This window comes from Myotis myotis, unplaced genomic scaffold, assembly GCF_014108235.1.
Source record: "Myotis myotis isolate mMyoMyo1 unplaced genomic scaffold, mMyoMyo1.p scaffold_m19_p_12, whole genome shotgun sequence".
Taxonomy (NCBI): domain Eukaryota; kingdom Metazoa; phylum Chordata; class Mammalia; order Chiroptera; family Vespertilionidae; genus Myotis; species Myotis myotis.
Window position 1 is genome coordinate 48291153 of NW_023416316.1, and position 116846 is coordinate 48407998.

The 116846-nt window shown below is 40.1% G+C and overlaps 1 protein-coding gene and 1 long non-coding RNA gene across 8 annotated transcripts; one reads left to right on the top strand and one right to left on the bottom strand.

Moving 5' to 3' along the window:
- Positions 1-17655: 17655 nt before the first annotated feature.
- LOC118667536 lies at positions 17656-43982 on the bottom strand. Its single transcript, XR_004971308.1, has 4 exons — positions 43849-43982; positions 40105-40239; positions 18374-18447; positions 17656-17763 (listed from the first exon to the last, which is right to left on the bottom strand). It is a non-coding gene; the product is annotated as an uncharacterized LOC118667536 (long non-coding RNA).
- Positions 43983-44158: 176 nt separating this feature from the next.
- On the top strand, positions 44159-109517 carry UHRF2 (ubiquitin like with PHD and ring finger domains 2). Of its 7 annotated transcripts, XM_036331112.1 has the most exons (17): positions 44161-44598; positions 51011-51244; positions 60332-60591; positions 62402-62431; positions 73681-73899; positions 81269-81378; positions 83948-84131; positions 86834-86957; positions 88765-88872; positions 92177-92281; positions 94647-94753; positions 98992-99154; positions 99816-99956; positions 103013-103109; positions 103434-103588; positions 106608-106706; positions 108495-109517. In XM_036331112.1, the coding sequence occupies exons 1-17, from the start codon at positions 44446-44448 to the stop codon at positions 108639-108641; spliced, it is 2436 nt and encodes an 811-aa protein (XP_036187005.1). In that variant the 5' UTR covers positions 44161-44445; the 3' UTR covers positions 108642-109517. The 7 variants fall into 7 exon arrangements, 4 of the variants coding, with proteins under 4 accessions (XP_036187008.1, XP_036187005.1, XP_036187007.1 ...); XM_036331114.1 differs by lacking the exon at positions 88765-88872; XM_036331113.1 differs by lacking the exon at positions 62402-62431.
- The last annotated feature ends 7329 nt before the right edge of the window (positions 109518-116846 follow it).

Genomic DNA, 116846 nt, shown 5'->3' on the forward strand with positions numbered 1-116846 from the left:
ATAGGATACTGTGAAGAAGTTATGAAGCCAGGAAAATGGTGGTGGGAACCAGCCTCCCACTAGCCTGTCTGACTCCAAACCTTTGGCTCTCTATAGCCCAAATTTTGAATCTATATCTGGCCTTATGGATCTGGTATTCAAACCAACTGGTCCCATCAAATAACACTTGTCTTTTCATAATGCACTTTTAAAAATTTAGTTTGGGAGAGAGACAAGATAGCGGCAGAATAGGCAGATGCGTCCCAGGTCTTGGGTGAGCAGCTGAAACTAATAACACCCACCCCAAATTGGCGAAGTATACTCAGCTGGTGAGATAGTTTGCAGCCAGAAAGGGCAGAGTTCCCCTGGAAAGGTAAAAACCAGGGATCTGGGCAGGGAAGTTTGCCAGACCTCTGAGCTCAGAGGGTCAGAGGGAGACCACGTGGCACACAGCCGCCGCGTCTCTTGGGACAGGCACAGCCCCTGACTGTGGAAAGGAAATCCGAGGGACTGTTGGCGCTGGGGGATTTGAGATCTGGGTTCCATAATTACGGAGGACTGAGCCTAAAAGGGGCAGCCTGAAGCGCTGACCAGACCATGCAGTACCAGTAAAAGAGGAGCTTACAGAGACTCGGCCTTCCCCGTTTCTGCAGCCAGTGTTTGTTTGTTTGTTTTCACTGAACCCTGTTCATAGGACATTTTGGATAAAGACACTCACCCGTGCTGAAGAGTGGGAGAAGGTGCGGACAAGTGGAATCTGGGGAGAGAAGGGGGGCCAGGAGAGGTGGCAGCAAATTGAGTGCTGAGTCACCCCTAAGCCCAGAACTTGGGCAGCCATTTTTTCTCCTGAGGCTATAATTCCTCCCTCCAGGCCCCAAGCAAGGAATACAGCCACACCCAGATTCCACCCACCCTGAATGAGATGAAGGATTAAAATAATCTGATTAATCCCTGGGAGTTAACAGGGTATGGCCTATAGAGGGCCTCTTAGTCCCAGCAACAACAACAACAGAATCACAGATATTCCAGAAAACTGGGATCTTAAGCCAGCCAAAGGAATGACATTTCAATTTTTCAATTTTATTTTTTTATTATTTTGTTAGCTTTTTTTTTGCTTTTTTCTTTGTTTTCCCTTTTTTTGTTTGTTTGTTGCTTTTTTTCCTTTCTTCTTTCTTTGTTCTCCTTTTTTTTTATTCCTTTATTTCCTACTTCTGTTCACATTATTTTTTCAACCACGTGAGCAACAGACATGTGAGTGGTGCACCCTTGTCTAGGGAGCATCAGCCCTGTGAGCAGCCTACCTCGAGCCTAAGAGCAGCAGCCTCATGTGGCCTGCCCCTGTCCAAGGAGCAGCATCTGTGTGACCAGCCCGCTTCCCCATCCAAAGAGCAGCAACCACACGAGCAGTCCAACCTGTCCGAGGAGCAGCAGCCGCACAAGCAGTCTTCCTACATCTGAGGAGAGGCAGCCCTGCGCAGCCTGCCCCCATCCGAGGAGCAGCAGCTGCGCACAGCCTGCACCCTGCACTAGTCCAAGGAGCAGCAGCTGCACAAGCATCTTGCCCTTGCCCAAGCAGCACCAGCCACATGAGCAGCCTGCCCAATCCGAGGAACAGCAGCTGTGTGAGCAGCCCGCCCCCATCCGAGGAGCAGCAGTTCTGTGAGCGGCCTGGCCCCATTCAAGGAGCAGCGGCAGCCCACCCCGGTCCGAGGAACAGCAACCACATGAGCAGACCGCCCACATCCGAGGAGTGGCAGCACTATGCAGCACGCACCAGTCCGAGGAGCAGAGCCACAACAGCCTGCACCTGTCCAACAAGCAGCAGCCGGTCCTAGAAGCAGTAGCCCCAAAAGCAGCCCACCATATCAGAGGAACAACAGCAGTGGGCAGCCAGCCCCCATTCAAGGATCAGCAGCCACATGAGCAGTCCACCCCAGTTCAAGGGGTAGCAGCTGCGTATATAGCCCACCCCATCCAAGGAACAGCAGCCTCGTGATCAGCACATCCTCTGTCTGAGGAACAGCAGCTGTGTGTGAAGCCTCCCCCCACCAGCCAGAGGAGCCACCACAGCGGTGAACAGCACCCACCACAGGAGCTCCTGCCAACTGAGGAGCAGCTGCTACAACAACTGCCAGAGGAGCAACCACAGCCCAAGGAGACACTGCTACCCAAGGAGCAGCCCCTGAACAACTCAACATCTAGATATGTCGGTGAGATCAAACATGGGTAGACAAAGAAACTCCCAAAGGAAAGAAAAGGAGGACTCGCCAGAAAAGCAGCTAAGTGAAACTGAGACATGCAGCATGACAGAAAAAGAATTCAGATTAAGGGTCCTAGATTGCATAAACTGGATGGAGGAAAAAATCAACAACTTATGCAAGAAGCAAGAAGAAACAGATGAAAAAAAATCAATAAATTATGTAAGAACCAATAAGAAATGAAAAGTGATATAGGTGCAATAAAAAACACCATTGAAAGTTTCAACAGTAGACTAGGAGAAGCGGAGGACCGAATTAGTGAATTAGAAGACAGGGAAACAAAACACACCCAAACTGAACTGAAATTGGAGAAAAAATTAAAAGACAGGAGGAGAGCCTAAGGGAGCTATGGGACAACATGAAATGAAACAACATACGAATAATAGGGGTGCCAGAACAACAGAAAGAGGAAGAGCCCCAAACAAGGTGAACCCGAAAATACCCACACCAAGACACATCATAATTACCATGGCAAATGTTCAGGACAAAGAGAGAATCTTAAAGGGTGCAAGAGAGAGAGGGAAAGTTACATACAAGGGATCTCCCATTAGATTATCAAATGATTTCTCAACAGAAACACATTAGGCCAGAAAAGAATGGATGGAAATTTACAAAGTGATGCAAAGTAAAGGAATGAATCCAAGAATACTCTATCCAGCAAGCCTATCATTCAAAATTGAAGGGGAAATAAGAAGCCTCACAGACAAAAAAAAGGCTAAGGGAGTTGATCACCACCAAGCCAGCAATGCAAGAAATGCTAAAGGGACTGGTGTAAAAAGAAGAAATAAAAATCTAAGAAAGAAGCCGAAACCGGTTTGGCTCAGTGGATAGAGCGTCGGCCTGCGGACTGAAAGGTCCCAGGTTCGATTCCGGTCAAGGGCATGTGCCTGGGTTGCGGGCATGTCCCCAGTTGGAGATGTGCAGGAGGCAGCTGATCGATGTTTCTCTCTCATCGATGTTTCTAGCTCTCTATCTCTCTCCCTTCCTCTCTGTAAAAAATCAATAAAATATATTTAAAAAAAAAAATCTAAGAAAGAAAACAGGCACAAAAAATAGAAATGGCTACAAACAAGTACCTTTCAATAATAACTTTAAACGTAAATGGACTAAATGCTCCAATCAAAAGACATCAAGTGGCTGAATGGATAAAAAAATATGACCCATACATTTGCTGTCTACAAGAGACCCACCTCAGAAGAAGGGACTCAGACAGACTGAAAGTGAAGGGCTGGAAAAATATCTTTCAGACAAATGGAAAGGAAAAAAAAGCTGGAGTAGCAATACTTACATCGGACAAAATAGACCTCAAAGTGAAGGCCATAACAACAGATAAGGAAGGCCACTTCATAATACTAAAGGGATCAATACAACAAGAGGATATAACCCTTATAAACATATATGCACCCAATGCAGGAGCACCCAAATACATAAAAAAAAACTCCTGGAAGATATCAAGGGAGAGATCGACAACAATACAATCATAATAGGGGACTTTAATACACCACTGACATCAATGGATAAATCCTCTAAACAAAAAATCGGCAAAGAAAGAGCAATACTAAATGACTCACTAGATCAGATGGACCTAATTGACATCTTCAGAACATTTCACCCCAAAGCTACGAAATATATGTTCTTCTCAAGTGCTCACGGGACATATTCAAAAATAGACCATATATTGGGTCACAAACAAAGTCTCCCCAAATTCAAGAAGATTGAAATCATACCAAGCATCTTCTCAGACCACAAGGGCATAATATTAGAAATAAACTACAATAAAAACAACTCAAAATACTCAAACACTTGGAAGCTGAATAGCATGTTATTAAATATTGATTGGGTTACCAATGAGATCAAAGAAGAAATTAAAAACATCCTGGAAACTAATGACAATGAAAACACAACAATCCAAAACCTATGGGACACAATGAAAGCAGTCCTGAGAGGGAAATTTATAGATCTATAGGCCTACCTCAAAAAACAAGAAAAAATGGTAGTAAATCATCTAAATCTACATCTCAAAGAATTAGAAAGAGAGCAACAAGAAAACCCCAGAGTGAGCAGAAGGAAGGAGATAATAAAGATTAGAGCAGAAATAAATGACATAGAGACCAAAAAAACAATACATAAAATCAATGAAACCAAGAGCTGGTTCTTTGAAAGGATAAACAAGATTAATGAACCTCTAGCCAGGCTCACCAAGAAGCAAAGAGAAAGGACTCAACTAAACAAAATCAGAAATGATAGAGGCGAAATAACAACAGACCCCACAGAAATACAAATGATTGTTAAAAAATACTATAAACAACTCTACTCCAACAAACTAGACAACCTGGAGGAAATGGACATATTCCTAGAAAAATACAACATTCCAAAACTCAATCAGGAAGAATCTAAAAATCTCAACAGGCCAATAACTATGGAAGAAATTGAAGCAGTCATCAAAAAGCTCCCAGCAAACAAAAGCCCAGGACTAGATGGCTTCACAGGGGAGTTTTACCAAGCATTCAAGGAAGAACTAAAACCTATCCTCCTCAGACTACTACAAAAATTCAAGAGGAAGAAACACTTCCAAGCTCATTCTATGAAGCCAGCATCACGCTAATACCAAAACTGGGTAAAGACAACACAATGAAAGAGAATTACAGGCCAATATCCCTCATGAACATAGATGCCAAAATCCTCAACAAAATCTTAGCAAATCAGATCCAGCAGTACATCAGAAAGATCACACACCATGACCAAGTAGGATTTATCCCAGAGATGCAAGGATGGTACAAGATCCGCAAATCAATAAACATGATACATCACATAAACAAATTGAAAGAAAAAAAACACAGTCATATCAATTGATGCAGAAAAAGCATTTGACAAAATTCAACACCCATTTTTGATAAAAACTCTCAGCAAGGTGGGAATAGAAGGATCATACCTCAACATAATAAAAGACATATATGACAAACCCACAGCCAACATCATACTCAATGGACAAAAACTAACACCATTTCCCCTAAGAACAGGAACAAGACAGGGATGCCCACTCTCACCACTCCTGTTCAACATAGTACTGGAAGTATTAGCCATTGCAATTAGACAAGAAGAAGAAATAAAAGGCATCCAAATTGGAAAAGAAGAAGCAAAACTGTCCTTATTTGCAGATGACATGATATTACACATAAAAAACCCTAAAGACAACATCAAAAAACTATTAGACTTAATAAATGAATTCAGCAATGTAGCAGGATACAAAATTAATGCCAAGAAATCTATGGCATTTCTATATGCCAATAGTGAACTTACAGAAAGAGAGACTAAAAAAACAATCCCATTTACCATCGCACCAAAAAAATTAAGCTACATAGGAATAAACTTAACTAAAGAGGTAAAAGACCTCTACTCAAAAAACTAGATAGAGGAAGACATAAACAAATGGAAGAACATACCATGTTCATGGATTGGTAGAATCAACATCATTAAAATGTCCATACTACCCAAAGCAATCTATAAATTCAATGCACTTCCCATTAAAATACCAACAGCATATTTCACAGACCTAGAACGAACTCTCCAAAAATTCATCTGGAATAAAAAAAAGACCCCGAATAGCTGCAGCGATCCTGAGAAAGAACAAAGTAGGTGGGATCTCAATACCAGATATCAAGCTGTATTACAAAGCCACTGTTCTCAAAACTGCCTGGTATTGCCACAAGAACAGACATATAGATCAATGGAATAGAATAGAGAGCCCAGAAATCGACCTGAACCAATATGCTCAATTAATATTTGACAAAGGAGGCAAGAACATACAATGGAGTCAAGGTAGTCTCTTCAATAAATGGTGTTGGGAAAATTGGACAGATACATGCAAGAAAATGAAACTAGACCACCAACTTACACCATACACAAAAATAAACTCAAAATGGATAAAGGACTTAAATGTACGACGGGAGACCATAAAAATACTAGAAGAATCCCAAAGGCAACAAAATCTAAGACATATGCTGAAGCAATTTCTTCACTGATACAGCTCCTAGGGCATTGGAAATTAAAGAGAAAATAAACAAATGGGACTACATCAAAATAAAAAGCTTCTGCACAGCAAAAGAAACCATCAATAAAACAACAAGAAAGCCCACTGCATGGGAGAACATATTTGCCAATGTTATCACCGATAAGGGTTTAATCTCCAACATTCATGGGGAACTCATACAACTTAACAAAAGGAAGATAAACAATCCAATCAAAAAATGGGCAAAGGACCTAAATAGACACCTTTCAAAAGAGGACATTCAGAAAGCCAAGAGTCATATGAAAACATGCTCAAAGTCACTAATCATCTGAGAGATGCAAATCAAAACAACAATGAGGTACTATCTCACACCTGTCAGAATGGCTATCATCAACAAATCAACAAATGACAAGTGCTGGAGAGGATGTGGAGAAAAAGGAACACTCGTGCACTGCTGGTGGGAATGCAGACTGGTGCAGCCACTATGGAAGACAGTATGGCGTTCCCATTTGACCCTGTGATCTCACTTCTAGGAATATATCCCAAGAAACCAGAAACACCAATCAGAAAGGATATATACGCCCCTATGTTCATAGCAGCACAATTCACCATAGCTAAGATCTGGAAACAGCCTAAGTGCCCTACAGTAGATGAATGGATTAGAAAACCATGGTACATCTACACAATGGAATACTATGCTGCTGTAAAAAAGAAGGAACTCTTACCATTTGCAACAGCATGGATGGAACTGGAGAGCATTATGCTAAGTGAAATAAGCCAGTCAATGAAGGAAAAATACCACGTGATCTCACTCATTTATGGATAATAAAGACCATTATAAACTTATGAACAAAAATAGATACAGGGGCAGAGCTGCCTCGAACAAACTGTCAAACTACAGCAGGAAGGCTGGGGAGGGTTGGGGGCCAGGAGGGCGGGGGGTAAGAGATCAACCGAAGGACTTGTATGCATGCATATAAGCATAAACCAATGGACATAAGACACTGAGGGGTAGGGGAGGACAGGGGATTGTCAAGGGAAGGGGAAAAAAGGAGACATATGTAATACTCTTTGTAATACTTTAAGCAATAAAACAATAAAAAAAATTAAATAGATTAAGAAAAATTTAGTTTGGCCCTAGCCAGTTTGGCTCAGTGGATAGAGCATCAGCCTGCGGACTGAAAGGTCCCAGGGCATGTACCTTGGTTGCGGGCACATCCCCAATAGGAGGTGTGCAGGAGGCAGCTGATCGATGTTTCCCTCTCATCGATGTTTCTAACTCTTTTTTTTTTTGTCATAGATGTACATTTTTATTTTTTTTAATATATTTTTTATTGATTAAGATATTACATATGTGTCATTACCCTCTAGCCCCCCACCCCCCGCTCATGCCCTCACCCCCCCACCCCACCCCCTGTTGTCCGTGTCCATTGGTTAGGCCTATATGCTTGCATATAAGTCCTTTGGTTGATCTTTCCCCCTTACCCCCACCCTCCCCTACCTTCCCTCCAAGGCCCGACAGTCCAATCAATGCCTCTCCCTCTCTGGATCAGTCCTTGTTCATCAGTTTATGTTGTTCATTATATTCCACAAATGAGTGAGATCATGTGGTATTTATCCGCTCTCCAGTTCCATCCATGCTGTGGCAAATGGTAAGAGTTCCTTTTTCTTCTTCCTCTTCTTAAAGAATACCTTTCAGCATTTCATATAATGCTGGTTTGGTAGTGATGAACTCCTTTAGCGTTTTCTTATCTGTGAAGCTCTTTATCTGACCTTCTATTTTGAATGATAGTTCTGCTGGATAAAGTAATCTTGGTTGTAGGATGTTTCTAACTCTTTATCCTTCTCCCTTTCTCTCTGTAAAAGATCAATAAACTATATTTTTTAAAAAATTTAGTTTACCTTTTGATCTCTAACTCTGTGATGCTACCTATGAAAGCTTGACAAACCCATATGAACCTTATAAGAGAGGAGATGGGCACCCTCCACATTTAGAGTCACCAAAGATTGCCTAGTTTACAATGTGTATAGTTGCAAAAAGGCAAACATCTCTATATATAAAAGGCTAATATGCTAAGTGTCTGTCCAGGTAATGATGTCACGTAGCAACAAGTAGCCTCCCTGCAGTTTCTTCAGCCCAGGAACACAACTTGCTTTATAGCCAGGTGCAAACACTTCACACTTTAACCATATGTCTGTGAAGCATTTTCCTGTACCTCATCTCATTTGATCCTCACAGAAGTCCTGGAGTAGCTAGATAGAAGACTCAGTGGAATCCTATTTTCTTTTCATTAGCCAGAAAATGGAGATTTGGAAAGTTTAGAAACTTGACCTGACTGAAAAGAAGAAATAGTGGACCTTGAAAATGACTTCAGGTTTTCTCACTGTGCAGAATATAGTCAAACACTGCTGCAGTTAAATTTTTTACCCTTTGTTCTCCCTGCATGATCTATAATAATAATCTGCTTCATGTTGATATTTACTGCTGTGTTGCAGACAATTACCTGAAAGAGAAGTTAGGGTGCTTCACTGGGCTGGAAAGTTTAGCTACATCAGAAAGCAGGTCTAATTAAGCAAGTTTATTCTATATATAAAAGGCTAAGTTGACTCACACATGGATGATACCCATAAAGCTCTCACTGGCATCAATCACATGCATGTGTTTCCATCTGTCACTGTCGATCATGAATTTGTTTGACACTATTATAGAGAAAGGGTGAATAGCAATATTAAAATATTTCTTCTAATTAATTTCCTTTCAATGTGCACAAATTCATGCACTGGGCCACTAGTTTGTAATAATAAGAGCTAACATTAGATTTCACTTACTATGGACTAGAAACTAGTCTAATGCATTTTATGTTTTAACTCATTTAATCCTCACTATAGCTCTTCAATGTCAGTTCTTTATTATTCCAGTTTTACAGATTAGGAAACCAAGATTCAAAGAGGTAATGTAATTTTCCCCAAAATACACAACTAGTAAGTGTCAGACCCATTTACAAGCTAGGAAGAGCAGTCTCACCAGAAACTAACCCTACCAGCACCTTGATCTTGAATTCCAGCCTCTAGAACTGTGAGAAAATAAATGTCTGCTATTTGAGCCACTCAGTCTGTGATATCTTTTTATGATAGTCCTACTAGAATAATAAAATTTCCTTCAAATTTTAACTCAGAAGTCACCCATACAATTTTAACCACCATATCCAAATTTTTGGTTTTAGCACATATGTCATGGGTTATATTTTACTATAATTTCATCTATCTTATTGACTCTTCATCTAGAAATGTAGTTGAAGAGGCAGAGTTTTTTATTGTCAGTTTTGTTCACTATTATATCTCCAGCTTCTAATGCAGTGTCTGGCATATAGTAAGTGTTCAATAAATAAATGACTTGAGGGAGGAAATCCAGGAGCTGACTGGGTCTTCCTCATATTTTGTCAAACTCCACAGGACAGGAGGGAGGCAGAGCTGGGCCAGTAAGTAAATCTGATTTGTACTTAAAATGGGTCAGCATGATGACAAATATCAACTTCAACAAAAGATCGGAATAGCCAGAGCCAGAAAGGCAAACTAGGTCCAAACCAAGTAGGCATCTTAAGTCACTAAAAAATTAAGGGCAGTTAGGCAGCCAACAACTAATTCTGCCACATACCTTGTTGGTAAGCCTTGTGGCTTTTACTTCTGCTTGGTTCACCTGCTTAGATATCTGTCTCCAGAAGGCTTTGAAGACTTCTCACTCCTATTTTGGCACTCTTGTCCTTAGCCCAGGCAGGATTGGTGATCTTAGGAATCATATGCAAGTCTACTCCATGCCTTCCAAAGTTTCCTTCCCTCCCTAGAGCTTGAGAGTCCTAAAAAAGAAAATGGTGATAGCACTCCACCAGGTAGCACCTAGTGGACTCTCTAGGCTCCCCCCTGGGAATCTCTTGCTTTGGTTCCCATTGTCTGCCACTTGGATTTCATCTCTCTCCCTGAATCCTTTTGATGGCATCATAATTGTGATTTAATTACTGGATGCTGTCTCTTTAATTACCTTCAGCACTTTACTCAAAAGTCTCTGAGCAGCTGAACCCAATATCTGGGGATTCTACTCCTACAGGAGTGGTTTGGAGCAAAGGAATAGAGAGAAACTAAAACATAATGTTTCTCACAGCCATCTCCCCCCACTCACAACTTCTCCTCAACACTAGGGGGTGCTACTTACACAGTCATTTTATCCTGTTTTGTGCCACACAAACCCCACTGCTTTGCTCTTCACCCCTAAACCTCCATCAGCCACATCTCTTGATGAAATGTTTATCATTAAAGCCTAAACCTATGATTCCTCCTGAAATATGGGTAAATCTTACACCAGTTCCTTAAGTAGAAAAAGACCATTAACTAGGATTTTGACTTTAACCTATAGAACGCACTTGAAATGCTGAGAAGGAAGTCAGGGGATTTGTTGTTGTTGTTAACTTCATTGAGTATCTAACAAAGTCCATATATTTCCTTCAGGACCAGGCAAATAGAGTGAACTTCTTGTTCTGATTGAAATGAGGAAAGAAAAATCCTTCTCTGAAGGAAGAGATTATTTGTGGCATTCCCATTATTAAAGAAGGAAAAAGGTAAATTATTTGGGTCAGTGGATGAAAAGAAAGGAAATGTACCAGGAGCTGCTCTGAAGCTGAGCAAGAAAAAATTCTCAAGTTCTCACAACACACCATCCCGTAGGCGCCAAATTCTGAAAGCCTCCAGCTCCACACCTCATTACCCTCTTCCTAATCACCTCATAAGGGAATTCCCTGCCCTAATCTGACAGATGCTTACAAGTAGGTGATAGTGGAAAAGGGAAGAGTCCCCCATTCCTGGCATCATTAGTTGAACCCCTGACCACACCTCCCTGCAAAAATACTGTTTATCGAGTGGCCAAGTACAGTAGTTCTGTTGGAACTCTACTTTAGAGCATTGTGGGTTAAACAGCTAATCACCATGCAAAAAATGGTTTCTATGGAGAATGCATTCTAATTTCCACATAACTCACTTCTACAAATGAACCACTGGAATTCTGCCATTCTGATATAGGGACTGCCTGTGCAACTCTCAAATGAGAGGAAGATGTATTGATGTCTTTCAGGACTGACAGGTTTATAGGATAAGGAAAGATTGTGTGTTCTTTATGCTTGAGAGCTTTCTTACATTGTCTTTTGATCATTCTAGAGATAAAGAAATATGTTCTCTTCCTTTTTTGCTAGGTCTCAAAGGAATCTGAGGTACTGACCAAAATATCCATTGTTTCCTGTAGAGTCAAAAGCAAAGGTGTTGTGTCTCACTTGCTTAAAAATGTAAGAGAGCAAGTAAAAGTCAGAAGGAAGTCTAATTTTAGCTTCTTTTGGGCACTTTCATCATGAAAACTATTAAAGCATATCTGATAAAAGTGCACTTCTTTACCAAAGCTCAGAGATTTTTGAGTTTATCTAAATTCAGATTATTAAACTGTACTTTAGCCACTTTAGTATATTTGTATATGTGTTTGGGGGATGGGGTTGACTCATGCAGTCTTCTAGGTGAAGCTGAAGTCTAGTTAACTCTGAAAAGATGCCATTACTAAGTGAGCTGTAGCTTCATTATTTATATGCAAGCTGGCCAACAAATCATATTTATCCTTTCTAGGGACACTTATCAAAACAATGCAACTAACTTCTAATACATGGATATGTTTCTACGCTGCAAGTTTTTTCTGAGGAGAAAAAAGACATGATTTGAAAACAGCAAGAGATGGACGAAACACACTTTTTCATATGAGGCATTGGTAATTAACATTTTTACATACAAAAAATGTCCTGCAAGTATTTAAAGAACATTCAAATAACTCTCTTTTGAGGCTATGGCTAAATTGTGTAAGGACAGTGACAAAGTTCAGTAAACCTTGATATCATGCATTTGAGCACATGCTATGTGCTAAGACATTACATCTATTATTTTCTATAATCCTCACTAAAGTCTTTTGGGAAAGAAATTAACACTCACATTTTATAAATGAGGAAATTAAGGCAGAAAGATTAAGGAATTTGCCCAAGTCTTTGCAGCTTGCAAATAGCAGAGTGGACATTTGAATCCAGGTGTGTTTGACTCAGAGCCAGGCACTCAGCTAAACTGTTACCTCCAAAATGGCAAAAGTCCTGCTGCCACTATTAAACATTAGCCACTAAGGCCAAGCATTATCCAGGGGCATCTTTGTAGTGCAAGCATCACATGTAAAATCCTCCCAAAGGTTTTCTCTGTAGGAAAGAGGGCACTTGCAAGAGAAAGGTGATCTTGAATATTATTGTCAATATCAAGTCTTTAAAGTTAATCTATGTTTTTGTGCAATAGATGGTCTTTAAGCAAGTATCGTTTAGAAGTAGAATATGAATAATGCAATCTGCATAAAAATAGGCATAATGGCTTGTAGGGGATATAGGTGCCCTGCTTGGGGGAACTGGTAGACATAGGGGAACAAGCATGCACACATAGATATGTGTGCACACACATGCACGCACCTTGTGGAGTGGCCTTGCTACAACACAAAAGAGAGAGGCAAGGCATGTGTGCTAGTCCCATCTTTAGTCTTATTCAGAGGCTTGTTAATATTGGGAGGCTCAAGCCTGGTGACCTGAGCTAGCTCTCTTGAGGCTATGGCTAAACTGTGGTGGAAGTTTGGATCACTTACTCTCATTCACCCCAGGATAGCCCATAAAGCTATAGAGGTATAAATTCTTCCTCCTGGAAGATGAGCAATGTCTATCCGTTCTTGTGGGTAGACCTTTGTTGATCTCCCTTTGGACATGGCTGTTGAGCAACAGGAGCAGAGCTATAACCCTCCATATCTCCTAAAATTCAGTATGTTAGAAATGCAATCAGTTTGTACCCAACAGAACCTCCTCCATCCCAATTTCCAACCAAAGCTCTGAATATTTATGAATCATTATGACTGTTTAATTTCAAAGAGGACTGCTGATTTGCCTCTAAATTTCTCTGGATGGGTGAATAGGGGTGGGTTTAGCTGCCCGCAGCAACTGCTAGTCCCACAATCTGTGAAAGCAGGGTTTGTATCTGCATCCCATCTTCCACTGACTGGGTGGGCCCAGCAGGAACTTGTTCTCAGGGCTCTGAATTTTCCTTCTGTCGTGTCATATTCCCCAGGCCCAAGGACTAAAGAAAAGCAAAGCCATTGCCTTGTTGCTAGGGCAACCAAGCAGGTGCTCTGAATCCAGTGGTTCATAACAAAACACTCAATTTCTCCTTGCTGGGAGGCAAAGGTTGTTCTAGCTAGGGTAGAAGTTACATTCCAAGTGGTCAGAACTGGAACCGTGTTTGCCATGTGGCATCAGAAGGTCAGATGAGCCAGCTAAATCAGCTTACATTGAGCTGGCAAGACAAAGAGTTAATATGTAACCCAAAGGCCGAGGTTGGGATTGTAGAACTAGGACTTGAGAATCGGGCAGACTGGGGTTCGTTCAGTTTACAAAAAGGTAAGGAACAAAGAAAGGTGTCCAAGAGCACTGCTGTAAGGAACCTCAGAGTGTTCATAAGTGAAACCAAGACACCATGAAATATAAAAGGATACATGGGTAGATTTGTTAGCTTCAGAGCAAAGTATGCAGCCTTCTCCCTCCTGCCAGTTTGGGGGTGAGTTGGAATAGGTCCTGTCTCCATCTAGTTCCAAGCCCAGGGGTATATATCAGTGATTCATATTATATAAAAGCTCCTTTGTCAGAGCTGTGATATCACCTTGGCTCCAGTCTAGTGACTTTTGTCTACTTTTACCCCTGCTTGACCACAGATTAGGTGAAATCTCAAGCCCCCTTTTTAGGTCTCCTGTCCCAAAGCTTTCAGGTAAGGTCCCAATCAGCTACCATTTAAGGCTCTGCAGGCCTAAGTACAGTCTGACTGGCAAAAAAGCATACCAAAAGAACAACAATCCAATGCCTTGTCAGGGTCTTCAAGACTTAACCTCATCAATTTCATCTTGTTACCACAGCGTCCCATGTTTACCTCATTCCAGCTTCACCAATCTTTTTGATCCTTAACTATGCCAAACTCCCATACCACCCCTAGACCCAGGCTCTGCTCTGAGTCCTGCATTTTATGTCCCATCTAGCTTTCCTTCATCCATGCCCCTCCCTATAAGGTGAGGTCGACAGTCCATAGGACAAACACCCAGTACCTCCCACCCTTCTAGATCACAGTTGGAATTCCTGGGACCACAAAGGGCTCTGTGCACACAGCCTCAAACCTGATCCTAGAGCCTGCAGGACCTCTTCTCTCAGGTCCATCCTCCTGAAAGGACCATTCCCACTGACTGGTATGTACATCTCTAGACCCTGTGTTGCATATCATATAACTCAGTGACATATATTCTATAGTGACTTTCCAGGTTTTTCCTCAAGGGGTCCTGGTCTCCCTTTTAGTCAATTAACTCTGGGTCTATATCCCACTTTAATTCTAGAAACTGGGTGATTTTTTTCATTGCAGTACTTATGTCAGCTTTCCAGCTCTCAATTTTTTATTATACAAATGAAACAATGCCCTGGTCAGATCTCCATCTATTTTGTCCCTAAAATCACCATAGATCCATGTAGGCCAAGGCACTTTAATTGCTACTCTGATTTTGATGCCATGTGCAATAATTATGTCCAACTTGTCTCTGAGAATTAAGACCTGCCATGGCCTCTCATTCTGAAATCCCATCGTCCTCATTGATGTCAGGCAGCCTAATTTCCATATCACATCTGCAGGCATGGCCTGTAGATAACAGGCATCACTGAGCTTTCTAAATAAACTGATGGACTTAGTATATTTTCTATTGCCTCAGAAATGGGAGTGAGCACTGGGTCTTTCCAGGGAACACAATTGGTGACAGGTTCTCAGCTTGTACTTAGGAAATCCACTCTAACATTCCTGCTTCCCTGATCTATATGGTCTCTTTTGCTCAATATAATGCCAAATGACTGCTAACTTCACCTCACATCTTCTAGGTCATTGTCATGAATTAAGTTTCAAGGACCCAACCTGACAGTGTGTTTAGATCAGCCCTAGGTCCTAAAACATTGAATCCTGAGTCATGGGAGAATACCCCATACCAGTAAATTTTTCCAGCCTTATATTCCCCGATCTGATAGCTTCAAAATCCGCTCCTACACATATTCTGTTACCTGCTAGTATATAATAGCCAGATTCTGCGATTTGTGTGATAAGTAGTCTACTTCCTCCCTAAGCAGGGACTATTTCTTTCCTCTCAGAGTGTGCTGGAATATGATCTTGGTTACTGGCTTGGAGGTATGGTGGAGGCAATTTTTGGAGAATAAACATCATCTTGTTAGACAACTGCTTCAGGTGAGGCCATTGCAAAGCCTCTAGGAAAAAGGAGGCTGGTTTCTTTTGGCAAAGGAAACAGGTAAATTCTACTGGCCCAGGAACATTCCAGGGAATTTTTCAAATCAGAGTTCTTAGGTTGATCTACTAACGTATCTGCATCATAAGTGTCTGTGCCCTCTTCCCATCTGGGTTCTGGCTTTAATATAGTATATTTATGAAAGCCACACATTGCATTTCCTTTACATTTCTACTATCCTTATAATTAGAACCTAGATCTGATTTTCAATTCATCCTATTCTGAGGCCAGGCTGCCATCAACACCTCCAGTTTCCAGAGAATCCCTTAAATTAGCAATTAGCTGCCCTGAAACAATCATTTTCTTTTTGTAAGACTTCTGCTGCCAGACTCAGTGAGCACCAAAGCCCCACTGAAACAAGTCTTGCCCCATAAGGGTGTCTCCAGCACAGAAGTTCTCCCACCGTAGACACAGCTGAATCTCACAGCCAATTGGCCTGGAGGTCAATTCCTCCCAGTGATACCAACTACAATCAAGGCTTAACTACAACAAGACTGTGCACACAGCCCACAAAGGGGTGCACCAAGGGTGTCCACCTCAGGTAATTGGGAAGGCTGAGCCACTGGGCCCTAGAGGACACCTAGCACAGAAAACCACTCTATCAACACATGAAAGCAGCCAAAATGCAGAGACAAAGAAACAGGTCACAAATGACAGAAATGGAGGAAAGCAAATGACTGGATATAGAGTTCAAAACCACGTTTATAAGGTTTTTCAAGAATTTTCTAGAAACCGCCGATAAATTTACTAAGACCCTCAATAAGTCTAGTGAGACCCTCGAGGACATGAAAAAGGACCAACTAAAAATTAAGCATACATTGACTGAAATAAAGAATATTATACAGAGGTCCAACAGCAGACTACAGGATCCCAAGAATCAAATCAAAGATTTGAAGTACGAAGAAGTAAAAAACACCCAACCAGAAAAGCAAAATGAAAAAAGAATCCAAAAAATATGAAGATAGTGTAAGGAGCCTCTGGGACAACTTCAAGCGTACCAACATCCGAATTATGGGGGTGCCAGAAGAAAAGAGAGAGCAAGATATTGAAAACCTATTTGAAGAAATAATGACAGAAAACTTACCCTACCTGGTGAAAGAAATAGACTTACAAGTCCAGGAGGCAAAGAGAACCCCAAACAAAAGGAATCCAAAGAGGACCACACCAAGACACATCATAATTAAAATGCCAAGAGCAAAAGACAAAGAGAAAATCTTAAAAGCAGCAAGAGAAAGAAACTCAGTTACCTACAAGGGAGTACCCATACGATTGTCAGCTGATTTCTCAACAGAAACTATGCAGGCCAGAAGTGAGTGGCAAGAAATATTCAAAGTGATGAATAGCAAGAACCTACAACCAAGATTAGTCTACCCAGCAAAGCTATCATTCAGAATTGAAGGTCAGATAAAGAGCTTCAGAGATAAGAAAAAGTTAAAGGAGTTCATCACCACCAAACCAGTATTATATGAAATGCTGAAAGGTATTCTTTAAGAAGAGGAAGAAGAAGAAAAGGGTAAAGATAAAAATTATGAATAACAAATACATATCTATCAACAAGTGAATCTAAAAATCAAGTGAATAAAAAATCTGATGAGCAGAATAAACTGGTGAATATAAGAGAATCAGGGGCATAGATAGGGAGTGGACTGACAATTCTCGGGGGAAAGGGGTATGCGGGTGTGGGAAGAGACTGAACAAAAATCGTATACCTAGGGATGAGGACAGTGGGGGTGGGGGGTAAGCGCAAAGGGTAGGGTGGGAACCCGGGGGAAGGTGAGCTATGGGGGGGAAAAAAGAAGAACAGCTGTAATAATCCAAACAATAAAGATAAAAAAAAAAGACTTCTGCTGCCAACAAAAGCAGCAACAAATCTTGTAATTTATCATTTTCCACATAATGCTTTGTAACTCCTCCCACCTAACCACAGGCAAGACTTCATTAATATGACCCTACTCTTAAGGGTTATTATTGTTCCACTTACCACCAGCAATGTGGTCTCTATTGCCTATAGTCAAGGAGACAACCCAACTCCAAAATTCTACCTTGAGAATTTGCTTTTTAGGGCTAATCCTGGAATCCATTTTCATAGCCTCAGTTCCCTAGAAAAGACAGAGCCTGAGGTAAAGCTTTTGTGCTAATATTTTAATGGAAACTACAATCCCAAGGAAGCAAGAATGAGGGGAAAAGAGAAGTCAGTCAGGAAAGGAGAGAAGGCAAATACTAAGCTGACCATAGCTTTATAAGGCACATAATGAATTAATTGCCCAATGTCATGGGAACTCTCTAGAAAGGCCATATGGGGATACTGTGTCTTGAAATCATCTGCTAGGGAGAAAAAGGATGGACAATTTATCTGCTGACTCCTTCTTGTTTCCCATTTCTCTTTGTTTAAGTTTGCTTCATACAGCATCAATGTCCCTGTACTTTCACATTCCCTCTGGACATCCACTGGTTCCGGATGGAATAGGCAAGGCCCTAGAGATACTGTGACAAATGGCCAAGAACCATGGAACCTGTGGGGTTGAATGGATTGGAAAAAGCACAAAAGCTAGGTCTGGTATAGCCATAGCACAAATGGGGTGGGGTTGGGGTTAGTGATATCTCACAATTAGAGCCATGCAAACTTAGTATGAAAAGTGTCAAAGAGAACTTTGACACCAGTTAAAATTCTAGCCAGACACTAAAGGCAGTAAAAACAGATTTACTCACTAACTACTGCAGCAGGAAAGAGAGTCCAGTGTAAACCAAGCTCAACTTTGATTCATGTAGAGGTGATGGGTGTCCTAAAGGAAGAATAAGGGATTAGAAAGAGAGAATAAGTAGGAGTTTAACAGAATTAAGGAAGTAAAAATTACAAAAAGCACATAGGGAGTTTGGTCAATGTGATTAGGCCATTTGAGTTTTCCTACTGGTATTTATCAAAGTTAGGCTCATGCCCTCGCATAGACACTGGGAGACAGGTGTTAACTGAAACAAATAGTAGATTATTTTGGCAGATTTGAGATTTCCCAGGAGGGAAGTTAATGGGTGCTTGATCATCCCAAATATATGGGCCTGAGCTGTTAGAAATCATGCTAGAGCTTATTCAAGTCTTTTGGGGTGGGCAGGGGTTGGAGGGGGGGAGCAGGAGTGTAATAAAATTGTTTGTGCTGAGAATCTGCAATCTCTATAGGTCAAGGTTGAGGCCTAGTCAAATAGAGGGCTCAAAGGAGCCTGCATTTGATCAAGAAAATAGTCTTTGTGAGTACATCTATGAACTAAGGACTCTGGTATCTAATACATATCTCTGACATTGCAAATCTGGATATTCCCTTTCTGACATCCATTAACTCCAGCAAGCTAGCCCTTGCTCTCTAGGCTAACTCAATATCCCAGGGTCCTAAGTTGGCAAGGGAGTTCACAAACATTCACCCGTGTAAGAAATCATCTTCCTTTGCAGCTGGGTACCATTCCCTCAACCCTGACAAAACAGCAAGAAAACCTGATAAATATCCCCTCACCCCAACTCTACTTTGCAAGACACTGGGTAGCTATACTACAATTTAGTAAAGATTAATTAAGTCCTTAAACCTTTAAAGGTGTTAATAAATTAACTCTGATTTTCTATTATGCAAAAAAAAAAAAAATGAATACAGCTTATGTTGCTGCCGTTCTTTAGGAAATATGGGCATTACCTCCTACTTATTAAAAATTCAGGTTTTAGTACCATTGACTTACTAGAAACATGATCTTTAAAGAATAAATTCCTCCATTTACCTGTCTGTGAGTTTATTTTAATTCAACTTTATGGCAAAGTGACTTGCATAAAAACTAAGGAGAGCTTGCCCCTCTGAAAGTGTTTAATATATAGTCAAGAACCTGAGTTACCTCCAAATCCTATCCAACTCTGTGCTACTTGGTGTGCTTCAGAGGATCTGCCACCTACTGCTAAGATGTATTCAAACTTTTCAAACATCTAGCTTCAATTTATTAAAGAAATCTGATTATTAGATTGTCAAAATCTCTATTGTAGAAAAGCAGTACTAAGAGAATTCTTTTTGAGAGAGAGAATTCTTTTCCTAAGAGTCATTTTTCTAAAAATAATAGGTTGAATCAAAGAGGGAAAATGACCTGTATGGGTTATTCTGTTATCTTAAACAAATTTTGTTAGAAGATTGTGGACAAATGAGAATCATAGAATCTCATCCTTGAGTTAAATATTTTTACTGAGCCCTGCATAAGAAATGTTTGGTTAATACTTTGCAGATTCTTACAACATGTCACAGATCAGAACCTATTAGAATGGTGTATCAAGAATCTGCATTTTTTGCCCTGGCCGGTTTGGCTCAGTGGATAGAGCGTCAGCCTGTGGACTGAAGGGTCCCAGGTTTGATTCCGGCCAAGGGCACATGCCTGGGTTGTGGGCTCAATCCCCAGTAGGGGTGTGCAGGAGGCAGCCAATCAATGATTCTCTCTTATCATTGATGTTTCTATCTCTCTCTCCCTCTCACTTCCTCTCTGAAATCAATAAAGATATATATATATAAAAAAGAATCTACATTTTTAACAAGCTCTCCAAGTGATTCCTATGGCCACTGAAGTTTAAAAACTAGGGTGGAAGGAGATGAGGACTCTCATACACTACTGATAAGAGGAAAAGTTGATAGTACTTTATTGGAAGGCAGTTTAGTAGAAACTCTCTCAACCAAACCTGAATTAAATAAGTTAATAGGTAAACTGATAATACTCCTTCTAAAAATAGTCCTCCAGGCCAGGACCCATCGAGTCCTTGATACCAGTAGGTTAGTCTTTGCTCAGCTCTTGCCATTTTGAAATATCTGCAAGCACACACACACACACTTTTATGGCCTGGAGGTCAATCCTTCCTGTTGACTTGCCAATAGCAATCAGGGCTCAACTACAACAGGAGGGTGCACACAGCCCATATAGGTGTGGGGGGGGGGCGGGCGGGGGGGAACACCTGGAGCACCCCAGTCAGGTAACTGGGGAGGATGTGCCATTAGGCCCCATAGGACACCCACTACATAAGGTCAAGATCAGGAGGCATAAAAACCCTACTTAATACAAAGAAACAAACACAGAGAGGCAGCCAAAATGAACAAAGAAACATGTCCCAAATGGAAGAACAAGACAAAATTCCAGGAAAAGAACTAAATAAAATGAAGATAAGCAGTCAATCAGATGCAGAGTTCAAAACACTTATTTATAGGGATACTCAACAAACTTAGGGAAAGAATAAATCAACTCAATGAGAACTTTAACAAAGAGATATAAAACATAAAAATGGAGATAGAAAAGAAAAAATAGTCAGAAATGAAGAATACTGCTGGAAGCTAATACCAGCATGTCATAAATGCAAGAAGTTTCATCAAAAGGTTGATGGAACCTTAAGGATTGCCTGCTGGAAATGGCTATGGGCATTTCCCCACACCTAAAGATTTGCATAAATGATTGCTTGCTGCCAGACAGCTGAGAGCATTTCAATCTACATGTTATTGCCTCCTGATGGCCAAACACCTGAACAGCGAAGGCAGTTCCCCCAATCCAACAATGCCTACTGTATACCAAACTTACATTTGACATGTATATATACTTTGCCTTAAGACAAATTGTGTTAATAAAGAGCAAGGGGTCCGGAGATTCAGGTTTCTTTAGCTAAGTCTCCTCTGGCTCCCCAAAATGCCTTCCAAAATTATGTTTCGTCTCTAGAATCTTTAATAATTTACCACAGCCCCTTCTCCAGATTCCTGAACTCCTTCTAGATGCTGAGAAATACACACCAGCATTAGAATACAATAACTGAAATTAGGAATACATAAGAGGGAAACAACAGCTGATTAGATGAAGGAGAGGAGCAAATCAGCAATTTGGAATCTAAGGTAGCAGAAAACCTATCAGAAAAGCAAAAAGAAAGAAGAATACAATAAAAAGGATAGTTTAAGGGGCCTCTGGGACAACATCAAGCATAACTACATTTGCATTATGGGGGTGCCAGAAGGAGAAAAGAAAGAGCAAGGAATTGAAAATCTATTTGAAAAAATAATGACAAAAAACTCCCCTAACTTGGTGGAGAAAGCAGACACACGAGTCCAAGAAGCACAGAGAGTCACAAACAAGGTGAACTCAAAGAGGCCAACACCAAGACACATCATAATTAAAATACCAATACTTAAAGACAAAAAGAGAATCTTAAAAGCAGCAAAAGAAAGTCAGTTAATTACCTACAAGGGAGCTCCCATAAGACTGTCAGAAAATCTCTCAACAGAAACTTTTTAGGACAGAAGGAACTGGCACAAATATTCAGTGATGAAAACCAAGGATCTACAACCAAGATTACTCTATCTAGCAAAACTATCATTTAGAATAGAAAAACATATAAAGAGCTTCCCTGATAAGAAAAACCTTAAAAAGTCCATCACCACCAAACCAGTATTACCAGAAAAAGGGTCTTCTTCAAGAAGAAAAAGAAAAAAAATGAATAAAATAGCAATAAATACATATCTAAATGCAAATGAATCAAATGCCCCAATCAAAAGACACAGGGTGACTGAATGGAAAAGCAAACAAAACCCATACATATACTGTCTAACAGAGACTCACTTCAGATCAAAAGACACACACAGACGGGAAGTAAAGAGATGGAAAAAGATATTTCATGAAAATGAAAAAAAGCTGGGGTAGCAATACTCTACTGAACAAAACAGACTTAAAACAAAGGCCATAGCCTGGCAGCGTCACTCAGTGGTTGAGTGTAAACCTATGAACTGGGAAGTCATGGTTTGATTCAGGGCACATGTCCAGGTTGTAGGCTTGATCTCCAGTAAGGGGCATACAGGAGACAGCCAATCAATGATTCTCTCAATAAAAATATGTTTTTTAAAAAAAAAAACAAAGGGCCTTTGCCAATTTGGCTCAGTGGATAGAGTGTCAGCCTACAGACTGGAAGGTCCCAGGTTCAATTCCAGTCAAGGGCATGTACCTTGGTTGCGGGCACATCCCGAATAGGAGGTGTGCAGGAGGCAGCTGATGGATGTTTCTCTCCTATCGATGTTTCTAACTCTCTCCCTCTCCCTTCCTCTCTGTAAAAAATCAACAAAATATATATATATTTTTTTAAAAAGCGAGAACTCAACCAACATTGGAGTTGTGATAGCCAGAAGGGGAAAGTCCCATGCCCTACCACTCATTGTGGGCTGTCCCAAACATAAAGAGAGGTTCCTTGCATTTCCAACAAGAAGATTGTTTTCGACTCTGCTACCCTACCAGTAGGGAGATTTTTTTCCTCCCCTGGACCATGGCCCAGCCAGTGAAAAGCCACTACACTTCAAACTCCCAGTTTATCTAATGAACTCTTTGTCTATAACAGCTCCTCCCTTTCCTCTATAAAAGAATGTACCTCTCTTTGCCATAGCTTACATGTCCCAAATTGCAGTTCTCTGCCATTCCTGAATAAAGTGTTTAGTTTTTCAGATCAACAAGTCCTAACCTGCAATGGGACTGTATTTGGGACTTTTAAATAAGTAATTAAGGTTAAAAGGGCATATGGTTGAGACCCTAATCCAATATGACTGATATCCTTATAAGAAAGAGACACCAGAGATGCACACATATAGACAGAAAAAAATCATGTGAGGACAGAGCAAGGAGGCAGACATCTGCAAGCCAAGGAGACAGGCATCAGGAGGAACCAAACTTGCCAACACATTTTTTAAAATTCTCACCCACTGATTTTTGGAGACAGTGAAAGGAAGAGAGAAAGAGAAAGAAACATCCATGTGAGAGAGACCCATCAACTCATTGCTTCCCATATGCACCCCGATTAGGCTGGAGATCAAACCTGCAACCCAGGTACATGCCTTTGGCCAGAATTGAATCCGAGAACCTTTGGTGTGAGGGCCAGTGCTCTAACCACTGATCCATACCACCCAGGACTAACACCTTAATCTTAGATTTCCAGCCTCCAAACAATGAGAAAATAAATTTTTTCTTGTTTAAGTCACCCAGTTTATGGTATTTTTAATGGCAACCCTAGCACACTAATAATACATCATCCAGTATTTAAATGACCAAGTATTTTTTTTTTTTTTTAATATATTTTATTGATTTTTTACAGAGAGGAAGAGAGAGAGATAGAGAGTTAGAAACATCGATGAGAGAGAAACATCGATCAGCTGCCTCCTGCACATCTCCCACTGGGGATATGCCCGCAACCAAGGTACATGCCCTTGACCGGAATCGAACCCGGGACCCTTCAGTCCACAGGCCGACGCTCTATCCACTGAGCCAAACCGGTTTCGGCTGACCAAGTATTTTTAACCCACAGATAAATGCCTACCAATAAGAATAGAAAATAATCACTTTAGGAATCTTGCAAATAATTTACTAGAAAATGATAAACTGATTCTATACATAGTAGCAAATAGAATGACCACGTGGATCCAGATACTTTAATGACTACACCATGGTTGAATTGACTGCTCCCAAACTGGGACACATTCAGAGTTATCATGCTAATCACTATATATGGATTGGGACTAAGCCCAGAAGAGATCCAGGGAAATCATACTTCCTCTGTGTACCACACTACCTCTAGCATTGGTCCGATTGGACTTTCTGCTTCAAAAGAGACATTCAGGGGCATCTATTCTATTTCTACTTAAACTGCAAGACTATAATAATAAAAGAGTAATATGCTAATTAGACAGGGCATCCTTCCAGATGACCTTCCGGATGAAGCCGGGGCTGCGAGGGAAGCCCGGATCCTGGGTGCCTGCCAGCAGCCGGAGATAAGCCCAGGTCCTGGGTGCCAGAGGGAAGCCGGTGCCAGCAGCAGGGGGAAGGAAGGCCTACTCTTGCAAGAATTTTGTGCATCAGGCCTTTAGTGGGACATATAAAAATCTTCTAGCAATATTGTGAGAGTTGCTTTACTGAAGTTACTGAATACAAAATCTTAACAAGGGCATGTCCCTGACTCAAATGCATTCACTCTCCTTGAGTTCCTTTTGACCTTTTGACAATTAAAATTCATTTAGCATATTTGCTGACTTTGGATAAAGTTGCTGAAGATATGCGCCAATTTTAATCACATTCATTTCTAATCCATGATTCCCCCCTACACACACACACACACACACACACACACACACACACTGATCTATGAATAATTCAGAATAGCTGAAATCCTCAAGGAATATCTTTTTTTCCATGTCATCATGTCATTCATTTATTTATATATATATATATATGGCTTTATTGTTGAAAGTATTACATAGGTCCTCCTCCCCCCCCCCCCCATTAACCTCTCCTAGCCTGCTCCCATCATCCCCCCGACCCCAGGCCCTCACCACCCCATTGTCTGTGTCCACGGGTAATATCTTTTGAGTATAACCTCACTTTTAAAATTTGTATCTTCCTCAATTTGTCCGCATAATTTCATTATATCAGGAAGCTAAATGCAAATGCATTTTAGCTCTTTATTTTGACTGTTTAAAATATACACAAGGTATATTTCAACAAATGAAAAAAAATCGAATAGGTCTCATTCTTTCCTATCATCTCATTCACATGTCATTCCAGTCTCTTTATTAAAGATATTAAAACACTGTGAGCCTTTGTTGGCTCACTCCACGCCCCCTCACCTGCCTCACCTCAGGGATTGGTATCCCATCCCCTCCTGCATTTGTCCATGCTACAACATCTTATCTGTTGTCACGTAACTCCACAACCACCCCTACAATAGTGGGGTTTGGTTCACTTCACTCTTGATGGCCTTGAGAATTCTAGGATTATCATCCTCCCCTTTACTAAAACCCTGTGGTTCTAGTTACATTGGCCTCAGGAAGAAGCGAGGTGATAAAGTTGCTCTTCCATTTACTGCCTTTTCTCTTGATTCCCTGCCCACTGATCCCACAACACCACTAATATAAGGCTACAGAATGGCTACTAGGCTTTTCTAGAGAATTGTGAGAGACATAAAGTGAATTACAATGTAAGAAAAGACATAGAAATGGATGTTAAAGGTCCAAAGGAACAGAAATAAGGGCCCCCTTGGGAGAGCACCACAGTTCCTAGACTTGTTTCTACCATCCTCCTTCAAAGTTTACTTTGCCCCAGAGAGCCCTTCCTTTTTTATTCACAGTGAAATGCTAATCCTGCTTTAGAAATATCCTACTCCCTAACATAGGAGGTAATGTACTAGTCTTAGGCTTTGTGTTCCACCCAGAGCAATTAATCTGAAACTGAACATTTCCCCGTATCTGCATTTATATCTATAATAATAACACTCAGGATCTTCAGCAGAATTTTGAGACTCAAAGCAGTACACCCTTTCATGAAACCTTTGCTATTTTAGAGGAAAGCTATGCCTCCTCACTCCTCCTAGGGAAATCTAGCAGAAAATGCACATGTATATACACATTCACCACATGTGCTCACAGAGCATATGCACACACATGGTCACACATATGCATACATATTCACACACATGCATACACACACTACCATAACTTTTAAAATAAAACACAACTACCAACTTCTCATCAATATCTTTAATGACAGAACCTGCAGAAGCTTTTAAATTTAGCTTTTCCTTACTTTTGACCAGATCAAATTCTTATTGGGCTTTCTCCCTAATTAATCTCTGAAAGAGGAGGAGGAAGAACAGAAAGCTTTTTATTTCTCTATACAGATCAACCCTGAGGCCAAGGGTAGGATTTATGTTTTCATTAATACAATTAATAGATATTAAAAATTACTTTTTCTAAGAAGGGCATCTATATAATTATGTGAGTATAGACATATACTAGTACAAACATTTATTATACACACAGTAAAATGTACTATCTACATAAGTGTATAGTTCACTATTTTTACATATATAAACTCTCCTGTGGTCACCATTCAAATCATAATATAGAATGCTAGAGGCCCGGTGCACGAAATTCATGCACTGGGGGGCGGGGAGTCCCTCAGCCCAGCCTGCGCCCTCTCACAGTCCGGGACATCCCTCTCGCAGTCTAGGGCTCTTGCAGTCCAGGACCCCTCGCTCCTTACCGCCCGCCTGCAGCAGAGTCAGGAGAGACTACTGCCACCGCCACTGCGCTCACCAGCCATGAGCCCAGCTTCAGGCTGAGCAGTGCTCCCCCTGTGGGAGCGCACTGACCACCAGGGGGCAGCTCCTGTGTTGATCATCTGCCCCCTGGTGGTCAGTGTGCATCATAACAACCGGTTGTTCTGCCTTTTGTTCTATTTGCATATTAGGGTTTTATTATATAGGATCACTATCACCCAAAATTTCCTTTTTTTGCTTTCCCTAGTCAGCACCACCAATTTCCCCACTCCCCAAAGTTTTGACTTCTAACACTATGGATTAAATTTGCATCTTCTTGAATTTTACATAAAGGGAATCATACTGTATGTAGTTTTTGTGCCTGGTTTCATTTACTCAGCATAATTTTTTTGGGATTCACTCATGTGGCATTATTAGTAATTCATTCTTTTTTATCACTGTGTAGTATTCCATGGTATGAATATACTGCAAACTGCTCATCCATTTTCCTATTTATAGACATCTTAGTGGTTTCCAATTTGGAGCTATTATAACTGAAGCCAATATGAACATTCTTGTACATACTTCATTGGATATATGCACTAATTTATATTGCATATATATATATATATATATATATATATATATATATATATATATAATTGCTCCTAGGGTAGTAGGTATGTAAAAACTGCCCAGGTTTCCAATTTGGTTGAATCAATTTGCACTCCCACCAGCGATATATGAAAGTCCCACTTGCTCTATATTCTTGTTAACACATGATATTGTCAGTCTTTTTATCTTTATTAATTCTACTGTAATTTGTGATAAGTTTTAAGAAACTAAATATTATTGTGATAGTCCTAAAAGTAATTTTTATTGCTATGGATTTAAAACAAACAAAACAATCATTCCTACTGTCTTTCAGATGGTACCATGATATATTCTGAGGGGGTCACTCAAGAAAGTATATAGTTTTGGCTTAGCTTGGATTAGATAAAATGATTCTGGGTCACAAATTTGAGGTAAATCAAAGTTTACTGGCATCAACTGGTCATGTGACAAAAAAATCCAGTCTGAACCAGCAAATATTTGAAGCACACTTACAGAAATAACGTGGTAGGACGAAGAGATTAGAAGATCAAGAGAAATACAATAATAAGATTACTAATGCCTTAAAAATTTACCATTGGGCAACCTATTACAACTAGGGTTAGTAGGAGATTGTGTTTTAAATTAATTACAAAAATGGCCATAATTATTTCCCTGCCTACCTCTTTGCAATGAGTCTTTGTAGCTCCTCCTGTTAAGAAGGGGAACTCGTTTTCTCTTTCCTTAAATTTGGGCTAGCCTTGAAACTTTCTTTAGTCAATAAACTCTGGTGCCAATTCCGAGCCTAGGCCACTGGCTCTCTTAGAACCCTGCATATCCACCATGTGAACAAGTCCAAGCTAGACCCATATGGAACAGAGACAAATCATCTAAGGCAGTGGTTCTCAACCTTCTGGCCCTTTAAATACAGTTCCTCATGTTGTGACCCAACCATAAAATTATTTTCATTGCTACTTCATAACTGTAATGTTGCTACTGTTCTTAATTGTAATGTAAATATCTGATATGCAGGATGGTCTTAGGCGACACCTGTGAAAGGGTCGCTCAACCGCCAAAGGGGTTGCGACCCACAGGTTGAGAACCGCTGATCTAAGGTGCGACTATTCTAGACCATCCAATAATCACTTGAGACCTGCAGAACTGCTCAGTGGAGCCCAGCCCAAACTGCTGATATATAAAATAATGAGTTAAATAAATGGTTGTTGTTTTAACCCTCTAAGTTTTGAGGTGGCTTATTATGCAGCAAAAACTAACAAATGCAAGAAGTATATCACAAGTACTTGATGGAGAAGGAATTTTTAATTATCATTATGAATAGCATATATCAATTGCTTCTGAGTCCTGCCAACAGCTGCTGCTGATAATGGCAGTCAACATTCACTAATGATATGATAAGTAATTACATATGATAGCTCATTAATTCTTACAACAAAGCTATTAGGTACCTAATAGATTACAATTGAGGAAACTGAGGTTTGCTTCACACAGTTAACTTTAAAGCTAACTCGAAAGCTTAAGCTCTGAACCATTGCATCACTAGCTAAGAGCTAGTGATTTACTCTAATCCAATACAGGCCTTCCTCATTTAATTGCACCTTGCTTTATTGTGCTTTGCTGTATTATGCTTCACAGATGTTGCATTTATTTATTTATTTATTACAAATTGAAGGCAAGATCTTCCACCAGCAAAAAGATTACAACTCCTTCAATAAATGGTGTTGGGAAAATTGGACAGAGACATGCAAAAAAAAAAAAAAAAAAAAGAAAGAAAGAAAGAGAAAAAGAAACCAGACCACCAACTTACACCATACACAAGAATAAGCTCAAAATGGATAAAAGACTTAAATGTAAGTCAGGAAACCAAAACAATCCTAGAAGAAATCATCGGCAGCAAAACCTCAGACATCTCTTGTAGCAGTATGTTTATGAATACATCTCCTAGGGCAGTAATGGTGAACCTATAACACGCTTGTCAGAGGTGACACGCGAACTCATTTTTTTGGTTGATTTTTCTTTGTTAAATGGCATTTAAATACATAAAATAAATATCAAAAATATAAATCTTTGTTTTACTATGGTTGCAAATATCAAAGAATTTCTATATGTGACACGGCACCAGAGTTAAGTTAGGGTTTTTCAAAATGCTGACACACCGAGCTCAAAAGGTTCGCCATCACTGTCCCAGGGCAAAGGAAACTAAGGGCAACATAAACAAATAGGACTACATCAAAGTAAAAAGCTTCTGCACAGCAAAAGAAACCATTAACAAAATGAAAAGGGAGCCCACTATATGGGAGAACATATTTGGCAATGACTCATCGAAAAAGGGTTAATATCCAAAATATATAAGGAACTCATACAACTTAACAAAAAGAGACAAACAATCCCAATTACAAAATGGGCAACGGACCTAAATAGACACTTCTCCAAAGTGGACATATAGATGGCTCAGAGACATGAAAAAATGCTCGAAGTCACTAATCATCTGAGAGATGCTATTTAAAATGACAATGAGGTATCACCTCACACCTGTCAGAATGGCCATCATCAACAAATCAGCAAATGACAAGTGCTGGCAAGGATGTGGAGAAAAGGGAACCCTCATACACTGCTGGTGGGAATGCAGACTGGTGCAGCCATTATGGAAAACAGTGTGGAGTTTCCTCAAAAAATTAAATATGGAACTGCATTTGACCCAGTGATCCCACTTCCAGGAATATATCCTAAGAACCAGAAACACCAATCAGAAAGAATGTATGCACCCCTATGTTTATAGCAGCACAATTTACAATAGCTAAGATCTGGAAACAGCCCAAGTGCCCATCAGCAGATGAGTGGATAAAAAAAGCTGTGGTACATTTACACCATGGATTACTATGCAGCAGTAAAAAAGAAGAATCTCTTACCCTTTGAGACAGTATGGAGGGACCTGGAGAGTATCATGCTAAGTGAAATAAGTCAGTCAGATAAAGACAAGAACCACATTATCTCACTCATATGTGGAATCTAAGTAACAAAATAAACTGATGGAGTGGATCCAGAGATATGGAAGCATGGAGCACAGTGCGGAATCTCAGAGGGAGGGGAGGGGAGGGTGAGTGGGTAGGAGTTAATGAACCAAAGACCTTGTATGCATATATGCATAATCCATGGACACAGACAATAGGGTGGTGAAGGCATGGGGTGGGGGCAGGGGTGGGCTGGAGGGGATCAATGGGGAAAAAAGAGGGCATATATAATACTTTAACAATAAAAAATTATTAAAATAAAAATTTTTAAAATATATTACAACCCACTTTATTGCTACAATCACTTTACTGCAGTAATCTAGAATTAAACTAGTAATATCTCTGAGGTATACCTGTCCTACCTTTCCTACTCATCTCAATTTACAGATAGACAGTTGATAACCAAGAAAAGTTATAATTTTGCCCAGAGCAGTCCCTCATAATTCCCAGTGTAACATAGTCTTTTGCTAAAATTTTTCATAATATGTAAATCACATTAGTGCTCATCATAAAAATCTCCATGGCATTTTATAAAAGAAAATATTTAGGCTAGATATCCTATAAAATTATCTTTCAACAACCTAGAAAATACAACAAAATTTTCTCACTGTATGGAAACCTTACAAAACGCAATTTTAACATATAGTTGGAAGGAATGCATTAGATGTACATATTTGGTTTACTTGCATTGTGTAAATATCATCTCAGGTACCAGGGAGAAAATGAGACTGTTATGTTGTTATAAGTATTTTTTGCATTGTATTGTGATTTTGGGGGCCTTACAAAGTTCTTTTAGGTCTTAAATCTGGAGTCTGGGAGTGGCAGAGAGAAGACAATGGATCTTTTTGAGTTTTGAAAATCCTCTGAGATTTCATAAGAGAATAGAAAGCTGCTTCAAGTACCTTAAAACATTATGATTCACCTGTTGAATTAACAAAACACCAAAATAATTTAGATATGTAAACTTGCCCTCGCGGGTTTGGCTCAGTGGATACAGCGTTGACCTGTGGACCGAAGGGTCCCAGATTCGATTCCAGTCAAGGGCACATGCCTCGGTTGCAGGCTCCTCCTGGCCTAGGCCCTGGTCAGGGCCTTGTAGTAGGCAACCAATCGATGTGTTTCTCTCACATTGATGTTTCTCTATGTCTTTCCCTCTCTCTTCCACTCTCTCTAAAAATCAATGGGAAAATATCTTCAAGTGAGGGTTAAAAATAATGGTAATAAGATATGTAAATTTGCCAAGCAAAAGTTAGCACTTTATAATTTATGTCCATCTTGAGCTGACTGGACAATATAGAAAAGAGTTTTCTCAAACTAATAAACCCAAAGCTCTAATATGCTTATAAAAATTTTTTTTAAATATGCTTTTATTGGTTTCAGAGACAGAAGGGAGAGGAAGAGACAAAGAGAAACATCAATGATGAGAGAGAATCATTGATTGGCTGCCTCCTGCAATACACCCTACTGGGGATCGAGCCCAAAACCCAGGCATGTACCCTAACCAGAAATTGAACTGTGACCTCCTGGTTCATAGAACCAAACCGGTCAGGCTAATATAGTTTTTTAAATGACAATGCTTCCCATTTCAAATTTTTTATTGTCTCAAATCACCAACAGAAAATTAAAATAAATTCTATTGATTGAATGCACTAAGATATTGTAACAAAAATGGAGGAAATTAAGCATTATTGAGTGCCTATACAATGAGACTTTGTCTCATTAGGTTCTTAAGGCACTTTGAGATGTATTATACCCATTTCAGATACAGAAATCAAGGCTCAGAGAAATTAAATACATTGCTCAATTTCATAATGCTGGTAATGCGCAGATCCGACTTAAATTCAGGCCTATCACGCTATCCATCTTCATCAAATCTTCATTAAACAAATGAATTACTAAACAGATACAGATTAAGTTATATAGGATTCTCGCTCATGCAAATCAACAAAATAATGTCAACATGTGTTTTCAACTGGAAAACCAGGGGAAAATACCTTCCAATAGAAATCATTTTAATATCAATAACCTTTCCTCTTCACAGGCAATAATCTTAGTAGCAAACTAAGTATTGTATTAGTGAGACTGGGAGATTAATAAACAGAAATCTCACTTAAATTGGGGTTGGGAGGGCCTGTCACTCATTGTCAATCACTCTAAACAGGAAGAGAGACTTTTCCAGCTTCAATAGGAAGATGTTTTTCTACTCTACTACTCCAACAGGCAGAATGAGTATCTTCTCTTTGCCTGCAACTACTTTCAACCAATAAAGACTGTTAAAACTCAGCCAATGAAAAGCCACTACACTTCGAACTCTGTTTCCTCCAATGGACTCTGATTACAACAGCGTCTGAACTTTCCTTTTCCTCTATAAAAGAATGCTCCTCTCCTTTGTTCTTTGGATGTGTGTATGGTTCCCCATTAGACTACATGGCCTGACTACGATTCTTTATTGTTCCCAAATAAACCCATTTTGTTGGAGAACTATCTGGCTATTTGCTTAAAGTCAACAGATTGAAATATTGCATTTTTCCCTCTAAAGAAATCTAGAAAAATATCTATTTTTAATTATCTCAGTTTTCTTATCTTTCTTCATAAATAGGGATAGTTTTGAATGTGTTCAACCTCTTAGAACCTAGAGATTCAGATTATAAGAAAATGTATAGTAAAGTGTTTACTATGCAAAAATTATGGTTATCTGTATAAAGGAAGACATGATTTATCTACCTACCTGAAAAGAAGAAGTGGGAGGGCATGAAGAAATGCTCTAAGGTAAAAATGATGAACAGTCATCTCTGCCTTTAGAGGCCTGCAGATTATGCACATTTATGGAACTGTGACCTCCCTCCCTCTCTTCATCCTTCAACAACCACTAATTAAATATATCTAGGTACCAAGTTCTAAGCTTTGTGTTGGAAACAAAGATAAATAGAATATGTCCCTATCCTCTAGGGAATAAAATGTAATGGGTGGTGAATACACAATACAGTGAACAGATATGTGTTCACTGAATTGTACACCTGAAACCTGTATAATTTTGTTAACCAGTGTCATCCCAATAAATTCAATAAAAAGGTAGGGGGGAATGTAATGGGGAAGGCAGTCATACAAACAATAATTACAGCTCTAAGTTAAGTGTTAGAGTAGAGATATGGACTAAGGGAAATAAAAAGGAAGCATTTCCTTCACCTGGGAGGTATCAGAAAAAACATCCTGCAGGAAGTGACATTTGAGGGAGATCTTGACATTTGAGTTTAAGTTTTCTAGGCTGAGAAGGCATGGTAAGAAAGAGACAGGCCAAGTTCAAAAGATGATGGCTAGAGGGGTCTAAAGGCAGGAGTTTACTGACCCTTACCCTCAAGATAAAAACTGGAATGAAATGAAGTGTTCCACAAATCAAAGTCCAGCAAATCTGTCAATTTTTCTCCTAGATCAGTGTTTCTCAAAATTTCTTCTTAAGGCAGAGGATCATGATAAGGATGGGGTTAGGGATGGATTGTAACCTAAAGTAACTTTCAGAGAACACAGTATATCTGAAGTGTCATAAATTGTACTAGAGGCCCAGTGCACTATTTTTTAAAATATATTTTATTGATTTTTTTACAGAGAAGAAGGGAGAGGGACAGAGAGCTAGAAACATCGATGAGAGAGAAACATCGATCAGCTGCTTCCAGCACACTCCCCACTGGGATGTGCCCGCAACCAAGGTACATGCCCTTGACCGGCATTGAACCTGGGACCCTTGAGTCCACAGGCCGATGCTCTATCCACTGAGCCAAACCGGTAAGGGCCCAGTGCACTATTAAATCGTGAGGGTGTAGGGTCCCCTAGGCCTAGCCTGCCATCAGGGCCATGTCCACCACTTTGTGACACCTCTCACACTCTGCAGATGCTGCTGGTGTCTTGTGATGCTCTGGGGACACTGACTGCGCCCCATGATGCCCTAAGGGAGTGGGGGGTGGAGGCGGGGGTCGGGGGAGGGCGGAACCCCAGACTCCACCACCACAGGCCTTTCGAGCTCATTTGTGCCTGGCTGGTCCTCATTCCTCTCTCCCCAGTGTTGAGTGTCTGACCATTGGCTGCTCCAAACCGTTTGGGTCTTTCCCTTAGTAACAGCTTTTACCTTCTGCCTCAATCCCTCTCCCAGCTCAGCCCTTCCCTGTGTGCTGCCTACCCCGCCCCCCACCTGCCGCGTGCGCCCTGCCCCTCCCCTGGCGGCAGGAGCACATCCGTTCACCACCTGGGGACCCAAGCTGGGCTTCCCGCCCCCGCCCACAAAGCACCCATCCCCCGTGCCCTCTTCGCCATGTGGCCCTGCCCATCTTGCTGTGATCTGAGCCTGTGGGCCACGGGACCAAGAGGTGCCCCATGCACCTCCTGGTGGCTGGTCTTTGGTCATTACAGCATCACGGCATTACGGTCACAGGCCTTTTATTATATACTAGAGGCCCGGTGCACAAAAACTTGTGCCCTCGGGGGGGGGGGGGTGGTCCCTCAGCCCAGCCTGTGCCCTCTCACAGTCTAGGACACCTCGGGAGATAACGACCTGCTGGCTTAGGCCTGCTCCCTGGTGGCAGAGGGCAGGCCTAATCCCTAGGTGCAGCCCCTGGTCGGGCTCAGAGCAGGGCCGATTGGGGAGTTGGGGCGCCGCCCCCTGTCATGCACAGAGCAGGGCGGATCGGGAGGTTGTGATGCCACCCTCAGTGTAGGACCGATTGGGGGGTTGGGGCACCGTCCCGTCACACTCAAGGCAGGGTCGATGGGGAGGTTGCGGCGCCACTCCCTGTCACACACAGAGCAGGGCCGATCAGGGGGTTGGGGAGCTGCCCCCTGTCATGCACAGAGCAGGGCCCATCAGGGGGGGCTGGGGCTCCGTACCCTGTCACGCACAGAGCAGGGACGATCAGGGAGTTGAGGAGCTCTCCCGTCACTCACAGAGTAGGGCCGATAGGGGAGTTGGGGCACTGCCCCCAGTCACACACACAGCAGGGCCGATCAGGGGGTTGGGGCGCTGCCCTCTATCATCCACAGAGCAGGGCCCATCAGGGGGTTGGGGCACCACCACTGTCACACTCAGGGCAGGGCTGATGGGGAGGTTATGGCTCTACTCCATCACACACAGAGCAGGGCCCGTGGGATGGGGGGCTTGGGGCGCCGTACCGTCACACACAGAGCCGCAGGGCAATCAGGGGGTTGGGGAACTCCCCCCTATCAGGCACAGAGCAGGGCTGATCAGGGGGTTGGGGCGCCTTCCCCTGTCAGGAACAGTGCAGGGCCGATAGGGAGGTTGTGGCCCCGCTCCCTGTCACACACACAGCCACAGGGCGATCAGGGAGTTTGGGCGCTGCCCCCTGTCACGCTGATCCTGGTGCCGGGAGGCCTCGCGGCTCCACTGATCCCAGTCCAGGGAGGCATATTACCCTTTTACTTTATAGATTAGAGGCCTGGTGCATGGGTGGGGGCTGGCTGGTTTGCCCTGAAGGGTGTCCTGGATCAGGGTGGGGGTCCCCACTGGGCTGCCGGGCCAGTCTGGGTGAGGGGCTGAGGGCTGTTTTCAGGCTGGGACTGAAGCTCCCAACTGCTCCTTTTTTTCTTTTTCTTTTTTTTTTATTCTGAGCCAGCTTTAGCTCTGAGGCTCCAGCTCTTAGGCCTTCGCTCCTGAAAGCAGGTATCTGGTTTGTTTCGGTTCTACAATCGAAAATCTGTATCAACTCCAGGTCTGAGATCCCGGCTAGCTGAAAGCTGGTTTCTGGCATTTTGTTTAGCTTCTATTTTTGTAACTATGTTTCAAACTGCCAGCTCAGAGGCCTGCAGCTACAGGCAGGGAACGTTGGAGTCCTCCGTCACTGAAGCAAGCAAGTCTCATGTTATTTTCAAGCTGCCTGGCTGCCGGCCGCCATCTTGGCTGTCAGTTAATTTGCATATCTCACTGATTAGCCAATGGGAAGGGTAGCGGTTGTACGCCAATTACCATGTTTCTCTTTTATTAGTGTAGATGTGGACTAGAGGTCCACAGCATGAAGATTCGTGCAAGAATGGGCCTTCCTTCCCCTGGCTGCCAGCACCACCCTTGCTCTGGCCCGGAGCTGCCTTTCCTCCTTCCCACACTGCCCAGAGGCCTGGAGCAGCTGGGACTGTATGGAACACCTGCATCGTCACCATGCGTCCCGCCCCACCCCGGGCGCTCTGCACCGGTGTATGCAAATTAACCCACCATCTTTGTTGGGTTGATTTGCATACTCACTCCTGATTGGCTGGTGGGCATCGCGAAGGTATGGTCAATTTGCATCTTTCTCTTTTAGTAATATAGACTAGTGGCCCGGTGCACAAAAATTTGTGCACTCGGGGTGTGGGGGGGGGTTCCTCAGCCTGGCCTGTGCCCTCTCACAATCTGGGATCCCTCGGGGGATGACCACCTGCTGGCTTAGGCCTGCTCCCTGAGGGATTGGGCCTAAGATGGCAATCAGACATCCTTCTGGCAGCCCGGCAGCCCTCGGGGGATGTCCACTTGCCAGCGGGGAGCAGACCTAAGCTGCAGTCAGACATCCTTAGCGCTGCTGAGGCGGCAGGAGAGGCTCCCACAACCACCGCTGTACTGGCAGCCATCAGCCTGGCTTGTGGCTGAGCAGTGTTCCCCCATGTGGAAGCGCACTGACCACCAGGGGGCAGCTCCTGCATTGAGCATCTGCCCCCTGCTGGTCAGTGTGTGTCATAGTGACCAGTCATTCCCAGTCTTTCTGCTGTTAGGGTCAGTTTGCATATTACACTTTTATTATATAGGATAGAGGCCTGGTGCATGGGTGGGGGCCACTGGATTGCCCTGAAGGGTGACCCGAATCAGGGTGGGGGTCCCACTTGGGTGCCTGGCCAGCCTGGGTGAGGGGCTGATGGGTGTTTGCAGCTGGTCACACCCCCTTCAGGGTGGGGGTCCCCACTGGGGTGCCTGGCCAGTCTGGGTGAGGGGCTGAGGGCTGTTTTCAGGCTGGCCGGCAACTGAAGCTCCCAGCCTCTCCTTTTTTTCTTTTTTCTTTTTTTTCTGGGATTTATTTACCTTCTATAATTGAAACTTTGTTGCCGTAACTGGCGCTCCCAGCTCTGAGGCCGCGGCTGGCTGAAAGCAGGTATCTGAAGTTTATTTGGCTTCTATAATTGAAACTTTGTTGTTTTCGGAGCTGTTGCTTTCGGCGCTTAGAGCAGGCTGTGGCAGGCGGGGAACCTTGGCTTCCTCCATCACTAGAGCAAGCAAGCCTCCTGCTTGTTTCAGGTGCGTGGCTGCCAGCCGCCATCTTTGTTGGCAGTTAATTTGCATATCTCGCTGATTAGCAAATGGGAAGTGTAGCGGAGGTACGGTTAATTACTTTTCTTGTCTTTTATTAGATAGGATACTTAAGCTTGGATCAGTAAACTATGTCCACAGGACAAATTCTATACTCTGCCACCTACATTTGTGAATAAAGTTTTATCAGAACACAGGCACATTCATTCATTTACGTATGGAATAGAGCTACTTTTGTACTTCAATTGCAAAATGAGTAGTTATAACAGAGATTGTCTGCCCATAAAACTTAACGTATTTACCATTTGAGCCTTTACATAAGTTTAGAACTAAATATCAACATGAATAAATCTCAGAAAAATAGCACTGAGTTTAAAAAATGTTTCAATGTTACAAAGAATCATGTTAAATAAAGATTTAAAAGACCCCAATTTACTATTGTTTAGAGATACATGTACACTATTAAAAGTAAAAAGACAGATATACCAATAATAAAACCCAATTAAGGGCAATGTTTATCTCTTTGGAAAAAGGAGAGAAAGAGGAATGTACACAAAGTGGGGTTTTAACTATTTGAAATGTTTTGTTTCTAAAGCAAGGTGGTAAATAAAAAAGTGTTCATTATATTATTGTCTCTATATTTTTTGTATGACTGATGTATTTCATAATTTAAAAACTTTTTGGTCATACAAAAAATTACATAGAAAAAATTAGATGGAGGAGTTGTGGGGCAGATTCTATTTCTCAAAAATGGTTACAATATCTTCCATCCCACATGCTCTTCTTACAATCTGGCTGACACCCCTACTATTGAGAGGTGAGGGTCTCTGGTCCACCCCCTGAAATTGATTGTGTTTTGTTCAAAAGAATATGGTAGAAGTGACACTATGTGACTTTCAAACTAGGCCATAAATAGTAATAAAGCTTATGCTTTGCTCACTGGAAGTCTCATCTTTGAAGTCTTCAACCACTGTGTAAACAGCCTTACTGCTCTAAGGCAGGCAGGCTGTGAGGAAGCCCAAACTAGCCCAGAGAGAGACCATGTAGAGCAGTGTTTCTCAACCTGTGGGTCGCGACCCCTTTGGGGATCAAACGACCCTTTCACAGGGGTCGCCTAAGACCATCGGAAAACACATATAATTACATACTGTTTTTGTGATTAATCACTATGTTTTATGTTCATTTTATAACAATGAAAATACATCCTGCATATCAGATATTTCCATTACAATTCATAACAGTAGCAAAATTACAGTTATGAAGTAGCAACGAAAATAATTTTATGGTTGGGGGTCACCACAACATGAGGAACTGTATTAAAGGGTCATGGCATTAGGAAGATTGAGAACCACTGATGTAGAGAATCTAGCCCTGAGATTTTCATGGGAGAGATTCCTAACTCGTTCTCAACTGCCCTGGTCCTGATTCTTCCAGTTTTAGTTGTATCTGACTGCAATGGATTGACAGATTCTGAGCTAAACCCAGGCTTTCCAACGGAATTATTTCAGAATTCCTGTCCCACTGTGAGCAATAGGAAAGTGATGGTTGTTATTTTAAACCTCTAAAATTTGTTTTACAGAGCAAGTTGTAACTGGAAGTTGAACCCTAAATTGACCCCATTATCAGAAGTTGAATCCTAAATGCCTTCCAGGAAATATAAACTGAATTGATCCAAAGATTCTCAGAAAGGTTCAGCAATAGGAAGGACCAATCTCAGAAGGCAGAAGAAGGCATGTGATTGAAAACAGGATTAAATTGTAAGTCTTTAATGAGAATCCCAAGTTCCCAATCCTATCTGAGCCATCAAATATTCCAAAGAACCAGGGGCACTCACAAGGAGGATTATTCTCAGAACCAGGTGAAGGGGGAACCCTCCAGAGAAACAAAAGAGGGGCAACTGAAGGGTAAAAAACACTGGCTAGAGAGGAAGGACACTGAGGATTTAAGCTCTTAACACTGTCACTCATTGATTGCATGCCTTTGTCCAATCATTTTCTCATTTAAAGAGGTCAGACCAGAATGATCTCTAAAGTAGATGTCCACAGTAAAAATCAGTGATTCTATTAAAGAGGACACACTTTAAAATAAAATATGACTAGGTTAAGTAATGAGCCACAATATGAAGTGCTTTTTAATCTATGGAAATTCTAATCTGCTTCTTATAACATGTAGTTCTTTTAAAAATAGCATTAGAGATTGTAACAGAAAACTTCCAGTTAAGGTACTTTAATGTTTCTCCTTCCCTCTCCCAAGGGACCAGTTCTAAGGGTATGAGCTAAAAAGTTATAGGAAACGAATGGAATATGCATGAACCTAAGACTATAAAGCTGTTACACCTAGATCCAAAGCAACAAGAGGAGAGAGAGGTTTCCAGAACATGAAAGAGTGAGTCATGTGGAGCAGGCCACTTTAAGAGGCGTGAGTAGTGCTTTCCCAAAAAGGCAACAGACAACTGGAGGTAACCTTTCAGAAAGAAAGCCAGGGAAATAAATATACTGACCTCATTCTCTTCTCATCCTGCGTTTCCTGTCTGTGCTTCCTCCCACTAGCCAAGCTCAGAAGCCTGAAAGCACTGACCCCATTGATGTACTTCTTGTCCTTGGACCCCAGGACAGAGAGCAGGTTGAGAGTGGCCCTGGAGGAGCAAAAAAGAAGACAATCAGCACAGAGGTGCCATTGAAAAGGTAGTAACCATAGCTTCAGAGAGCATATTCAAATTCACTATTTCGATATATATACTAGTAAAAGTTCTTTGGGAACTTGAACTAAGAAAAGGAGATATTCTAAGCTGTGATAAGATTCTAGAATAATTAGTCCTACAGTCAATCTTTTACTCTTCTGTTTTGCCTATTTAGACGTGAACACACATTGGATCAGTACTGGTGGCATAAACTTTAGTGTTAGGTCGGAGAGAGCCCAGGATCGGATACATGCAGACATGACAAGATAATGGACTTCCCCTGGAATTTCTCACAGATCAAGGTGCCAGACACAGATACCAGCTTCTTCTCCCTGAATTCACATACCCCCACACAGATAAGAACTTCGTCCTGAATATTCCGCCCATTCCCTGCAGCAGAGAATTCCTCAGCTCATGTCCCCGCCCCTCACCCAACCGCAGTATAAAAAAGCGCCCCCCTCCCTGTTGGCGTGAATCCACGTGCCCTGTCCTTGGGGTACGTGGGTCTCCCGGGGACGCAGAATAAACCTTTTCCTTTCCTTTCTTTTCTGATTCACTGGACTCTATTTCTTGCGCCGCCTCCTGAGCCACCTAACCTAACATTTAGTATTTGCTCTGCATCCATATAAATAATTTATTTTTTATTTTACTGTTCACATCTAAGTTGGTTCAGCTATGCATCGAGTAAGAAGGCATGATATGTTTAAACTGTCTGCTATTATGGTTTTTGACAGAGAACTTCTATCTTGTTTTTACAACTGGGAAGCTTTGAACGAAGCAGGCAACAACACTATCATAGGGCAGGAGAGAAAGCCTTCATTACAATATGTACTGTGTGGAGAAACAGCAGGCTGTATTTTGCTACATATAGAATCACTTATTTATTATTTATATCTTAAGTAACTTACTATACATATTGTTTCCAGATGTAATTAATTTGATCTGCACAGGACAAATAATGTCTTTTCTGTCTCTCATACCTCTAAGCCAGCCGTTCTCAACCTGTGGGTCGCGACCCCTTTGGGGGTCGAACGACCCTTTCACAGGGGTCGTCTAAGACCATCGGAAAACACATATATAATTACATATTGTTTGTGTGATTAATCACTATGCTTTAATTATGGTCAATTGGTAACAATGAAATTGGGGGTCACCACAACATGAAGAACTGTCTTAAAGGGAACTGCATTAGGAAGGTTGAGAACCACTTCTCTAAGCTCTGACCTGCCAATCCTTTGAGATCTATCTTGATTAGAATAACAGAGATCCTACAGTCCTGGTAGATACCCAATTTTGACAGTAGTCCCCCCCTCTCCCCACCCAAAGGCTTTCTCATGAATAAGTCCCACCCCATTGGGAAGGAGAAATCACCACTGGAAGTGAATACAGGAGACCTTGACTAGTTCTTCTTTCAGAACTTTTCTACTGCCTTTCAAAACTTTGGATTTATAGTTCCATCTGTTGTAAGATAGCTCCATCTCAGGCGCAACACAGGTCAAACAGAAATCACCGCATTTTTCCAACTTGCTTTCTCTTCTCGTTCAGAGTATCACCATTTACCCAAGCCATTAAGTCTCCCAAATTAGAAACTTGGGGATTATTCTCGGCATCCTGTTTTCCTCATCCCTCTTCTCCACACACTCTGCAAGTCTGATAGGCTTGATTTCCGACAATTCTCTGAAACCTATCCTTTCTTTTACCTACTGCCACAGATTTCACCCAAACTGACACGACTGCTTCTTCTCTAAGCTTCCTGACAACAACCCCCCTGCTTCTCATCCCTTAGTTTTCCCCTAAGGCATCCTTCCACGTTCCTCTGCTGTCTTTCCAAATGCATATTTAACCACATCAGTGGACTCCTTAAGAACCTTAGTTTCTCCCTGGGGCTCACAAAATAGACTGCTTTGAATGCTAATTTTCACACTCTGCCTTTTTCTATTTAGTCAACCTTTCTTGGATACGAAACCTCTTCCCACCTGTAAAAAATGCATACCTTCTGTCTTTGCTTAAGCACCCTTTCCTCTTTGAGTATGCTTTAGATTCTAAATCCTTTCCATAATAATAGCATGAAAATAATTTGTGTGCTACCAAGGGACAGGCACTACGCTGAACACTTGACGTTCGTTATACATTATAAGCACCCTTTTACGCTGAGAACATTGAAGCAAATAATTTGTCCAAGATCATGCTTTAAACAGCAAAACTGGAATTACAATCCAGGTCCATCTCAATCCAGGAACTGAACATGTACATGCTTCCCTTCTCAGTTCCAGTTGTGCCGTTATCCTTAAAACTCCCAGATCATTCCTGTCCCCTTTCTCTCACTTCTAATTGCTGCTTTAACCTGAACAAATATTGGATCATAACTGGTGGCATACACTTTAGTATTTGCTCCGCACCTATATAGTTTTTTTATTTTACTGTTCACCTCCAAGTTCACATCAAAGCGTGCTGTATAGTACCAAATTATTCTTTAATATCATCTTTCTAAAGCTTACAATTGTAAATTCATTGTGAACAGGGAATTAAATTCTTAATATACCTCCACAAGGGCATAGCATATTTTTTAATAGCAAATAACTATCTCCTATTGGGGCAGGTGATAAGTGTGCTTTACATATCTCCATTATCGTTATTTACACATGTAATGAAGACTCAATATTTACTTAAATCAGGAGCAGACAAGATGAATTATATTTAGAGGATATAGATGAAGGTAAACTTTTCGGCAAGGACAGAGATTCTCTCTCTCTCTATATATATATATAGTCTATTAAAAGGAATATATATATATATATTTTCCCTGCCCTTCCTGTGTCAGGCTTTTTTTTTTTTTTGTAGTTAATAGGTTATTACAAAAATGTTGCTCTGCCTTTATGGTAATAATTAGCACCGGTCTCAACATTCAAGCCACGTAAAGTCCCAGTTATAGATATATTTTTTCTACTTTCATATGCTCTCTTCCTTCTGAAGACATTTTCACTTTTAAAAAGGCCTACTGTTAGGTAACGCGGCGCTGGGCCTATTTCTGAAGAGAATTTATTCCTAGTAAGATCTTGGAGCTCTTTCTTCCGAGGCGTGTCGTTCCGCAGCCTTTGTTTTCCATGGCCCTGCAGCCCGTAGGCCAGAAGCGCACTAAACGGAAGGTGCACGCACGGAGCCGTCCGGTTCGGAGGAGGGGCCCTTCGGCTGGCGGCCCCCGCACCCCTGTGGCGAGAGGTCCGGGGTGAGCCCCGCGGGCCAGGCAGGGCGACCCCAGCAGCACCAAGGCCTGTGGGCCTGGGGCCGCCGCCTCGGCCCAGCGGCGGGAAACCGCCGGAAGTGGCTTCCGAGCTGAGGTAGCTTTCGGGCCTGGCGGCGGCAAACGACTTGGCGAAGCAGCAGGGTCCCCAGAGCGGCCAACCCCGCCAGGCCGCGTGGCCGGCGGCGCCCCAGTGAGCGCCACTGAACGGGCTCATTTCCCTACGTGCTTCCTCAGAAACGCAGGCCGCGGCCGCCCGCTGATTTACAAGTGCACGCCAGGGTCTTATGTTTGGCGTTTTTTTTAAAACCACAGAACCGTACCCGCTACAACTGAGGAGTCGCTCGCCCCCAGTGTCCCGTAACAAGGACCAAAACTGCAACCACCGTGGACGGCCTCGTAACCGCTCAAAATCCGAAGGCTAGAGGGCGTGCCCAGAACCCAGGTGCCAGCGAAGGAGCAAGTTAACGGCTCTGGGCAACCCCGCCCCTCCGCCCCGCCTTCCAGCCCATGTAGTTCCCTCGCCACTTCCCCGGGCGCTTCCTTTTTAAGGCGGAGCCCGGTGTGGATCTCGCGAGATCCGGGTTGGCGCCGTGACCTCCATGTGGGAGCTAAAGCTCTATAAGTAAACACTCCGCGCGGCGCAGGCGAGGTTCCTTCCTATTTGTGAGGCGGCGGCTCTAGCAGCGGCACCGCGGTCTGGTTCCGGTTTCCTTTCGTTCCGATCTCCGCTGGGTGGGTACGCGATCTAGGATCGCGGCCGCCTATCGGGCCCGGCGTCTGGTCGGTGTTCCTCGCTCGTGCGCGCGCTCGCCCGCGGAGAGCCGGAGCCACCGGGAAGCGGCGCAAGCCAGGCGGGGCGCGGCGCCCTAAGCGCAGGGGGAGACAAAGCGGAGCCAGCCCCCTTTCCCGGCGCCAAGATGTGGATCCAGGTCCGCACGATCGACGGCTCCCAGACGCGCACCATCGAGGACGTGTCTCGCAAAGCCACAATTGAGGAGCTGCGCGAGCGGGTTTGGGCGCTGTTCGACGTGCGGCCCGAGTGCCAGCGCCTCTTCTACCGGGGCAAGCAGGTGAGGCGCGCCCACCGCAGCCCTCGAGAAGCCCGCGGCGAGGGCAGCGGGGCGCCTCCAGGATGCGTGGACCGGGCGGGCCGAAGGGCTGGGTGCCCCGCGCGCGCGGAGCACACCTGGCCCCACTTGGAGTGGGCAGCCCGCGAGCCTCAAAGCGCGGGGCCTGGGCCCGCTGAGGGTGCGCAGCCGGGGCCCCGCCAGCCCCGAGTGCAGGTGCGCCCGGCGAGGTCCGAAGCGAGGGCGCCTAGAGCCCTGAGCCCCCGCTGCCCTTTCCAGTGGGGGCGGCAGCCGCCCAGAGCGCGTGGGTTCCTGCGCTTCCCGCGCTCAGCGGGGTCAGGGGCCCCTGGAGGGCGGGGAGAACAGCGGGCCGTGGCGGCCATGCCACAGTGCAGGTGGGGAGGGCCGGCGGCTCGGGCTCCCGGCGGCGCTGAGCCGGCTAACGGCTCTTTTCGCGCTCCGGCTCCCGAATAAGAGGGGGGGAAACTTAACCTACCGGGCACCAGAACCCTAGCTCTGCCTCGTCGGTGTGGAAGGGATTTGTAAACACTGAAGATTTGCAAGGTTTCCAGAACTTTGGGTCCCCGTCCCTCGCCGCCTCCTCGAGTTGCAATCTGTCTCTCTCGGGGAAGATTAGAGACCTGGGCTGAGGGAGCTGTTGATGGAACCCGGACCGGGGTTCCGCTGCCCAGTATAGGCCCCAAAGGTTATTCCCAGACAGGAAGGGAACGTGAGAGACTGTTGTGCTCTTCTTGTCGCCAATCTGAATAGTCTCCTCACCTGTTTTTAACAGGGCAGCTGGAGCACAGAGCGAAAGGCTGGAAGTGTTTTTGGCGGTGCACGAATCTAGGGGCGTCTCTGGTCGCTTGCATGGTATGGCCGTGCACGGGCCCATTGGAGGTTTTTCCTATCCCACAAGTCTCTCTCGGTCTGTACCGGAGACTCAGACACATCCTATTTTTCTTTTTTTTCTTTTTTATGTTGACCCACTGAAAAAGTTGGCATTCAACCGTTGATAGACCACAGTTTGGCTCTGATCCTGCGGTTTGAAATAAATGTAGCTCTCTTGGATTTGGTGGTAGCCGTTTTCCTACAGCCACAAAGGATTTGAAAGGAATATTTTCCTACCCTTGATATGCTTCTAAATCTGCCCAGAAATTTCAGAGTAACAAGATTACTTTCTAAGAGTGAGCCGTGAGGTTATTTTAATTTGTTTTTAAATAAACGTTGTCGCTTTACTCTGTTCTTGCAGCCAGTTTATATTGATCCTTTAGTGTTTGACTTGTAATAAAAACGGGTGTTCAATTTAGTTATAAACTTCGCTTTTGAAATAATTGTATAAAACACTATGTAGATTTATATTGCTGTGCTGCCGGTGGCTGGTACCTTTTAGTATTTTGGTCAAAGGTGAAAAGCATGAAATCAAGTCTTGTGAATTGTAATAGGGACAATAGTACATGAATGCCTGGGATGCTTTGGTGATTTCAGCACCAGTGATGGAAATGAAGCATGAGAAATGTATTCCTGGTCACAACCCTCATGTCAGACATGCTAAAAGAGTATGCACCTGGTTGCCTTGAGGAAAAGGTAGGGGTTGGGTTAAATTCAGTATAACACAATAAATTTCCAGTAAACCAGGTACCTGGTTCCAGGTTCGGGGAAGTGTTTGGGATAAAACCTTTTGTGCTTTTTTTCCCCAGGACAGTTGATAAAGTACTTTTAATTTATTTATTTTTTTCAGCTCAGTGATAAACCAATAGGGATAAGGAATGGGCCTTTGATGCTCATTGAGTAGGAGACTGAGAAGGAAGGACACTGCTCCAGCTGTGTTTGCTTCCTTATGAGATTGATTACAAGTTGTCATGGCAGTGATTATTATCTCCATCTTCCTTCTTTGGAGTTCACAGTGCATAGATAGGGTAGTATGTCTGTAGCGGGCAACTACTGGATTGGTGTCACAGGACTGCCCTTATCTTGTAAAATGCCTTCATACTTATTAGGAAGAGGCACCCCTTCTTCAAGAGGCTTTACTGCCATAGTGAAAAATGTTAAAAACAAGTTTACACTGTCCATGATGTAAATGGTACCCTTTCCCCTTTGTTATACCAGCTGCTTTTACCATTTGGTGCAGTGGTTCTCAACCTTGGCTGCACATTAGAATCACCTGGGAATCTTTTTAAAATCCTGATTTCTGGGCCTCATACACTGCTTTGGTGTGTATCAGACTCACTTGTGGATATTTTATTATAGATGTTCAGCTCACCCCAGAATTGCAAGTAGTTAAATTTAACAAGATCCCACAGGAGAGTCTGATGAACACCAGAGTTTGAAAATGAAAGTTGAATGATAGTCAATCTCCTATTAGTTTCTTACTATTCAAAATATGGTCCCTGGGTCAGCAGAGCCAGCAGCATTAACTTCACCTTGGGAGCCTCACACAGAAGTAGAATCTGTCTTTTAACAAGGACCCCAGGTGATCTGTATGCAAATTAAAATTGAGAAGCTATTTAATTGACTCCACTTTTGAGGGTCAAAGTGGAGAATTAGCAATTCAAGGTTAAGTTCTGGTTAAAGTAGGGTAACCTCATTTGGGTATTCTCTTATGAGGGGTGGGGGTTGAGTGTGAAGCACCTTGGGGATTGGTGGGTTTTTTTGTTTGTTTGTTTTGTGTTTTTTTTTTTAAGAAGTTACGCCCTAGCTGGTTTTGCTCAGTTGGTAGTGTTGGACTGCAGACTGCAAGGTCAGTGGTTCAATTCCAGTCAAGGGCACATGCTTGGGTTGCAGGCTCCATCCCCAGTAGGAGCATGTAGGAGACAGCCGAGCAATAATACTCTCTCATCATTGATGTTTCTATCTCTCTCTCCCTCTTCCCCTCTGAAATCAATAAAAATATATATATTTTAAAAAGAAGTTGCATTGGTGCATCTCTAAATCTAGTGAGAATCCAGAGCTTTTCCTACTTTGAAAAAATCCTCTTTTCATTCTTTCCCCTGTACCACTTAGAGATAACCATAGAGTAGATGGTAGATAAGAGCTATGAACCAAAACTGAAGAAAAACTGAGTAGTAGTTGATTTTTTACAGAGAGAAAGGGAGGGAGATAGTTAGAAATATCGATGAGAGAGAAACATCGATTAGCTGCCTCCTGCACATCCCCTACTGGGGATGTGCCCGCAACCCAGGTACATGCCCTTGACCGGAATCGAACCCAGGACCTTTCAGTCCACAGGCCGACGCTCTATCCACTGAGCCAAACTGGTTTCGGCTGCCTGTGGACTTTTTACACAGACTACAAAGTAAAAAATGTTTGTCTATTTAAAGGTTGTGTTTGTGTGTTATCTGTTGTATATATTATAAGTGAAAGGTACATGATGTTTCATTGATGTTTCTATCTCTCTATCCCTCTTCCTCTCTGAAATCAATAAAAAATACCTTTTTTTTTTTTTTTTAAAGAGTGCAGTCTGGCAAAACAAAATTCTAGGACCATTCCTGCCTCTCTAGCATTATAAATGTTGGGCCTCCGTCTTCTAGGCAGGCAGTTCTCAAACATTTTCTGCTATGAGACATTGATGGACTTAGAGTTACGTGCCTGAAATTCATAGGTGTTTGTAATTTCTAAGTGACCCAACCCCCTTCCCACTCAGAGTATAGTTTAAGTGACAGGTAACTTTTAGTCTGCACTGTTAAATTTAGGAGAACTTCAGTACTTTTCCAGTAACAAATCATTCCCACATTTTTTTTACAACTCTTAACAGTGGCTTAGCTATGTGGAACTTGATGTGAAATAGATAATAACTTTTAGGAAAACTGGAAAGATAGCTATGAATTAGGGAAGGGAGTGGATAATATGGGTCAAAGTGGCTCTCATAGTAAGCATACATAATTGGAAAGATGGTTACATGTTAATGTGAGCTTAACTTCTGTTATAGGGCCTCATGCCTTGAATATGCTTAGTGCTTCACTCTGACATTCACTCAGGCATTACTTTTCCTTTCAAACCAAGAACCCTTTGAAGCAGCTTGTATTTACTGAGTTGGTAGAAACTAGTGAGAGGGGTTGAGTAGATAAGAATACCCTCAATGTCCCTCTGACTCTTGTGCCTCAAATTTCAGTGGAAAAAAATGTTTATGGAAACACGTTGGATTTCCACGTATTATACCACCATAACAGCTCATCATTTTAGTGAATGCTCTACCAGTTAACTTGCACATTCTGTGCTATTGGAGAGGTGTTTTTGTTTTCTATTTTAAACACTTCCATTTTTTAAAATAATTATCATAATATGCAACAGTTGTATGTTCAATTAAATTGTGTTTTTTTCAGCTGTTCCAGAATTACTGTGTTCTGTTTTGGGGGGGGGGGGGGGGGGGAGACCTTGGAGAAGTGTCAAAATGAAGGTGTGAATGTATGGTTTTTTCCTACCTTTCGTTTTTAACCCAGAAGTTCAGGATTAGAGGGAGTTCTTGTTTGTCTTTTAATAAGGTAAACAATATTAACTTTGCCATCCCTATAAGGGAATATCTGCTTACTGGCTTTTGGAAGACTCCTTTCACTTATTTGGAATAAGTATATTAAGTAACCCGTGAGATAGTGTCTTAATTTAATTTCCCCACTGGGAATTTTATGAATTTCTTGATCCCTTGTTCTACTTAAGAATTGTGAACACCTGTAATGTGCAGGATTGTGTTTCTGGACCACTTGAATTACAATTTCTTAATCTAATACATTACTAAGTTTATCATTCAAGGGCAGACTTTTGTTCTCCAGTTGACTTCTTAAACATGGTCTTACGGTGATAGAGTTGTAGATGGTGATAGGTAATTGCGTAAAAGAAGGGGAAATGAACAATTAAATGATTGATGTGCCTAGGGAAATGATAGTTCTAATCTTGAAGGAGTTTAGTTTTATTGTATCATAGTGAAATGGCCAGCGAATTTTACAAAGAAACAAATGGAGACTTAGTTTCCTAGGGCTTCTGTAACATAGTACCAAAACCTAAAACCACAGAAATCTTTGTGTCAGGGTTCTGGAGGCTATCCTTTTGAAATCAAGATGTCCCATCAGCAGGACCCTTTACTCTCTGATAGCTCTAGGGAAGAATCTTCCTTGCTTCCTTTAGCTATTAGTGGTTGCTAGCAATCTTTGATGTTCTTTGGCTTGGAGTAACACTCCAGTCATATGGTTGTTTCCTCCCTGTGTGCCTTTGCACCTTCCCTCTGTGTGTCTTTCTATCCAAGTTTCAACTTTGTATCTACTTTTTTAAATCCTCACCAAGAGGATATGTTTTTATTGATTTGAGGGAGAGGAAGACAGAGATACTCATCAATGTGAGAAAGAAACATTGATCGGTTGCCCTCCAAACATGCCTCGACCCGTGATCAAATTGAAACTTGGGTATATGTCCTGACCAGGAATGGAACCCACCACCTTTTGATGTATGGGACGACGCTCCAACCAACTGAGCCACACCAGCCAGGACCAAATTTCAACTTTTTGTAAGAATACCAATCACAATGGATTGGGACCCACCTTTATGACCTAGTTTTAACTTGATTACTTCTGTAAAGACCGTGTTGCCAAGTGTCACATTCTGATATAGATGGTATTAGGATATCAAATATTTGGATTGACACAATTCAGTGTATTATAGAGACCTTGCCAAAATATGGGTAAGTTGCAGGATAATTTATTCAACCTGAAAGATTTTTCATGTTGTAACTTACAAGCTTGAGAAATGGATGGGCCCTGGCCAGTGTGGTTTAGTTGATTGGAGTGTCATCCCTTGCAAGTTTCCATTCCCTGACAGGATATACACCCAAGTGGTGGTGGTCCATTTGGGTGCATGTGGAACATAACCAATCAGTTTTTCTCTCAAAAAAAAAAAAAGAAATGGATGGAATTAGAGAATTTTAGGCAAGTGGAATAGCATGAGCAAGAACTGTAATCCTGCTTGAAGTGTTTTTTCCTGCTTGATTTAAAAAAAATTTAATAATCTTCAGAAAGATGAAATGGTTACTTTAATGTCTTTATGAACACAAGGTCATAAAAAAGTCACTTTCATAAAACTTTTTTCTTTCAGTGGATTCAGGCACTGTTCATTGAAATAAAATTTGGTGAGAAATCTAGATTTTTTTTCTTCTTAGGTGATGGGGTCACAACAGCAATGATGTGTTGTTGTTTTTTATTTCAGTGGCTATCAGTGTACCCTATAGCTAATATGAAATAATTTCTTAATTTATTGAAGTCTTGAGAAGATATTGACATCAGAGGCCATCCAGTAATAGTTTCAGGATCACTAGATTACAATGCTGTGCATTTTATTTTAATAATTTGGCTAGGACCTTTGGGTACCTAAAGATAAAGAAAAATCAAGTTTTGAGAGAAGCATTTTAATCTTTTCTATCTTTTGTTTCTAGTTGGAAGATGGATATACTTTATTTGACTATGATGTTGGACTGAATGATATAATTCAGCTACTAGCTCGCCCAGATTCTGATCTTCCTAGCACATCTAAACAGAGTGATGTTAAGGCCAAACCCTGTTCTGATAATCCACCTAAAGTGAAGAAAGCACCAAGAGTGAGATCTTCCAGTCAGCCACCTACATCAGCTCGTGATTTTCTTATTGATCCTGGCATTGGACTTTATAAGGTATGTTGTATTCAGAATTCTTGTTAGTTGTACCCTGGCTATTGTGACTCAGAGGTTGCCCGTTTGATTCCAGGTCAGGGCACATGCCTAGATTTCAGGCTCAATTCCTGGTGCAGGGGGGCGGGGGCGTGCTGGAGGCACCAGATCGAAGTTTTACTCTCACATTGATGTTTCTCTAAAAATCAATGTTAAAAACTGTTTAGCCTGACCAGCATGGCTCAGTGGTTGAGTGTTGACCTACGAATCAGGAGGTCATGGTTCGATTCCTGGTCAGGGCACATGCCAGGGTTGCTGGCTCAATCCCCAGTGTGGGGCATGCAGGAGGCAGCCGATCAATGATTCTCTCTTATCATAGATGTTTCTGTCTCTTTCTCCCTCTCCCTTCTTCCCTGAAATCAATAAAAAGTGTGGGGTTTTGAAAAAAGTTTTTTAGTAAAATAAAATAAGATAAAAATTGTTGTTGTTATTTTTTTTAATTAAATCTTTATTGTTCAGATTATTACATTTGTTCCTCTTTTTTCCCCCCATAACTCCCCTCCTCCCAGTTCCCGCCCCACCCTCCGCCCTCACTCCCCACCCACTGTCCTCATCCATAGGTGCACGATTTTTGTCCAGTCTCTTCCCGCATCTCCCACACCCCTTTCCCCCCCAAGAATAGTCAGTCCATTCCCTTTCTATGTCCCTGATTCTATTATAATCAACAGTTCATTCTGTTCATCAGATTATTTATTCACTTGATTATTAGATTCACTTGTTGATAGATGCATATTTGTTGTTCATAATTTGTATCTTTACCTTTTTCTTCCTCTTCCTCTTCCTCTTCTTAAAGGATACCTTTCAGCATGTCATATAATCCTGGTTTGGTGGTGATGAACTCCTTTAGCTTTTCCTTATCTGTGAAGCTCTTTATCTGACCTTCAATTCTGAATGATAGCTTTGCTGGATAAAGTAATCTTGGTTGTAGGTTCTTGGTATTCATCACTTTGAATATTTCTTGCCACTCCCTTCTGGCCTGCAAAGTTTCTGTTGAGAAATCAGCTGACAGTCGTATGGGTACTCCCTTGTAGGTAACTGAGTTTCTTTCTCTTGCTGTTTTTAAGATTCTCTCTTTATCTTTTGCTCTTGGCATTTTAATGATGATGTGTCTTGGTGTGGTCCTCTTTGGATTCCTTTTGTTTGGGGTTCTCCGCGCTTCTTGGACCTGTAAGTCCATTTCTTTCACCAGGTGGGGGAAGTTTTCTGTCATTATTTCTTCAAATAGGTTTTCAATATCTTGCTCTCTCTCATCTTCTGGCACCCCTATAATTCTGATGTTGGTTCGCTTGAAGCTGTCCCAGAGGCTCCTTACACTATCCTCGCATTTTTGGATTCTTTTTTCATTTTGCTTTTCCGGTTGGGTGTTTTTTGCTTCCTCGCATTTCAAATCATTGACTTGATTCTTGCGCTCCTCTGGTCTGCTGTCGGGAGTCTGTATAATATTCGTTATTTCAGTCCGGGTATGCTTAATTTCTAGTTGGTTCCCCAATATAACATCGAGGGTCTCATTAGTTTTCTTGTAGATCTCATTAAGTTTATCGGCGGCTTCTAAACAGTTCTTGAGAGACCTTAAAAGTGTGGTTCTGAACTCTATATCTTCCATTGACAATTTTGACCTGTTTCTTTGTCTCCCCATTTTGTTATGCTTCCTTGGTGCACCCCCTAGTGGTCTTTGTGCGCAGTCTTATAGTTAAATCTTGATTGTTGTAGCTAATTCCAGGGAGGGTTTGACCTCCAGGCCAAGTGGCTATGAGAATCAGCTGTGTCAGCAGTGAGAGAACTTCTGTCCTCTAGGGAGGTGCTAATCTGGCGTTTGCCTGAGGCTATCCAGCAAATGCCTCTGTGCAGGGCTTGGGCAGGGCGGGTCGCACAGGATCAACAGGGTGGGCTGGAGAGAGCAGTTATGGCGACTCTCAGTCCTGTCCCCAGGGGCTCTGCCTCTCTGAGTCCCAGCACCCGCTGCAAACCTCGGAGAGAAAGCTGCACTCGCTCTGACCGAAGCCAGACAGTCCCGCTTCTCCAGTTTGAGTCTGGGTCCCTAAAGACTCGCCTGTATCTGGAGCTCAGAGTCTGCGACTCCCAATTGAAAACGCCAACCGCGCCCTCCGCCGCCAGCCCGCTCCGCGCACTCTGCACCTCAGAATTTGACTTCAGCACTGCGCCTCCTCTGAGTGTCCGTATGCGTTTCTCTTTCCTCCTAGTTGTAGGACTTCCACTCAGCCAGCGTTCCTCAAAATAAGATAAAAATTGTTTTAAAAATTCTTGTTAGTCTATTCTCTTCAGGATGTTGTGAATATGTACATTGATTACCATTTGAAAGTAAAGATTGGGCTGTTAATACTTTTTACAGTCTTTTAAAAATGTAAAATATATAGGTAGAATTTAAAGCATAATAAAGCAAATACCTGTGTAATTCCACCAAGGCTAAGAAGTAGAATGATGCCAATTCCTTTTTAAAGCCTCTTATATGCCCTTACCAATAACACATTTCCCTCTCAGAACAAGGTAAACTACTTATTTTGACTTTTATGATCATTTTCTTGTTTTTCTATAGTGTTGTTAATGTATATATCTCTAAACAATGTTTTCTTTTGCCAGTATTCGGATTTTATATAATGGAATTCTACTTTTTCTCAACTTTGAGAGATTCTGCATAAAGCTTTATTTACTTATTTAAATATTTTTATTGATTTCAGAGAGGAAGGGAGAGATAGAAACATCAGTGATGAGAGAGAATCACTGATCTGCTGCCTCCCGCACGCCCCTGCCTCCCCCCCCCCCCCCCCCCGCCCCAATCGAGCCCGCAACCCAGGCATGTGCCCTTGACTAGAAATGAAACTGGGATCCTTCAGTCTGCAGTCTGACACTATCCACTGAGCCAAACCAGCTAGGGCTAAAGCTTTATTTTTCACTTCTTTATTATTTCATTTTATTAACATGTCACAATATATGTGTCTACCTGTGATTATTAGCCATTTGAACTGTTTCCACTTTTAGTTGTTTTAAACAGTTCTGCTGTAAACCTATTTGTATTTTGGTGTGAGTGCTCAAGAATTTCTCTAGGAAGTTTTATCTAGAAATAGAAGTGCTGGTTGTTCACTCACAGGATACTGCCAAACTGCTCTGTACTGTATTCCATTGGTCTGTTTGCCTATCTATCCCCTGTGCCCACAGTGTTTTAAGTACTATAATGTTGTTTTGATATCTCCCTTTTCTCCATCTCCAAATTTAATTCCTTTTCAAAGGTGTCTTGGTTTTTGGCTTTAACACTTGCATGTAAAATTTTAGAATTAGCTTGTCAAAACTACAGAAAAATAATAATGGAGGGATTTTTTTTTTAAATATATTTTATTGATTTTTTTACAGAGAGGAAGTGAGAGGGATAGAGAGTTAGAAACATCGATCAGCTGTCTCCTGCACGCCCCCTACTGGGGATGTGCTTGCAACCAAGGTACATGCCCTTGACTGGAATCGAACCTGGGACCCTTGAGTCCGCAGGCCGACGCTCTATCCACTGAGCCAAACCGGTCAGGGCAATAATGGAGGGATTTTGATGGGGATTGTATATAGATCAGCTTGGAATTGACATCTTTTCAATAGTCCTTCTTTCATGAACTTGATAGATGTCTCCATTAATCTAGGTCGTTGACATCTTAATTAGTTTTCTCTTTACATATCTTGTTTTGATTTCTAGTAGCTTCTTGATGCTATTATAAACGGTTATCTTTTAAAATTGTGATTTATTTGTTGATATATAGAAATGCAATTTATTTATTGACCTTTGCAATTAGCGACTTTTTCAAATTCTGTTCTAATTGGATGACAGTTTTGTTTCATCCTATCCTTATAGCTCCTTTCTTAATTCTTATCAGTTGAGATAAATTGGGACTGAGACTCATTTATTTATTTTCAGAGCATTTTCAAGGTTAAACATTAAAAATTGGGCCCTGGCTGGTTTGGCTCAGTGGATTGAGCATCGACCTTTGGACTGAAGGGTCCCGGGTTCGATTCCAGGTGAGGGCACATGCCCGGGTTTCCAGTTTGATCCCCAGTAGGGGCATCCAGGAGTCAGGCAGTCAATGATTCTCTCTCATCATTGATGTTTCTCTCTCCCTCTTCCTTCCTCTTTGAGATCAATAAAAATATATATTTTTTTAAAAATTTAAATTAAAAATTGGTAGATGAAGTGAAATATCTAAAAGTACCTGGCCAGGGTGGCTACATCGATGAATTGCTTTAAGCCTATAAAGAATAGATACCTATAATATTACCTAAATTGACCCACAACATAAAGAAATGGGAGGCTTTTTTTATATATATATATATAGATATATATCTATATATATATAGATATATATCTATATATATATATATATATAGATATATATATATAGATAGATAGATATATAATAACTTTTTTTAAATCCTCACCTGAGGATATTTTTTCCTTTTTTTTGTTTTGTTTTGTTTTTGTTTTTAAGAGAGAGTGGAGGGTATGGAGGAGGATGGGTGGCAGAGAGAGAGAAAGAGAAACATCAACGTGAGAAAGACACATCTATTGGTTGCCTCACACATGAGCCCTGGTCAGGGCCCGGGGCTCAAACCTGCAACCTTACAACTGAGATATTGAACCAATGACCCTTTGGTCTCAGGGCTGAAGCTCTAACCACAGAAGCATACCAGCCAAGGCAAAACATGAAAAAAAGCATACCAATATTATTAACATATTCATATAAAGCTTAAGCTATATTTAGCAAATAAAACTGTGACTATATATGCCGGAAGCTGGTCCATCCTTGCTGCTTGACACAGTCGCTGCAGGGAAGAAACATCTGCACAGCATATGTTTCAAGGGACCTGGCGTTTATGGCATACTCTTCCTAATGTTTGCTCACCTTCTTGGTGCTATGTGTTTTAACCAAGGTCACCTCTCTGAGAAAGGTTGTTTCCCCAGGTAGGGATTTTTCCATGAAGTTAGGGAGGGAATAAAACCCCTTAACTAAGTGCCAGGTGGGTAGTTAATCACTTTAACTACGAACAATCACCCTTAAGCTACATAATCTTTACTCCCTGGAATGGAGATAAGAAACACCCTGACCTTTGGAATAGAAATTGATAGGATTAAAATCAACTGGTATAAATACAGATGTAACAAGACAATAAAAGACAGAACCTGGCGACAGAACCTGGCTGGAGAACCTAGACAGAACTTGACTGGAGATCCTGGCTAGAGATCCTGGCTAGGCTGCTGATCAACTGAACGGTGTTTCCGTGTCATTCCTTCCTCGCCGACTCCGTCCACACCTTGGGGAACCCCTGGACCTGCTGGGGCTGGACCCCAACATATATATTAAAAGAATATAGTACCTTGGTCATGTATTCTTTGTCATGAAACGGAATAGTTTATTATTAGAAAGTGTTTGGGGTTTTTTAAAATATATTTTTATTGATTTCTGAGAGGAAGGGAGAGGGAGAGAGAGATAGATACATTAATTCTTCCAGTGGTATTAGTCTCTCTGTGTTGTCATTTACCTCCATTAAAATTAAAGTCCATCGGTACACTTGAGACACTGTTCCCAACCCCCACATATTTCTCTTTGTCATCTTGTCTGCTTTTTCATTGCTCTCTTCTGGCTATAATTACTTTTTAGTTTTTAGGTTTTTTATAGGCTTTACATTTTATTTTTACATTTTTATTTTAGAGATAGAAAGGGAAGGGAAGAAAAACATCAATATGTTGTTTCACTTATTTCGTTTTCATGGATTGATTCTTATGTATGCCCTGACCATTTATCAAACCCATAAGCTTGGTGCATAGGGATGACGTTCTAACCAACGCAGCTATCCGGCCAGGGCAATAGACTTAACACTTTAGAACAATTCTAGGTTCACAGCAAAATTTAGTGGGAAATACAGAGATTTCTCATATACCCCCTGCCAAAACACATGAATAGCCTTCCTCATTATCAAATCCCCTACCTGAGTGGTACATTTGCTAGAATTGATGTACCTACGTTGATATACCATCACCCTCAGTCCATAGTTTACATTAGGGTTGACTTCTTGGTGGTGTACATGCAGTGGCTTTGGACTTTTTCAGTTCTTGATTTCAACTGGATTACTAAGGAAGTTATGATTAACATGAAAACAGAGGATACTGCCAAGGAAACAAGTATTCTCTTCTGAACCGTCTTCAAAACACAGATTTTACAAAAGAGTTTTAACCTTTTTCTTATAGGCATTTTGACCCATTCAAATTTTGCCTAAGAATGTCTATGTAATGTTCAGAAACTTCTGAATTTAAAAGCATTTTTTCCATACAGTTTATATGCATATCATGAGTGGGTAATTATACTTTATAGGAGAATTTGTAGTTCTTGTTTCTAGTTATAAATCTAGGGTTACTCAAAGAATGCCTTACTTTTAAGTGTGATGTTTAAGCAATGACAGTATTTTTAGATTGACATAGATTTCTGTTAACTCTAATTGTATTTCCAAATACTACGTTATCCAGACACTAGATCTGCATGCTAGTTTCTTATTTTTCATATGCAAATTAAGTATTCCATTTGTACCTCATACTCTTCCATAGTAAGGTTTATATTGCTAAGTGTATTTTTGCTGTGACTGTTTTTGTATCAACTATATGCTCCATTCTCTTCTAGAATAATAATTGTGTAGTGTGATATGAAACCCTTACATTTTGATTTGCTCTGAAAGAGTAGTAGCTTCAGTTTATTCTCTCAAGTATTATAGACGTTAACATTATTTTTTGTTTTATCTATTTTTTGTTTTGCCTGTAAGAAATTAAATTCTACCAAGCCAGTTTGGCTCAGTGGATAGAGCCTTGGCCCTTGGACTGAAGGATCTTGGTTTTGATTCCGGTCAAGGGCTCGTACCTTGAGATCCCCTGTGTGCGGGAGGAACCAATTGATGTGTGTTTCTCTGTTTCTCCCCCTCCCTTCCACTCTCTAACAAATCAATGGAAAAATATCCTCAGGTAAAGATTAAAAAAAGAAAAAAAAGAAAGAAAGAAATTAAATTCTTTACACTTGTCAGTGGCTATTATGGAAGAAAAAGACCCTGTGTCCATTTAATGCATGAGTTAATTTATGCAGTGTATACCATGCTCCATCTCTGATCTTTGTTATATCTAGCCTGGTTGGCCCTTAGATCTTTTCCTTTTCTCCTAAACGCTTCATTCTTATGATACATTGAACCTTATGTTTTTCAAGATGTTTCATTGCTGCCATGTTACTACATACAGTGTGTTTGGTCAAATGTGGTACTTCTTCTGGTAGTGATAGTTAATTTTTTGTTTTGTCTGTATTCTCTCTACCTTCTATATTAGCTGGGTGGTTTGAAACCTTTTTATATTTTTAATATCTTATTTCTTAGTTCATCAATTAACCTTTAAAGTTGTTTACCCATCTTGTCATTTCATGGCAAAAACATAAGCTTCAAGGTCAAGATGTCTTCAAATCATAGCTTTATATTTCATTAGCTTTCAGTGGAGCAAGTTAACTTTGTTTCCTTATCTTGTAAAATCGGAAGTCTTAGTTGTTAGAATTGGACAAGCCTAAATAAAGGAGCCTTGCATAATATCTGGCATGTGGGTATTTAACTTTTAGCATATACTACCCTCTTACTCCTGCCCCAAATGTCAGAATTCTTTTGGATACCGTAAGTGGTCAGGTTAAAGGGATGTCTTTTGGTTTTTTTCTGCTGAAAGGGCCTTGACCTTTAGACCAATTTCCTCAGATTTTTTAGGAGAGTTTGTTTGTTTGTTTGTTTTTATAACCAGCTTCATATTGTAACAACTTCTGGTATACTGTTTTTCCTTTTATTACATTGCACAGTTAATTCTGGATCATCCACTAGACTTGACTATATCTGTCTTGCATCATATAGCTCTGTTCATTTTATCTCTGGTTTTTGAGGTAATAATGCATTTGCTAGTGAGTTACTAACTGGTAGAACTTACCTATTTTGTATAAATGGGTTCGCTAAATTCTTCCCTTTGTATATGTGCACAATTTCTTCATTTTTGAGTTTTATTTTCAGTTTAATACTTTACTGTTTTCTGGTTGGACTGACTGTGTAAGTTATCTTTAGGATTCTGAAGAAATTAATGGAACAAATTAATAACACAATCATAACACTTTAAACTCTTGGCTTTTTGTTAGTAACATTCGTTTTTTTAAAAAAAAATTTTTTTTAATCCTCACCCAGGGATATACTTATTGATTTAGAGGGGGAAGGAGAGGGAGGGGGAGGGGGAGGTGGAGGGGGAGAGACAGACAGACAGACAGACAGACAGACACATCAATCGGTTGCATCCCAACTGGGGATTGAACCCTCAACCATTTTGGTGTACAGGTTGCTCCATCTAACTGAGCCACCCAGCTGGGGCTCATTAGTGACATTCTTATTGAATGACTTTCCAGAATACCCTTGAGTACTTTCATATTTTTAAAAGTCAAGTGTAGACATCAGAGAAGTCAAAGAAAACACCCATTTCAGCACACATTTCATTGAAGGAAATTTGGAGGAAAGTTAATTTTCATCCGTTTCAAATAACGGATTTGAACAAAATAAACTGTTGAACAAAATAGATCCAGAGTCATAGAAGCATGGAACAGACTAGAATCTCAGAGGGAAGTCAGGGGTGGGTGAGTAGGTGGGAAGAGATCAACCAAAGAACTTGTATGTATATAGGCATAACCCATGGATATAGATAAAAGGGGGAGTGAAGGCTGTGGCAGGGGTGTGGACAGGCTATAAGGGGTCAATGGAGGAAAAAGGGGACATATGTAATACTTTCAACAATAAAATTTTTTAAAAAGGAAAGTTAATTTTTATACTAGTAAATAATGGATTTTTAGAGTATATAAAAAGAATAGTTTTGATCTAATCTTTGAAATTACTTTAAGCATGAGTAGCTACAAATATTCATAACTGTGATAACTATGAAAATAACCTAAGTTATACTAAGGTTTTTAAAGCAGTAGATGAAATTACACTTCATTAATTAATTTTAAACTTTTTTAGGTAAATGAATTGGTGGATGTCAGAGATGTCAACTTGGGTTCCTGGTTTGAAGCACGTATACATAGTATTACTAGAGCTTCTGATGAACATTCTCGTGGCAAAACTCCCCTGAAGAATGGCAGTTCTTGTAAAAGGACTAATGGAAATGTAAATCATAATTCCAAAGAAAGCACAAATAAATTGGACAATGTACCCTCTACGTCTAATTCAGACTCTATTGCTGCTGATGAAGATGTTATTTATCGTATCGAGTATGATGAGTAAGTGCTCATGCTATTGAGGACTTCATTAATGTTTTGTTTATAGAAGCAAAGCCTTCCATTTCAAGATTGTTTTCAAATAATAGTCTTTTTGAAGAAATCATTGAGGGGTCTATTCAGTCTATTACTGTTTGTTTGTTTGTTTAATATTTATAATAAGGGCTCCTTAATGCTCAGTTATCTCTGGCTCCTAAGTGGTTTGTTGTTTTTGGTAGCCTAATACCTGGCTTAATTTAGTATGTTTATTCCTCTATAAGGCTTTTTTATATATATTTTAATATTTTAGATATATATAAAACATAATGTAATAGCTATTAGAATGAGGTTGAAATATATTTTTTTAAAAATATATTTTTATTGATTTCAGAGAGGAAAGGAGAGGGAGAGAGAGATAGAAACACCAATGATGAGAGAGAATCATCGATCGGCTGTCTCCTGCATGCCCCCACTGGGGATCGAGCCTGCGACCCGGACATATGCCCTTGACCAGAATCGAACCCAGGACCCTTCAATCTGCAGGCCAACGCTCTGTCTACTGAGCCAAACCAGCTAGGACTTGATTTTTTTTTTTTTTTTTAAACAGCTTGCTATTGAGATAGTTCACATACAATTTATCCGTTTAAAGAATGCAATTTGTTGGTTTTAAGTGTATTCACAGGATTGTGCATTGCCACAAACTAATTTTGGAACATTTTTATCGCCTCCACCTCTCCAAACCTCATACCCAGCAGTAACTCCCCAATAAAATGTTTATATGAAGATAGTATTAAGAACTTAACTTTTCTAACACTAAATTATTCTTGTTATTTTCAAAATCCTACTATAAAAGTTACTGTTCTGAAGGATTTAGTATTTATTCAACACACTAAATGAACTTACATTCTCATTCAAGTGATACTTAACATGTGTGCCTATATTATGCTACCAAATCCTTATTGAGTGTAAGTGTTCAAGATCCTAACGTGGTTGTGATTTTTCCTACCACAAAAATGTCTTAAAAGACTTAGGTGTTAACACAGATTTTCAGGATGGGTGAGAAGGTGTTAAAAGGGATCCCTTTAATCTTTACTTTCCTAATACTTCTGACATGGTTGTGGCTAACTTGAAAACATAGCTTATTTCAAATGAGCTATCATCCTGCTCTCTACCATAGTAGGTGGTAATAGAACCAACAACCAGAATAATATTAAGATCTGAGATTGGCCAAGACTGACAATATTGGTAAATTGAGGCTGGAATAATTTGTGTTCTTAGTACTCAGTCCCTGGATTCCTGAATGCCATAGCAAAGAGGCAAGAAACTACAGGGGTGGGGCCTTTAGCTATCTGTGTATCTGCTGTCAACAAGTAGAGTTCTTGATTTGCTTTGAATTTTATTTCTTGAGGTATAAAAGAAATAACTAGGAAAACAACTATCTGGGACCTGATTCTGGTCAATAAAGAAATTATTGTTTGGCATAAAGTATTGTACAGATGGCACAGTGTAGAAATAGAGTAAGAAGCTTTAAACATTGCATGAACCAAGGGTTATCAAATTTTTAGTTTCAGGGGCTCTTAACTATGGAGTAAGACATTCCAAGGTGTAGGCCTGAGTTTGGTATAATACTAGCTCAAATCACAGTACCTTAGTATTTATTTGGCTTTTTTTATTTTTTACTTTATTTTATGTTATTTTTTTGTAATGAAAGAAATTTGTCTTGATTGGAATGAATGTTCGGCCCATTTTTATCAAGCATTTTCTACTAAAGAGCAATATGGGGGAAAGGGATTGATAGTGACAGTTTAAATATAGTAAATATGTTTTATTAAAGGCTGAAGATGATATGTAACACCTGGCAACTGTGAGTGTTCATCCTTATTTTCGTACATGTCTAGTTGTCTTGTTGATTTTTCCATTTTGTTTCCATTTAGAGAAAAATATTAGAATTAAGTCTATTTCTAAAAGAAATTATATTTCATTCAAGCTAAATGATGTGTGTGACTTTAAATGAGGGACCATTTCTCAATGTCTTTATCTATACTAACTTTGCATAGAAAGCTATGTCCATAATGTGTTTATGGGGAATTTATGTATTATGGAATGTTGGTATATTCTCAGTTGGGGCCGGGGGGGATACTTCATAATAGATGCATATTTGTTCTGAGCTTAGTCCTGGTTTTCCTGTTAAATTAGGCTCTTAAATATAGCAGTCATTCTAGGATAAGCTTTCTGAATTTGACATATTGTTGAACAAGATCTCAAAATCTTCTCTGATACTTTCTTGCTTTTAAGGATTCAAGATGTAGCTTTATTTGGTCTTACAGTCCAGTCCAGTTAAAAAAGGTGAATTTGAGAAAACTACTCTTGTTAGTGATTTGCCTTAATTGCTTTATTGAATTTAGAGATCTTGATGTATAAATTTTAGCTCATTTCTGTGAAGAGGAGTAAACTAGAAAACATCTAATAGTCTGATAAGGAAGTATGTATTTAAAGAAGAAAAATGCTTGTGAAAGTTTTACTTATATCTTAAGTATGAATAATTATTGTCTGTAGCTAAGCAGAGCTGACATCTTTAAACATCAGAACAAGAGCCCCCCAAAATTCTGAGCAATGTCAAAATAATTTCTAGGTTTTGGTGGGGGAAAAATCAAGACCAAGCCAAAGTGTCTTGATCTCCAGTATGAGGACCTAGAAGGAGAGCTTTAGTTCCAGAACCCTGCTGCAATGACCAGTCTGCCCCATTGCTTCTTGGTTGCTACTAACATATTTACCCAAAACTGAGAATATTCCTCTAACTTTCTGTGACTTGCAGAATTCTGAAAGGATGATAATCAAAAGGAGGACGGAAGAAGTTAGACAGGTCTGTGACCTTAACCATTGCTCTTCTGTTGTGTTATAAAGATCACATAGTGCTTAGAAAAATGACTTTACAGATACAAGTTGATTTTTACCTTTTCAAATATATACATTATCCCTTTACATTGGTCTTTCTCAAAAAGATGGCCATCAACACTGCAGATTCACCCAGGTAAGGTATATAAAATGCAGATTGCTGAGGGACACCAGACATCCCTACTCCCTGCATTGGTTGGGTCTGAGGTAGGTTCCTGGAACCTGCTTTTCAAACAGGTACCTCAGGGGCCTGTTAAATACACAGAGCAGTGGTTCTCTTACAGGCTCTATATAGTTCAGGCATTTGAATTTGGTTTGAGTTCTAGGTCTTTGGTTTATTGGTAATTTTTTTGTTTAGGTTGAGTTCTTTCAGCTTTAATTTTCTCATCTGTAAATATGTGACTTAGGTTTGTTATTTCCTAATAACCTTGAAAAGTACCCAGTAATAATAGTTTTTGTTTGTTTATTTCTTTCTTTGATTTTCACTTATTTATTAATAAAGCCAGGATATTGGTAAGTATTTTTAAATAATATGGATTTATCTTTGGCATGGGTATCTTTTAACCTAAGTATGTTGTTTCCATTATACTTAATATAGTCATCCAACATTGTTAGTGTTCTACAAATAAGATTTATTTTTATGTAATATATAAAGTGCTACTGTAAGCAGTTTTAAGTAAGTTACTCTTAATTGTCTGTGAGTAAGTTTTACATTTAAGGCATGAAACTTAGTAATGCTATCTATTAGAATAAGAAATGCTTTCTTTTGCATGTGGTATGACATTAAAGATTTGCTAAACTAGAACATGCCTCCAGATGAATGGTGTCCTTATTATAGCATATTAACATCAGGAAACCATGTTTTAGGAGGAAATTTCCGTTCTACTACTTTGCTTAGTACACTTTGAGTTTTCTAAAAGTATTTGTTGCTTTAAAGTCACCTAAGGAAATGTAGTTTTACCATTTTATAATAAACCTATTTTTTAAATTGTGTGTAATCAGTTGCCCTAAAACATCATCCCCAGACTTCACTCAATGATTATTTTGTTTATCAATTTATTTTATAACTATATTAGAATAATGCCTTGACTTCAGATTCTGAGAACACGAGGTCATGTACGAGAGAATGAAGAACCCTACTTCTATAGGTACAGGGTTCGCCCTCAGCTCAGTGTAGGTAAAGTTGGCCTTGATACATTCCTACCTCTCTGTGTTTCAGGCCTTTGGGATATCTTGAGCCCTGTTTTAGAAGTTGTTCAAGCTTTCAACATTTCCCAGAATATTTCATACAGTCTCTTGTACAGTTATTCTCAGTGCAAATGCTGGAAGAAATCAGTTGCATGAACTAATTTGTACTGGTTATCTTCAACCACACGTTAGAACTTGTGGGGGTGATGGTAATGCTGTGTTGGGAACTGCCTATACTACTTAAAAAAGAAAAAAGACTTGCTTACAACTATAAAAAGCAGTTGAGCTGATTACAGGTTTTTCATTTTTAAGAGTACCACAACATAATATTTAAAAAGTCTTTTTGTTACTAGCTCTGCATAGAATTCTGTGTTCCCATAGATGTGGAACTGTCTAGATTAGTGGTCGGCAAACTCATTAGTCAACAGAGCCAAATATCAACAGTACAACGATTGAAATTTCTTTTGAGAGCCGAATTTTTTAAACTTAAACTATATAGGTAAGTACATTGTTATTAACTTAATTAGGGTACTCCTAAGGCTTAGGAAGAGCCACACTCAAGGGGTCAAAGAGCCGCATGTGGTTCGCGAGCCGCAGTTTGCCGACCACTGGTCTAGATCAAGACTTCTCAAAGGAAGAATAGGAGACACAGCATAATCAAGGAGATCTTTTTGAAATACGGTAGTCATAGTTTATTACAGTGATGGCGAACCTTTTGAGCTCGGCGTGTCCGCATTTTGAAAAACCCTAACTTAACTCTGGTGCCGTGTCACATATAGAAATTTTTTGATATTTGCAACCATAGTAAAACAAAGACTTTTATTTTTGATATTTTATATATTTAAATGCCACTTAATAAAGAAAAATCAACCAAAAAAATGAGTTCGCGTGTCACCTCTGACATGCGTATCATAGGTTTGCCATCACTAGTTTATTATATTCGATTAAGAGCTTTAGTTATATAAAAGCAGACTTTTCTGTTTATGAGTTGTGTGTTTTCAAATATTTGTAGGCCTTGGTATACTGCAAATGCTAAAGTTTGAGCACACCTCCTTAATGAAAACTTGCTGTTTTACAGTATACTGTGATAGAAATATGTACACCCAGCATTTAGAGTACCCAGAGCTCAGAATACAGGTAGAAGAGATAACTTCTGTATTCCTGAAGAATATGATACCAAAGATAGAGAAGTAGGAAATAATGGGGTTACCTAAGGGTGATTAGTATGACTGGAGAGTAGGAGGTATACGGTGAGTAGTAAATGAAACTCAAGATGAATAAGAACTTCCAGTTATTAGTAAACTTGACAGATTAAGATGCATGTTTGTCTCCACTCCTTAAACTGTCCTAGAAGATAGTAAAAGAATAGATGGGTAAATCCCCAAGGACAATAAATAGGATAGAAATAAAAGACACAGAAGAGAAAACAGCAACATTTTGGAAGGTAAGCTAATGGATAAATGATACCTAACTTAGCAGGTCAAGAGAAAGCTGAAACCTAAGGATGTGAAGCCAACAACAAGCAAGTAAATTGGCATTGGAGAATCTTTGGGAGGCTCAGGCCTTGGACTCACCAGGTACTTTGGAGGTAGGCATACAAAATAAAGCTGAGAACAAGAGGATTGGTTAATTTATATGAAAGAGCATTTTAACCACTCTTCACCCCACTCAAGTTGAGGGGAAAAAACAAAAGGAAGATGTATTCAGGAAGTAGGATTCAATACAGGAAATGTTGAAAGGAGGTCCTACCATGACATCTGTGGTCTAGTCCTACAGCAAGCTTCCAGATTATGATAGGACAGAGGTCTTTAAAATGTTTTGAAGCCCAAAAGATTAGTAGAGTATCAGAAATGTCTGAATGTAGAGGAGTTTTAAAACTGGCAGAATGGAAAAAAATTAATGATGGGTACACAAGAAAACGGCAAGTTGCAACTAAAAAGAACAGTTAAGCATCAACAGAAAACAAATCAGTGGAAGAAAGGACATGTAAAGCACATTTCATTATTTAGTTGTGAGTAATATTTAGTCAACATGTAAAAACTTTTATTAAAAATAATGATTTTTATCAATATTATACAAACCAACTTAGTTTGTATAATGTTAAGAGCAAGAAAAAGTTTGTCAGTGTAGGAGTATGTGTCTAGAGCCAAATGATCAGAATTTTGAATCATCTCTCTTCTTCCTAAACAACTTATTTCACTTCTGTACCTCATGTGTAAAATAGGGATAGAATAGCACCTACCTCTATCCTAAGAATTGTTAACATATATGAACACTTGGAGCAGGGTCTTGTGTTAGTAACTATGAGAAAAGAAGATGGAGGCAAGTGAACTGTACATGAGGGATGGGTAGAATAACAGTTGAAAGTTAAAAAGTATAAGTGTGTTACTTAAAAATATAGAGGTAAATAAAAGAGCTTAAGAATTAAAAATGGTTGCATCTGGAGAACAGGAATCGAGTGTATGGGCTGGGACAGAAGGCTGCCTGTCTTATTCTAAGCCTTGAGTGTTAACTCTTTAAATGTTATATACATATAGGGGAAAACTGCAAAAAGTAGAAAGTGCCTTTTGTTTGGATTTTAACTTGAGCCTCAAAGCATTTTGTTTTTATTGTAGAATTCTTTAAACTTATGTAGAGGTTGAGAGAACAGTATAATGAACCCATCACTCAGCTTCAACCATTGTGAACTCCTGGCCATCTATATACTAGCATTTCCAAGCACCACTGGATTACTTTGAAGCAAGTCCTAAACCAGTGATGGCGAACCTATGACACGTGTGTCAGAGGTGACACGCAAACTCATTTTTTTGGTTGACTTTTCTTTGTTAAATGGCATTTAAATATATAAAATAAATATCAAAAATAGAAATCTTTGGTTTTTTTGTTTTTTTTTTAAATATATTTTATTGATTTTTTACAGAGAGGAAGGGAGAGAGATAGAGAGTTAGAAACATGGATGAGAGAGAAACATCGATCAGCTGCCTCCTGCACATCTCCCACTGGGGATGTGCCCGCAACCCAGGCACATGCCCTTGACCGGAATCGAACCTGAGACCTTTCAGTCCGCGGGCCGACGCTCTATCCACTGAGCCAAACCGGTTTCGGCGAAATCTTTGTTTTACTATGGTTGCAATATCAAAATTTTTGTATATGTGACACGGCACCAGAGTTAAGTTAGGGTTTTTCAAAATGCTGACACTCCGAGCTCAAAAGGTTCGCCATCACTGTCTCGAACCTTACATCATTTCAACCAGACATGGCCTTATCTATGGCTTTAGTACCTATAGTGGGCGCACTGCTCAAAACTCCATAGAAAGAACTTGCTGACCAGCTACAAGGAATGAATGCAGTCAGTTTATAACTTTTAGCCACAGTGATCAAGGCCACACTCTTCCGGACATCCTCTAGCCAGTGACTAAGCATGGCAGCAGTTCTAGGGCGTGGCAGTTTCTACCCAATGTGGAATTGTTTGGTCAGTCTCTGGACCAAAGTTAACCATTGGGCCGGCCAAGCATTTGTCAGGCATTCATGCTTTTCAAAGCCCAACCTCTTTCTTTCCTTTCAAACTGACAGACCATCATGATAAGGACTTTTGCTACCGAGTCCTGTTCTTGCTAATTTTCGTAGGTTCATTTTTATTTTGACATCTTAGAGCAGCCGCGGGCAAACTACGGCCCGCGGGCCGGATCCGGCCTGTTTGAAATGAATAAAACTAAAAAAAAAAAAAAAAAAAAAAGACCGTACCCTTTTATGTAATGATGTTTACTTTGAATTTATATTAGTTCACACAAACACTCCATCCAGGCTTTTGTTCCGGCCCTCCGGTCCAGTTTAAGAACCCATTGTGGCCCTCGAGTCAAAAAGTTTGCCCACCCCTATCTTAGAGCATTCAACTGACAAAATAGCTAAAAGCATTCTTTTTAAAGTATGTAGAAAAGAGCTAACATATTAGACTTGAGACTCCTATTTTTTTAAAAGGCCTGTGTGCGGTTGACCTTTGGTGTTTGGGAACTTTACTGTTTGTGTGAACAATATGGTTTATGCCAAACATCTGCTTCTGGGAGTCTGGAATTTTGGTATGTGCTGGGCCTACATGACTAGCCCCTTAAAAATATTGGGAATTCTTTTTGTTTTGTTTTTTTAATATTTTTAAATTGATTTTGGGGGGGGGGGGATGGAGAGAGAGAGAGAGAGAGAAACATCAATGATAGAGAATCATTGATTGGCTGCCTCCTACACCCCCCTACTAGGGACCGAGCCCGCAACCCAAGCATGTGCCCTTGACCAGAATTGAACCTGGGAGGGACCCTTCAACCCGCAGGCCAACCTCTATCCACTTAGCCAAACCAGCTAGGGTGGGAATTTTTTACTGTACATCCCTGGTAGATAGTATTTCATGTGGGTTATCACTTGTTGCTGGACAAATTAAGCACGTTAGTGTGACTCCACTGGGAGAGAAGTCTTTGAGTTTGTGCCTGGTTTCCTCTGTACAACACCCCATGTGCCTTTTTCCTTTGCTGATTTTGCTTTTTATCCTGTCTCTGTAGTAAATCATAGACCTGGGAACAGACAATCTGCTATCTTGTGAGAATGAATCCTGTGAGTTCCCTTAGCAAAGTGGTTGGCACACTGCAGCTCGCAAGCCACATGCGGCTCTTGGGCCCCTTGAGTGTGGCCACGAAGTTTCAATCGGACTGTATGTGCGCACCTGCACGTGGTATTTTGTGGAAGAGCCACACTCAAGGGGCCGCAGTTTGCCGACCACTGCCCTAGCAAATCAGTGAGCCTGAGGATGGACTTGGGGACCCTAACACATTAAAAGAAATCTTACAAGAAATTTATGAATCCTTAATATCAAATAAACAGTCAACGTTCAGACTTACTTAATTGTATTTTTAAAAAATATACTTACACTAGGGGCCTAGTGCACGAATTCGCGCATGGGTAATCCCTCAGCCTGGCCAGCAATTAAGGCCTATTGGGGGGCCGGTTGGCAGGGGGAGGGGCCACAGGAGGTATGCTGTGGGAGTGCACTGACTATCAGGGGGCAGCTCCTGAATTGAGCGTCTGCCCCCTGGTGGTCAGTGCATGTCATAACAACTGGTTGAATGGTCATTCGGTCTTAATGGTTGCTTAAGCATATATATATGTATGTATATATGTATGTATGTATTGTTAAAGATCAAAATAAGATCTGCCCATTTCATTTAATTGAGTGGTTAAGTCTCAACCTATAGATTACCCCCCTTTTATTCAGTTTTCTCATTGCCTGGACTTCGCTGATTATATTATTTTTGTAATGGTGTTTAACATGTTCCTCTATTAATGTTAGTTTCCTGAAAGCTTATACTTAATTCTAGAGGTTTGATGGGTTTAAATTATTTTATTTGATAAGGTTAGTTGAGAGATGGTGTTCACTTATTGTATGCCATTGGGAGGCACATAATACCTGCTTTTCTTCTCTTTTGTGGTAAGATTTTGGGTGGTGTCAGCCTGATCCATAATGGCTTTAGCAGTCATAAATCTTTACCTAAATCCATTGTTTCCTTAAGTGTTGCAAAAATGGTGATACCTTCTATCTTTCCTTCATTTATTAGCTGTTATTCTTTCATAAAGAACTTACCTCAACCAGTTGGTTCATATAGGAAAGTAGGATAAATGAATGATTCTTTAACTTTTTCAGTGTTCAGAATGAGTAAGTTTCCTAGCACTCTCCAGAGATTGGCCAGTGAGATTTTTACTTCTAAGTTTCATGAACTAATGGATTTGTTTTAATCTAACTCAGTTTTGTGTGTGTGTGTGCCCAAATTGTCCCATCTCCAGGTTATGAGAGCTCCTTCATGTTGAACCTGACATAATAGTTTATTTAGAAAATGTTTTTATTGACTTGAGAGAGAGAGGAGAAAGGGGAAGAGAAAGAGAAACATCATTGCAAGAGAGAAACATCTTAATCCCTTCACCATTTTCACCCCATTCCACAACCCACCTCTCCTATGACATTGTCAGTCTGTTCTCTATCTACAAGTCTGTTTCTATTTTGTTAGTTTATTGTTCATTAGGTTCCACAAGAATGAAGTTGTAAGGTACTTGTCTTTCTCTGACTGGCTTATTTCATTTAGCATAATGTTCTCCAGGCCCATCCATGCTGTCACAATGGGTAAGATTTTCTTCTTTTTTATGTCTGAGTAGTATTCCATTGTGAAAATTTACCACAGCTTTTTTATCCACTCATGTACTATTGATGGACACTGGGCTTGTTTCATTTTGCTTTTGATTTTTAGGGATTTCTCACATTTTGTTGATTATTTTATAATTATGTGAAACATTACATGGTTCTATAAGTAAATCTCTAAAACAAAATAAATACATTAGGAGAAACTGTGTCCCTCCTGGTTCCTCCTATAATTATATATATATATATTTTTTCACATATATATTCACATTTATTTGTATTTCCCCTCACATTTATTAGGGGGAAAGTAGCACATATAAACACTGTTTGCATCTTGCTTTCTTTGAGTTAATATAGCTCTCCATATATATCATTCCATAGCAGGTATTCTTTTTTATAGGAGCATAATACTCCATTATATAATTGTATCTGTTATTTTAAGTGGTTTTTCTGTTGTGGACATTAGAGTGTTTCTAGTTCCATTATAGACAGTACAGCTATAAATAGCCTTGTATATGTTTCTTTTCATAAGGATTTCTGTTTATATTTGGGATGGATTCCTAAAAGTGGAATTCCTGGGTTAAGAGGTAAATATATAGACAGTTTTTCTGGCTTTGCCCAAATTCCCCTCTATAATGGGACAGTACCACTTTGTATTCCCAGCAGTAATGTATGAGAATACCTGTTTTTCCATAGCCTATGAACATATATTGTTATCAAACTTCATAAAATATTTTAAGTGGATCTATGTTTTAGAATCTTTGGCAAAAGTGTGGTATGGACTATAAGGTGTGATCCTAATAATGGAGCTATGTTGAGCCTTAAGAGATTTAGAGAAATGCAGGTCTTCACTAAGTGGGTATAGTTTCATTAAAGAAGTGTTGAAGGTATTTCACAAGGAGGACCTCGTAACTAAATGGAAACATTATGAGAAACTGGGGATAACTCCTAAGTTTCTGGGAGTATGAAAGATTTCCTCTAGAGAAGACTGAGTATTGGCAGATTATGGGATATGGGAATTCTATCTTGGATAACTTTGATTTCAGGTGCTTCTGAGATGTGTGTTAGAAATGTAGTTGGATATATGAATCTGAAGAGGAAATTTTGGGATAGACTAGAGCTTTTGAGTCATCCCTTTATATAAGTAAGATATGTGTAGATGAAGATACCCAGGAAAAGAATAATAGTAATATTTGAGCACTTGGATGTTGTCTTAAGAGTAGTTTATATTCCCCTTCCATGTTTATTTTTTACATAGCAATTGACATAACATCTCTTTTACTAGAATTATAAAAATACACTTCATTTTTATGACATTATCCACAGGCTTACTATATACCTAGAGCGTATATATACATATACTGTACAATATAATTCTGTTGAAATAGTAATTGAGTTCCAGGGAAAATGTAGCTTACATTCTTTAAAATATGAAATGATTTATTTTACCTTATCTTCTATAAACATTTTGTATACAATTTTAAAACTTTGTTCAAGTTCTCTACTTTGTTCAAAATATTTCTGTTCCTGGTGTCCAATTTTGGCAAACTTAGACAAATAAATGGAGGGGTTTTTTTTTGCCATTAAAGTATGCTTTTTTACTGTATTAAACATCAGTAATACATGATAATATGCCAATATAATTTTCATGTTACAGCTGAAAAAAGAGTCTGATCTAAAAAAGGAGTTTTCTACCTTATATGGCCTTAAAAATATTAAGGCAGGAACCAAGTTCACAGCCATATGAGTACAGTTATTATCATTAGGTACATTTTACATATGAGATTGAGCCACAGAGATGTTTTAGTAACTGTCCCAAGGCTATAGAGCAGCAAGAAGCTAAAGTGGGAATTTAAACTCAGACAGGCTGAAAGTAAAACATTTTGAGTGATGATAATGGTTTCAAAACCTTGCCATATAAGTTGAAGTAAATTCATTTAAAATGTTTTTATTTAAGAGAGAAGATTGAGGGCAGCAGGTACATTTGACAGGTATTAGGTTTGTCATGGAGAGAGTATATAAATTTCATGGTGTAACTTAGGCATACAATGCATGTGTTCCAAAGCTTATCTTTGGTTCAGTATCAAGCATCTTCTCTTTTTAGGGTTAAAACTGACACCTCATCACTTACTGTCTGAGCAAAGGTTGCATGGTTATTTGGAAGGCTTGTGGTGGAGGCAATTATGGCACTGAGGGTAAAATGGGCCCCTTGCAAACCCTGAGATTTTTTCCCCAATTAACTAAAATGTGAAATGACTGGCTAATTAGCTAAAGAGTCCACCCAGGCTTAGTATTAATTTATTCTAAATGAATTAGATATATTGTGAGAGTTCTAGGCCTGCATAGTACTTGTTGATTCCGAGCAACCAAACCTCGGTGCTAGAGCTGCTTCTAAATTCAAACCCACTTATATTTTGAACTTGATGCCCAGTGCATGAAATTCTTGCACTTGTTGGGGATCCCTCAGCCAGGATGTCCGACTGCCATGGAAATGAACTGGATTCATGTTCTTATTATATCCAAAACAAATGGCAGAACTGGAACTGGTTCCAAATTCAGGAGGAGGTCAGCATCTACTGTTAAAGTAATTCTTAAACTTGGGTTAAGAAAAGGTGGAGAAAGAAGAACTTGTGTGTTGTTGTTGTTTTAACTACCCCCAAGTTAGCAAAGAATGTCTCACTAAGATTTTAGCAAGAATTATTTATTCTGGTAGTTAATATAATGAATAAATATCATTTACTTTAAGTACCATTAAGAATAATATGATTAGGTTTTTCTATAGGTTGCATATAATTTTCGTCTTCTTTGGCAGTTATCATAAGCACTGCTCTGTGATTCTTCTCTTCCTCTCTTCTCAGATATCCGGAAAGTGGTATTGTAAAAGTAAATCTGAAGGATCTTCGACCACGCGCTAGAACCATTTTGAAATGGAATGAACTGAATATCGGTGATGTGGTAATGGTTAATTACAATGCAGAAATTCCTAGTAATAGAGGACATTGGTTTGATGCAGAAATTACTGAATTGAAGACAATTTCAAGGACCAAAAAAGAACTTCATGCAACTGTTTTTTTGGGGTAAGACTCTCTTCACTGTTCTAGCATTGCTGCCTTTGGTTCCACAATGGTTTCTGTAAAATTAAGACCTGCCTCCTTTATGTATTGCTTATGCTTAATATCTAAAAATTAGGAATGTAATTTTTAGATATTAAGCACAAGTTCCTTTTTTTTTAAATGGGGGCATCTATGAAAGATGGACATTTACTTACTAAAGGATACTTTTAAAAATAAGTTCTTGAAAATTTTTTATTAAGAATGACCCTTAAGTCTCTATAGCTACTTTATGGTTGGAGATATTATTTTAAAGCATCTTAGAAATAACTGAGTGTTTTATTAGGGAAATCCTTGCACATCTCACAGATTTTTTTTAATAGATTAAATCAAATAATATACAAGAGCATTTCAATAGCCGTGGTCGCCATTAGGATCTATGTTGATATAATAGTTGTGACTGTCTACCTAATCAGCTGTCTGCTGTACTTGTAAAACTATCTGAAATTTTTCTTTATGTAGTAATTTCTTCAACTTACAGAATCTGACAAGCTTAACAAAGATAATTCAAAATGTAAAAATGTCACCAAAACACCAAATCACTCCAAGGTATTTTCATCATAAATTCTTGAAGAAATACTTCTTATTTTTTAATATATTTTATTGATTTTTTACAGAGAGGAAGGGAGAGGGAGAGAGAATTAGAAACATCGACGAGAGAGAAACATCAATCAGCTGCCTCCTGCACACCTCCCACTGGGGATATGCCCGCAACCAAGGTACATGCCCTTAACCAGAATCAAACCCGGGACCCTTCGGTCCGTAGGCCGACGCTCCATCCACTGAGCCAAACCGGTCAGGGCTTGAAGAAATACTTTTAGATGTTCCCCTCAAGTGATACAGTACCCTGCATTGTTTCACAGCTACCTTTTCACACTTCAGGAAAATATTATCACCATCTTTCTTAGTCCATGTCTTCTGAATAGAGTTTATTGGATGGATGGTTACTAATTTACTTTAAAAAAAAGTTTGCTAAACTGTTTTCAATTCTTTATTATAAATAATGTTTAAGTAAACAAACTTGTAAATGCATATTTATGCATTTCTTTATTTAGAATGAGTACTTAGAAGTACATTTGCTGTATTAGGCACTAGAGATTTTAGGATAACCCTGACAGTTTTCTTTTAAATAAGGGAACCAGCTAAACCAGTGGTCGCCAACTGGTGTTCCACAGACCACGGTGGTCCGTGAAGTCTGAAAGGTTGGCAACCACTGAGCTAAACTATTCTTATCAAGTTCTGGTAAATGGATTATTATAATATACTAGAGGCCCAGTGCACAAAAATTTGTGCACTAGCAGGGGAGGGGGGGTGGGGGGTGTCCCTCAGCCCCACTTGTGCCCTCTCACATTCTGGGACCCCTTGGGAGATAACCACCTGCCGGCTTAGGCCCGCTCCCTGGATGGCAGATGGCAGGCCCAATCCCTTGGTGCCTGCCCCGCTGCCCTGGGTCGCGCACACTGCAGGGCCAATCAGGAGGCTGGGGTGCTGCCCCGGGTCGGGTCACACACGGATACCCACCGCCCCAGGGTCACAGATAGCAGGCGCGGATGGTGGCAGAGCAGGCGGGATGGCGCTGTCCCGCCCCACTGACCCGGGTCACAAATAGCAGGCCCAGATGGCAGCAGGGCAGGCGGGATGGCGCTGTCCCACCCTGTCTGCAGTGTGCAAATTAGCTGCCATCTTTGTTGGTTAATTTGCATATCGTGCTGATTAGCCAATCAGGCGTAGCGAAGGTACGCTCAATTATGTTTGTCTATTATTAGATAGTATACTAGAGGCCTGGTGCCCAAAAATTTGTGCACTCGGGGGGGGTGTCCCCTCAGCCTTGCCTGTGCCCTCTCACAATCTGGGACCCCTCGGGGGATGACCACCTGCTGGCTTAGGCCCGCTCCCCGGGGGATTGGGCCTAAGTTAGCAGTCAGACATCCCTCTGGCAGCCCAGGAGCTGTTGGGGGATGTCCACTTGCCAGTGGGGAGCAGACCTAAGCTGCAGTCAGACATCCTTAGTGCTGCTGAGGAGACGGGAGAGGCTCCCACGACCACCATTGTACTGACAGCTGTCAGTCTGGCTTGTGGCTGAGCAGAGCTCCCCCTGTGGGAGTGCACTGACCACCAGGGGGCAGCTCCTGCATTGAGCGTCTGCCCCCTGGTGGTCAGTGTGTGTCATAGTGACCAGTCATTCTCAGTCGTTCTGCTGTTAGGGTCAATTTGCATATTACCCTTTTATTATATAGGATAGAGGCTTGGTGCACAGGTGGGGGTGGCTGGTTTGCTCTGAAGGGTGTCCCGGATCAGGGTGGGGGTCCCGCTGGGGTGCCTGGCCAGCCTGGATGAGGGGCTGATGGGTGTTTGCAGGCTGGTCACACCCCCTTCAGGGTCGGGGTCCCCACTGGGGTGCCTGGCCAGTCTGGGTGAGGGGCTGAGGGCTGTTTTCAGGCTGGCCAAGACCCCTGGCGACAGAAGCTCCCATCCTCTCCTTTTTTTCTTTTTCTTTTTTAATTCTGGGATTTATTTACCTTATATAATTGAAACTTTGTAGCCTTGAGAGGAGCTCAGAGCTGGCCAGGGCGGGCGGGAGGGAAGCTTGGCTTCCTCCATCATTGGGGAAACCAAGCCTCCTGCTTGCTCCAGCTCCGTGACTGCCGGCCGCCATCTTGGTCGGGTTAATTTGCATATAGTTGCTCTGATTGGCTGGTGGGCGTGGCTTAAGGCATAGCGAAGGTGCAGTCAATTTGCATGTTTGTCTTTTATTAGTGTAGATTACATATAATGGATATATCTATGATAACATTGAGGTAACAAATCTGGGATCAAGCATCTGCTTATGGTTAATAATAAAGCAGCAGTCTATAAACTACAGCCCACTGACTGCCTGTTGTTATGAAAAGTTAATTGAATCACAGCAATGCCCATTCATTTATGTATTCTCTATGGCTGTTTTTGTACTCAACAGAATTGTTGGGTCGTTGCAACTGAGACTATCTGGCTTGTAAAACCTAAACTACTTACTCTATTACCCTTGATGGGAAAATGTTTGCTGAGTCCTAAGATAAAGAAAAAGAATGTTGTGTGATGTGCTGAAAATAGTTTATATTTTAGAAAACAGTTGCAGAACTTTATCCAAACACAAGCATGATTTTATTGCCAGAATTAGGATGTGACTCAATTATAGACTTCCAAGCCACTTGAAATTTTGATATGGATACAAATCATGAAGAAAAGGAGAAAGCACCTATATAAATTGGTTATATAGGAGGTCTTATAAGGTACTTGAGTGCAGGAAGTACAAAAAAGTATGTATACACAATAGGAGAGGATAACAGTACATCACATTGAGCTAAAAAAACAAAAAAAACTTCCCCTAGTGATTCTGAGGTACAGAATCACTTACGGTTAATAAGTGATTTGGGGGACTACAAGTAAGATTGAGTAGAAATTATAGATGGGCAGATATTAGCTCACTAGAGAGGAAAATTATGTGATAGTTATCCTAACAGTACAACACTCTGTCATATAAAGCATTATGTTCTTTGTCGTTTAATTTTTTACTAGACATGTTAAGGACACAAAGTCAAAAAGGATCCAGTGTGACTTGTGGATTGGAATTTGTTTTTTCATGGTTAGAAATCTTTTCCCCTCACTGGAAATAGTGGGTAAATAATTGGAGCGAATGTATTCTGCTGTTGATAGACACACAGTGCTGCCATGACATTATATGTGTCCCAGTACTTACGTTGCATTAATTTTTGTAGTGCACATCTTGCGCAGAGGTAGAATTGCTGGGTTGTAAAAACTGCATCTTCAACTTTAATAGATAGAACCAAATATTTAAGTAGTTGTACTGGATTATATATACTTCCGTAACAATATGGAAATTCCCCTTTTATTTCCCTGATGACTAATGAAATTAAGAACCTTATGCTTACTGGCAATTTGGATATCTTTTGTGAGGACCCTATTCCAAACATTGGTGTCTTATTGTTAATTGGGGAGTCTGTCTTACTGAGTTCTAATTGTGGAAACTTGACCATTTCAGTTATATGTGGAGAAAATATCTTCCCCAATCCTATGGCTTATCTTTTCTCTTTAATGCTTGCATAGTGTTCTTAATTTTAAATAGTTGAGTTTATCAAACATTTTTTCTTAAGCTTATACTTTCTATAAGAAACCTTCTTGGCCGAACCGGTTTGGCTCAGTGGATAGAGCGTCGGCCTGCGGACTAAAGGGGTCCCAGGTTCGATTCCGGTCAAGGGCATGTACCTTGGTTGCGGGCACATCCCTACTGGGGGGCGTGCAGGAGGCAGCTGATCGATGTTTCTAACTCTCTATCCCTCTCTCTTCTTCTCTGTAAAAAAATCAATAAAATATATTTTTTAAAAAAAGAAACCTTCTTGCTTAAGAAACTTTCTAGGGTTGAGGGGTTATGGATGGGGGATGAAACGAGTGAAGATATTCAAAAGGTACAAACTTCCAGTTATAAGATGTATAAGTTCTAGGAATGTAGTGAATACCATGGTGACTATAGTTAACATTAGTATATTGTGTATTTGAAAGTTGCTAAGATAGTAGATCTTAAAAATTCTCATCAAGAGAAAAAAAAATCATAACTACATGAGGTCATGGATGTTAACAAAACCTTTTGTGGTAATCATTTGTCAGTGTATATATATGTTAGATTATTATGTCATATACTTTAACTTATACAATGCTATGTCAATTATATCTCAATAAAATATAGAAGGGGGAGGGAGAAACTTTTCCCTACCCAGAAAGCATAAAGACATTCCACTGTTACCTTTAAAAACTTGTGGTTGTGCCTTTCTCTAGGTCTTTCATTCACTTGAAGTAGGTTTTTGTGTACAGTGTGAGGGTTTAACTTACCTTGATTTTTTAAGTGTATGTGCTGCTGAAGCGAACACTAACTTACCATGATATATATGGATAATAACTTACCATTAATCGAGAAGCCCCCTTTTTCCTCATTGATCTTCAGTATCTTTATATTTGATACAGCCTTCAGGCCACTATTTTGTAACATTCCCAGCCATCCCTCTTGTGCCTCCTCACTTCCTACCAGTCTCTATGTGGTCTCTCTTTTCCATGCTTAGTTATCTGGGTTCTCTCCAGCTAGTCTTTAGTTGATTATTCAGGATGGTTTTTCGGTATTTTAGTTGTAATTCCACTTTGGTCCTGGGAGCATGTCAGTGTAGCTTCTACTTCCTCCGCCACCATTTTTGAATTCTCTTGAAGTTTTTCTTTATGGAATTACTAGAGGCCTGGTGCACAAAATTCATGCATGGGTGCAGTTCCTGAGATGTGGTGAGCGGGGTCGGATGCTGCGGGCTGGGGCATAGCGTGGGCCTCTGGGCCACCCAGCAGTGCCGCATGGAAGCTGGGTGGGCAGCATGCTCTCTCCCAGCCGGCCTCGCAGACCAGCTCCTGCACGAACCCACGGGGAGCCCAGCCGACCCTTGTGGTCCTGGTGGCTGCAACCTGGCTCACTTGAAAGAGGCCACACGGGTGCGTGGCAGGGTGGGTGCCCAGCACCTGAGCGCGGGGGCTTCCCTGGCATCCCAGAGAGGGTAGCAGGGGGAGTGAGAGCGAGCTTGGCGGACACTCCACATTCTCACCACACCTCCATCCCTATCACCTCCACCCCAGGTAGCCAGCGAGAGGTCGCAGTGCATCACCGGCACCTGCCATGTTCCACATTGCCCTCTGGTAGTCAGTGCACATCATAGTGAGCGGTCGAACTCCTGGTCGAAAGACCACCTGAAGGGACAATTTGCATATTAGGCTTTTATTATATAGGATTCCAGCAAATAAATGAACAGGGAATGATAGAATTGGAATATCACCATTTTCTAACCCCCAATGAATTAATCTAGGCATTGAGCATCTGTCACTGCTGTCATAGGTAAAGACAACTAAATAATTAGATGCTTTCTGGTGGAAATAGACCTAATAAATAGTTTTACCCCAAAAAAATGAACATGGATTTGTTTAAATATTTTGTAAAGGTCCAGATAGTAAATAGTTTAACCTTTGGTGGCCAGATGGTTTCTGTCAAAACTACTCAAATCTGCCATTGTGTCAGGAAACCAGCCATTGGGAATACCTAAATGAGTAGGTGTAACTCTGTTTCAGTAAAACTTTACTTAAAAAAACAGGCAATGGACCAAGTTTTTTTTCCACTGCTCTGCATCTAACTACCAATTTACTGGAAATATAAACAACAGAAAAAAACTAAACTACACTGTGGGAATGCAAATATCTAAATCAGGACTGTGGGAAACTATAGGACAAATGATGGGAGTTCTTCAACAGGTTGCAAGGAAGAAAGAGATGGTGTGGGAATTTATAGTCTTTAAAACTCTAGCAAAAACTATACATTTGTCTATGCAGTTTTCCTGCATTTGTTTATATTTGACATTAATAGTTTTAAAAGGGTGAAAGGATGGAAAATATCATTTAGCAAATGCTAACTAAACACACACACACACGTACACTTTTGGTACCAAAAGTACGAGTAGAGACACGACATTTCATAAGAAGCTTTAAGAATTCTAAATCTGTATATACCCAGTGACATAGCTTCAAAAATATAAAGCAAAACTTGACAGATTAAAAGGAGAAATATATTCAGTCATAACAGGAAACTTTGAAGAAGTATATGCAAACAGGCATAGATTGTTTCCATGAAAAATGTCTTAGTATTTGAAAGACTTTTAAAAATCTCCACCCAACATGCTTACACATGATTGATTTTTAGAAGGTAAGGGAGAGAGAGAAAGAGAAACATCAGTTGGTTGCCTTCTGTATGTGTCCCTACCAAGGATCAAACCCACAACCTAGGTATGTGCCCTGACCGGGAATGAAAGCCACAACCTTTTGGTGTACAGGACGATGTTCCAACCAATTGAGCCACACTTGGCAAAGGGCTGAAAGCCTTTTTAATTATGTCATATCTTTACCTAGAAACTGACTGTATTTATTGGAAATATGTTTCAATCTTTCATTTTAATTGAGAGTATCATTTATCTAGTCTTTAAATTAAATTTGTGAGATAGCTATCTTCGTACCAGATAATCTAAGGGAAGTCTCTAAATTTTTTCCTAATATTATATTAAAGTTACACTTAACTTTGAATATTAACTGATTACTATTGGACTTTTTTTTCTATTGGAAACAATAACTCAGAGTAATTGGAATAACTATAATCCCAGTGAGCAAATAGACAAAGTTCAGTGAATTTTTACACCTGACTTAATTATCGTTTGCATATGAGTAGATTTTGCTGGCAGAAGTTAACCTTTCTTCCTTTTTCAAACAGGGGTTCCGAAGGAAAATTAAATGACTGCCAGATAAAATTTGTAAATGAAATCTACAAGATCGAGAAACCTGGAGCCCATCCTCTATCATTGGCAGATGGAAAGTTTTTAAGTATGAACTTTTTTCTGGGCTTAGACTACATGTATTGTACGTGATTGGCATTTTAATTGGCCAGGGAATAACTTTTAAGGAAGTATAAAACTTTGCCCATACAATTTTATTTTCACGATAGCAGTTTTAAGATCCATGGATTTCTTTCATGATAAAATTTGTTTTCAGAGAAATATTTTCTCTTCTTGGCATTTTATTGCCATTTTGTCTACTATAGGTTCTGTTCAAATAAAAATATAGGTTCTGTTCAAATAAAAATTCTATTTCAGTAATTTTATGGCCATCCAAGATTAATTTACTAATGAGACCTATTTTTATACCAGTATAGTCTAAGAATAGTAGTGCTGACTGATCCTTGAGTTTCTAGAAGGTAATAAATGAGATTTATATAATCATTAAGATGTATTCCTACCTCTTCATTCTACATATTTTACTGCTTAATATCATGCATCTAGTTTGTAACAGAGGTATGACTAGATTCTAGGTCTTATCATTTATGATTCAATTGCTGTCTTTCCAAATAGATTACAGTGTCTCACACTCTCTTAATTCTGGATTTTTTTGTGGAGAGCAATCCATTGATTTTATGCCACATGTCAGTGTCTAATATATTCTGGAAAAGAACTGTTCAAGACGAAAGAGATCCTGTCTAACCTCTTTTTACCCCAATTGTGCAAGATTGTAAGACAAAAACTTTAACAGATCAATAAATAGACTTTCATGTTACCTATCTAAGCCCTTCCAATTTTTTTTGTTGTTATTCCTCATCCAAGGATATTATTTTTCCATTGATTTTTAGAGAGAGTAGAAAGGAGGGGGAGAGAGGGAGAGAGAAACATCGATGTGAAAGAGACACATCAGTTGGTTGCCTCCTGCGTGCGGCCTGACCAGGGCCGAGGATTGAGCTTGCAACCAATGTATGTGCCCTTGACTGGAATCAAACCTGGGACCCTCCTCAGTCTGTGGGCCAGTGCTCTATCCATTGAGCAAAACTGACTAGGGCAGCCCTTCTAATTTTTTAAGGCTGCAGTGCTAATAATATGTCTAGATTTGAGTTAAGAACCTTAAAGCAACAATTGCCAACCTTTCGGACCTCATGGACCATCAGTGGTCCACGGACCACCGGTTGGTGACTGCTGCTCCGAAGGTTTCCTTAAACCAGCAGTTGCCAACCTTTTGGACCTCGGACCACCAGTGGTCCACAGACCACCGGTTGGCAACCGCTGCCTTAAAGCATACTCTGTATGACTATTTGTATGGTTATATCTTAAGAAAAAAGGTAACTTGATGAGTAAACCTACTTAATGTGACTTAGTTTTTCTCATTAAAACACAATGGAAAACCAAGATTGTCTAGGTTTTTCTCATGTCTGTTTTCTCCCACTCAGTATGTCTGTATATATATATTTTTTGTTCTCTGTCTAATACTAATCACTTTATAGCTACAACTTTGCACTTGTGTGTAAAGAAACCATTTCAGAGCCACATCCAGACTTCCATTGTTCAGATCACTCACTCCCCAACCAAAACTCTAACCATGCCTTTTAGGTTTTTTGTATTTCATTACTTATGTGTTAAGCTACCTTAGTGGAAGTGAAACAAAAGTATTTTTATTGATAAGAACAGGCAGCTGTCAGTCAAAAAGTTAGCACTAAAATCAGTAGCCTTTCCTCTTTTTTTCTTCTTTTATCCCCTTTCTCAAGTACTTTTCCCCATTTTCCTTATATTGTTAGATTAGTTCTGATATGGTAAATTTCCTTACAGATGTATATACTATATAAATTCAAGTAATATAGAACTCCCAGGAGGCAATCATGCTAACAGCGTATGTCATTTCTAGACATCTTCCTCTATATAATTTATCTTTGTATATTTAAATAATTTTGTGTTATTTAAAAATTATTTCCTTTTTGAAATGTGGCTTCCTCTATATTAATAGTTCTTGTAAATTGACATAAAATCTATCCAACTGTTCCTCTTTTGATTGACATTTAATATTAACTTTTGGTATTATGAACATTACTGTAAGACTTTTTGGGTGTACCTATGTATATTTTAAATTTTTAAGGGAACACTTTGTCAAAAGGTGTTTGGATTTAGATAGGGAAGGGACAATAAATGGTACTTCTTAGCTTGCCAGAGTTTTGAACCAATTGATAAGTTGGATAAAATCAACTGAGTTAGAAATGCCACTTATTCAACAAAGTATTGTATTTCCCTTGAAATTATAAGATATGGTGTCCTAGTGAGTTCACTGCATTGGTGCACATTTGGGAAACCATGAGTCTAGTCAATATAAATTTTTAAGACAGAAGTGCATTATCCTCATGATGGAGTCTAGTTAGATTTATTACTGACACATGCCTGAGCCCCGTCCCTGAAAATTTGATTTATAAATCTAAAATGAGATTCATGCACTTATTATTAAAGTCCCATACTCTGATTAATTCTTATGGTTCCTTTCTCGTCATTAAAAAAGCTGTGTGGTATTTTTATGGGTTTTTCTTCAGAAGATTCATAGATATAAAAATGATTTTAAGACTAGGCTTGCTGTATTGTGTTCTTATTAGGGAGAAATGAACCTGAATGTAACTTTTGTCGCGGAGACCCAGATAAAAACTGCCATAATTGCTCCTGTCGTGAATGTGGTGAAAAACAGGACCCAAGCATGCAGCTTCTTTGTGATGAATGTAACCTGGCCTATCATATTTACTGCCTGAACCCACCTTTGGATAAGGTCCCTGAAGAGGAATGGTATGATTATCAGGGGTTTTTTTTGTTGTTACCACATTTAAAATTGAATGTGAAATAGATATTTGAACTGCCAAACATAGATTTCCAAAGATGCATAATGTTGCATTAAAGTATTTAATGTATTATGGCCTTAATACTTTTATTATTCAGTTATTACAACAGCTTCTGAACTGGTCTCTAGCTCCATATTTAATGCCTTCAGTCTCTGCTCCAATACAGAATCTATATTCTAAAGACACATGGCATTTCTAATCACTCTTAGCACACATATAATACTGATGTATTTCCTTTTTAGCACTTAGCACTTTTCTGAAATTGATTCATTGTATGGACTAGTTTTCCTTAACTACTATATATAGACACTTGGATCACAAACATTGCTCTTACTCATCAAAATAGTGCCTGGCATTAGGTTCTGAACAAACCTGATGAAGGAATGGATTCCAGGGGTGACTTTAGGATCATATAATTAGAAAATTGTCTTAGATTACACTATGGAATATATCCACATTGATATTGAGATCCTTCACTTCACCTGGACCTCCTTAACCTTACATCTTTTCTACTTCTCTAAATCACATTTGGATATTTAATCTCTGAACTTATTTTCTCATCAGACAGATAATACCTACTTTAACCATAAGATCTTTGATAAAATTATCATTATAAAGGTTAGCACAACAGGTAATATACATTCTTAACAAATTGATTTTTGGAAGCTTTCTTGATTTCCTAATTAGGAGGGATTTCACTTAATAGTATTTATTGCCTTATTATACATAATTTTGCCTTGAATTTGTGTCTGTATCTCACAGCCTAACTTTGCTCTATAGATAATTATGAAATGGAAAGTATAGACAAATTTAAAATTAATGGGAATGGCCAGATGATCTTTATTAAGATACTAACGGCTCTGTACATGACATTCATGCATTGGGGCGGGGGGTCCCTCAACCCTGCCTGGGCCCTCTCACAGTCCGGGACCCCTTGCTCCTTACTACCCACCTGCAGCACAGGTGGGAGAGGCTCCCGCAGCATTCCCATTTGAGAGCTCACTGACCTCCAGGGGGGCAGCTCATGAGTTGAGTGTCTGCCCCCTGGTGGTCAGTGCGCATCATAATGACCAGTCACTCTGCCATTTGTTCGATTTGCATATTGGCTTTTTATTATATAGGATTCCATTCCTTGGTGACACAGAATAGCCCATTTCATGCTATAGACATACTTTGCTTTTTAGAAATGATTTAAGATGGATTATAATGATATGTAGGCATATAGTAGGTCCTCAGGTTATGTCGGAGATCCGTTCCTACGGCATGATGTAACACGATTTTTGCCGTAAGTCGGAACCCACCTACATAGCACCTACGTCACTCACATGGAGCACATATACAGCAATAATGAAGTGAAACAGTGAAAAAAATTTAAAAGAAAGTTAACAGATCCTGACCTTCACTTGTGGTAAATAATAAAAAACATAAAGCACATATGTACATACATCAAAATGACGGAATTTTTTTTATAAATAAATGGGAGATGGTAACATAACCACAAAATGACGTATGTCGAGTTCGATGTAACCCTGTACTTTATTTTGTTGTGCTTCACAGATGTCTTTTACACATTGAAGGCAAGACACTGCCAGAAAACATTATAACTTGATTTATTGCAATACTCACTTTATTGCAGTGGTCTGCCTGTACAGGTTACAGCAGCGTGACCAACTACAAATAAGCTAAAGGACAAACAAGTACAAAGAATTAAAATTGAACTAGGGCTAAAGCTAATATAAACATCCTTAAGTACTTGTTATAATAGACTATACATTTTTTGCTTGAGAATTCTAATAACCAATTTAGATGGGAGATGTATGGGTTGCATACATAGTTCAATGTTCAGTGTAGAATCATCTATTATGTGAATAATTTCCGTTCTCAGGGTTAGTGATAAGATGATTCCATTTGAATTGGACAGCTGTGTCTGGCTTTTGAATTAAATTTGAGAATTTATGATATTAAAATATTTTATATTCTTTAAGAGAGTGACAACTTTTGTTGTTGTTTTGACCAGCCTAAACCATGTAAATATTTTGAAAACTTTAATATTTAAGTGCCAGCTGAAGCTCTATAGTATACACTGATTATAATATCTTAAAACTCATTCTACCCTACAAAGGCCATTATTTTGTTAATAGAGGCCTGCTGCATGGATTCGTGCATGGGTGGGGTCCCTCAGCCTGGGCTGCGCCCTCTCGCAGTCCAGGGATTGGGCCAAAACCCAGCAGTCCAACATCCTCCCGAGGGATGTAGCAGTGCCAAAGTGGCAGATGGCCGGGGATGACCCCAGCCAGGGCCGGGCGCAGCTCCGCTGCCACTCATTCCAGCCCTGCTGCACCTGCTGCCGCTGCCGCCTGGTAGCACTACCACGGAGATGGGAGAGGCTCCCACTGCCACAGCTGCGCTCACCAGCCATGAGCCCAACTTCTGGCTGAGCAGTGCACCCACTGTGGGAGCACACTGACCACCAGGGGGCAGCTCCTGCATTGAGCATCTGCCCCCTGGTGGTCAGTGTGCATTATAGTGACCAGTCATTTGGTCATAATGGCCACTTAGGCTTTTATATATATAGATTGGCTTTAATACGGTATTCCCAGAATTCTCTCTCTCTCTCTCTCTCTCTTTTTTTTTTTTTTTTTTTTTAAGGTATTGTCCTTCCTGTAAAACTGATTCCAGTGAAGTTGTAAAGGCTGGTGAAAAACTTAAGATGAGTAAAAAGAAAGCAAAGATGCCATCAGCTAGTACCGGAAGCCGGAGAGACTGGGGCAGGGTAAAGACAAAAGTCTCCCTTTTTTTTCCTAGTTATAATATTTATAATAACTATAATGCAAGTTATAATAACAGTAGTAGTAATGGTATAAATGGTACTCTATCAGAAATATTAACAAATATGTTGTTTAATGATATTAATTGTTAATTTATAAATTATTACTAGGGGCCCCGTGCACAATCAGGGCCGGGAGGGACCGCGGGAGGGCTCCGGGGTGTGTCTGGCCCATCTCACCCAGTCCCCAGCAGCAAGCTGTACCCCAGCAGCAAGCTAACCTACCGGTTGGAGTATCTGCCCCCCCGGTGGTCAGTGCGTGTCATAGCGACTGGTTGAACGAACAGTCGGACACTTAGCATATTAGGCTTTTATTATATAGGACTAGAGGCCCAGTGCACAAAAATTTGTGCACTCGGGGGGTGGGTGTCCCTCAGCCTGGCCTTTGCCCTCTCGCAGTTTGGGACCCCTCGAGGGATGACCACCTGCTGGCTTAGGCCTCTCCCGGGGGGGGGGGGGGGGATTGGACCTAAGCTGCCAATCAGACATCCCTCTGGCAGCCCGGCAGCCCTTGGGGGATGTCCACTTGCCAGCGGGGAGCAGACCTAAGCTGCAGTCGGACATCCTTAGCGCTGCTGAGGAGGCAGGAGAGGCTCCCACCTCCACCACTGTACTGGCAGCCATCAGCCTGGCTTGTGGCTGAGCAGAGCTCCCACCTGTGAGAGCACACTGACCACCAGAGGGCAGCTCCTGCATTGAGCGTCTGCCCCCTGGTGGTCAGTGTGTGTCATAGTGACCAGTCATTCCCAGTCTTTCTGCTGTTAGGGTCAGTTTGCATATTACCCTTTTATTATATAGGATAGAGGCCTGGTGCACGGGTGGGGGCCGGCTGGTTTGCCCTGAAGGGTGTCCCGGATCAGGGTGGGGGTCCCGCTGGGGTGCCTGGCCAGCCTGGGTGAGGGGCTGATGGGTGTTTGCAGGCTGGTCACACCCCCTTCAGGGTCGGAGTCCCCACTGAGGTGCCTGGCCAGCCTTGATGAGGGGCTGATGGCTGTTTTCAGGCTGGTCACACCCCCTTCAGGGTCGGAGTCCCCACTGGAGTGCCTGGCCAGCCTTGATGAGGGGCTAATGGCTGTTTTCAGGCTGCCTGCACCCCCCTTAGGGTGGGGGTACCTGGCTAGCCTGGATGAGGGACTGATGGCTGTTTTCAGGCTGCCTGTACCCCCTTCAAGGTGGGGGTCCCCACTGGGGTGCCTGGTCAGTCTGGATGAGGGGCTAAGGGTTTTCAGGCTGGCCAAGCCCGCTGGCGACTGAAGCTCCCAGCCTCTCCTTTTATTCTTTTTTTTTTATTCTGGGATTTATTTACCTTCTATAATTGAAACTTTGTTGCTGCTCCAGCTCTGAGGCCACGGCCTGCTGAAAGCAGGTATCTGGGGTTTGTTTAGCTTCTATAATTGCAACTTTGTAGCTTAGAGTGGAGTTCAGAGCAGGGCCGCAGTAGGGAGGAATCTTGGCTTCCGCCATCACTGGAGCAAGCAAGCCTCCTGCTCGCTTCAGCTGCGTGGCTGCCGGCCACCATCTTTGTTGGGGGTTAATTTGCATATCTTGCTGATTAGCCAATGGGAAGCTTAGCAGAGGTACGGTTAATTTCAATCTTTGTCTATTATTAGGTAGAATAATTGTCCATTGAACTTAATATGAATTGTTTTATATTGTTAATCATATAGTTGGGTTTATATTCACAGGTATGGGATTTAAGGGCTTTAAGATTTAACATAACTGATTTCTCAAATGGCTGTTCTGTGACTTGTAGGGAATGGCCTGTGTTGGTCGCACTAAAGAATGTACCATTGTTCCTTCTAATCATTATGGACCTATTCCTGGGATTCCAGTTGGATCGACTTGGAGATTTAGAGTTCAGGTATTTTTAAAATTGGCTTAGTGGAAAGGGTAAAATTGGATATAGTTCAAATTGTGAAAACTATCATTGCCTGTTGATTATAAATAGACTAACCTATGTGGTAACACATGGTATTCAGTTGTTAGAATGCAAGATTTTCTGTTATAATGGGTAGGCTCTTCCCCATAGTTTAACAGCCAGAGAAACATGCATCATGAAATTAGCCTAATTTTATCATCTCAGCCTAACTTCAGCCTTTTCATCATTTAATTTTACTCTTCTGTTATGTGATGTTAGTTAGCATTATTGGTAAGCTTTCTAAAGAAATTTTCTTGCCAAGAGTTTAATATTTGAAATGTTAACTTTTTTTCTTTAAGTCATGTATGTGGTAAGTTCTCATCTAATGTCATTGAACTTCAAAGGCTCACTTCAGGTGTTTTCTTTGAGACTTATCCTCTTGAATGATTGTTAAGGTATTGGTCAGAGGAACTGCCATAAAATCAGGATAAAATTACTTACCTTTTCCCCTTGAAGAAGGCTCTGTTGAATTTATTACTGATTTATTATTTAGAAATTTAATTTTATCATTACAGAAAATTTAAGTTTCCAGTTAGAGGATATTAAACTTTAAATAAGAGTAGAGTGGTTTTGTGTGTGTGTGTGTATTGATTTGAGAGAGAGATTTGAGATTTGTTGTTATACATTCATTGGTTGAATTTTATTTGTACCCTGAGTGGGGGTTGAACCCACAACTTTGGCGTATTGAGAAGGTGCTCTAGCCAACTGAGGGTCCCAGCCAGGATCTACATGGTAACATTTTAAAATTAAAATAGTGTGATACATATACATAGCTTGAAAAGTTACATGCTAGTACATGGCATATTTTAAAAACCCACCCTTTGTTTGTTCCCATTTCCTATTTGTCAGAGGCAACCACTTTAACATTTTAGTTGTTTTCTTCTGGATTTACCACCTTATTTCTAAATAATGTGTTTAAACTGCTTTTGTCTAGATATATTATTAGTTTTATTAACTTCTATAGAAAATGAATAAACACACTTTATCCTCCCATCCTTGCAGTGGTTTAAATAATTTTGGTTAAATCAGTATTCAAGGTTTATATTATTATGACTTTGGATATGTAAATACAGTAAAAATATTATAAATAAATACAGTATCATAAAATATAAATACAATAAAAACACTGTATTTTTTTTTTTTTTACAGAGAGGAAGGGAGAGGGATAGAGAGTTAGAAACATCAATGAGAAACAGTGATCAGCTGCCTCCTGCACACCCCCTACTGGGGATGTGCCTGCAACCAAGGCACATGCCCTTGACTGGAATCGAACCCGGGACCCTTGCCGACGCTCTATCCACTGAGCCAAATCGGTTAGGGCTATTTTAATTTTTTTTAAATATATTGCAATTGATTTCAGAGAGGAAGGGAGAGGAAGAGAGAGATAGAAACATCAATGATGAGAGAGAATCTTTGATTGGCTGCCTCCTGCACACTCTCTACTGGGGATCGAGCCGCAACCTGGGCATGTGCCCTTGACCGGAATCGAATCCAGAACCCTTGAGTCCACAGGCCAATGCTCTATCCACTGAGCCAAACTGGCCAGGGCTGTATTTTTAATTGTCTTTTATTTTGCTTTGATTTTGTGTGTGTGTGTACCTGTCACTAATTCATTTCTGAATTCTAAAAGCCCCATTAATAAGGTCTAAGACAGGAGTGGGCAAACTTTTTGACTTGAGGGCCACAATGGGTTCTTAAACTGTACCGGAGGGCCGGAACAAAAGCATGGATGGAGTGTTTGTGTGAACTAATATAAATTCAAAGTAAACATCATTACATTAAAGGATACGGCCTTTTTTTTTTTTTTTTTTAGTTTTATCCATTTCAAATGGGCCGGATCGCGGGCCATAGTTTGCCCACGGCTGGTCTAAGATGATTTTGAGGTTGTTGGTCTGAGCAACTAAAAGGATGAATTTGCCATTTAGGAAATTGGGGAAGATTCAGAATAGATGTATTTTCTTCAGGGTTGGTGAGGTTGGGAATCAGGTGGTCCTATCTTCTGAAGTACCTGGTATTTCCAAGGACTAAATCCAAGTTCTGTTGCCCATACCAGCTTCTCATGGCTGGTATGTGCCTCTTTCCCTAGCCCAGTATTCAGGCATGGATTTTAGCTCCTTTTCCTCTGCTAAGAACAATTGTATGTTAAGCAGATGAATTATAGTGCTTCTCTGAGGGAGTTTGAAATACACAAAGACGTGACTCGGTTTAGTGAGACAGATGTGAATGTAAATGGAAAAAATAGTAGGCTTTTGAAGAAGTAGAATAGCATGAGTAAACTAAGAAAATGGGTAGCATGTTTGAATAACATTGAGTAGTTTTGGTTCAAACACAGAGGCTCCATGAAGGAGAAGCTGGAGATAAGGAGATAGGAGTCAGATTGAGAGAGGACAATGTGTAATGCTTAACTTGGGCTCTATAGACTATCAGACCATTTAATATATTTTAAGCAGCTGAAAATTAAAAGCAGGTTTCTTCTTAAAAGGATCATTCTGTTTGTGGTGGGTAGAATGGGTTTGAAGGAACAAAACTGGAGGCCGTGAAACAGGGTCTAGTTTAAGCATTAACGACTCAAACTAATATAACTATGAAAGGAGAAAAAGATTTGGGAGATCAAGTCAGCAGTATTTGTGACCAAATAAATGGGTTTGAACAATAATGGAGAAGATTGCCGAAACCAGTTTGGCTCAGTGGATAGAGCATCGGCCTGCGGACTGAAAGGTCCCAGGTTCAGTTCCGGTCAAGGGCATGTACCTGGGTTGCGGGCATGTCCCCAGTGGGAGATGTGCAGGAAGCAGCTGATCGATGTTTCTCTCTCATCGATGTTTCTGACTCTCTATCTCTCTCCCTTCCTCTCTGTGGAAAATCAATAAAATATATTAAAAAAAAAAAATGGAGAAGATTGAGGCTAAAATGATCTCTGTCTTTCTGACATGGCTAGGGAACAGTGGCATAATCAAAAATGAAAAATAAGGGAAGAGATCTGTAGCACTGATAGAAAATTCTTGTTTACCCGAGTTGAGCTATTATTAGCAATAGACAAAAAAAGATTACCTAATGATTATTTTGAAACTCAGAATTCTAAGCTTGAGCACTTTTAGGAATCATTGAGCAAAAAGTAGAACTCTAGGTGACAATGCAGTTCTTAATTGGAGGCTTTTTGGATCAAAAGGTATATGTGAAAGCATTTTGTAAATGTAACAGTTAATTAACTGTTCAAAGGTATTTTGAGACTCTGTTTATTTTATAGGTGAGTGAAGCAGGTGTACATAGGCCCCATGTTGGTGGAATTCATGGTCGAAGTAATGATGGAGCTTATTCTCTTGTCCTGGCTGGTGGATTTGCAGATGAAGTAGTAAGTCATGATACAACCTTGTACTTTATTTAGAATCTGTTTTGATCATTCAGTAAAATACAGAAGTTATGTCTAGAGTATATCAAATCCTACCTCTTTTTAATGTAATATTTATGTTGAAGTTTTATACAGGTTACAAGGTAAATTAATTTACACTGTTTAATCTTTGTATTGTTTTGATATATAATCAGTTACCATATATAGTTAACTGGTTATTACAGTGAAAATACATTCCTTGTAGATCTCATTTTTTAAATTAAACTTGTGATTTTGGGATAACTGTAGATTGACATGTAGCATTAGAAATAGTATAAATATCTTTGTGCTCTTTACCCATTTTCCCTCAATGGCACATTTTACAAAATTATAAAACAATGTCACAGCCAGGATATTGGCATGATACATTCAGAATACAACATTATTTTCCTTACCACAAGTATCCTTCTTGTTGCCCTTTTATAGACACACATACTAGATCTGTTCCCCCAAACCCTGATATCCACTAATCTGTTCTTCATTTCTAAAATTTTTTCACTTCAAAATCTTTATAAGTGGAATCATGTAGTACGTAACCTTTGGAAATGGCTTTTTTTTTGCTCAGCATAATTCTCAAACTATGGCATGTATCAATAGTTCTTTCTTTTTATTGCTGAGTAGTAGTCCATGATACAGGTGTGCCACAGTTTGTTTAAACCATTCACCTCTAGAAAAACATCTGGGTCATTTATAATGAATAAAACTCTAACATTTGTGTACGGTTTTTGTTGTTGTTTTGCTGATTAAGTCTCCAGTTCTCTGGGATAAATGCTCAGAAGTACAGTTGCTGGGTTGTATGGTAGTTGACATGCATATTTTGAAGTTATATCTTTAAGTATTTTTTAGAAATATAAAGAACGTTATATAGCTTATTAAAATCAGCACTTAAGTTTTTTGTGTTTTTTTTTAAGACTCTGTAAGAAAACAAACCAACTAAAGTGGAATCTCTTCAACATATGTTTTTAGCAATTAGTAAGTTTTTTTGATCTGGGCTCTGACCTTTGTGTGTGAGACCTTGGCCAAATTATTTAACTCCACTAAACTTCAGTTTCTCCAGGTGTAAAATAGAAAAAATAATAGCATAATTTTATGTCAGAAAGTATTGATTTTTGAATGAAGTAATTTATGTAGTCCTGGGCATATAATAAGGATGCAGACAGTTCTGTGATTTGGATCAGAGCTTATCTTAAATATATGAAACATATAAACCTGTAATTGTAAAACTAAAAATGAGTACCCAGTTAAAGTTAGATGGATGTTATCACTTCCTGTTTTCCCATGTTTTGAATATATTTACTAGTTAAACATTAAACATTTGTGGAGAAAAAGTGCTAAAGAAGTGTCTTATGCCATTGATTCTAAGTTTATTAAATAATGCAAAGAATAATTTATTTAGGCTTAGAGATTGCCAACTAAGATGTCTCTGGAGATGTTATATTTTGTAAGCATTTCCAATCTTTTGATCTTTTATTGTAGGCAAATCATATCTACAGAAGTAATAAATACATAAATATCCTCCTTCTATATAATAAAGGGCTAATATGCAAATCGACTGAACAGCAGAACAGCCAGTCTCAATGACATGCACTGACCACCAGGGTGCAGATGCTCAATGCAGGAGCTGCCCCCTGGTGGTCAGTGCGCTCCCACAGGGGGAGCACCGCTCACGGCTGGTGAGCACAGTGGCAGTGGCAGGAGCCTCTCCCACCTCTGCAGCAGCCCTAAGGATGTCTGACTGACGGCTTAGGCCCGTGGGTAGTGGGCCTAAGCCAGCAGTCGGACATCCTCCAAGGGCTCCTGGACTGTGAGGGGGCGCAGGCCAGGCTGGGACACACACACACACACACACACACACACTGCACAAATTGCATGCACTGGGCCTCTAGTATAATAAATAATAAATACGTAATAAATGTGTTGTGGAGAATTTTTAAAATGGTACTCCAAGCTAATATTGATAAGTTTATTTTAACAACACTAAGTTAAATGAAATAATATTCCCAACCAATAAGAGCTAATTTTGTAACATTCTATAGATTATTTGATTATATATATATATATATATATATATATATATATATATATATATATTATGAGAATCGCCCTGTTTGGAGATGTGTAACTTTAAAAAGAGATTTTTAGATTAAGTATATACTTAAAAGTATGCTATACATAAGATTGCATTTGAATTGGGGCTTATTTTGGTAGATACCTTGGGAGACCATGTCAATTTACAACATCCTAACCAGTGTTCTGACTTTGAAATGAGAATTGATGAAATTATACTTGGGTTTAGGTGTCTTAATGATGAAGTAATCTTCTTCTACAGGACCGAGGTGATGAATTCACATACACTGGGAGTGGTGGTAAAAACCTGGCTGGTAATAAAAGAATTGGTTCACCATCGGCTGATCAGACATTAACAAACATGAACAGGTACTCTTTAGAGTTTGTAAAGACTGTTTAGAATATGGGCTTTGTATAAATGTTTGATTATAGTACTATAATTTATAACTTAGACTATAGTGGAGAATCGTACATTGAAAGTTAAAGATCTAAAATTAAAATCCCATTACCTAATTATATACTTGTTCTCAAATCCTAACTTATTTCTTCAAATTATTATTTTTAAAATGACATATTTTCTAATTTTAATAGCTGTACTTTGCATTTGAAAACATGTTGAATCCTTTGAAAGAAAGAAGCCTATATAACTTAAGTAAAATCGAGGACAAGGTGGCTTATCTACTACCCCACAGGTCAGAGTTGTTTTCTACTGAACACAGATTTATCTTTCTTTTTTTTTAAGCTTTTTAAGTTAATTTTTAGAGAGGGAGAGACAGAAACATCGATGCTGTCTGCATGCCCCCTACCTGGGATCAAGCCCGCAGCCCTTTGGTGCATGAGTCCACACCCAACCAACTGAGCCACACTGGCCAGGGCCACAGATTTTTTTCTTTTAAATATATTTTATTGATTTTTTTACAGAGAGGAAGGGTGAGGGATAGAGAGTTAGAAACATTGATGAGAGAGAAACATCGATCAGCTGCCTCCTGCACACTCCCTGCTAGGGATGTGCCCGCAACCCAGGTACATGCCCTTGACCGGAATCAAACCTGGGACCCTTCAGTCGCAGGCCAACGCTCTATCCACTGAGCCAAACCGGGTAGGGCAAGGGCCACAGATTTATCTTGCGCTTTCCCCCCCCACACACACACATTTAAAGTGACTAAGTTCTTTTTAGAAGAGACACTAATGTGGGACAGAGAGCCACACTTATGCACTTAAGTAACACATCATATAGCTTAATCAGAATTACACTCAGGGTGTTTTTAGGATTTATAATAAGATTCTTTAAATATTAGGAGAATGTTTATTTAGTGACAAAAGTGATCTTTTTAATCTAAATGCTTGTAAGGTATTACAAAAAAGCCACCTTATGTTGTCCTTGATTTTATAGAAATACTAATGACATTCTAGCTTCCATGGGAACAGAAAATGTATAACTTCAAAATGTTTTCTTTCATAAGTGCATGCTAATATGAGTAATAATAAATTTAGTAACCCAAACCATGATACAGCAACAGCTACATTATAACTTGTCATGCTGATAATTTGTCATCATAAAGTTTAAATTTTTCATATTATATTAATAAGGGTATTTTGTGGGTTGTTAAGTAAAAGTGAGTATTTTTCACTTTCTTGAGTCTAAATCACTTGGTTTTATATAGTATACCCATAATTTCTGATTACTGTGTGCAGTAAAGAATATACCAGTATGATTTCAAGACTTTGTTGCATACCAGGTTATATAGATTCTATTTTCATGTCTTCCTTCTATATTATTTCTGGCAGTAGGATTATTTTACTGAACCAGCAGAGGAGACAGATCAGATTTGCTGGTGAAACATTCCTGATGCAGGAATCCAGTCCCTAGCTAGTCTTCTAGCAATATAGCAGCTCTTTAGGGGGAGTGATCTTAAAAGTAGTTAGATTTGATGTGTTTTTGTCAATGAAAATGTATCTCAGATTTGAAAAAGGCTATTCCAGGTTGTCAGATCTGAAAATTATATTTTTCCCTGTAATGATAGATTATTTTGTTTGAATGAGATTTCTTTCATAACTACCTGCACTTGAAATGTATGTACACAGTAGATTCTTTTAAGCTTTTGAAGAATCTAATAAGTATACCCTCTTTACCATGTTTATAATCTTGTTACCAAATGATTGACAAGTAGTAAAAATGTTTTAAAAGGAAGATAGTGAAAATGAAATATGAGCTCAAAACACTTTAGGATTGATATATCATAGAAACTCTACTATCCATTCAGTTAATTTATACATTAAGCTCTGAATACGCCTTGTGATTCATTGTAAAGACCTCTTAGGCAAAGGTACCTGTATGTTTTGTGAGCATGAAAACTAGGTAAAAGGCCCTTAGCTCTGACCTACAGTATACTCTTCCCTGACTAGTATATAGTCCAATTCATTTTTGTTTCTCTGCTAAGAGGTAGTTTGATACCTGCTTTTCAGAAGTTTGTTCCTATTTCTTCTAAACTCTTGCTCTTTATGAAACTGAAAGGATAGGGATAGCAAGGTAACCAGGCCATCCTTTGCCAGGTTAGTTAGAGACAACCAATTGAGCTGTGGATAGAGTAATGGAAGAGCCTTGTTTTAGCTAGTTTCATCGTCTTGGATTCTTTTCAATAACTTGAACAGCCTGGCACTTAAGTGAAGCTAGAAGTGAATTAATGCCAGCTAGTGGTGGCAGTCATGATGACTCAAGGAACCTGTGAGCACCAAAGCATTGCACTCATTAACATGAAGATAGTAGTTATCTTTATGTTAGCTCTTTAAGAAGATGAAGTATGTATTGAGGTAGATAGTCCATAAAGATGTAATACTATACCTAGAGTTGTTGCCTGTGTTTTTTCCTCTACCTCCCAGAGGAAATGTATCTCCCTTTAAGATAAAAAAGATAATAAGCTTTAACTCTGGCCATATCTATAAAAGTGGTTTTTGTTTGTTTAAGAAACACTTTCTTAAGTTCATTTACTTTAACAGTATAACTATGATCAAGATACTGTTTTAGTTTTTTTATTCAAGATATATTTTAGTAGAAAAAAACAAAGAGGACATCTGTAATACTTTCAACAATGAAGATACATTTTTTTTAAAATGCTATTTTAGTAGATTGTCATTTAGTCTTCAGACCTATTTTTTGAGCCTGCATAAAGAGAACTGTACGCTGAACATGTATTTTGTACCACCAGATTGTATGTGTATGTATTTTTTTAATACAGTGGGGCCTTGACTTAGGAGTGTCCCGACTAACGAGTTTTTCGAGATACGAGCCGTCTCTCGGCCGATTTTTTGCGAGCTAAAATTCGGGTTACGAGCCAGCTTCAGATACCCCACCTCTAGTTGGCGCAGCGAACGCCACAACATCAGCCCAGAACACGTGTCTCACTTGTTCACTTTTTGATTTGACATACGAGTAATTTGAGTTATGAGCTTTGTCACGGAATGAATTAAACTCGTAAGTCAAGGCCCCACTGTATATAAAAATATGTATATATTTATATATGTATATTTATACATATATATTTAGCATATTGATTTCAGAGAGGAATGGGGAAGGAGAGAGATATAGAAACATTAATGATGAGAGAGAACCCACAGCCTGGGCCTGGGCCTCACCTGGGAATTGAACCATGTGTGACCTGGTTTATAAGTTGACTCTCTACCACTGAGCCACGCCAGTCAGGCTATGTGTATGTATTTTTGACCTGATGTGTTCTCAGTGGTTTCTTTTCACCTAAGTTAGAAAGTAGGTGCCTTAGAGAGAGAAAATACTAATTTTATGTAGATTCTAGTTTGGTCTTTTTTTGGCAGGACTAAGTTCTCCCAAGAAAGATTAACATTTAGTAACCTTACTGATTAATTATTACGGAGTACGCATACTTAGGAAGCTTAAGCTAAATCAGGTGCTGCTTCCAGCTTAGTGTTCCTGCTTGTTCATTTGTCATCAGTAAAATGCACTGATCTTGAGCAGCCAGACGTCTTTATTATCATGAGTTAGCACAGACATTTGAATGCTTCAGTTTTATTTAAACGTATCTTTTTACTGGAGGTTTTTAAAGGATATTTCGTATTGAACTTGTTCTTAATATTTTCTAAACTTTAAGGAATCTCTGTTGTCTGGAAAGTGGAGCTAGAGAGGTCATTTGTACCTTGCTGACAAATGTATTTTTCTGGGTTTCTTTCTACATTATTTCAGCGATTTACTTCACTCCCATATCAAAAATAACTATTACAACAATCACTTGCTTTAGTTTTCCAACTTTTCCCTTCCCTCAACAAACGTTATTTAAAGAAAATTCCATGTATTTCTAGTTGTTTTCTATTATACGTGGCACAGATGTTATTACTTTCAGAAGAACCCTACAGGCTATCTGAGAACCAATCCCCTGGCTTGGGGATGACATCAGAAAACTGATTTGTCTTCTCTGCTGGTGGGGGAAAGCATAATCCTATTATCTGGAATAATATGGAAAGAATCATAGAATCTTAACCATCAGGTAAGGCATAATTCACCTTTTAATTGAGCTACTGATGTGATTATATACTTGGAGAAAGATTACTTGGTATAAAGACTTTGCTTTATTTTTTAGGGCATTGGCCCTAAACTGTGATGCTCCATTGGATGATAAAGTTGGAGCAGAATCTCGGAATTGGAGAGCTGGTAAGCCAGTCAGAGTGATACGCAGTTTTAAAGGGAGGAAGATCAGCAAATATGCTCCTGAAGAAGGCAACAGATATGATGGCATTTATAAGGTGCTCTATCTGGCATGACCTCTTGTTAGTCATTCTTCCTGGGCTTTTAGGACAGTTACCACAGGGAACTACTCTGCTGTGGGTGGGCTGGAGGAAACAGTAGACTATCTTAGTTGGTATTTCTACTTTTTCTGGATATATAGCAGATACACAAAGTGACGTTAATTTTGATACTTTTCTTTTAAGACTAATTTCAAGACCATAAGGGCAGAGTTATATTTGGGGTTAAGCTTTTTATAAGTATATTCTCTATGATAAAACCATTTAAATAACTTGGCCGTTGTAGATCTTGATTCTTATGTAGCTCTCAGAATGAGTTTAATTGTAATCGATTTTCAAGCAGCACAGTATAATTTTTAAATAGGTTGTATTCTTTATTTAAACAATAGAGGCATTTACTGTCACCATTTCTATTTACCATTATGCAAAATTCTATTAATGAGCATAATCTTGTTAGTATTTCAAATTTATAGCAATCTATACTTATATAGGAACTAAATAAGGTCAAAATAATAATTTGAATATTTATTTGCTACTACAGCAAAAGAAGTACCTTTTGAAGTTGCATTTAGTTTTGGCTAGTTTAAATCACTAATAGGATGACAATATGAATAAGTTTACACTTTAAATCTCAAACTAGTACTGAAATATTATGATTTAGGTGGTGAAATACTGGCCAGAGAAATCAACAAGCCATGGATTCTTGGTTTGGCGTTATCTTTTAAGAAGAGATGATGATGAACCTGCTCCTTGGACCTCAGAAGGAATAGAACGGTCAAGGAGATTATGCCTACGTTTACAGGTTAGGTTACATTTGTCTAGGCTACTTGTATAGTCATAAAAATGGACACCTCTACTATAGACATACCTTAACACTGGATATAACCCACAGCAGTTGATCAGTGGATGGTAAGATGTAAGAATGAGATCATGCAAGTATACAGAAGGAAAAGCAGTAAAAGGTAGCATCCTAGATTCAAACTGCCCTCAGACCAAGAACTGTGCTTGGGAAAAGTTGGGCTGGTCAGTGAAAAGTAAAATATTTCCAATTCAAAATGGAATTGACTTGAAGTATGAGGGAAAGGGATACATAAACTTTAAGTATAGGAAGCCTTGAGAAGGGATGTGTATCCTAGATGGCACAGGGGTGTGTCTGGTAAGGGAAAGGGGGAGGTGGCTTGTTAGAGTGGTCTGCTTCCTACCCTTCTCACTTTTCCTCACCCCTTTTCTCTCTTCCCCCTCAAAGCTGCTTCCCTGCCCTGTCACGACCTTTAGTGTTATGTCTTTTTTTTCCCTTTTGCCCATGTCAGCTGTTAACTCATATAAGACTTCGTTGGTTTTGTGTGCATAGTGGATGATATGGCTACATTCCCCCTGCACTGCCTAGACTTTGTCCCTGACACTGACTTCAGAGCATGGTTTGAGTTCATCCGCCATCATTCCCCATTGTTGTGCTTTCCGTAAAGACATTTTCCCTGGCTCTGCCCACACTGCATGTGTAGGGGCTGAACTATGGGCAAGTGTCTGACCACCCAGGCAGGTGAGTGTGTGTCTTTTAGTGCAAGTCTATCTGTTTTTGTTTTTAAAATCATAGAATTGATTATTTAAGTGAGACTCATCAGCTGCTAAAATAATTGCCAATATACAGTTGACCCTTGAACAATATAAGGGTTAGGGGCATCAACCCCTGCTCAGTCAAAAAGCCATGTATAACATTTGATTCCACAAAAACTTAAGTACTAATAACCTACTGTTGACCAGAAGCCTTACTGGAATTGACTTGAAGTATGAGGGAATTGACTTGAAGCCTTACCGATAACATAGGCCAGTGATCGGCAAACCGTGGCTTGCGAGCCACATGCAGCTCTTTGGCCCCTTGAGTGTGGCTCTTCGACAAAATACCATGTGCGGGCACGCACGTACAGGGAACGTTGTGGAGTGAAAGAAGATGTAGTGTCGAGGATTGAGAAAGGTATGTTGAGATGGTTTGGACACATAGAGACGATGAATGAATGGAGATAGATGAAATAAGTATACAAGACGAGTGTGGATGGGAGAGTTGGAAAGAGTCGACCTCAGCGAACGTACCTCAGTCAGATAGAGGACGTTTTTAGCAAAGACCAGCTTAGGAGTACCCTAATTAAGTTAATAACAATGTGCCTACCTATATAGTTTAAGTTTAAAAAATTTGGCTCTCAAAAGAAATTTCAATCGTTGTACTGTTGATATTTGGCTCTGTTGACTTATGAGTTTGCCGACCACTGACTTAGACTATTAGCACATATTTTATTTGTTATATGTATTATCTATAATAATAAAAGCATAATATGCTAATTAGACTGGACAGCCAAACAGCCGAACGACCATCCAGGTGATCTTCTGGACAAAGCCAGGGCTGCAAGGGCCAAGCCCCTTGCATGACTTTCGTGCATCGGGACTCTAGTATACTATATTAAACTAGAAAAAAGAAAATGTTAAGAAAAATCTGAAGAAGAGAAAATACATTTACAATACTGTATTTAATGTTACTATAGATTTACATCATCTGTTTATAAGATGAATTATCTGTCAGTACCTACAACAGTATTGTCTTATATCAGTGGTTCTCAACCTCTGTGTCACGACCCCTTTGGGGGTTGAATGACCCTTTCACAGGGGTCTCCTAAATACATCCTGCATATCAGATATTTACATTACGGCTCATAACAGTAGCAAAATTACAGTTATGAAGTAACAACGAAAACAATTTTATGGTTGGGGGTCACAACATGAGGAACTGTATTAAAGGGTCACAGCATTAGGAAGGTTGAGAACCACTGTCTTACATGATACAAGATAATATGTGTTACTAACAGTAGAGATGAAACATAAAAAGATAATGTGAAAAGGAAATTTATATCTATTTAGAGATAAAACAATTTGTGTAATAAAATCTCCAAAAATTTTCCAGTATATTTATTGAAAAGAATTTACATATAATTGAGCCCCCACACAAACCAAACTTGGGCTGTTCAAGGGTCAACTCTAATTCTTTTTGTAACTGATATTTAAAAAAATCTTTTGTATTTTTAAAAGACTTTCTCAGATCCATTGTTCATCAAAGAATGTTTTAAATAGTTTAGACATGAAACTGTGAGTGGAAGCATATAAGCCTATCTACTATGATGAGTTAATGTATCATTGATGAGGCTTGAAACATATTGAGCTTTAAACATGAGTGTTATCACAAAGCATGTCCCAAACAAACAAAAAACAGCCAGTAAAATACAAGCATAATAGGTAGAATTTATTTCTTAAAGTTTGATCTTTGGCTGATAAAGAATTCAATGATTTAGTGGTATGAAGTCTTCTAAAGGCTTTTATTCCCTCTTCCCTAATTTTGAGAGAAGAAATTTGGCCCTTAATGTTTTGGTGGATTTTTGTTTTGTTTTTTAGATTGGCCCCACAATTTAGTGTAATCCCATCTATGTGAGTACCATCTATTGTGCTCTGCGGTTGATCTTCACATATCTTCATATCAAGATTCCACTTTTCTTTCTTCCTCAAAATTTTCAAGCCACCTAGTCACAGCTCCTATAAACTTATCTCTCCTATTTTGGATCTGAAACTAAGATCACTGTATTATCAAATGGAATTTCTTAACAATCAAAACTACATGGTTTTACACTGAATTGGGGATTTTAATGTCTTCTGTCCTTTAATTTTGTTTCTTTTAAATGTCTGTTTCCTTTATATAAAGTTGTTCAGTTAGGGAAAGTATAGACTCCTCCTCTCTCCCTTTTTAAATTTCTCACCAGGACCTAGAATTCCCCTTCTCTGTGAAGCTTAAGTCTACATTGTACTTTTTCCCCCCATCAGTATCCAGTAGGTTACCCTTCGGATAAGGAAGGGAAGAAGACTAAAGGACAGTCAAAGAAGGCAGGGGAAACCTCAAAAAGGCCAGCTCCAGATGATGGTAGGTAATGATTACAGAAAATAGATCCTAATACAGTTTCTAATAAAGAGAAACATTAAGAGACTAAATTGAGAAACTTGTAAGAAATTAAAAGCAAAGTGAAGAGGGGTGGTGGCAGAGCAGTGGGGGGTACTTTTATTATATTTTGGTAGTGTCACAACCAAAACAGCAGCAAATACAGTATCCTACACTCCAGGGGAAGTTAGAAGCTGCTTTATGCAGGTTATCTTTGTGCTAAACTTTACTGGTGCCAGTTAACTAATGTTTCATAGTTCTGCTTAGAACCACTTAGAAGTCTACTGATATATTTCTAAATTAATCTAGATGCTTGTGAAAGTACCTCCAAGGTGTTCAAAGCAGATTCAGCAGAAGCAGTTGAGGCTTTCCAACTAACCCCTGAACAACAGCATCTAATCAGAGAAGATCATCAAAACCAGAAGCTATGGGATGAAGTGCTTGCATATCTTGTGGAAGGACCAGTATGTAAAGATTTTTTAAAAATTATAATTACATGCCTTTAATTTATTTTTCAACTTTATTTTTAAGTATAGTTGACATACAATATTATATTAGTGTCAGGTGTACAACATAGTGATTAGACATTTATATACTTTACAAGAGGTCTGGTGCACAAAATTCGTGCATGGCAGGGGAGGGGGATGTTAGCCCGGCCTGCACCCTCTCCAATCTGGGACCCCTGTGGGATCGGGCCTAAACTGGCAGTCAGATATCCCTCTCGCAATCCAGGACCACTGGCTTCTAACCATTCTGCCTTCTTGTGGTAGGATTTTACTTGCTTGGGTCAGATGATTGCGATGTAGCTTCTAGTGATTACTTTGGACATTTATGTACTGTTATTGATTGATTGCCCTGGGCAGGTTGCATGCCCATTTTCTTCCGATAATCCAGAAACACATTTATTAAGCTGGAAAAATCAGGTGTTGGCCATGGTGACTTTTTTTTTTTTTTATATATTTTATTGATTTTTTTTTTTATTTTTTTTTTTTATTTTTTTACAGAGAGGAAGGGAGAGGGATAGAGAGTTAGAAACATCGATGAGAGAGAAACATCAATCAGCTGCCTCCTGCACACCTCTTACTGGGGATGTGCCCGCAACCAAGGTACATGCCCTTGGCCAGAATCGAACCCGGGACCCTTCAGTCCGCAGGCTGATGCTCTATCCACTGAGCCAAACCAGCCAGGACTATTTTATTGATTTTTTTACAGAGAAGAAGGGAGAGGGATAGAGAGTTAGAAACATCGATGAGAGAGATCGATCAGCTGCCTCCTGCTCGCCCCCCACTGGGGATGTGCTCGCAACCAAGGTACATGCCCTTGACCAGAATCGAACCCGGGACCCCTCAGTCCACAGGCCAACGCTCTATCCACTGAGCCAAACCGGTTAGGGCGCCATGGTGACTTTTAAATAAATGTACATATAATATATACATTTATATCCAAACACCTTCCCAAGGTCCTACATGACCTGTCATCTCTACCTACTTCTGCAGTCTCCTCTTGCTACTCTCTCAGGCCCAACTTGCTTTGGCTACACTGATGTCTGTCATTTAACACACCCAGCCCATTCTGGCTACTAGACCTTTACATGCTGAAATTCTCTCCTCTACATCTTCCTGTGGCTCCTTCATATTCTGTCTCTGCAATAGTATTACACTCCTCAGAGATGTCTTTGCTGACTACACTTTCTAAAGTAGCCACCCTTTACTCTGTTGCTTTAATTTGCTTTGTTTCCTCGGTTATTACTATCTGAAATTTCATTTATTTATTTTTTTATTTTGCTCTCCTAAAAGAATATAAAGTTTTGTGAGCATAGAGAATTGACCTTTTTATCACTGCCATGTAAATGAGTGCCTAGCACGTTGTATCAATTCAAAATACCTCTAGTACATATTATAGGCACCCTGGAGGTACCAGGGAAATATCAGTCTTTAAAAAAAGGCATTTGTCAGGGAAAGGGTACCTGGTACTAAATTTATAGTTTTTTCCACAGCTCCCCGAACTGGTATATTCTTTTAATGTATTCCATAATACTTTGTGGGTAATTCACTTGACGTTCATAATCCATGTTCATAAGTAAGTTAGTATTAAGACATAACTTTGAAATTGCATCTGATTTTTTTGAGGCATAATTGACATAAAACATTTTATTAGTTTCATTGTATATAACAATGACTTGGTATTTGTATGTATTGCAAAGTAATCACCACAGTAAGTCTAGTTAACAACTGTCTCCATACATAGTTACAAAAGTTTTTTTTCTTGTGATGAGAACTTCTAAGATTTATTTTTTTAGTAACTTTGAACTATGCAATATAGTATTATTAACTTATAGTCACTATGCTGCATATCACATCACCAGGAGTTATTTATTTTATACCTAGAAGTTTGTACCTTTTGACTCTCTTCACCCATTTGGCTTACCCCCAACCTCACCCCTGGCAGCCACTAATTTGTCCTCTATATTTATGAGGTTAGGTTTGTTTGTTTAGATTCCACATGTAAGTGAGATCATATGGTATTTGTCTTACACTTTGGGATCTTTGATTTTTTATTTTTACTTGAAATTCTTGTAAATATTACTTTTCTATTACAATAACATAAAATATACTCCCTGTCTACTAAAATTAACTGAATGGAGAATTATCCTTGTGACTATTCAACAAACTGCTTATCCTAGTTTAAAAGAAAAAAAAAGTTTGAGTAGAATGGAACAAGTAATGGTTTGAAGAGTATAGAACACCCATTGGATGTTTATAATTTAGTCCCAATTTGAGTAAACATTAGCATGAGGGAAATATGGGATTTGGGGGTTGAGGCAAAACATTACAGAAGATAGTCCCAGGAAAATATGTTGATTCTTTGGGGTCTTAGATATTATAGAGTATTATTACTCACTGCTTTTGTTTTTAAGCTTAAATATTCAAGTTTTGTAGCAAAAGATTGAATAAATAATGCATTTTTATATACTGGAATACCATATAGCTTTTTGAAAAATGTATATAATGATCTTGAGACAAGCTGTGATTTTTTTTTCTTTATTTTGTTGTGTTGTTTATTTACATTGCCACTTATCCCCCATATACCCTCTTCCACCTCCACCACCCCCAGCCTCCCATCCCTGCAGTCACCACACTGTTCTCTGTGTCCATGAGCCATAATATTTTTTAACAGTGAAAAATAATATTCTCTGGAACATGAGGTTTGGGTGGGCGGCATTTATATTTTAATGTTATATATTTGACTTTGCAACCTTTCCAACCCAATCCTGAGATTTAAAACTAATGTGTATTGTCTTACGAAATGGGTTTTTTCCTGTTTCTGTGGCATGTTTGCTAATCATTGCAATCACTACTTGATTTTTTTCTTAACTATAAAACCATTAAATGTAACCAAGACACTTTAAAAAAATCATTTTGAATTTTATTAATATGTTATGAAATGCTAACCTATTTGTTCTTCCCTTTGGGTACCATCTAGAATTTCCTGAAAAAATTGGAACAATCCTTTATGTGTGTCTGCTGCCAGGAGCTAGTTTACCAGCCTGTAACAACAGATTGCCTCCACAATGTCTGTAAAGTAAGTAGAATTCCTTTCCCGTTTCCCCTTATTAGGCCAGAAGGCACACTAACCTCCAAAACTGCTTTTACCATGTGAAGAAGCATTTTTCCATAAAACAAAATAATCATAGAACCTTGCCAATTCAGAAGCACTTAATTACATCTTAGTGGTAAGTGCGCGTTTTAATTAGATAGTAATAGTAAATCAAATATATGTAGTCGAGGTATTCTATCATGTTTGGCATTGTTAGGAAGGGGTTGAAATGGAGAAGAGAAATAGGTATCATTGCCTTTTTTTCTTTTTCTTTTTTTTTTTTAAATATATTTTATTGATTTTTTACAGAGAGGAAGGGAGAGAGATAGAGAGTTAGAAACATGGATGAGAGAGAAACATCGATCAGCTGCCTCCTGCACATCTCCTACTGGGGATATGCCCGCAACCCAGGTACATGCCCTTGACCGGAATCGAACCTGGGACCTTTCAGTCCGCAGGCCGACGCTCTATCCACTGAGCCAAACCGGTTTCAGCATTGCCTTTTTTTCTTACACCTTTTATGTTTTGTATAGTTTAGTGAAAACTGAAATAGTTGCATGTACGTAAGGAGATCTAAAACAGATTCTATCTGGCAGCATACCCAGAGGAGTTGAATGTTGTGTTGTGAAAGGGAGATTTGAGCTATAGTAAAAACAAGGTTGGAATCTTGCTCTACTGCTTGGTGGTTGTGTGCCCAGACCTAAGTTCCAAACTTGAATTTCTTTTGTAAAATGGAAATAAACCTTCCACATATAAGTTTGTCCCTGACCTTGAGCTGGCTAACTGTATAATATAGTTCTTTTTAAAATCTTTTTGGAACACTCATTACATTATAAGTTAAGTGATTAGTTCTAAGCCGGGGAATCCTGAGGTGTTTTTTCTTTAGTGCTCTATCAGAAAAGAACAGGATTAAAATCCATCCTATAAGATGAGGCTAGTGAGAACCATAATCTTTAACACCCTCATTTTACTGGATGAGGAAATTAGAGCATACAAAAGTTGAATCATTTACCTTAACTCACAGTATGTGCTAGAACAGTGATTTTCAATTGGTGTGCTGCAAGAATTTTTAAAAAGTGCAATACCTGACTATTTGGTTGGGGCACTGACCTCTTTTTCCTTAGATTGTCAAATAAAATAAATGACAACAACCAAAATAAAAAAAAAATGCCAATAGCCAATACAACAATAGCCAATACAACAATAGCCATCCAGTGTGAATGCTCTGTCTCCAACCATAAATAATATAGGTTATATAATAGAGTTTGCATATTATTGGTCACATGCATAATAAGGTTGCGTCAGATTGGTTAATTCTTGGTACCAGAATTCCTTAGACAAGTATAGGCACCTTATTTTTTAAAAAGTCTCTTTGGAGCAATAAGGATAGGTACTTAACTATTACCTCTTCCCTCTCTCCCCCCTATAAATAAAATTTAAAAAATGTCTTTTTTTGTTGTTGTCATATTGGCAAAAAGTAGATTTTTTTGGTATGCTGCAGAATTTTAGTAATTAGTTTATGTGTGCCGTGAGATGAAAAAGGAAGTTGAAATTGCTGTGCTAGAGGTAGAGCTAAAGCCATGTCTTTAGACTAGTGTTCATAGTATAGATTCAGGCCTTTATTGGTATTCATCTTTATGTTTTTCTTGTTGCTAAACAGTAAGTTTCTAGTTCTTATTTAAAAGCATAAATTGTTGAGTCCTTTTCTACATGCTTTACCAGATGAAATTGGGTGAATTTTTTGGGTTTTTGTTTTGTTGTGTCTTACCTTAGGATTGTTTACAGCGTTCCTTTAAGGCTCAAGTTTTCTCTTGCCCTGCTTGCCGGCATGATCTTGGCCAGAATTACATCATGATTCCCAATGAGATCCTGCAGACTCTACTTGACCTTTTCTTCCCTGGCTACAGCAAAGGACGATGATCTGTCTACTTCCACTGTGTTGCTCCTGGTGATTTTTTTGGACAATAAAGAATCTAAAGTGGTTGGGGGTGGGTAGGGATGGAAGCAATGGTGGACCATATCTCTCATGTTCTGAAGCAGCTAATCCTCTTTTCCTACATAGCCATCATCTTGTGTGTGTAGTAAGAGGCCCATTTCTCAACTGTCTTTTAAATATCAAAAGGTAGTTCCTGTCAGTGACAACTAGTTGTAATGAGTAGAAGTTAAAGCCTCAGCTCTAGTTGATATCCAAGTTATGATTTATTTTGCAACTACCTCAGGACAGAAAAGATTTATGGGAATTTTTAAATCATTGAATAATTAGTTAAATGAAATTTTAGCTACACACTGCCTCCCAGATATTAGTTGTGCCTGGTTCATGTAATTTGATTTTACAGAAAAGGAAATGACACTTGAGATCATTGGAATGAATGCAGCTTCTGTAGTGTGCAAAATACATTTTTAATATCTTCCATTACAATGTGTGTTTTACAAGAACAGGTTCATTTTTTAGCCCATTTTGTGAGCTCCATTGTGCTTTTTTCTGGTGTTTTATGCAAGTTGACTACTAATGACTAATGAGAACAATATGAATGCATCGTTGCTGCATTGTAATGTGTGGTTTTGCACTTAAAAGAAGAAGTATTCTGATGCTCTACTTATAACTGTTTATGAAAAGCATCTTCTGTACTAGTCAGACTGCTTTCATTGAGTCTCACCAGTGGTTTTACATCTGTAGAGCATTGAGGACTGGGCTGACTTTTGAGAGGGCTGAAATTGCTTCATATTGTGATCCTAAATTTTATATTCACTGCCCCCTAAATATACCATAATAAATATTTTATGACCAGCAAAATAGCTCATCTTCACTGTTTTACATTTGTCTGGCTTATCGGTATGTGTGTTTAAGAATCAGTCATTTCCAGATTATTTCATTGTACGTTTTTATTGATACAGGTATTTTTTTAAAAGAGATTTTATTTTTTGTAGTAGTTTTAGGTTCACAGAAAAATTGAGAGGAAGGTACAGAAGTTTTTTATATATCCCTTGCTCCCTCCGCAACCTCCCCTATTATCTTTATCGTCCACCAGAGCAGTCATTTGTTACAGTTGATGAACCTATATTGACAACGTCATTATTACCCAAAGTCCGCAGTTTACATTAGGGTTCATTCTTGGTATTATACATTCTATGGGTTTGGACGAATGTATGAGGGCATGTATTCAATACCCAAGATTACACAGTCTTTTAAAAATTTAAGTCATTTTTCAGTTACAGTTGACATACAATATTATATTAGTTTCAGGCGTATACCCAGTGATTAGACATTATACAACTTACTAGTGATCACGCTGATAAATCTACTGACCTGATACTATACATAGTTATTAGAATATTATTGCATAAACATGCACGTGAACATTCAGCCAGATTTCAGATGGTTCTCAGTGATGTTCTTTTTTAGTTGTATTGCTGCAGATATTTTTTCACAATTTTTCGCTCTTGATTTTTGGTAACAAGAACTAATACAAAATCTTAAGCACTGCCCAGCCTGTGTGGCCAAGTGGTTGAGCGTCAGCCTATAAACTAGGAGATCATGGTTCGATTCCTGGTCAGGGAACATGCCCAGATTGCTGGTTCGATCCCCCGAGGGCATGTAGAAGGCAGCCGATCGATGATTCTCATCATTGATATTTCTCTCTCTTCCTCTCCCTTCCTCTCTGAAATCAATAAAAATATGTTTTTTAAAAAACTTTAAAAAAATCAATGGAAAAATATTCTCAGGTAAGGATTAACAAAAACATTTTTTAAAAACAGACATCAGTGATGAGAAAGAATCATCCATTGGCTGCCTCCTGCACACACCCCACTGGGGATCAAGCCCACAAGCCAGGCATGTGCTCTGACTGGGAATCGAACTGTGACTTCCTGGTTCATAGGTCGAACCACAGACACCCCCGCCCCCTGCCCCCTGCTTAGTTTTGTTGCTATTTTTTAATGGGGGAAAGAGGGATGTTTCACCATCATATCCATGTCTTTGAATCAGGGATGGCAATATTTCACACACCTGTCCACAAAGAAAGAAATGCTACCAGTATCTTTCCATTCATTATTTCACTTAGTACTCACAACCTGTGAAGTAAATGGTATTATCTCCATTTTACAGATAAGGTAGTGGTTTCAGAGTTAGTTACTCACCCTAAGTCACAGGCAGTCAGCAGCAGACTTAGAATTTAATCTCAATGCTGTGTGTTATTTTCCACTACTTTTTCTGCTTCGCTGTGTTATTTATTTTTTAGTTATATTACATCCTTTTGCCCTTTGAAAACCAGATTTGGGCACTTTCAAAGAGAACTAATGTGCAATCCGACTGAGTTTCATCTATAAAAAACCTGTATGGTTGTTGTATGGCACGTTATTTCTTTCAGAGACTCTTCTCATTTTTATAATTATAACAACCAGGAGCTGCATTCTTTTTTTTTTTTTTAATATATTTATTGATTTTTTACAGAGAGGAAGGGAGAGGGATAGAGAATTAGAAACATTGATGAGAGAAAAACATCAATCAGCTGCCTCCTGCACACCCCCTACTGGGGATGTGCCCACAACCAAGGTACATGCCCTTGACCGGAATCGAACCTGGGAGGGACCCTTCAGTCTGCAGGCCGATGCTCTATCCACTGAGCCAAACCAGTTAGGGCAAGGGGCTGCATTCTTAAATGAAACTGATTTCTGGGAAATAATGAAATTGTTTAAGGACTGTATTGAGCCTGCTTAACTGTGCCAACTCCTCCAGAACTGCCTCATGCTCCCTGGCATTAGGCTTCAGATTAACAGCATTTCTGAGTGGCAGACACTGTCCCAGATGAAAGGCTCTTTTTTTTTTTTTTTTTAATATATTTTATTGATTTTTCACAGAGAGGAAGGGAGAGAGATAGAGAGTTAGAAACATGGATGAGAGAGAAACATCGATCAGCTGCCTCCTGCACATCTCCTACTGGGGATATGCCCACAACCCAGGTACATGCCCTTGACCGGAATCGAACCTGGGACCTTTCAGTCTGCAGGCCGATGCTCTATCCACTGAGCCAAACCAGTTTCGGCAAGGCTCTTTTTTGACAAAACACAGAAGTAGTGCTAACTCACCACACTCCTCCCCGTACTTCCCCACATGGCTGGCATCACATCTGACACTCACTCCTTCGCTATTTGCAAGTTTATTTAACAGCCTACCCAACTGTCTCCTTCCACGGAAAGTATTTTCTTCATTGTCTTTTGGAATGCATTTGAAGCAGCTTCTTTTAACCAATAAAAGCATTTAGTTCTTCTATTTTGAGGAACTCATATTCCTGTGTAGTTAACTTTGGATAAAAAGTATTAAATGGAAGTGAGTTATTTTTTTTTTCCATTCCTTATGCTAGTCTTTTAAAAAGTATCTGTTTGCATATAATTCTACCTTGGCTGCTCCTACTGCAGAGAGGAACACTTTTGGATCAAGTTCCCAGTGGCAGCACTGTTGGGGCGGGAAGCCTGCATTTTTTTAGGATGCCTGACATCACTCCTGGTGCCCTGGGGTTCCACCCTGTTTGGGGAGTTTGGCTGTTATTTAAAGTACTTAAATCTCACCAAGGCTTTGTTTTTTTCTGATGATCTTCAGAAGTGCTTTTGTAGGAAATTTAAAATGTCACACTCGAACCATACAAACATATTTACTGATAAGGTTAAAGCACAATGCACAATCAGATCAAAAGCACACTAAAATTTCTCTTTCTCTTGCATCAGTTTTGAAAACCCTAACCTCTTAAGAGAGGTCTAGACACCCAAAAAGTCCTGTCGGCACATTAAAAAAATAGCTTAGAGTTGATTTCTTCTACCATCCATCAATTCTTTTGAATTCAGGAGAATTGCAGGCCATCTCCAACTTACGTCATTGAAGTTAATTTGTAAAATAATGACATCCATGACCTGTGACTTGATGGAGGTTAAAAATGAAATGATCTTGTTTGTACAAATATTTCCTATAGGAAATGATATGGAGGAAATGGCTAGATTCCCAGATTAGCTTACAAAGCCAATTAAGCCATAATCAATTAAGCCATAATCTATCAATCAGCACTCTTGTATGGAAAAGGCACCCAATAACCCTGCCACTTCCATGCACCAGAGACCTCCATCTCCAAATTAACTACATTTCCAAACAAACTTTGGGGTGGGTGATCTGACAGCCAGAATTGTAACTTTCATATTGGGAATTTATGGCCATTCCCAGGGAGCTGTATGTATGAAAGGTGTGGAGGAGACTAGGGAGAAGCTCCAGGGATGAAGGTTGGGAAGTTAGAGCCTGGCCAGGCTGGGAGGAATAGAGGAGTTGGGGTGGGAGGTGAAACCAAGAACTCAGTGAAGCCAGCACTGGAATTACACATGAACAGAAGGAAGGAAAAGCACATTAACCACGCGTCAGGAGCCTGCCTACACACATCGCAGTAACGCACAGTGGGTCCTCCAGCCCCTCGGCCGCTGTGGTCTTGGGAAGTGTCCACCAGCCCTGTCCTCAGGCTTGCTGCTGTGCGGACTCAATTTTCAACGTCCAAGACATTCTAACCCCTGGCATTGGCATTCCCTCCCACTTGGTCCCCTCAGTTCAAGCATTCTGCCTGGTTGGTTTCCAAAAAAGGCTCCCTGGCGCTTTCTCTCAGGACCCTACCCTCCCATGCCTTTCCCTCCTGTGCATGGGGTCCTCCCTCGGCCCCTTTACTAACGGGCCAACCCTCTCCCTGGCCTTTGCTCTATTGTCTGGTGCTCCCTGTTCTCTTTCTCATTCAAGGACTTGGACCCCAGGTCTGTTTCTTCCTTGCCTGCCCTCCTCTCAAACTTGAGACTTCTTCCTGCCCTCTACCCCTTTCCTTTGCCATCTTAAGCTGACTTTTTAATCATCTCCCTTCCCATTCTTGTGATCTCTCTCGTCCTGATTTGAGGGAGACTTCTCCTGGGCTTGTTGCTCATGCTCTTGACCCCTTTCTCATCCCATCCTGAACAGCCTTTTCCCACCATCTCTGGCTTTGTCCCCTCCCCCTTCCTGACTTCTTTCATCTGCCATCATTTTTCTTCCACTTTCACATCTTAATTCTTTCTCATTCCCACCATAGGCCCTTATCTCCTCCTCTCCCATTTTTTCCTGTTCATAACCTGCATCTTCTCCCACTTCCATTCCTACTCCCTCCTTTACAAATGCTTCCTCCCTTCCTGACTCAAGGACCACCACCCCCCCCCCCCCAAACACACACACACCTTTTCCCCTTTTTCCTCAAAGCCTTCCACCTGAGTCAGGGGCCCCTTCTTCTCTGGACCCTAATTTTATTCTCGATGATCTTGACTCTAGGCTCAAACACCCCCTCCCCATTTTGACTCCCAGCAAGATTTGCACACCTTGCCTCAAACCCAGCTTTCATCCCTCATCTTCCTACCCTTCCTATTTCTCAGGGATTCTTAAAACCCTTTACATATGAGATTAAAAATAAATGTTAAAATGCAGATATTAAGCCAAACCGGTTTGGCTCAGTGGATAGAGCGTTGGCCTGCGGACTGAGGGGTCCCGGGTTTGATTCTGGTCAAGGGCATGTACCTTGGTTTCGGGCACATCCCCAGTAGGGGGCATGCAGGAGGCAGGTGATCGATCTCTCTCATCCTTGTTTCTAACTCTCTATCCCTCTCCCTTCTTCTCTGTAAAAAATCAATAAAATATATTTTAAAAAAAGAAACTGGCTCTTTAAAAAAAAATGCAGATATTAAAATTTTCAAACATGCTTCTCTTTCTAAATAACTCCCCTCCCCCACACCTAGTTATGGCTGGCTTCTTTTTGTTCAGATTTTCTCCTAAAAGGCAACTTTCTGAGAATCCTTCCCTGCCCACCCCATATAAAGGGGTCCCAACCCTGACACAGGTACCACAGTAGTTTCTGTGTTACAAAGAGCATTTCACATTGTGAGATCTTAATTTATGTGTTGTCTGTTGACCCATCTGGGATTGATGCTCCGTGAAAGGCCTCATCTTTCTTGTTTACCTGGTAGGTACATAGTGGCTCAGTCAGTATTTGCTGAATAAGGTCGTGATTCCTGGTGCCAGACACTGTGATAAGTACTCTGTGTTATGTCATTTAATCCTTATAACAAGCCTGACTGAGGTAAGTTCTTTCATTATTGCTATTTTATACCTTAAGAAACAAGTGCAGAAAGGATAAGAGCATTTTGTCTATTGTCTCAAAACAGGCCCTACCTGAGAATCTCATCCATATCTGTGTGAAGTCACAGCCCATGTTCCTTTCACTTCATCTGGCAATGCAGAGGGAAGGGACCTTTAGGAATGGAAAACAAAGGAAGGGAAGATGGTCTGAATGCGAGGTACATCGGGTCAGGGTCGGCTCCGGCCCTGGGGCAAGGAGTGCAGGGAGGTGCAGTATAGAACACAAGGACCTAAGTGAGGGTGAGAATAGTAAGAGCTAACATTTACTCACTTTGTGCCAAGCACTGCTCAAAGCAATATATTGAATACTCACCTGGGAGTTGTAGGTGGTATCATTTCACAGATGAGGAGTCTTGGCTCAGAGATGTTAATTATCTTCTCCAGGATCAGACAGTTAGGATATAGGGGAGCTGGGATATGACCAAAAGCAGTCTGACGACAGAGCAAGTATTCTCATTGAGACCCTGCACTCTCCCCAGCAAGAAAATAACCGGATTTACAGGACTAGTGTGCTCCACGCTGGGCACCAACTCCTGCTTCCTGGATTCCTATTTCCTTTGTGGAATGGCCTCAGCCAATGTCACATGCCTGCCTCTGCCTGCTCTCCATAAAGAAGGTGGCTGATGGCTTCCGCTCATCCATGCTACTGCACCAGCACCAGGAAACCTGGGGTTGGCAGGGCAGCGATCCTGGGTCAGTGTAGTCACAGACAGACTCCCTGGGGTGGGAATCCCAGGCTTAGACTGTAAAGCATCAAGGGCAAAATGGAGAGCAAGCCGTCTGGCTAGAGACCTTAAAAAAAACAGTCTCCAATCAGCTTTATTCCCCCCAAAAAGCTGACATTTTGATCTAAAGAAAAAATAAAAGGCTTCCTTGATTCAGTGCTGGCAGGAATGAGGGTAGCAGATCAGAGAGCGAGGCTGGAGCACAGTGGCACCGGCTCACACAGTCTCCTCCAGCCCTAGGAGCATTAGCCAAAGCCAGCAAAGAGGGATTTCCTCTCAAAATAGTAAGATTTGCATAAAAAATACAAGGGTGGCCCTATCTGGTTTGGCTCAGTGGATAGAGCGTCAGCCTGTGGACTGAAGGGTCCCGGGTTCAATTCCGGTCAGGGCACATGCCTGGGTTGTGGGCTCGGTCCCCATTATGGAGCATGCAGGAGGCAGCCAACCAATGATTCTCATCATTGATGTTTCTCTCTTCCTTCCTCTCTGAAGTCAATAAAAAATATATATATTAAAAAAATACAAGGATGACTAAGTTCAGCATCTTTCCCACCCTCATCGTCCTTTAAAGGCTTAAGAGTTCTGGAAATTTCCTTGAAATGTGAACAAAGGAAGCTGAGAGGCAATACCTGGAACTTGTTAGAAATGGAAACTGGCCCTGCCCCAGACCTACTGAATCACGATTTGGTGCCTAGGCCCAGCATTCTGCATCAACAAGCCCCACGCCCCCACCCCCGCCCCCCAGGTGATCTAGACACACAGAGGTTTGAAAAATCACTGCCCTGGGAAACATCTCTGAGCCTGTCCAATGTCTGAGCCAAGACGTCTGTCTGAGAGCCCTGGGAACCGCTAAAAGCACTAGCATCTCAGCTTCTAAACTACATGCCCCAGAGGGCTTCTTGCGCCCAACAGTGGCACTTGCATCCTTTATTTGGATGAAAGGCACCAGTGTCATTGGAAAACATGGCCCCTGTAAGTATCGAGCTTTCACGGGGTTTTGGACGGGCGGTGCCTTCTGCCAAGGATTGCTCTGAGAGTGCCCTGCGGCCTCTCCCAGGGTGTGAAGAGGCAGAGGGGGTGACCGAGGCAGAGGAGGAGAGTGTGTCTACCTCAAACCCCTCGTCTTCCAAACTGTTCAAAACGCACATCCTGCACATTGTTAAAGTCCTAGATGCCACTAAGCCGCAGAAACAAGGGTAATACAATGGCAACTGTTATGTA

Coding starts and splice junctions, on each gene's coding strand:
- UHRF2 (XM_036331112.1), top strand. CDS start 44,446: ATGTGGATCCAGGTCCGCACGATCGACGGCTCCCAGACGCGCACCATC. Junction 84,132..86,833: donor AAGGTCCCTGAAGAGGAATG/GTATGATTATCA, acceptor TTTTTTTTTAAG/GTATTGTCCTTCCTGTAAAA. Junction 103,589..106,607: donor CATATCTTGTGGAAGGACCA/GTATGTAAAGAT, acceptor GGTACCATCTAG/AATTTCCTGAAAAAATTGGA.